The 144,179-nt window shown below is 43.4% G+C and overlaps 2 protein-coding genes across 8 annotated transcripts in view; one reads left to right on the top strand and one right to left on the bottom strand.

The window, feature by feature from the left end:
* Nucleotides 1-37,874, top strand: part of APBA1 (amyloid beta precursor protein binding family A member 1) — a 247,906-nt gene extending 210,032 nt beyond the window's left edge. For 4 of the 6 annotated variants that reach the window (XM_032164248.2, XM_058444842.1, XM_058444843.1 and 1 more), the window contains exons 6-13: nucleotides 7,312-7,344; nucleotides 8,362-8,448; nucleotides 9,064-9,249; nucleotides 13,191-13,370; nucleotides 15,800-16,012; nucleotides 24,494-24,613; nucleotides 32,908-33,048; nucleotides 34,024-37,870. In XM_032164248.2, coding sequence (XP_032020139.1) covers nucleotides 7,312-7,344; nucleotides 8,362-8,448; nucleotides 9,064-9,249; nucleotides 13,191-13,370; nucleotides 15,800-16,012; nucleotides 24,494-24,613; nucleotides 32,908-33,048; nucleotides 34,024-34,095 — 1,032 coding nt within the window. In that variant the 3' untranslated portion in view covers nucleotides 34,096-37,870. Of the gene's footprint in view, nucleotides 1-7,311; nucleotides 7,345-8,361; nucleotides 8,449-9,063; nucleotides 9,250-13,190; nucleotides 13,371-15,799; nucleotides 16,013-24,493; nucleotides 24,614-32,907; nucleotides 33,049-34,023 lie in introns of all 6 variants that reach the window. The other 2 variants (XM_032164246.2, XM_058444844.1) reach the window with 2 other exon arrangements.
* Nucleotides 37,875-70,657: 32,783 nt separating this feature from the next.
* ENTREP1 (endosomal transmembrane epsin interactor 1) lies at nucleotides 70,658-138,002 on the bottom strand. Of its 2 annotated transcripts, none has more exons than XM_032164244.2 (11): nucleotides 137,965-138,002; nucleotides 127,140-127,196; nucleotides 91,581-91,691; nucleotides 87,273-87,401; nucleotides 85,679-85,786; nucleotides 85,412-85,545; nucleotides 79,401-79,530; nucleotides 79,136-79,214; nucleotides 77,225-77,377; nucleotides 74,724-75,016; nucleotides 70,658-71,601 (listed from the first exon to the last, which is right to left on the bottom strand). In XM_032164244.2, exons 2-11 carry the CDS (start codon nucleotides 127,149-127,151, stop codon nucleotides 71,398-71,400), a joined length of 1,353 nt encoding a protein of 450 aa, XP_032020135.1. In that variant the 5' UTR covers nucleotides 127,152-127,196; nucleotides 137,965-138,002; the 3' UTR covers nucleotides 70,658-71,397. The 2 variants fall into 2 exon arrangements, with proteins under 2 accessions (XP_032020135.1, XP_032020136.1); XM_032164245.2 differs by lacking the exon at nucleotides 137,965-138,002 and adding an exon at nucleotides 137,474-137,575.
* Between the last annotated feature and the right edge of the window lie 6,177 nt (nucleotides 138,003-144,179).

The following is a 144,179-nucleotide window of genomic DNA, read 5'->3' as shown; positions in this document are numbered from 1 at the left end:
GAGAGAGCAAGCTGCTTTTCAGGCACAGTCACATCCTATTTTGTACAGAGCAGAGAACTTTAAATCAAAGAGACATAGAGACATAGTTCTGACTTCACATGCCCCATGGTTACCAGGTATGCCACCTGGGCTTCCAGGTGAATGGTGCTGTTAGCTTCCCCAAGTTTGGTGGAAGCACAAAAGTCTGGTGTGCCTCACTCAGGGTCTCTGTTAGACAGGGACTGCCTTCATAAGATGTGTTTGGAAATGAGTGGGGCCACCTCTGCTTGTCACCATGACTGGGGGCATTTTCTGGGCCAGAGCCAGGTGTGCTCAAGACCCTATAACGTCCAGGGCAGAGCCACAAAACAAAGATTTTATCTCTACCAAAATGCCAAAGAGCCCTTATCAAGGAATGCTACCAGAGCCCGTTCAGGTGAATCTTCCAGAATAAAGTAGCAGTCTGCCCCCAAAGGAGTACTGAAGACTCCTGAGGTTGAAAACTACATGTTGCTTTGAGGTTAGTTTTTTCTAGGTTCTATCCATCAAGGTTTCAAAAATTTTAAGGTTCAGGTTTCATTTGGGACACCTTGTTTATTAGCCCTCCGATAGTTTTGGACTCCTACAGATAGAACATTTATGCCTTTCCAGTCCCCTTATGGCACTTAGGTAGTGCTGAGATGGCCTTACAGGGAAAAAGCAGGCACGGGCACATCACTTGAACGTAAAGCAATGTTCAGGTACACAGCATCCCTGTACCAAAGCTCATCAGTGCCAATTGTATTGTGAGTTATATTTTCTTATTTCCACAGTGGTGTCCTATAGAGGTGTTATTCCTTCTTTAAAGTCCAGCTGCCTCATAAGAAATCAGAGATTTTACTTCAAAGCTTCCAAAGGATGGGTATCCCGAAGTTCCACAGTTCATTTGAACCAAAAATTAGATGGCTCTGTTGATCAGAACAACCAAGATAGAGGCTTTCTGATTATAAATACATTTTAGACCTGCCTAGAGCAGAATAGGCATCTGGAAAACATAGATTTATTTTTACAAGCAAATTACTCTGGCATGAGGAATTCATTATAGAGTGGTAAAATTAAATGGTTACATTTCATTTATAACTTATAAGTATCATTTTACAATGTGCGTCTATGCATCGGAAGGAACTGTTGCCTGTCATTAAGTATTTTCTGCTTCATGTTCCTTTTACATCCATTAAAGTGCTCATCAGATCGGTTGACATTACATCCAGCTAGAAGCCTTTTTTTTCCAAGTGTAAATGGAGATGCCTGTTTAAGTCAGCACTCTCCAAAAAGTGACTGTGTCAGGGAGCATACGCGGACTTCATCAATGCAAAGGGAAGCTGGGGCAAAGAGTGTTGATCCTGAGCAGGCTGGGCTGGGCTCAAGTGGAAGGAGCTTGCACCAGGTGCCCACATGTGCCTGGGAGACACTGCTCTGTAAGGAAGATGGTGCCACGCTGCTTCCTAAAGAGAGACTGACCTTTCAGAACAAGTTATTCTAGGCCACCTTGACAGAAAGGACATAGAGCACAGCAAAGCTGCAGACTTTATAGCGTCTGTCCAGGAAGGAAGGAGAAAGTAGAGCTCTGTGGATTTATTTTGCAATCCATTTAGCAATGTCCTTAACCCCAAGCTGATCAGTAATTTCTGGCTTGGCACTTTCACCTAAACAAAGGTGGGGGTAGTTTCCTCCTTTGTTTTCTGATTCCTCCTTCTTCCCTCACTCCCTGCAGGGACCCCCGTTTTGTCCCTCTCTTCCTCTGCCTACATTGTTTGACCAGATGGACGTGGCTGGATGTGAATGAGAACTGCTCACCACGTGCCCTGTATTCGTGGTGCTTTATCTCTGAACAGACACTGACCTTGAAGCTTAGGTTTCCATTTCAAAGTAGTCTTTAATTTCTGTTCAATTTGTCGATTGTGGTGTCTGCCACTCATGTAGTACCAACTGTATACTAAAATTCAACATTGCTCGTTGGATTTGGACTTGGGGTTTTGAAAATTACTGTTTTCTTAACAAAAAATTTACAAGATTCATTTGCCACATGGAGAGAGAATTTGGAGCTGTGGTTTGGCCAGGTATTTTCTACTTAATGTGAAAAGAAACAAAGGAATTTGGCCCCAAATGCCAACTGTTGTTATGCAGACTCCTGTGATAGGCCCTTTAGGAATAAAAATTAACCAATACACAGTTCTTGAGCTTGAGAAACTTGCAGTAAAAACAAGCCAAAAAGAATGTTAGGTAACAATAATACAAGGTAAGCTGAGGGCTCTGAAATTTAAAGGCTTTTCCATCTACCACAATTTAAGAGATGACATATCTGAGCACAATAGCAGAATTAGAAGACATCTGTCATTAAACATTTTTTTTTGTTTTGGTCTTTGGTCCCTCCCTAATGTGTTCATTCTGCCTTTGTTGGTCATCGTTTTTTGAGAAGTAATATCCTTCCAGAGAGCCCCCATATACCTTAGGGGATTGCATTAGAGCCCTGGTTCTCAAAGCATGATCCCTGGACCGGTAGCATCAGCATTGCCTACGAACTTATTAGAAGTACAGGTTTTCAGGCCCAACCCCAAACCTACTGAGTCAGAAACTCAGAAGGTGGCACCCAGGAGTCTGTGTTTTAACAAACCCTCCAGGAGATTCTACTCTGCACCAGCGTTTGGGAACCACTGCCTTAAAGAAAGGTGGACCCGCCAGTGTGTGAAGCATCTTTCCTCCCACTGTGCCCTGCAGCATTCTAGTCAGGCTAAGTGCTTGTCACTAATAGAGTTCCACCAGCAAATAAGCTTAAGAAAATAGATCTCCTTTTCGGACATTTGCTACAGGTGTCTTCCTCTTAAAGGCTCTGAGAAGTCCTGCACTAAGAAGATGTCACAGCAGCTCCCATAATTACTTGAGCACAGAATACATTGTTACCATGTGATAGATACCTGCTAATTGTCACCATTTGGTAGATACCTGTCAGTAGTAGTATTCTCTGGAACATGTTTTGGGAGAAACTTCTAGAGAGAGCTTTGCCCTATGTGCCGTCAGTCTTTAATGTGCCCTAGATAGAAACACCCCTCTCCCCTAACAACGTGAGACTCATGCCTACCCCCTTTCTAGAGAAAGCCAGACTGGAAGCCAGCACAATGAGCTCACTTGTCTTCCTTGCTCTCCACTGCATCTCCACCTTACCTTCCACTCTCATTCCCACTTCATTCTCTGCTCTTTAACCAGAAGATAGGGTGGCCTCCTGAGCCCTACCTGAACCACAGAGACTGCTTCATGTCCACCCACCCAGAGTGTGGTGTTCGTGTCTCCATTCTTCCTATATTTGTGAAGCTAATGCAATTAAATTACAAATGGTGTTTAGGTATCTTGTGGTCCATTTTGGCAAGCTGTGCAGCAGCATTTTGGCAAGCAGCATTCATTATCAAATATTCATATATTCATCTTAACTAGCCTGTCCCAAAGATCAGCTTTTTTTCATTCTTTTATGATTTTCTCAAAATTATGATTTCATTATAGAAGTAAAATTTCTATCATTATAGCTTTGCCTAAGTTGTAGCATTTCCCAGCTTAGTTGGAGAAGTCTATGATCGGTAAAGTATTAGGCCCTTCACATGCATTATCTCAATCTCATTTACTCGTCAAAATGGATGGGGTAGAGAACATTGTGAGGTAGGTGTTGTTAACCCCATGGTGTAGACAAATGGAGAAGTTTACAGATGACAAGCTTGCCCCAGTTGCACAACTAGGGGTTTACAGTGGAGTGAGATTGCCAGAGTTTGAATCTCTATTCTGCCACTTCACAGCTGTGTGACCTGGGGCAAGTTAATTAGCCTCTCTGTGCCACATTTCCCTCTTCTGAAAAATGAGGATAACATAATGTAGGCAGAAATAACAACATCTACTTAAACCTCGTGTTTCATGGGATTGATCATGGCTTACCACCTAGCACGGTAGTAGCTCACAGGGGTGTTGTAAGCTTTTACACTGATTTATGTGAAATACTTCAAAGGATTCTGGCACATAGCAAGTTCTCAGTCAATGTCAGTGGGGAGAGAAAAGACAGAACAGTCAGGAGCATCCCTGGCACGACTAATCTAGAGTGTGTTAACAATGGCAGAAACTCAGTACACATTGTGGATGGAGTAAGTGGGTGGGTGGTGCTGCAGTTTGTCCTTTGCACCACACCCCGCCATGTGGTAAACCATGATCAATCCCATGAAACATGAGGGTTTAAATAGATGTTGTCATTCCTGGCTTTAAAATGCATGCTGGCCTTATGTTTCTCTTGGACCCCTTTCTGCTACCCTAATTTCTCATTCTGGCTCCAACTCTCCCATCTTCTGTGATGTTATATTTAAATTTTAAATTATAATTTGTTGCAGGGTACTTGGATATCATGAGTGATTTAAAGATGGTATTACTCTAAATCCACAGAATATTTTTAACTTCATAAAAACTGTTTCAGGCCAGGCACGGTGGCTCACGCCTGTAATCCCAGCACTATGGGAGGCCAAGGCGGGTGGATCACTTGAGGTCAGGAGTTTGAAATCAGCCTGGTCAACATGGTGAAACCCCGTCTCTACTAAAAATACAAAAATTAGCCAGGTGTGGTGGCGCATGCCTGTAATCCCAGCTACTCAGGAGGCTGAGGCGCGAGAATTGCTTGAACCTGGGAGGCGAAGGTTGCAGTGAGCTGAGATGGCACCACTGCACTCTAGCCAGGGTGACAGAGCGAGACTCTGTCTCAAAAAAAAAAAAAAAAAAAAAAGTTTCAGAATACCTTTCATGAAACTCAGTTTGCCTTGCCTTTTGTATCCTCTTCCTCAACACCAGTTCCAGAAAAAAAAAAAAAATGGGTACTCCAGTGATGGTGGAACCTATTTTCTTTTGTAAGAGTTATTTCAAATCGGCTCCCTAGAATTGGAGAATTTTGACCAACAGCTGTTAGGGTTTGGTATCCGAAGTAATGGAAATTCCTATATTACTGCCATATCATTTCAGGAGAGGTAAAAAAACAAACATTAAAGATCTCCCAGCTGTCAGTTATGCAGATTATAACTGATGCCAGTCAGAACATCCCTGGCCAGACTCTGGGATTCCACACGGGAATCCTCGTGGTGTGGCATGGCATAACATCAGCATAGGGTCACTTCTCAGATGCAGAAATATTCCCGCTGTAATGTGCAGCAGTCAGGATGACAGAGTTGCTACCTTCAGATTTTTTCAGAGCAGACTGTTCACTGTGAACTCATGGCCACCAATAAGAACAGCAGGGCATCTGTGTGGGAGTGCGGTTGCCCTGGTTTCCCGGGTGTACCAGAGATTCGCTATGTGGTGTCTGGATGGCTCACTCATCTAGTTTCTCTAAAATGAGGTAGTATAGGCAACATATTTTAGTCACTAATGAAACAGAGATGTGCTGCTGAGAGCAGAGGAGCTTTTCTACCAGGTGAGTACCCAGGAATGTGAGAGAGCAGTTCTTCCTCCACCCCACTCCCATTACCACAACAGCATCTGCAGTTCGGCCATTGACTTGCCATTATTTGTACAAGATCTGTATAAATAGCAAGCCTTAGCAAAAGGCAAGAAATTGCATCATGACCTAGGTCAATTATAATCATATAACAGCAAACACAAATATAGTGCTTAGAATGTATGAGGCACTGTTTGAAGAGCTTTGCCTGTATTCATTTTGTTCTCAAAATATCCCTGTGAGGTAGACACTATTTTTATCTTCATTTTACAGATGAAGAAACTGAGGCACAGAGATGTTCAGTGGCTTGCCTCAAAGTCACACAGCTAGTAAGTGGCAGAGCCAGAACTTGGTAGAAAATCTAGCCCCACTCTGCTTTTATCAACTATGCTGTCTTTTAATTGTGAGCAAAAGAGAGAATGGTACATCCGTTTTTAGTTAGGTGTAAACTACATTAATATTACACAAATTTAAGGCAAGAAGTATTACTAGAGGTAAAAAGGGAGAACAATGAAAGGATCAACTTATCAAGCAGACATACCATCCTACTTATGTGCACACCTTATAACATAGCTGTAAGATAAAGTAAAGTGACAGAATCAGGATACACAGACAAATCCACATAACAGCTGGAGGTTTTAAAACACTCAATAAATGATGGAACAAGCAGATTAAAGAACTAGCAAGTACACAGAAGGTTTGAACAATACTCTTAACAAATTTAATTGACCTAATTGTCATTGATCAAACACTGTCCCTAACAACTACGGAATGCATATTTTGAAGTCCACATGACATATCCACCAAAGTCAGTCATGTGCTGGACCATACAGCTAAGCCTCAGCATATTTCAAAAGATTGACATACAGACTGTGTTCTCTGACCACGGTGGAATTAATTCCAAAATCAGTAGAAAAAGATAACTAGAGGCCAGGCGCGGTGGCTCGAGCCTGTAATCCCAGCACTTTGGGAGGCCGAGGCAGGTGGATCACCTGAGGTCGGGAATTTGAGACCAGGCTGGCCAACATGGAGAAACCCCATCTCTACTAAAAAATGCAAAAATTAGCCAGGCGTGGTGGCGCATGCCTATAATCCCAGCTACTCGGGAGGCTGAGGCAGGAGAATCTCTTGATCCTGGGAGGCAGAGGTTGTGGTGAGCCAAGATCATGCCATTGCGCTCTAGCCTGGGCAACAAGAGCGAAACTCCATCTCAAAAAAAAAAAAAAAAAAAAGATAACTAGAAAATCCCCAAATGTATCAAAATTAATAAAACAATTCTAAATAATCCAAGGTTCTAGGAAGAAATTGCAGTGGAAATTTGGGAAAAAAATTTAATGGAATAATGATTAAATTGAAGCACAAAAATTTGTGGAATACATCCAAAGCAATGTTTAGAGGGAGATTCATAGCTTTGAATATCAGAATAAAGTTTGAAAAGCCATAATTTTTTATCTCAGGAAGCTGAGAAGTCAGCAAATTAAACCCAAAGAAAGTAGAAGGAAATAAAGATCTATGCTGAAATCAGTGAAATAGAAAACCAGGCGTACAATAAAGAAAATTAACAGAACCAAAACTTGTTTCTTTGGAAAGATCAGTCACAATTAAGTATAAGAAGCACCGCAACACATTTCCTTTGTCTCACTTCACCACTTCCCACATACTAAATTCTGAATTACGACATTGATTATCTTTAGACTGGGATTTTTAAAAGCCAGTCCTCCTCCCACAGAAATGCTTTATGCCACTATTCAGTATTAGTTTGTCAATTCCCTTTTTGACTTTGAGTCTCTGCAAATTCTTTCTAACTATTCTCCTGTCTCTGTTTGTTCCATGCTAAGCAGATGGCCCAGAAATTAGCCAAAAGCAGGAAGAAGGTGCAGTACAAACAACTTCATCAGCTTGGTGTTATGCCTGGTCTTTTCATTCGTTTCTGTTTTACCTTTTTATATTTTCGTGTTTTTGTTTTCTGCATCCAGCAAGTTTTTGTTCAGATTTCTTTTTGAACCGCCCCATAAGCCAGCGTTTCTCAAAACTCAGTTGCCGAAGGTGGCCGTTTTCTGTTGCTCATTAGTCATTTCACTTCAGAGGAACGACAGGGAGCAGATTGGAGATGCTAAATGAATCGTATAGTAGTATGGAAGTTCCAAACATTCAGGAGCATCGATGTGGCAGGGACTTGAGTCTGTTCGATTATAGTTATGCTTGATTTGTGGATTTGTCAGATTGCTGGATGCAAAAAAAAAAAACTCGCTAATAACCACACATGTACAGAGTTAAGCCCTAAATGAACCAGACTGTGCTTTTTGGTTGTGGAGCTTCTAGGTGCTTATGAACTACTACTCCTGGGACGTTGAGGCATTGGGGCTCTTTCTTAATGGGGTGGCTTCAGGACTGCTTCTGTGTTGCTGGGTGGTGTGTAAACATAAAGACCCTCTTACCAGAACTGCATCCGAATGGCTTCATTTGCAGCTGCTATAAACATTGTCTCCCATCGGCCCAAGCAGAGGCAAATTCTAAGTGACTTCCCCAAGGTCTTTTGGTGTGAGTTTTTTGCCCTATTTCTTCAATCTGTTGGGCTCCAAAACCCTTACAAAGAGGGCCACTTGCCATCATCGTTCAAAGAGTGAAATCTACTGCAGTGAGTTACTGCTTCTATATGGGAGGAAGAAAAGGGGATTCCGCATTTTTCCCTGTAACCTAGAGGTGCTAACTCTTGTCCATGTGTCCATCCTCTGTGTGGTACCTTCAGCTTTGGCAGTTTAACCCTAGAGTCTGTATTGCTGTTCTGGTGACTGTGTCTTGGTGCCTCTGTGTGAGCTAACCTGACTCCTTCTGCATCAGGGTCAGGGTAGTGTGGTCAAACTTTCTCTTGGTGCATTTTTTCTTCTCAGGCTCCTGAAGGCGAATCTCAGCCAATGACTGAAGTGGATCTCTTCATTTCTACCCAGAGAATCAAAGTGCTGAACGCCGACACGCAGGTATCAGCTGGCTTCCACCTTTCCCAGGGTGAAGCTTAATGGCATCGTAACTCAGAGATGCATGTGTCTGTAGAGCAGCTGTCCCCAGATTCTGGGCCCTAGTGAGCTAGAAGGTGGTGTTCACAGTGCCTGCTGCTGGGTGGGGTTTGGGATTGCTTTCTTAAAGCCCAAAAACGCCCCTAAGACATGGATGATGTTTAGCATTTTCAGAAATTCTAATCAGAGAATTCATTAATGTGAACAAATTCGTCTTTTAAGAAATTGTGTTTAAAATCTCTCTTACATTCACGCACACAGAAACAGCCATGCCATTTTGATTTTTGTGTCTTTTTTTTTTTTTTTAAACTTCCCCACAAGAGATTCTACTGTTTGGAATTTCTTATTTCTTTTCACCTGCCACAGATCATTTCCTGCTCTTGATTAGCCAAGGGAAATGCCCTCAGGCCTGAGTGGGTATCCGTTGGGTATCCACTGATCCCTCAGCATAGGCTTTGCAGTGAGTCCTGGAGCCCGCCCTGCATGTGAACCATACTTGACTGGCTGTAGGGTGGCAGGCTCTCTCTTAGGTCATTAGATGCTGAGCTGGACTTACCCGCCCTCTCCTCCTGCCTCCAGGAGACAATGATGGACCACCCTCTGAGGACCATTTCCTACATTGCGGACATTGGGAACATCGTTGTGCTGATGGCCCGCCGGCGGATGCCTCGCTCCAACTCCCAGGAGAACGTGGAAGCGTCCCACCCATCCCAGGATGGGAAAAGGCAGTACAAGATGATCTGCCACGTCTTCGAGTCTGAGGATGTAAGCGTTGCTTCCTTTGATCTCCTTCTGGGTTAGGTTCTCTTGACTTCTCAGAACCTGATTCAGTCTAATTCATCACACATGAAGCGTGTATTTATTGTGCACGTACTGTGTGTCAGGCACTGTTCCAGCACTAGAGATACAAGGCTGAATAAAACAGGGTACTCATCGCAAGGGCTGAAAGGAGACAAAATCAATAGGTAAATATACTTAATGTAAAATTGGGTAGTGGGGAGTGCTCCACAGACAAATAAAACAGGGTCAGGGGATGGAGGGACAGGGGCTATATCAGGTAGGGTGATCAACAAAGCCCTCACTTGAGGAGATGACCTTGGAGCAGAGACCTGAATAAAGTGAGAATGAGGAAGGAGCAAATGCGAAGGCCCTGAGGCAGGGGCTAGCTGCGTTTCCCTTTGAGGAAGGGAAAGGAGGCCGAGCTATTAGAGACTTTGGGATGAGGTGAAGAGTAGGAAGAATTTGGCACCCCCTGTAGGGGTTTGATCAGGTCTGTCCAAGCATGAGGGCATTTTGGGAGGACAGTTCTTTGTGGTCCAGGACCATCCTCTGGGTTACAGGAACGTTAACATCCCTGTCCCTCCCCAGCAAACAGCAGGAGCACTGCCCACCCCTGTCCTTAGGAAAACCCGCTCCTTTTCCTGGCACAAAGCCAGTGGTTCCTAAGCTCCATTTCTCTGGGTGATGCAGTCAACAGAGAAAATTTGTTTACAACAGAAGCCATTCTGTCATTTGGCCTACTTTCAGGCTTGTAACCCAAGCTGCTAGTGAGGCCACCAGGCTGCAAATTGCATTAGCACCTGAGCTGCTCCCAGGTGCTCCCCTACCTCTCCCCGCCATCCTGGGCCTCAGCAGGCCTCAGAAGCTGCCCCCCAGGGGAGGCCACAGCCCCATAGTAATTTTTAATAGCAGAAAACTCACCCACCCACTGAGGGCCATTGCTTTTGACTGTGTTCATTTTTCCTCCTGACACAGAGGAATAGGCTCTGTTTCTCACATGGAGCATGGAGTCCTGATCTGGGAAGAGAAGATGGCGTCTGGTAGCCTTGGTTCCTTCAAAGAGGCCCTTCTTCTCCAGTACAGCATTTGTCTAGCTGCAGAAATTGCCTTCCTCTGGGAAGTTAGTTGTCAGCAGCCATCCTGCTTTTCTCTCTGGGGAACCAGAGCTGTCGTGGCTGTGGGCACAGAGAGGAGGAGATGCTGACACTTACTGTCACCATCTTTATTGGTCATGTTCTCTAGAAAGCAGCCACAGGACAAGGTCACTGGGAGGACAGAGAGCTTGAAATACCTCTGCCTGCCATTCTCCCTACTGTCCCTGTAAAGCTGAGGCCAACATGCAAACGGGGAAAATGAGTTTTAGGAGGTTCTCAGAAAGTTCCAAAAGAGTGAAAATTTGGACTTGTAAGCCTCCTGTGTCCTGCAGGCCGGCGAAAAGATGGAGTTACAGGGATCGAGGATCGCTGTAGGCCCCACTGCTACCTCCATCTGGCTGGAGCTCATAGGGAGGGGTTTCTTCTCCTTGGGGTACCCTTGGATCCATCAGGGAAGAAAGGAAAGATTGGAGAAGCAAGAGGTAGGCAAGAGTGGACCTGGGAATCTTACGCCTTTGCTTTCACGAGAGCAGGGCCAGAGTGTGCTGGCTCCAGAACTGGGCAAGCTGGGCTTGAGTCCTTCCTCATCCAAGCTGTGCAGCCACTAAGCCTCAAGTTCCTCTTCTGCAGAACAATAGTACCTCCCTCGCCAGGCTGCTGTGGCACTCTCATAGATATTGCAGTTAAAGCTTGATGTGTGGCACATGGCTAGTGGTCCATAAATCTCAGTAGCCAGTGTATTCACCAGGGGCATCCACTAATGATGATCAGGAAGTCTATTGGTCACATTCCCAGGTATATATTTTTCAGTTTGTCTATGTGTACCTCTCTGATGCCGAAAGCAATGCCTTACTCCTTCCAGTTTTACAATAGGTAGACGGTGGTAGTTCTTGATGTGATTTGTAAAGTCATCAGATTCTCACAGAAAAGTTAAGTATTTCTTTTCCCATAGCCAGCCACAGGGAAAGTTCCCATTTTGCTGTTAATAAGGTGCTTTTACCAACATTTAGGAAAGGTGGGTAAAGAGGAGTGGAGGTTAGAATTGTGTTTTTAAAGCACTGCTCTAGAGATTTTCTGGTTTGGCTTTGTTTTTCTGCCCATCAGAATTTCACAGAGAGGCCGTCCGGTGTGGTGGGCAGGAGGATGAGCTCTGGATTCAGCCCCCAGCCCCTTCTCAGGAAGTGTGCAGTTTAACCCCTCAACCTCCATATCCTGGTCTACCCAATGGGGACACTAATACAGATCCATAGTTCCAAAGTTAAGAAAGCTCTGAGAAACAAAAGGGATTTTTGAAATCAGGTGGCTGATAAACCTGCCTTGCCTGCCAGGAGGCCGTTTATAGGATTTGTCCAGCTTACCATGAATCTTACAGATTTTGCCACAGAAATGTTACTGTGCTCTGTGTACTTCCCCAGACCCTAAAGGGGGTTATGGCACAATATACAGTATTTGTACCCTGCTACCTTTCTAAAATTGGAAAAGTTTTGAATTCTGAAGCAGAGCCTCTGGCATTCCAAGTGAAGGATTGTGGACCAGTCATACTAATAGCTGTCATAGAATTGATATGCAGATTCAGTGATGGTCCTTGTATAGCATTTACTTTTCATAGCATATACCTTATATAGCATTTACTGCAGCATAGCCACATGAGAAGTGCTCAGTTGCTCTTGGCTGTCTGGATTAATAATGTTGCTTGATTAATGCAGGGAAAAGCTATCAAAACCCAGTGTAGAAGCCAGTGCCACCTCCTGCAAGCTGTGTGACCTTGAGAGGTTCCTTTGTGTCTCTGGGCCTCCATCTCCTCAACTGGAAAATGCAGGGTTGGACCAGTCAGAGTTCTCAACTCCGTTAGACCCAACACTCTCTTTCTACAATAAATATTTTATTAATGACCCATTACTATCCTGAAATGAAATTAATAGCTAATATAACCTCCTCTATTGAAAAATCTTTCCCAGAATAATCAAATTTTGGCCATAAATATAATATAAAGGAAAGCAAACCAAAATAAAACCATATTACAATACGTATTAATAAATGCTGTGGCACAACCATTCTGAAAGGCATAATGAGTTAGTCAGATGCTTATATCTACTTGATTAAGCTTGGATGTAGGAGAACACAGTGTGCAGTGAGATATCGTAAACTTTCCAGTTGACATTTCAAATTGAGGGCTAAATAATATGTGGGTATCTACAAGCATATGCAGAATCACCATGCACAACAGCACACGTGCAAGTTGATAGGGATGTGATTTATCGGCAACACAGATATCACAGCGGCACTGATGTTGATGATTTTCCAAAGTCATGAAGTTTCCTCTTGGTGAAGTACTGAATTAAGCAAAATAACATCTTCTCTCAATTCACACGGTATTATTCTTGAAATGTTCAATGAGTATTAGAGCCACACAAAGTCTTTGTGTTTATGTATAAATTGGAGTTGAATCCTGGACTCAGGTAACTGTAAACAAGTATTGCATGCACATGAATGTCCAGTGGGATCTGTGAAGATGGTGCAGGGTATAGAATGACTCATCACTGTATCGAGCTGTTTTTTGCATTGCAGGATATTCAGCATCTCTGACTCCTGTCTGCTGAATGCCGGTAGCTCTCTTATGATCATTGTCATAATCAAAAACATCCCCAGTCTTTCTGAAAATTGCCCCTGGTGGGCACTGGTAGCCCCACGTAGAACCACTGGCCCAGCAGGCGTGATGTCTAGGGCTTCCTCAGACTCCAGGAGGGCCATTGTTCAGGTGGGAAGTGCGCTAGGCCGCTCACCAGGTGCACTGCCCTGCTGACCATCTTTCCTCTCTGGCTGCTGTTCCAGGCTCAGCTGATTGCACAGTCCATCGGACAGGCATTTAGCGTGGCATACCAGGAATTCCTCAGGGCCAATGGGATTAACCCCGAAGATCTCAGCCAGAAGGAGTATAGTGACCTGCTCAATACCCAGGACATGTACAACGATGACCTGATCCACTTCTCCAAGTCGGAAAACTGTAAAGATGTGGGTACTTTCCTGAAGCTGTTCTCCAGGCTGAGTCAGCTGGGCAGGGGCTTGGAAAGGGGGGCACCCTGCCGCGGAAGTGAAGGGAGATCAAGAGTGAGGAGTGCCGTATTGGCGGGACATCATGAAGTTGCTCACCCCCATCTCTCGCTCCCCACTCTGGGGCCCTGTCATGAAATGCTATTGTGGACAGGTATAAACAGAGAGGCAGCACATCCTCTATCCTGGTCATCCTAAGTTTTGGGTGGGTCCCAGAGGCAGATAGGACCTGAACTCTGCCTGTACAAACCCTGCAATCTAGGTAAGGGCACTGAAAAAGTTAAATGATGGTGCCAGGTACAGGTACTAATCAAAGCCAACTACACTTGGACAAACAGAGAAGATCTCAAGTTTCAGACAAGAGATGCTGTGCTTCTCTGGGAATGGCCTGTGGCTTCAAACTGAGCTATTCAGGAATGCCTGTAGGAAGATGAGGCTATCCAAGCTGGTCTGGCGATCTGAGGATTGTAGGGGCAAGCCAAGGGTGGGGGTCTGTGGAATGGTTGGAAGCCTGGAGATCAGAAAGCTCCACATTTGTCTAGGGAATGAGGAAGTACAGTTTGGCTAGAGCAGGAGGTAGGCACAGGAAAGGAGATAGATGGGCCTGAGATCTGGGTCAGAACTGGAGGGCCTGCAAGTCCAGCTGAGGGGTTTGGACTTGATCCCACAGGTAAGAAGAAATTTTAATGAGAAACTGATCATTTGATCCACTGGGGTCTGTCAGGTGTCTTAGGTCAGATTCCCCAGAGGCAGAGCCTGAGGCAGGGATTCTTGTCACAGAGGTTTGTTGGGAGAGTATCTCAGAACAGAAGGGATGTGGGAAGCTTGGTGGTGGGACACCAAGTAAGGGTGTGGTCTCCTGGACATGAGCTTCCTTCTGTCCCAGAGGGAAGCTCCATGACACAGATTGCAGGACAGATTTGTCTTACCTTGGAGCAAGAGAGCTGGCAAGCCTTTGTACCCCATGCCGGTCATTGGCCAAGGCTGGACAGGGGGTATATGAATTTGCTAGGGCTGCTGTCACAAAGTACCATGGACTGGGTGGCTTCAAGAACAGAAACCTATTGTCTCACAGACCTTGTGGCCAGAAGTCCAAAAGGAAGGTGTTGGTAGCATTGGTTCCTTCTGAGGGCCGTGAGAGAAGAATCTGTTCCAAGCCTCTCTCTTTGGCTTGTAGATGGCTGTCTTCACCCTGTGTCTTCACATCGTCCTTTCTCTGTGCATGTCTCTATGTCCAAATTTCCTCTTCTTTTTTTGATACCCATGACAGATAACCATTCCTCTTCTTACATAAGGACACAAGTAATATTGGATTAGAGCCCATATTAATCACCTCATTTAAAATTGGTTACCTCTGTTAAGACCTTATCTCCAAATAAAGTCACAATCTAAGTCAAAGGCACTGGGGGTTGGTAATTCAACATACAAATTTTGGGGGGACACAATTCAACCTTAACAGAATGTGTCTCCCTTTCAGCTAAGGACAGTTCTCTAGGGAAGGGGCTGACTGTAAGCTTCAGCAGCTGGGGGAAGCAGACACTAACCTGTGAAGGGGACTTTTTCAAGCCCCCCAAATATACACATACACACTCTTTGTTGGATGCTTCCAAGAGGTGCAGTACCTTTTAGTGGCATCTCTGCAGGCCTCCCCAGAGTGCAAGTATCCAACATCAACCCCTGTCTTCTCTGCCCTGCCAGTGAAGGTTGTGAAAAGTCTGTGTATCCAGGATATGCACTTCCTGTGTGCACACCCAACCTTTTGGTTGTGATAACTTCAGCATCACTTTTTTTTTTCTTTTTTCTCAACTTTCTCCTTGCAGAGAAGTGTTTCTGTGTGTTTATTTAACTCAAGAAACTTAAATGTCAGAGTGAATTGGGGAAGCACTGTGGGAGGGGGAACCTGCACTTGGAATTTGAAAAGCTATTTGTAGAAACCGTAACACACCACCCACCCACAGAGCCTCTTCCCCTGCCACTGAGGACAGGACTGAAGAAATTAAAAAAAACTGGTGGTCCTCATGGTTGTGTGCTGAGGCAAGTTTGCTTAAAAAAACTGGTGGTCCTCATGGTTGTGTGCTGAGGCAAGTTTGCTTATGTGAAACAAGAGTGATGAAGAAATTTAAAAAAACTGGTGGTCCTCATGGTTGTGTGCTGAGGCAAGTTTGCTTATGTGAAACAAGAGTGAATTACAAAAGAGTGTAGACCTGTGTGAATTCATTTCTTAAAAACTCCAAATATGCGGAATGCTGAGAAGACGGGAACTCATCTGGGTTGGTGTCCCCAGGGAAGTGTCTTTCTTTAGGCGAGACAGGAATGGGGGAGAGGCTTTGATTTCTACCTACTCCAGATGGTCGCTGATGCAGGCTTTCTAAATGTTTTTCTCCTTCCAGGTTTTCATAGAGAAGCAGAAAGGAGAAATCCTAGGTGTGGTGATTGTGGAGTCTGGCTGGGGATCCATCCTCCCTACCGTGATCATTGCCAACATGATGCATGGTGGCCCTGCAGAGAAATCTGGGAAGCTGAATATCGGTGACCAGATCATGTCCATTAATGGCACCAGCCTGGTAGGCCTGCCTCTGTCCACCTGCCAGAGCATTATTAAGGTATCTGAATATGGGGAAAATCAGCTGCTGTGGTAAACCTCAAGTGATGTGAAGTGTGACCCCCATCCAGTCATTAATGTATATGAACATATTCAAGTGTCAGGCACCAAGGAAGACACAAACACAAAAGCCGTGGACTTGCACTCAGGAAGCTTACCATCAAGTTACCATTTACAGATTCTTCCCTGAAATCAATTTAGATCAGGGGAAGTGTATTTGTGGTTCACATTACACTACTTTCTGATAGCAGCATGTCCGTCACAGGCATCACTAGTCAATCACAGCACTCTCCCACTAAGCCCAGACTCAGCCTCAACAGAAATGGCCTCAGCTTGGGAATCCAGACAGTCACTTATAGTCAGCCAGATACACTTGGCATGATTTACCATCCCTGTCAAAAATGTCAGAAATGCTTCAAATCTGAGAGCGCTTTTTCCTTCCCAGTGGCCCTGACTATGATGCAGGTGAGTTTGTCCTCCCTCAGACCCCGGGTAAAGCAACTCACATGTGCTCGTTGCCAGGAGGAGGAAACTCTCCTCCAGTCCATGGAAGCTTTTTCATACCTGAGCATACTCCCTGCTCAACCTCAACTGATGCTTATAAAGCTAAGAAGAGCTACTTAAAGGAAAATTAAATGTGAATACTTGAGACGAAATGAGATTTTCTTTAGACATGAAGCATTCATGTGGGGTTTTTTGAGCACATTGGGACTTGCTGAATGCATGGCCAGTGTGACTGGGATGTTCCTCCTCCATGACGGCATCTGTAGACCCCAGTAGCTCTGCACCAAGCGCTGCGGTACTGTAGGTAGACTGAGATTCCACAACCTTTTTTTGGGTCCTGCAGGGATTTCCTGAAAGACTTAGCTAGAATATAGCTGTGTGCGTATGTGCATGTGTGAGAGGGAGGGAGAAGGAAGAGGATTAATTCATGCAAATAGTCATTGTGAGCAAAAGAAAAATCACAAAGCCAGCATCCTCAGCTGAGGGGGTGGGGGTGGGAGGTGAAGGTGAGTGTATAGGACACACGGATGGTGCCTTTTTGTTTTTAATGAAATGGATTAAATTCTAATTTCACATAAGATAATCACATCTGGAAAGAAATAGTCCTCTTTGGCCTCCTTTAATTTCTTTTTCTTATATCTTATACTTAAATTCTACCTCTTGCTTAATACACATTGAAAATAAGATTAGAGAATCAACTTTGAACATGGATATTCATTCAGACAGGTTTAATTGGGCCTCTGTGAGGCACTGAGCCACGCTCTGAGGAAGCTGGCTTGACAGTATGCATGTGGAGGATAATTAGAGATGTACAAGGGCTCTGCGGCCAACATAAAGGTGAGAGGTTACAAGTGATTAGATGGACCATTTTATGCAATTTTAAAGTTGACCTTGAAGGAGTAAAACCTAGGTAGGTAGCAGAAAGGGAAGTGGCCTTTGGAAGTTTCTGCTTGAATTGATGGACACGGGCCGATGTTGAGTCAGGGAGAGATGGGGTCTGAGCCTGGCCCGGAAAGGCTGGTCTGGTTTTGCTGTGATCGCGTGGAGACGCAAGCGGGGGGTGGGGCTGGGGAGGCAGGCCCACCAGTCACTCCTGCCAGTGAGCAAGTTGCTTACTAAACACCTTGGGTGCATGCATGAGAACTGCTGAGGGGCTGTGGGACCCAGGGCCCCCATGGACATAGTCCCTGCTCCCCGGGGAGCTTGGTCGGTTTGAGGAGAAGTGAAAGGACTTATGGCTCGCAGTGCTCAGTGCTGTATGTCTGTGCTCTGGGTGCTCTGAGTGCTGTGTGCTCTGAGAATATGTGTGGACTGATGTGCTGAGCCTTCAGGGCAGCATTCTGTGGGCAGGTACTATTGTTGTTGTACCCATTATACAAGCTAGGAAGCTGAGGCACAGCAAGATGATGTAATCATCCATGGTCATACAGCCTCCAATACAGAGTCATCCCAGGGAGGGTGTCAGGTGAAATGCTAGGCCCAAGGCCAGACCCTGGGGCAGTACTTCTCAGCCAGGGGTGATCTTACATCCCCCAAAATGTATGGAGACTGGGTTGTCACGGAGGAGAAGGTGCTGCCAGCATCCAGTGGGTAGAGGCCAGGGATGCTGTCAAACATCCTACAATGCACAGGACAGCCCCACAGCACAGAGTTATCCAGCCCCAAAGGTAGGTAGTGCTGAGGTTGAGAAACCCTGCCTGAGTGGTGTAGGAGTTCAGATGCAAGAGAGGGAAATCGATGAGAGAGGGAAGCTGCTTAGGGACAGTTTGTGGGGAATTGGTCTGAATCTAGAAGGGTTGGGGAGGAGGAGAGGGGATGGGGGGTCAAGTATTGAATATTTGTGTTCCCTCCAAATACATATTGAAACCCTAATCCCAATGCGATGTTATTTAGAGGTGGGGCCTTCAGGAAGTGATTAGCATGAGGATGGAGCCCTCATGGTTGGGATTAGTGCCCTTAAAAAAGGGACCCCAGCGAGCTCTCTTTTGCTATGTGAAGATACTAGAAGTTGGCCATCTCCAACTCAGAAGGGGCCCTTGCCAGAACCGGACAGTGCTGGTACACTGATCTCGGACTTCCAGCCTCCAGAACTGTGAGGGATAAATGCCTGTTGTTTATAAGCCACCTAGTCTGTGGTACTTTGTCATGGCAGACTAAGAACAGACTCAGACAAGGGGAGGACTTAAGTAAAGGTGGGGATGGGGCGTGGGCAGGAACAAGCCGGGCTTCCTGAGGCCCTCAAGACTCTAGCTCATGGCCTGGAGTCACCTCCTTTCCTCCTCAGGGCAGCCCACAAGGGGGACAGCAGATGCTAGGTGCACAGATGGGCCATCAGAGACTCTAAAGGCACAGGAGACTTGCCCAGGGCCCCCAGCTGGCCAGTGAGTCCTCACCCTCCTATGCATCCCTCCCTCATCTGCGCGGGGACCAGAGGAGGCAAGCAGTGAGACTATGAGGGCAGCCTGACTCCCTCTGCAGCTGCTGTGGGATCACAGCATCAAGGTGGAAGCAAAGCTTGCTGGAGTACAGACAGAGCTCTGTCTGCACAGTTTCCTAAGGGGAAATGGTTTGAGGAGCTGAACTTTGATGTCTATAAACGTAATCTCTATAGAACCAGAAAATTAAAAGGCCGAGTGGTGATGAAAGAGATGTAACTGATGAAGATGAAGAGTAAGAAAAGCAGTGCTTTCGTGGCCACCCGTAGTGAAGAAGTACTTAGCAGGGCAGACCCCGATTAGAGCACTGCTGAACTTCCTCCCTGCCACAGTGCGCCGCTTGTTGAATGGGGAAATGTGATGGTCCATCCGTGGACCACCCTGGCTGGTGGGAGGTGTAACCACTGATAACAGCCAGAATCACCAGTACCAAATACAGACTGACATCAGTGGGTTGTATCACCTGTTTAAAATTCTCTAGAAAACACACCCCTTTTTGCCTGCACCTGGACAGATGTGTGCACTGCCCTACCCCCACCCCTCGGGCCACTGCAGAGCAGTGTCTGGGCCACTTCAAGGCTGTGTTCAAATTTGTTGCAGTGTATGTCCATGCTCTTTGCAGTGACTTTGACAAGCAACTCCCATCCTGATGAATCAGTGCTTCTCAAACTGATTGGAATCACCTGGGGCTCTTGTTAGAATGCAGGTCTGATTCAGCAGGTATAGGGTGGGATTCTGCATTTTTGGCAGGCTTCGTGGCGGGGATGGCATCACCAGTCTGCAGGCCACACTTTCAGGAACAGGGATCCAAAGTGTGTGCATTCTGCATCTGGCCACTTCAATACTGGTTGACCATTTTCCCCCCGGGTTACAGGAAATAGATTTCTAGAGTAGAATTATAGGTATTGACTTGCCTTACTCTTCCTACCTCTTATTTTTTGGGTCATAATTAATTCCCAAGGCATAATTATTGGTGGGTGGAACATCTTACAGGCTGCCTCTTTCTGTGCCTTTGCCTCTGTGGTCCTGCCCTCTGGGTTTTTGCTCTGTTTTAGAAGAGTGCACAGCTTCACTTGCTTCCCCAGGAGCATCATGGTTCTTCTCTCCCGTTGCTATAGAGACCATTCTGGCTTCTCTTTTCGCCTCTCTTCTCTGGCCTTCCCCTCCCACCAGATTTCTTAATTTGCTGTACCGTTCCACTGTTGTCATGGGGACCAAATGACCCTTTATTTAATTGGCACCTCCAATAAAATGGCAGCTCAGAAATCCAAGTTAATGGGACCCAACATGAAACATTGATTAGGAACAGCAGAGCAAATGCATGGTCTCATTATTTCAAATTGCTATTTCTCTAAGCTTCATCTTACAACACATTTTCCCCAATCTAGAAAATCTTTCACTGAGGGACAGATCAGGCATCTCAAGTCAATTCACAGAGAAGGAAAGAACCCACCAGAGCAATGTGAATTTTTTAGGCAACATTGAGAAAATAGAGTCATTCTCTTGCTTTTCAGTATGTTGGGTAACATTTTCTGTATCACACAAGCATACCTAAATAATCTCAGTGGTTAATAGGTGTAAACATTTAAAGCAGGTGGCTTTGCCTGAAGGGTTGAGATTCCAACAACATGCTCCTGTCTTAATCATTCATCTCTCTCCTTTCCCACAAATTCCTGGTCTCCTGGTGTGTGATTAGACAGAAAAGGGTGAAGAGACTCAAGCCTCCTCTGGGCTCAGAGCCCTGTGCTTAGTACTGATAATCTCTCCTATCCAGCCCCGGAGAGGGTGCGCTTCCCTGAATCTCCAGTGCCTAACACATTTCTTGGCACATGACAAGTGATTCGTAAATATTTATTGATTTAGGTGGATGGAAAGGAGGAAGCACTCAAAGCAGATAAAAATATCTGCATGAATGTCTGAGCTGCTGTCCGCCGTACCTCTCAGCCCCACAAAAGAAGCCCACTTTAAATTTTAGGAAGAGGTTTAAGCATAATGGTTGAGATTTGGTGTTGCAGGCAAAGGCATTTAGGAATAAACACATTAAAGGGGGTGCAATCACTGAAATTAGAACTGCGAGAGACATTGGTGAGCTTCACCATTTGTTGTGAAGATGAGGAAATTGAGGTGGGAGAAGGGCGAGCAAAGGGCTTCAGATCCCACTGCTTGGGGTAGCAGAAACAAAACTTGAGTTCAGGTTTTCTGACACCACGAGAGTCCTCTTCACCAGGCTGTGCTGGTCCTGTTGATAGGAGCAGAAGGCCAGAGCATCTCCTTTTGTCGATGGGGACAATGGGACCTGCTGCATATGGAAGGCCTGGATCCTTCACAGATGTTCATTTCCCCAGGGAGAATCACACTCATTCCATTGCTGTGCTTTGGAATCATTTCCCTAAACAGAGCAGTTCCCTGGAGATGTTCCAAAACCACCAGGAGATGCCACATGAATGTGAATGCCAAGTCGCATGGTACATCGAGGCCACAAGCTGAGTGACAGCCATGGGGAGGCTCAAGTCCTGCAGAAAGCAAAGGAATTCAGAGCACGGGGGGAGCAGATGCTGACGGCGGGGAAATTGAGTTCCATCAAAATTCACACATTAGGAGCACAACCTACAACCAAAAGTCAGTGGGGAAGCCAGGGGGTGGGGGATTATGAGGACCAGGAACCCCGAAAAACTCTTGCCACGTAGGAAAATGAACTAAATAGATGGCCCCAATTCAAGGCTGGAATTTGGGGACACAGATTTGTTCTGTGGCTGACCCTGTCGTCTTTGTGGAGCAAGCCTTATTCACAAAAGACATACCCCTCTCCGGCTGTGTATATGGGGCATTATGGTGTAGAAATACTGTGCGTTTTGAATGCGGACAGACCTAGGATTGAATCTTGCTGTGTGTGAATGTGAGTGAGTCATTTAATCTCTCTGAGCCCCAGTTTCCTCTTCTATAATATCGAAATAATTATGGCCACCATATTAAACGAGACAGCTCCTGTCCTTTCCAGGTCAATGCCAGACAACAGTGAGTGTTCAATGACAGGTAGTTACAGTCATTTTGGTTCAATTAGTTTCATCATCAGGGTGGGTTTTGATGCAGCAGTGATCTTAGGGGTGTTCCTGCATGACACAGACATGCAGATGGCTGACCAGGGGTCAGCTGTATAGTGACTGGGCAAACAAAATTTCCCACAAGATGTCACCCTCACCCCACCCTTGCCAGCGCCTGCTTTCACTGAGCACACTGGCTGCAGGTGTGACTAGTAAATTGACATCTTTGGGTGTAATCATCCATGGAGAAATTAAGCCACCTGGATGCAGATGAGGCCATTCATTGTTCTGCAGTAGTAGTCCACACCAGTTGTTCGCAAAATTGAGCATGCACCTGAATCATCTGGGAGACTTGTCATCCACAGATTCCTGGGTCCCACCCCTAGGTTTTCTGATTCAGTGGGGCTTGGGTAGAGCCCAGAATTTGCACTTCTAAAAAGTGGCCAGGGGCTGCTGCTGCTGCTGTGTGGGGTTTAAGAGTCATTGGTATACACCTGCTGGCCAAGCATAGTAAAGCTGGATAACCAGAGGCAAAATAGCCCCTACCTCTCCGTCAATCTAAAGCATATCCTGTAACTCAGATACAAAAGGGGTGTAGGTCATTTCTGCCACTCCAAGAAGCACTCTTGCTACAGATTCTGTTTGTAGTGAAGTTGTCTAACACCAGTTTCACGCCTCTGCCAGGCAGGGTGCCTGAGCAGGGATACATAGTCCCAGTCCTGACCCCACAGAGCCCTTGGACAAAGCAATCTGTGTCTGTGTCTTCATCTTTAAAATGTGAAATGTAAGTCCTGACCTCGCACTGAAAAAGATTTGGTAGACTGGTCAAGGAGTGACAGCGGTAGTGGCTGTGGAATTTACAGAATTCTATTTATAGAATAAGAGGCAGACGATCACCCTTCATGCATGCTTTTCTTGGATTTGACACTTATTTACAGGTTCTCTTTCCACTTCACTCGTGGAGGGCGCAAACTGGACCCACTTGTGAACTGAGCAGGTGCTGTCTCTAGGCAATACTGTGGGCTTAGATAGAACAGAGCTTGCCTTTTCCCTGAGTCCCTCCTCATTCCCTGGTAGCTGTTCTCTCCTGGAGGAAAAGTTACCCACCTCTCCTCCCACCCACCCCACAGTTCCCTTTGGAGGATTGGGCCTGGAGCTGACCTTGAGCAGTTTCCCAGGCAGCTGGCCTTGTAGATGGGAGTCCAGTTGGGTAGGTGCTTCCCACTGAGGGCTCTGACCCCCGCTGCCTCAGCTCTTGTAGCGGGGCCAGGGGCTGCAGGGCCTGCAGCTACAGCAGTGTGGTCTGTTTACCCCAGCATGCAAACATGATTCTCCTGCATACCATGACTTGAAAGGGGTGGGAAGGCACCTGCTATCAGCCATTCCTTCTCCTCCATCTGGCAATGAGGAGTTTGTTGAGGCATAGCAGGCACCCTGGGGAGACTGGAAGATGGACATTTGTTTCAGGGCTGAGTTCCTTTTGCCTGACATCCTCCTCTAGGGTGAAGCTGACAAGTCAGTGGTCGGGCCTGCAGGAGCAAACCTTCCCACCGCCCAATTGAGGACAAGTGTAGCTTTGTGATGGTTTTCTAAAGATGCTTCTGAGCACACCAGGGCTTCTGTCACTGCTGTGAGTCTGATCAGGGGACAGGAGAAGGAGCCTGAGCTCAGCTCAGACCACACAGAGGTGGAAGCTTTCTACATAGTCTCTGAAACTAGTCCCTTTTTATAGTCAAAGATCAGCTTTCCCTCTACGCTCCATTTTAATTTAGAGGGAGAGGTGTGTCATCAGGGATCATGAAACAACAGTCTGCAAGTGGTATTTCTTCCCCTTCCTTCTCCATCAACACCCATCCTGCAACCTTCCCCATTCTCCCAAGGAGGCACACACTGATTGGAGTCCCCAGTTGCTGTGGGAATGTTGATAGCTATAAAATCTCTAACTGGCAGAAAGAAGGGGAAAGAGGAGCATCAGAAACCAGGGGAAAGAGGAGCATCAGAAACCAGAGAAAAGAGCCATGATGAATCAGGCCAGTTGCTGTGAATTAGATGTCCTTTGTTAGAAGAGGAGTCATTGCTAGAGTTTGCCTTTCAGAAGAAAAGTCCATTTCCCACTCATGTTTCTCCTGGCTGGGGGAAATAGTGTGCCTCCTTCATCTTTGAAGCCAAAAAGGACATCTGACACTTCCTCATAGTTGCACAAGTACTTTGATCAGATCCCTTGAACCCAGCCCACTTCCCAAAAGGAAGGCATTGCCCACAGGAACCCCATCTGTGCAAGGGCTGAGAGGGTTCCATCTGCACCATGTGGCATCTTAGCCCTGGGTAGGTGAAGCTGAGCAGTGACTGTACGTACCAGCCCGGGCACCGGAGGCCTGCAGGCAGGCAGTGGGTCCTTCGGAAGACTCAGTGCAGCTTCTTTTGCCTTTGGTGCTGCCTGCTTTTGTTTATTCTGTCTGCCTCAGTGGTCACCATACCCACTGTACTTTATTCATGTTTAAGGGCTTAAAGAATCAGTCCCGAGTCAAGCTGAATATTGTGAGATGTCCTCCGGTGACCACCGTTTTAATAAGAAGACCAGACCTTCGCTACCAGCTGGGTTTCAGCGTCCAGAATGGAATTGTAAGTAGAACACCTTCCACACCCTTTTCCACAATGTTGACAAATAAAAACGTAGCATGGCCAGGGGGATGGAGCCAAGATGGCCGAATAGGAACACCTCCAGTCTACAGCCCCCAGTGTGAGCAACGCAGAAGACGGGTGATTTTTGCATTTCCAACTGAGGTACCGGGTTCATCTCACTGGGGAGTGCCGGTCAGTGGGTACAGGACAGTGGGTGCAGTGCACCGTGCGCGAACCGAAGCAGGGCGAGGCATCGCCTCACCTGGGAAGCACAAGGGGTTAGGGAATTCCCTTTCCTAGTCAAAGAAAGGGGTGACAGACAGCACCTGGAAAATCCGGTCACTCCCACCCTAATACTGCCCTTTTCCAATGGGCTTAACAAACAGCACACCAGGAGATTATATGCCACACCTGGCTTGGAGGGTCCTACGCCCACGGAGCCTTCCTCATTGCTAGCACAGCAGTCTGAGATCAAACTGCAAGGCAGCAGTGAGGCTGGGGGAGGGGCGCCCGCCATTGCCTAGGCTTGAATAGGTAAACAAAGTGGCTAGGAAGGTCAAACTGGGTGGAGCCCACCACAGCTCAAGGAGGCCTGCCTGCCTCTGTAGGCTCCACCTCTGGGGGCAGGGCACCGACAACCAAAACACAGCAATAACCTCTGCAGATTTAAATGTCCCTGTCTGACAGCTTTGAAGAGAGTAGTAGTTCTCCCAGCATGCAGCTGGAGATCTGAGAACAGGCAGACTGCCTCCTCAAGTGGGTCCCTGACCCCCAAGTAGCCTAACTGGGAGGCACCCCCTAGTAGGGGCGAACTGACACCTCACACGGCCGGGTACTCCTCTGACACAAAACTTCCAGAGGAAAGATCAGGCAGCAGCATTTGCGGTTCACCAATATCCGCTGTTCCGCAGCCACCACTGCTGATACCCAGGCAAACAGGATCAGGAGTGGACCTCCAGCAAACTCCAACAGACCTGCAGCTGAGGGTCCTAACTGTTAGAAGGAAAACTAACAAACAGAAAGGACATCCACACCAAAAACCCATCTGTACGTCACCACCATCAAAGACCAAAGGTAGATAAAACCACAAAGATGGGGAAAAAACAGAGCAGAAAAACTGGAAACTCTAAAAATCAGAGCACCTCTCCTTCTCCAAAGGAACACAGCTCCTCACCAGCAACAGAACAAAGCTGGACAGAGAATGACTTTGACAAGTTGAGAGAAGAAGGCTTCAGAAGATCAAACTACTCCAAGCTAAAGGAGGAAGGTCGAACCAATGGCAAAGAAGATAAAAACTTTGAAAAAAAATTAGACGAATGGATAACTAGAATAACCAATGCAGAGAAGTCCTTAAAGGACCTGATGGAGCTGAAAACCATAGCACGAGAACTACGTGACAAATACACAAGCCTCAGTAGCCGATGCAATCAACTGGAAGAAAGGGTATCAGCGATCGAAGATGAAATGAATGAAATGAAGTGTAAAGAGAAGTTTAGAGAAAAAAGAATAAAAAAAAAACAAAGCCTCCAAGAAATATGGGACTATGTGAAAAGATCAAGTCTACATCTGATTGGTGTACCTGAAAGTGATGGGGAGAATGGAACCAAGTTGGAAAATACTCTGCAGGATATTATCCAGGAGAACTTCCCCAATCTAGCAAGGCAGGCCAACAGTCAAATTCAGGAAATACAGAGAATGCCACAAAGAAACTCCTCGAGAAGAGCAACTCCAAGACACATAATTGTCAGATTCAACAAAGTTGAAGGAAAAAATGTTAAGGGCAGCCAGAGAGGAAGGTCGGGTTACCCACAAAGGGAAGCCCATCAGACTAACAGCTGATCCCTCGGCAGAAACTCTACAAGCCAGAAGAGAGTAGGGGCCAATATTCAACATTCTTAAAGAATTTTCAACCCAGAATTTCATATCCAGTCAAACTAAGCTTCATAAGTGAAGGAGAAATAAAATCCTTTACAGACAAGCAAATGCTGAGAGACTTTGTCACCACCAGGCCTGCCCTAAAAGAGCTCCTGAAGGAAGCACTAAACATGAAAGGAACAAATGTTACCAGCCACTGCAAAAACAAGCCAAATGGTAAAGACCATCAAGGCTAGGAAGAAACTGCATCAACTAACGAGCAAAATAACCAGCTAACATCATAATGACAGGATCAAATCCACACATAACATTATTAACTTTAAATGCAAATGGACTAAATGCTCCAATTAAAAGACATAGACTGGCAAATTGGATAAAGAGTCAAGACCCATCAGTGTGCTGTATTCAGGAAACCCATCTCACATGCACAGACACACATAGGCTCAAAATAAAGGGAGGGAGGAAGATCTACCAAGCAAATGGAAAACAAAAAAAGGCAGGGGTTGCAATCCTAGTCTCTGATAAAACAGACTTTAAACCAACAGAGATCAAAAGAGACAAAGAAGGCCATTACATACTGGTAAAGGGATCAATTCAACAAGAAGACCTAACTATCCTAAATACATATGCACCCAATACAGGAGAACCCAGATTCATAAAGCAAGTCCTGAGTGACCTACAAAGAGACTTAGACTCCCACACAATAATAATGGTAGATTTTAACACCCCATTGTCAACATTAGACAGATCAACGAGACAGAAAGTTAACAAGGATATCCAGGAATTGAACTCAGCTCTGCACCAAGCAGACCTAATAGACATCTACAGAACTCTCCAACCTAAATCAACAGAATATACATTCTTTTCAGCACCACACCACAACTATTCCAAAATTGACCACATAGTTGGAAGTAAAGCACTCCTCAGCAAATGTAAAAGAACAGAAATTCTACCAAACTGTCTCTCAGACCACAGTGCAATCAAACTAGAACTCAGGATTAAGAAACCCACTCAAAACCGCTCAACTACGTGGAAACTGAACAACCTGCTCCTGAATGACTACTGGGTACATAACAAAATGAAGGCAGAAATAAAGATGTTCCTTAAAACCAACGAGAACAAAGACACAACATACCAGAATCTCTGGGACACATTCAAAGCAGTGTGTAGAGGGAAATTTATAGCACTAAATGGCCACAAGAGAAAGCAGGAAAGATCTAAAATTGACACCCTAACATCACAATTAAAACAACTAGAAAAGCAAGAGCAAACACATTCAAAAGCTAGCAGAAGGCAAGAAATAACTAAAATCAGAGCAGAACTGAAGGAAATAGAGACACAAAAAAACCCTCAAAAAATCAATGAATCCAGGAGCTGGTTTTTTGAAAAGACCAACAAAATTGATAGACCACTAGCAAGACTAATAAAGAAGAAAACAGAGAAGAATCAAATAGATGCAATAAAAAAATGACAAAGGGGATATCACCACTGATCCCACAGAAATAGAAACTACCATCAGAGAATACTACAAATACCTCTATCCAAATAAACTAGAAAATCTAGAAGAAATGGATAAATTCCTGGACACATACACTGTCCTAAGACTAAACCAGGAAGAAGTTGAATCTCTGAATAGACCAATAACAGGCTTTGAAATTGAGGCAATAATAGCTTACCAACCAAAAAAAGTCCAGGACCAGATGGATTCACAGCCAAATTCTACCAGAGGTACAAGGAAGAACTGGTACCATTCCTTCTGAAACTATTCCAATCGATAGAAAAAGAGGGAATCCTCCCTAACTCATTTTATGAGGCCAGCGTCATCCTGATACCAAAGCCTGACAGAGACACAACAAAAAAAGAGAATTTTAGACCAATATCCTTGATGAACATTGATGCAAAAATCCTCAATAAAGTACTGGCAAACTGAATCCAGCAACACATCAAAAAGCTTATCCACCATGTTCAAGTGGGCTTCATCCCTGGGATGCAAGGCTGGTTCAACATATGAAAATCAATAAACATAATCCAGCATATAAACAGAACCAAAGACAAAAACCACATGATTATCTCAATAGATGCAGAAAAGGCCCTTGACAAAATTCAACAACCCTTCATGCTAGAAACTCTCAATAAATTAGGTATTGGTGGGATGTATCTCAAAATAATAAGAGCTATCTATGACAAACCCACAGCCAATGTCATACTGAATGGGCAAAAACTGGAAGCATTCCCTTTGAAACCTGGCAATAGACAGGGATGCCCTCTCTCACCACTCCTATTCAACATAGTGTTGGAAGTTCTGGCCAGGGCAATCAGGCAGGAGAAGGAAATAAAGGGTATTCAATTAGGAAAAGAGGAAGTCAAATTGTCCCTGTTTGCAAATGACATGATTTTATATCTAGAAAACCCCATTGTCTCAGCCCCAAATCTCCTTAAGCTGATTAGCAACTTCAGCAAAGTCTCAGGATACAAAATCAATGTGCAAAAATCACAAGCATTCTTATACACCAATAACAGACAAACAGAGAGCCAAATCATGAGTGAACTCCCATTCACAATTGCTTCAAAGAGAATAAAATACCTAGGAATCCAACTTACAAGGGATGTGAAAGACCTCTTCAAGGAGAACTACAACCACTGCTCAATGAAATAAAAGAGGATACAAACAAATGGAAGAACATTCCATGCTCATGGGTTGGAAGAACCAATATCGTGAAAATGGCCATACTGCCAAAGGTAATTTATAGATTCAATGCCATCCCCATCAAGCTACCAATGACTTTCTTCACAGAATTGGAAAAAACTACTTTCAAGTTCATATGGAACCAAAAAAGAGCCCGCATCACCAAGTCAATCCTAAGCCAAAAGAACAAAGCTGGAGGCATCATGCTACCTGACTTCAAACTATACTACAAGGCTACAGTAACCAAAACAGCATGGTACTGGTACCAAAACAGAGACATAGAGCAATGGAACAGAACAGAGCCCTTAGAAATAATGCCACATATCTACAACTATCTGATCTTTGACAAACCTGACAAAAACAAACAATGGGGAAAGGATTCCCTATTTAATAAATGGTGCTGGGAAAACTGGCTAGCCATATGTAGAAAGCTGAAACTGGATCCCTTCCTTACACCTTATACAAAAATTAATTCAAGATGGATTAAAGACTTTAATGTTAGACCTAAAACCATAAAAACCCTAGAAGAAAACCTAGGCAATACCATTCAGGACATAGGCATGGGCAAGGACTTCATGTCTAAAACACCAAAAGCAATGGCAACAAAAGCCAAAATTGACAAATGGGATCTAATTAAAGAGCTTCTGCACAGCAAAAGAAACCACCATCAGAGTGAACAGGCAACTTACAGAATGGGAGAAAATTTTTGCAACCTACTCATCTGACAAAGGGCTAATATCCAGAATCTACAATGAACCCAAACAAATTTACAAGAAAAAAAACAAACAACCCCATCAAAAAGTAGGCAAAGGACATGAACAGACACTTCTCAAAAGAAGACATTTATGCAGCCAAAAAACACATGAAAAAATGCTCATCATCACTGGCCATCAGAGAAATGCAAATCAAAACCACAATGAGATACCATCTCACACCAGTTAGAATGGCCATCATTAAAAAGTCAGGAAACAACAGGTGCTGGAGAGGATGTGGAGAAATAGGAACACTCTTACACTGTTGGTGGGACTGTAAACTAGCTCAACCATTGTGGAAGTCAGTGTGGCAATTCCTCAGGGATCTAGAACTAGAAAATACCATTTGACCCAGCCATCCCATTACTGGGTATATACCCAGAGGTTTATAAATCATGCTGCTGTAAAGACACATGCACACGTATGTTTATTGTGGCACTATTCACAATAGCAAAGACTTGGAACCAACCCAAATGTCCAACAACAATAGACTGGATTAAGAAAATGTGGCACATATCCACCATGGAATACTATGCAGCCATAAAAAATGATGAGTTCATGTCCTTTATAGGGACATGGATGAAGCTGGAAACCATCATTCTCAGCAAACTATTGCAAGGACAAAAAACCAAACACTGCATGTTCTCTCTCATAGGTAGGAATCGAACAATGAGAACACCTGGACACAGGAAGGGGAACATCACACACCAGGGACTGTTGGGTGGGGGGACGGGGGAGGGATTGCATTAGGAGATATACCTAATGCTAAATGACGAGTTAATGGGTGCAGCACACCAACGTGGCACATGGATACATATGTAACAAACCTACACATTGTGCACATGTCCCCTAAAACTTAAAGTATAATAAAAAAAAATTAAAATGGACATTTTAGTAATAATAAACATCTGTTGGAATGCTTTAAAAAAATGTAGCATGGCCTTTTTTTTTTTTTTTTAATTGAGATGGAGTCTTGCTCTGTCATCCAAGATGGAGTACAGTGGCACCATCTCGGCTCACTGCAACCTCTGCCTCCTGGGTTCAAGGGATTCTCCTGCCTCAGCCTCCTGAGTAGCTGGGACTACAGGCACACGCCACCATGCCCAGCTAATTTTTGTGTTTTTAGTAGAGATGGGGTTTCACCATACTGGCCAGGCTGGTCTTGAACTCCTGACTTTGTGATCTGCCTGCCTCTGCCTCCCAAAGTGCTGGAATTACAGGGCCTTTGACTTTTTTTTTTTTTTTAAACCAGTTTGTTCCCTGAAGGAATCCATCAAGAAAGAGTATGAGTGGATGAAGCAGGCTCAGCTCCCTCTCTGGACAGAGTCCCTTCAGCAGAGATTCCCACCCAGAACCCAGTGTTTCTGTGACATGCAGGGCTGCCCTCCCGGCTGCCAGCTTGGGAGTTTGGGATGCACCCTCCAAGAGCCTCCTTGCCTCTGGGCTGTCCACCCTGGCTGCACAGAGTCCTGCAGAGCAGCTAACTCCCAAGCCTGGGGCTGTACAGTGCAGGGGCCGACTCAGTTCCCACAGTCACACTGGGACTCAAACAGTTTGGTATTTGAGTGATCCTTCAAACCTTGGCCTTCAGGCGAAGCCAGGCAGATCACTTGAGGCCAGGAATTTGAGACCAGCTTGGCTAACATGGCAAAGCCTAGTCTCTACTAAAAATACAAAAATTAGCCAGGTGTGGTGGCAGGCACCTGTAATCCCAGCTACTCAGGAGGGTGAGGCAGGAGGATCACCTGAACTTGGGAGGCAAAGGTTGCAGTGAGCAGAGATTATGCCACTGCACTCCAGCCTAGGTGACAGAGCAAGACTGTCTCAAAAAAAAAAAAAAAAAAAAGAGTCCTAGGTAATTAAAATATCATTCCAAATACATTGTAAGGTTTAAAAATACCCTTGAACTTCCCATTTGGAGTTGAAATATCCAGCCCCACTTCCTGCATTCTTTGTACCTGAGTAGCCTAGTTGGCCTATTAGGAGAGGACCTAGGGTGACTCTTTACAGTTTAGCTCTGAGATCATCTTTTCATTGGTTTGTACTTGTACTTGTTTGCTTTGTTCATAGTTAAACAGTATTAAAAGTTCAGATATGAACAAGGAGTTGTTAACACGTGTGGGTCCACTGGGAAAACACCTAAGGAATGTTTCAACCCCAGGTCTAGCTGAGAGAGCAGCTGGGCTACACACTCACAGAATCACACAGCATGTTGCTGCAAGATGTCACTTGCAGTCTTGTCTGCATCCACTTTTAAATAAAGGCGCATGGTCTGGAATGAAAAGCCAACTTAGTAAATTCAGACCTACTCTTTTGGGAAAAGTTATGTTGTAGTGTGTGTGAGGTGAGGGTGGAGGGCCCATCAGCCCCACATGCAACGTCGGGTCACTGTGGTACCTGGCTGTGCCATCACAAAATCCAGCCTCACTGTCTTTTCTGTGGGAAGGGAGTTTGAATAGGGGCCGCTGAATTGGGAAGTTCTAAAGGAGTCTCTCCCCTGCAGCCAGCCACACTTCAGAACACAGAGTGGAGTTCCAGCCCCATGGCGGCTCAGGCAATCATGACCCTAAAAAGTCTGCTGGCATTAAACACTTGAGTGCTTGAGTCCCAGTCATGACTACGGGAACTAACACTAACCTGTGTCACACAGGCTGACAGTTTGAAAACACTGGCGACTCTGCAACAGACCCAAATGGCCCTTTTTACCCAGCCCCAGCTGGGATGAGAAGTAGAATTCAGTGTGCCGTAAAAACCAGTGATGTGCTACAGTCTCTGTGCAAGCCGCATGAACAAGGTGACCATGTGGGCCGACAGCACCTATTTTTTTGTGAAAAGACACTAAGAGAGTTAAATGCCCAAAGCCTAACCATGTCAGTTTCTCCAAGAGCAGAGTGTGGGGGCGGGGGGCTTTCAGGAAAGACGGCCTTCCAGCCCTACCGCACTGTCTGCAATGAGGGTAACTCCGCCTTTGACTCTGGCAGATCTGCAGCCTCATGCGAGGGGGAATAGCTGAGAGAGGAGGCGTCCGTGTGGGGCACCGGATCATTGAAATCAATGGACAGAGCGTCGTGGCCACCCCCCACGAGAAGATCGTCCACATTCTCTCCAATGCTGTTGGGGAGGTAGGAGAGGTTCGGGGCTGAGGGTGGTGCTGAGGGCCGCGTCTGGTGCCCCTGCCTCATATGCTCAAAATGGCCCTAAGCAGATCTTCCAGGAAAGCTCCCTGAGTTTCCAATCCTGAACATTCCCCAACAAGCAGACCTGTGTCTGACCAAATACCAAACCCATTAGCAAGCAGTTGTCTGGGAGCTCCTCCATGAAATGGAATCAAATCCCCCTCAGCCTTCTCTTTCATCTGATGTGCTCACCTTCTCTTTTTAACACTCAGCTTTCTGTTGCTTTTTTGTATGGCCGCCTAAGTTGCCTCCATTTTCCCCAGTTAATCTCCCCAAATGTTTTTTAAAAGATTTAAGTCTTAGACTCAAGTCAAATCAAAGTGGCCCTCCAGAGGTGTGACCCCAGTGCAGTGTGGCATAACGTGTCATCACTGCTGTCAGTCATCACTGCTGCCATTCATCACTGCTGTCAGTCATCACTGCTGTCATTCATCACTGCTGTCATTCACTTATCAGTGCTGTCAGTTATCACTGCTATCAGTCAGTCATCACTGCTGTCATCCATCACTGCTGTCAATCATCACTGCTGTTCTAGGGCTGATTTGTCATCCTTGCCTCATCTGCCAAGAGAGATGAGGGAGGCAGGTGCCCTGAGAAGCCTGGAGCCCTTCTCTCTCCATTATCAGAGTTCTTGCTTTTAAAAGGGTAGGGTCTGGTGAGAGATAGAGCATTTGACTGAGAAATAAGCCTTGCTTGGTTTTTTTGTTCATTTCTGTCACCCCTAAGCTTTTGAGAAAGTCAGTGGATTCCACTCTTCCTGGAGGCCACCCTGGGTCAGGTCCCTGGTGGTGGCTGGGCAGTAGGGGAGTATCTTCAAAGCCCTCTATGGGAAAGGCACTGCCTCTCTGGCCAGCCTTGGGCAGTGCCCACGCAGCCAGCCCCTAGCCTCAGCCCCCACTAAAGTGTGTTCTTTACCCTCAGATTCATATGAAGACAATGCCAGCCGCGATGTACAGGCTGCTGACGGCCCAGGAGCAGCCCGTTTACATCTGACCGCGGCCGCACGCGGTGGCATGCATGGAGGACTCTCCTCATCGTGGTTGTGTTTCTCGTGCTGCATCCCTGTGTCCACTGAGACATTCCCTTCTCGCGCCCAGCATTTGGTTTTACACAGGAAGAGAAGAATCCACAAGGACCTCTTTACTCTCTCCGATTTGCTTTTTTTTTTTTTTTCATACCAGGGAAGTTTCGAACGCACTCCCTTGAGGATGGAGAACAGCCAGCACCCACCTGGTACTGACCCAGGACCATCCTGGAAGGCCTTCTGGGTGTGTCCAGGGGTGGGCTGTCACTGCCTAAGGGAGAATCCTCCCTTCCCAAGAGGTGCAGACCTCTTAGAAGGAGCTCACGGGGCAGCGAAGCAGCTGATTCAGCAGTGCCTAAAACCCAGTTGCTGATCTCTGCTCTCTGAGTTTATCTGTGGGAATGTAGTACCCAGGGCCAGTCCACATCATTAAGGTTATGCACTGCCTGCCATGTATTTGGGGCACCATACATTATTTCCTCCCAGAATCTCTGAGCCAACCTTAAACCTCTTCTATTGCTAGTTTTAATTTCAACGTTTGTGTGTTTTCTAATATGAGCCTTCTCACCCCAGGATAAAAGGGGAAATAACTGCCTTGGGCAAGGACACCATAGTGTCACAGAGAGCTTGGCAATTCATGGGGCATCTGAAGCTTTACCAGGTTGTCCTCAAGTTATCAACCATTAGATAAACACAGGCAGGTACTGTCTGCTTCTCTCTCTCTCTCACACACACAGTCCCATTTGCATATCACCCTTCCCTGCTCCCACCACCAATGAGACAAGCTGAAGATTAGGCACACAGATCCCCTGGAAACCCACCTCTCTGGGAGGCCCCTTCCCTGGCAGGTGGCCAGGCAGGCAGGGGCTGCTCAGCCTCGTCCTGAGAGACCTGCCCTCTCTGCGCTGAGGCCCAGCCCCTCCAGCACCACTTTGGCTTAAAGCATCCTCCTCCTGGACTCCCCTCCCCGCCGAACACACATCCCAGGAGTCTGGTAAGGAGGGACTGTTCCCCAGAAGGCGAGCTGCAGGTGCAATTGTGTCTTGTTTCCTGGCCCAAGGCAAGACCAACGTTCTTCTCTGCTCAGGGCCACTAGGCAGATGTGATATTGGAAAGGCCAGAACAGCACATAAGCCACAAAATTAAGGAGACAATAGCAACCTCAAGTTATGCCTCAGAATCCCCAGATGTGGCCCATAAACACCCTCTTGCTGCCTTGTGGGCCTGAGAGCGTTTTTGGCTGGTGTGGAATTGTTCCATGTTTTCATCAGGTGCCTCATATTTATGCTTCCGTCTCAGTTCAGTGTAGATGTTTTAGTAATATTATAATTCTGAGCCAGTTTTCACTTGGTCCAAAGAGCATTTTGTTTTCATGTGAGGTGTGATGTGGCTTTGCTTTTGTTTTGTTTCATTCATGACCTCAGTAGAGACAGGGGAAGAGAAACTATTATATTTTGTAATTAATATAGTCCCTGTTCTCTGCATCCAAGATATTTATGTTGTGTCTATGGAAATAGGAACTCAGTGAGCAAAGGTTGGGTAGCATGTATTTATAGAGAGAATGGAGGGATTCTAAGGGGGGAGAAAAGTGACTATAACAAGATTAGGGACAAGAGACTTCAACCAGAAAGCTCTGTGATCAATTCCGCGAGATCTCTGTACCTTCTGAGTTTTCTGCTTAGAATTAGGGAAGCTCAATGCTTGACAGGAACAAGCAGTGGAACTCCCAGTTTCACTGTGCTACAAAGGAGCCCTGAGGAAGGGAGGAATGGAGGCTGCTGGCTGCCCAGGTGCCCTGTGGGGAAAGGGACTTCCGCTGCTGTAGAGAGTGACACGCGGTGGGGCCAGGGGCTCTGGGATGGGCCATAAAGCTCCCCAGGACTTCTTCGAAGGATGCTTTACAGAATGTTGCTGGGAGACCAGCCCCAAGGTCAACCCATCACAAACGTGAGGACCAGGAAGGAACCATGGCCTGGGTTCTCCATTTGCTGTAGAGTATCTGGTGATACAATGAGACACTTAAGAGTCATCAGCCAGTTCATCTTTCCTCTGCCAATAAGAGTGGATAGAACAGGAATGAAGTGTTAGTGGTGGTATTTCAGGCATCAGCAGCCTTGGAAAATCATCGTAGGGGCTCATGCCTGTCTGTCCCTAGGCACCTGGGCAGCACCACAGAGGCCCACCCATGACTGGCCAGGGGACAGAACTCCAGTAGTGCGTCCCTGTACAACCTGCACATAACGGTTATGTATCTTCACCTCAAGGAGAGAATATACTTTCTATTCCTATTGCACAAAAACCTTGTAAACTTTGAGAGGTGCTGAAAAAGCCAATTCTGCAAGCTCTCCTAGAGGACTGACATTGTAACATTAGAGTGAGAAGATTTCTCCGCCACATTCTTTTGTATTAATCCAGGTGTGTCTTCACACCCAGTGAGTGGAAGTTGCTGGAGCTCGGTACAGGTCCACCCAGCTGAAGTGGGTTCTTTTTCCTGCTACCACTGGGGCAAGGGAGTGAACCTAGGTATGGTCACTCCAGCAGCCACAGTCTGAAAAGCAAGTTGCTAGATTTTTTTGGAAGTCCCAAGAGAAGTGGCGGTCTTCCCTTCTGTCATCCCAGTATATATAGTTATATATGTAAATATCTAAATACCCCGTTTAACGGGAAGGCTATGTACAAGGCAGCCTTCCCAAATGCTACGAGGGCACAGAGCCACTGTGGCTGCTCCTCCAGGGCGTGCTGGTGGCTCAGCTTTGGGGTTGGACTCCCACATTCACCTCCCCCTCCTGGTCCAGGCAGAGGCACCAGAACCCACCCTGCCTTTTCTCCAATGTGAGCATTTCAGGGAGCCACCATCAGCCTTGGGTTCATGAGAGGAAGAAACCCCCAAAGACCAATGCCTGGAGCCCACTTCTCCAGCGACACCTTCCCTCGCCAGAGCAGGCTCCTAGGAGCGCATCGCGGGGCACCGGGTCCCTGCACACGGGTTTGCTTTCTGAACATTGCCCATCAACACCGCCTTCAGGGAGTCCCAGAGTAACCTACTACCTCCCCCATTGCTCCTCTGCCCCCCTCACCCTGTGGGCACCAACACCTCCCGCACACAGATGAAAACCATCTACAGAGCCCTTCCCGGGTCCCTCGACCCAGTGGTGTAGCCGTTACCAATGTTTACAACCAGGGGCCGCCCCTCCTTAGATGTGTTTACTCACATTCACAGGCCACCTGTTGGTTTGAGTTTCATGTGTCTCCTTCCCTGGCCTGGGTCGACTTGAGCACACACACGACTCCATCTTTCTTCCCCTCCATCAAGGCAGTGTGTGAGGACTGTGTGGGAATGATATTTTTTGTACATACTTAGCACAGCACCTAGAGTATGAACTTGTACTATTGTTCTGTAAAGAGGGTGAAATAGAGATTATTGTAAAGCGTCGGGAGAAGTATAGTATTGTATTTGTAACAATATCGTTCTTTGTATACACAAAACTCAATGATCTATATATAAATATAAATAAATATATAAATAAAATATATCTACACGTGAGCCTGGAATGTGGACACCGCACACCCACTGAATGTACTTCCTTGACAGTCTGGTCACTGGTCCCTGCCTCCCTCCTCCGTCCCGTGGCCACAGTCATCCGGTTTGGGGTTGTGATGTATTTACTGTGCTATCTTCCTTTATTTAACTGAACGCTAATGTCTGTATAAGAGTTGCTGCAACAATAAACAAGAACTTCACCTCTTGGCCTGGCCAAGTGTCTTCTTGTTGTAGGGAAGGCTTGGGATCATGTGATGAGTTTGTCTTTTCCCTAACAGACTAGCTCCTGCCCACCCTATAGGCGCCCAGAGCCCAGGAGTTCTCCAAATGAGCTTTTATTCTGTGGAACTGACTTGGTTTTAGACAAGAAAGGCTCTGTTCTCCTGTCTCAGTTATATATATACTTTCTATTCCTATTGCACAAAAACCTTTGTAAACTTTGAGAGGTGCTGAAAAAGCCAATTCTGCAAGCTCTCCTAGAGGGTCTCCTTTGAGCACACTGAACTGGAGGAAGAGAAATTCTCTGGATTTCATACTTGACATCCTCCATGAAGGTAGGAAAACAGGAATTAATTCTCCCCCACCTCAATCATCTCCCTTAGGGAGGTGCCTTTTTATAAGGGACTAAGATCTAAGTGGACAGTGGAAAACAGCACCCTGAGAGGCCCATGAGAAGGTTCTGGAAGGTTTCCTCCTGGTGCTCTTTGGAAATTCACTTTTTGAAGGTTGCCAGGCATGTCCTCCCTGCTGCTGGGGGCATGCTGGGGGCCTGGACTCCCCAACACAGAGTATCCAGCCCTGTTCCAAAGCAGACTGCTTGTCAGCTTTTTCTTTGCATACACCCCTCCCCCATCTTCCCTGCAAAGGTTTTTGCAGCCCCCTCGGGTCCGTAGCTGCTAAAAGCCCTGAACATGGAGGCAGGGCCCCGAGGAGCCCCTTCTCCTCCAACCTTCTCACAGCAAGCAGTGTCCCACCACCGAGATGGCTGCCGTTGAATCAAGTGGGAAGAAAGCACATTGAACTGGTGTCTGAGGAAGTCACAATTTGGAGAATGGCAGCTAGTCTTTATAGTACCTTCCACATGCCAAGCATCCTACAGAGATGAACTTGGTAACTCCCCACAACACCTCTAAGAGGTAGAAGCTTTTCCTGTATTATCGTTGTCTCCATTTTATACAGGAGGAAACGGGCACAGAGGGTTCAAGCACTTACGTTCAGCTTTCCAACAACTCCCACCTGCGCCCACCTGGGACAGGCTTGTCATCGCACACAGATGAACTCAGCGTTAGACTTTTGGGTCTCTTTTGGTTCTTACAATGTTTTCCTTCCAGGTTTTCTTCCATTGATTTGCAAACCACAATCTCTTATTCAAATCAGACTGCCCTACTTCCCCATCCCCAGACTGGAATTGAGCACTGGCCTGGGAGAGCGGGACTTGCTCTCAGCTCCCTCCCTCCCTCCCTGTCTCCTTCTTTGGGTCCCTTTATGGGAAGGGGCATGGGCAGGAGGTGCACAGAGGTTCCCCTACATTAAGAGTTGCCCTTGGGAAGGTCACAGGCCTCGCCTTGCTGGTTCATTCTGCTGATCTAGTTCACTGACCAGGAGATCAATGAAGACAAACAATTGGCAGCAACTGGGCATTCAGGGTCCCTGAGCCCTGGGCCCCATCTTCCAGCTGACCCCTTAGCCACAGTCCTCTAAAGCAGCAGTCTCCACCCTTTTTGGCACCAGGGACCAGTTTCATGGAAGACAGTCTTTCCAGAGACCGGGTGCCAGGGAGGGGGATGATTCAAGCACATTATATTTATTGTGCACTTTATTTCTATGATTGTTATATAATGAAATAATTATATAATTCACCATAGAATTGTATAATTCTACGGTGAACTGTATAATTCAGTGGGAGCCCTGAACTTGTTTTCCTGCAACTCGATGGTCCCATCTAGAGCTGATGGGAGACAGTGACAGATCATCAGGCATTAGATTCTCATAAGGAGCCTGCAACCTAGATCCCTCGCATGCACAGTTCACGATAGGGTTCACACTCCTATGAGAATCTAATGCTGCTGCGGATCTGACAGGAGGCGGAGCTCAGGCGGTAATGTGAGCCAGCGATGGCAAGCGGCTGTAAATACAGATGAAGCTTTGCTCACTTGTTGCTTGCCTCCTGCTGTGTGGCACAGTTCCTAACAGGCCACAGACTGGTACCAATCTGTGCACACCTCTAAAGTGCACACCTCTTCCATCCAGGTTGTGTTCCCAGCCACCTGCAGCCACCATCTCCCCAGCCGGCAAGCTTCTGCAGCATCCAGCAACCATCCTCCTCACCCTCAGAGGAAGGGAGGGGGCACCCCTGGCTCTCTCCCCTGCCCATCCCGGAGCCACTGCTTCCTATTACCTCTCTCACCACCCACAGTGCCGCACCTTCTGCTGGTCCAGTCCCTCAGCCACATGTAGATAAGACGTTACCAGCGCCCAGTTCAGTGTGTGGGGAGGCAAGTGGAGGGCACGGGCCCCCAGCCTTCACAGTGATGCTCTTGGGATTCACCTCCCTTGACTTGAGGTCAATCTTCCCTTGCCCCCCAGAGTGGAGAGGTGAGTAAGTAGCTCCTTTCCTGAATTCTGCACCCATCCCCCACCAATGACAACATCCCTCTCACATCACCAGGATGACGGTGGGAAGACAGCTGGTGGGAGGGCCTAGTCTTTGAATTGGCACCTCTCAGCAAGCTCCCTGGAAGTGCATCTGTCCCACAGGAGACCACAGTCCCCTGATGGATGGTATCTGTCTGTGTGGGTGGGGTCTGCCCCCATGGGCAAGGCTGCTCCTACCATCGACTATATCTTAGCTTCCTCCTCTCGGCTTTGATCTTAGATGAAATTGCAGAACTAGAGAAAAAAAACCCACTCAACCATCTTGATGCACAAAGAACCACTTTATTTAGGTCTTTCTTCTATAATTTTTGCTTAAACTGTGATCCTCAGTTCCTTAAACCCTCTGAGCTTGTTTCCTCATCTGCAAACTAGTATTTATCTCAGGGAGACCGTGTGAGGATAAGCTAACACATAGGAAGCTTTCAGAATGTGCATGGTGCATAGTGGTTTCTGAGAAAGTACTGGCCATTCCTGGGGCCCAGCAGATCCAGGTCCTCATAAGCTTCCTGGAATTTCCAGACCCCCTGGGTACACCAACGGGAGCCACAACTCAAGAGGCTCCCCACGCACTTGCATGGCTTAGTGCAGGTCGCCCCCAAACACCCGAAGTCCTAAACTGTTGTACTGAATTTCATCCAAATGCAGATTTTAGCCCCTGGGAAAAACTTCTGGATGCCAATGCACACTTTTTTACGAGTTAAAAAACACAACTCCCATAACAAAGATGGAATGAACACGTATCAGAAATTTATTAACCATTAATGATGAAACAAGTAAGATGGTAAAGCTGGTCCAAAAAGCATTTGGAAGACCTAAGTATTTATAGACATTTTTAAAAGAATGTTAGAATAAAATTACTAGGTTTGAAGTAAAACTGGTTGCGACTGGGCGTGGTGGCTCACACCTATAATCCCAGAACTTTGGGAGGCCGAGGTGGGTGGATCATCTGAGGTCAGGAGATTGAAACCAGCCTGGCCAACGTGGTGAAACCCCACCTCTACTAAAAACACAAAAATTAGACAGGCATATTGGTGGGCATCTGTAATCCCAGCTGCTTGGGAGGCTGAGGCATGAGAATCGCTTGAACCCAGGAAGCGGAGGTTGCAGTGAGCCGAGATTGCACCACTGCACTACAGCCTGGGTGACAGAGTGAGACTCTGTCTCAAAAATAAAATAAAACAAAACTGGCTAATGTCCTTAAAGCAATACAGTTATAACTTTTAGGGTTATCTTTCTACCAGATAGAAATCATTTGCATCTCTAGTTGCGGGCAGGAGGAGGGCAGTTGGATGGTAATCAGTGCCCTGCAGAAAAAATAAAGCATGGATACTGCCCTCCAGCCTGGGCAACAGAGCGAGACCCTATCTCAAAATAAATAAATAAAATAAAATATAAAATCATGGAAAAAGAATTGAAAGCAGGGGCCAGGTGTGATGGCTCACGCCTGCGATCTCAGCACTTTGGGAGGCTAAGACAGGAGGATCATTTGAGCTCAGGAGTTCCAGACCAGTCTGGGCAACATAGCGAAACCCTGTCTCTACAAAAAAAATAAAATTAGCTGGACGTGGTGGTGGTGCAAGTCTGGAGTCCCAGCTACTCAGGAAGCTGAATTGGGAGGATTGCTTAGGCCTTGGGAGGTCGAGGCTACAGTGAGTCGAGACTGTGCCACTGCAATCCAGGCTTGGCAACAGACTAAGACCTTGTCTCAAAAAATAATAATAATAATTGAAATCAGGAGCTCAAACAGGTATTTGTACACCCCTATTTATGGTAGCATTATTCACAACAGCCAAAAGACAGAAGCAACCCAAGTGTCCATCGACGAGTGGGTCAACACAACATGGTACAGGCACACAGTGGGGTATTATTCAGCCTTAAAAAGGAAGGAAATTCAGGCACATGCTAGCATAAGGGTTTATCGCTACTGGAAGGACATTATGCTAAGTGAAATAAGCCAGTCAGAAGAAGATAAATATTGTATGATTCTACTTACATGAGATACCTAATGTAGTCAAATTCTTACAGACAGAAAGTAGAGGAGTAGTTGCCAGGGGCCAAGGGGAGGATGAAATGAGGAGTTACTGTTAAGTAGGTACAGAGCTCCAGTTTTGCCAGAAAAAAAGAGCCCTGCAGATGGATTGCACAGCAATGTGAATGTACGCTACACTACTGAACTATGCACTTAAAAATAGCTAAGATGAGAAATTTTATGTTGTATGTATTTAACTATATTTTTATTTTTTAAATTAATGGTTAAAATAGTACTTTTTATGTTATGGTATATTTTACCAGTTTTTTTTTTAATGTTTTTAACTAAAGCATAGCATGAGTTTGGGGGTGGCTATTTTATGTAGGTTGGTTAGGAAGGCCTCATGAAGAAGTGAGGGAGGGCCCCATGGATGCCTTAGGGATGCGTGTTCCCAACTAAAAGGACAGCAAGGACAAAGGCCCTGAGGCCAGGCCTCTCGGGCAGGGCATGGAGGCGGCCCTAGGAGCTAAGAAAGAGAATTCAAGTGGCTGAAGATGCAGCCAGCAGGCAGAGGGTGGTGGTGGGAGATATAAGTGGTTATAGGAGCTACACACACACACACACACACACACACACACACTCTCACATACACACACACACACTCACTCACATACACTTAATTGCTAATTGCTTCCACACTATCACACTCAACTCACACTCCACCTCCTCTGCGCCCTCCCCACTAGACACCCGCTTCAGGAACCAAGTTGGTAAGAGCTAGGATTTGGCTCCCTCTGGTGGAATTACATGAGAAATGCCAAATCCAGATAACTCCCAAGATTCCCAGGCGATTGAGGGAAGGAGGAGCCTTGGCCACCCAGCCCAGGCCCCTTGTTTTCCAGATAAGGAAACTAAAGACCCCAACAGGGGTAGGACTTGCTGGAGACTACACAGCGAGCAGGCAGCTAGAACCTCACTCCCTGGCTCCCAGGCTAATGCTCCTTTGTATGATCCCACCTGCTGACAGACAACAACACAGACCTCATCTTCCTACTGGCCAGACCCAGGAGGCCCTGGAGGCAGGCTGAGCGCACTGCTGTGACCCCAGTTCTCAGGCCAGCTCCAGAGTCTTTGTGACAGTGATGCGGCAAGCAGCATAGATAACTGCTGCCTTCTAGTCCCTTCCTCCAGCTGGGGAGAAGCCATTCCTAGAAGGCTGAGGCTACCGCTGTGGGAAGTGGGAGGCAGGAGGTGGGAAACACAACCTCATTCCTACCCTGGACCCCCTTATCCAGGGTCCACTCCACATTCTGCTCCTGTTGTCAGTCTCAGACATAGCACAACTGACAAGCTACTTACTACCTTAACCACCTCTTTCCCCTCCACTAATTGGAGTTTCTTATTATTATCTTATTATTTGGCAGGAGCCAAATCTCCCTAGACTTTCTACTCACCGTGGGTTATAATTAAAAGAGGAGTCACAGACCAGGGTTCAAATTACAGCTTTCCTACCAGTTGTCACTGTGTGATCTTGGCAAGCTACTCAACCACTCTGCGCCTCCAGTTCTTCACCTACGTAATGGGCACAGCTTGGCTCGGTTGATCTAACCATTAGCGACTCTGTCCTTGAACATTTAGCGTGTGCAGTAGACACAGTCATTGTGTACAAGGTACAGAACTAGTCCTGGAGGGGAAGGGTCCGGGAGCTCTTCTCAGAGCAAGTGAGATCTCTGCAGGGTTTTGAATATACTACAGAAGTTTTCCAGGTCCCATGGTTGAGAAGCAGTTCTCGGCGGTGGAGCCAAGATGGCCACATAGGAACAGCTCCAGTCTACAGCTCCCAGCGTGAGCGACCGAGAAGACAAATGATTTCTGCATTTCCAACTGAGGTACCGGGTTCATCTCATGGGGGACTGTTGGACAGCGGGTGCAGGACAGTGGGTGCAGCACACCGAGTGTGAGCCAAAGCAGGGTGAGGCATCACCTCACCCAGGAAGCCCAAGGGGTCAGGGAATTCCCTTCCCAAGCCAAGGAAAGAGGAGACAGACAGCACCTGGAAAATCAGGTCACTCCCACCCTAATACTGCGCTTTTCCAACAGTCTTAGCAAACAGCACACCAGGAGATTACATCCCACGCCTGGCTCAGAGGGTCCTACGCCCACAGAGCCTAGCTCAATGCTAGCACAGCAGTCTGAGATCAAACTGCAAGGTGGCAGCAAGGCTGGGGGAGGGGCACCGGCCATTGCCCAGGCTTGAGTAGGTAAACAAAGTGTCCAGGAAGCTCGAACTGGGTGGATCCCACTGCAGCTCAAGGAGGCCTGCCAGCCTCTGTAGGCTCCATCACTGGGGGGAGGGCACAGACAAACGAAAGGCAGCAGAAAACTATGCAGTCTTAAATGTCCTTGTCTGACAGCTTTGAAGAGAGTAGTGGCTCTCCCAGCACACAGCTCGAGATCTGAGAACAGACAGACTGCCTCCTCAAGTGGGTCCCTGACCCCCGAGTAGCCTAACTGGGAGGCACCTCCCAAAAGGGGCAGACTGACACCTCACACGGCCGGGTATTCCCCTGGGACAAAACTTCCACAGGAACGATCAGACAGCAATATTTGCTGTTCACCAATATCCGCTGTTCTGCAGCCACCACTACTGATACCTAGGTAAACAGGATCTGGAGTGGACCTCCAGCAAACTCCAACAGACCTGCAGCTGAGGGTCCTGACTGTTAGAAGGAAAACTAACAAACAGAAAGGACATCCACACCAAAACCCCATCTGTACGTCACCATCATCAAAGACCAAAGGTAGGTAAAACCACAAAGATGGGGAAAAAACAGAGCACAAAAACTAGAAATTCTAAAAATCAGAGCATCTCTCCTCCTCCAAAGGAACACACCTCCTTACCAGCAATGGAACAAGCTGGACAGAGAATGACTTTGACAAGTTGAGAGAAGAAGGCGTCGGATGATTGAACTACTCAGAGCTAAAGGAGGAAGTTCAAACCCATGGCAAAGAAGTTAAAACCCTTGAAAAAAGATTAGACGAATGGGTAACTAGAATAACCAACGCAGAGAAGACCTTAAAGGACCTGATGGAGCTGAAAACCACAGCATGAGAATTACATGACAAATTCACAAGCCTCAGTAGTCAATTCGATCAACTGGAAGAACAGGCATCAGTGATGGAAGACGAAATGAATGAAATGAAGCAAGAAGAGAACTTTAGAGAAAAAAGAATAAAAAGAAATGAAAAAAGCCTCCAAGAAATATGGGACTATGTGAAAAGACCAAATCTCTGTCTGATTGGTGTACCTGAAAGTGACGGGGAGAACAGAACCAAGTTGGAAAACACTGCAGGATATTATCCAGGAGAACTTCTCCAATCTAGCAAGGCAGGCCAACATTCACATTCAGGAAATACAGAGAACACCACAAAGATACTCCTCGAGAAGAGCAACTCCAAGACACATAATTGTCAGATTCAACACAGTTGAAGTGAAGGAAAAAATGTTAAGAGCAGCCAGAGAGAAAGGTCGGGTTACCCACAAAGGGAGGCCCATCAGACTAACAGCTGATCTGTTGGCAGAAACTCTACAAGCCAGAAGAGAGTGGGGGCCAATATTCAACATTCTTAAAGAAAAGAATTTTCAACCCAGAATTTCATATCCAGCCAAACTAATCTTCACAAGCGAAGGAGAAATAAAATCCTTTACAGACAAGCAAATGCTGAGAGATTTTGTCACCACCAGGCCTGCCCTAAAAGAGCTCCTGAAGGAAGCACTAAACATGGAAAGGAACAAATGTTACCAGCCACTGCAAAAACAAGCCAAATGGTAAAGACCATCAAGGCTAGGAAGAAACTGCATCAACTAATGAGCAAAACAACCAGCTAACATCATAATGACAGCATGAAATTCACACATAACAATATTAAACTTAAACATAAACGGGCTAAAGGCTCCAATTAAAAGACACAGACTGGAAAATTGGATAAAGAGTCAAGACTCATTCAGTGTGCTGTATTCAGGAAACCCATCTCATGTGCACAGACACACATAGGCTCAAAATAAAGAGAGGGAGGAAGATCTACCAAGCAAATGGAAAACAAAAAAAGGCAGGGGTTGCAATCCTAGTCTCTGATAAAACGGACTTTAAACCAAAAGAGATCAAAAGAGACAAAGAAGGCCATTACATACTGGTAAAGGGATCAATTCAACAAGAAGACCTAACTATCCTAAATATATATGCACCCAATACAGGAGAACCCAGATTCATAAAGCAAGTCCTGAGTGACCTACAAAGAGACTTAAACTCCCACACAATAATAATGGGAGATTTTAACACCCCATTGTCAACATTAGACAGATCAACGAGACAGAAAGTTAACAAGGATATCCAGGAATTGAACTCAGCTCTGCACCAAGCAGACCTAATAGACATCTACAGAACTCTCCACCCCAAATCAACAGAATATACATTCTTTTCAGCACCACACCACACCTATTCCAAAATTGACCACATAGTTGGAAGTAAAGCACTCCTCAGCAAATGTAAAAGAACAGAAATTCTACCAAACTGTCTCTCAGACCACAGTGCAATCAAACTAGAACTCAGGATTAAGAAACTCACTCAAAACCGCTCAACTACATGGAAACTGAACAATCTGCTCCTGAATGACTACTGGGTACATAAGAAAATGAAGGCAGAAATGAAGATGTTCTTTGAAACCAACAAGAACAAAGACACAACATACCAGAATCTCTGGGAAACATTCAAAGCAGTGTGTAGAGGGAAATTTATAGCACTAAATGCCCACAGGAGAAAGCAGGAAAGATCTAAAATTGAAAGCCTAACATCACAGTTAAAACAACTAGAAAAGCAAGAGCAAACACATTCAAAAGCTAGCAGAAGGCAAGAAATAACTAAGATCAGAGCAGAACTGAAGGAAATAGAGACACAAAAAAGCCTTCAAAAAAATCAATGAATCCAGGAGCTAGTTTTTTGAAAAGACCAACAAAATTGATAGACCACTAGCAAGACTAATAAAGAAGAAAACAGAGAAGAATCAAATAGATGCGATAAAAAATGATAAAGGGGATATCACCACTGATCCCACAGAAATACAAACTACCATCAGAGAATACTACAAACACCTCTATGCAAATAAACTAGAAAATCTAGAAGAAATGGATAAATTCCTCGACACATATACCCTCCCAAGACTAAACCAGGAAGAAGTTGAATCTCTGAATAGACCAATAACAGGCTCTGAAATTGGGGCAATAATTAATAGCTTACCAACCAAAAAACGTCCAGGACCAGATGGATTCACAGCCAAATTCTACCAGAGGTACAAGGAGGAACTGGTACCATTCCTTCTGAAACTATTCCAATCGATAGAAAAAGAGAGAATCCTCCCTAACTCATTTTATGAGGCCAATATCATCCTGATACCAAAGTCAGGCAGAGACACAAAAAATGAGAATTTTAGACCAATAGCTCTGATGAACATCGATGCAAAAATCATCAGTAAAATACTGGCAAACCGAATCCAGCAGCACATCAAAAAGCTTATCCACCATGACCAAGTGGGCTTCATCCCTGGGATGCAAGGCTGGTTCAACATATGAAAACCAATAAACATAATCCAGCATATAAACAGAACCAAAGACAAAAACCACATGATTATCTCAATAGATGCAGAAAAGGCCTTTGACAAAATTCAATAACCCTTCATGCTAAAAACTCTCAATAAATTAGGTATTGATGGGATGTATCTCAAAATAATAAGAGCTATCTATGACAAACCCACAGCCAATATCATACTGAATGGGCAAAACCTGGAAGTACTCCCTGTGAAAACTGGCACAAGACAGGGATGCCCTCTCTTACCACTCCTATTCAACATAGTGTTGGAAGTTCTGGCCAGGGTAATCAGGCAGGAGAAGGAAATAGAAGGAATTCAATTAGGAAAAGAGGAAGTCAAATTGTCCCTGTTTGCAGATGACATGATTGTATGTTTAGAAAACCCCATCATCTCAGCCCAAAATCTCCTTAAGCTGATTAGCAACTTCAGCTAAGTCTCAGGATATAAAATCAATGTGCAAAAATCACAAGCATTCTTATACACCAATAACAGACAAACAGAGAGCCAAATCATGAGTGAACTCCCATTCACAATTGCTTCAAAGAGAATAAAATACCTAGGAATCCAACTTACAAGGGATGTGAAGGACCTCTTCAAGGAGAACTACAAACCACTGTTCAAGGAAATAAAAGAGGATACAAACAAATGAAAGAACATTCCATGCTCATGGGTAGGAAGAATCAATATTGTGAAAATGGCCATACTGCCCAAGGTAATTTATAGATTTAATGCCATTCCCATCAAGCTACCAATGACTTTCTTCACAGAATTGGAAAAAAGTAGTTTAAAGTTCATATGGAACCAAAAAGTGCCCCCATTGCCAAGTCAATCCTAAGCCAAAAGAATAAAGCTGGAGGCATCATGCTACCTGACTTCAAACTATACTACAAGGCTACAGTAACCAAAACAGCATGGTACTGGTACCAAAACAGACATATAGACCAATGGAACAGAACAGAGCCCTCATAAACAACACCACATATCTACAACTATCTGATCTTTGACAAACCTGACAAGAAATGGGGAAAGGATTCCCTATTTAATAAATGGTGCTGAGAAAACTGGCTAGCCATATGTAGAAAGCTGAAACTGGATCCCTTCCTTACACTTTATACAAAATTTAATTCAAGATGGATTAAAGACTTACATGTCAGACCTAAAACCATAAAAACCTTAGAAGAAAACCTAGGCAATACCATTCAGGACATAGGCATGGGCAAGGACTTCATGTCTAAAACACCAAAAGCAATGGCAACAAAACCAAAATTGACAAATGGGATCTAATTAAACCAAAGAGCTTCTGCACAGCAAAAGAAACTACTATCAGAGTGAACAGGCAACATGCAGAATGGGAGGAAATTTTTGCAATCTACTCATCTGACAAAGGGCTAATATCCAGAATCTACAATGAACTCATATAAATTTACAAGAAAAAAACAAACAACCCCATCAACAAGTGGGTGAAGGTTATGAACAGACACTTCTCAAAAGAAGACATTTATGCAGCCAAAAGACACATGAAAAAATGCTCATCATCACTGGCCATCAGAGAAATGCAAATCAAAACCACAATGAGATAACTTCTCACACCAGTTAGAATGGCCATCATTAAAAAGTCAGGAAACAACAGGTGCTGGAGAGGATGTGGAGAAATAGGAACACTCTTACACTGTTGGTGGGACTGTAAACTAGTTCAACCATGTGGAAGTCAGTGTGGCGATTCCTTAGGGATCTAGAACTAGAAAATACCATTTGACCCAGCCATCCCATTACTAGGTATATACCCAAAGGACTATAAATCATGCTGCTATAAAGACACATGCACACGTATGTTTATTGTGGCACTATTCACAATAGCAAAGACTTGGAACCAACCCAAATGTCCAACAATGATTGACTGGATTAAGAAAATGTGGCACATATACACCATGGAATACTATGCAGCCATAAAAAATGATGAGTTCATGTCCTTTGTAGGGACATGGATGAAACTGGAAACCATCATTCTCAGCAAATTATTGCAAGGATGAAAAACCAAACACCGCATGTTCTCACTCATAGGTGGCAATTGAACAATGAGAACTCATGGACACAGGAAGGGGAACATCACTCACCGGGGACTGTTGTGGGGTGGGGGGAGGGGGGAGGGATTGCATTAGGAGATATACCTAATGCTAAATGACGAGTTAATGGGTGCAGCACACCAACATGGCACATGTATACATACGTAACAAACCTGTACGTTGTGCACATGTACCCTAACACTTAAAGTATAACAAAATTTAAAAAAAGAAAAGAAAAGAAAAGAAAAGAAATGTGATTAAAAAAAAAATACTCACCATTCCAACCAAGCTCACTAACAGTTATGATGAGAACTAACATTCCCTGAGCACCTATAAGATGCCAGGCAAATGAGCTGCATAGGCTCTGTCACTTAACTGCACAGCAATATCACAGAGCAGGTATTATCCCCATCTTACTGATGAAGAAACTGACCTCAGATGTGCTAGGTAATTTGCCCAAAATCCCAGAGTGATGACATAAACTTGATTCTGTCTTGTACTTTCCCATCCCCTCTTCCCTTAGGAGCCTGTGGTCAGGGGTGAGACCCACAGGTACCCAGGTAGCTGAAATACTAAGCAGAATGCTCAGCACAAATGACATCTCAGGAAGAAGATGAACAGAACCTGCAGGGAGCTTGGGAAAGGTAGATGGAGCTGCGGGAGCCGGATGGGCAGCCTCCAGGGAGCAGGAGGCAGGGAGAGGGATGATTTGGCCGTGAGGAGCACAGCCAACCCAGTTTGACAGGAAAGGTAGGCTAGAGTTAGACATGGGGCCCAAGGGAGCAAGTCCATTTTCAGTTCCATTTTATTCTATTTTATTTCACTCTTGACTAAAGAAGAGCTCTGAGTGATGGCAGCTGGAAACTGTGCTGTTCATTGCTCGCTTGCATTCTCACCCTTCAGCCTTCTTTCCCAGAAAGAAGCTTCGGAGCACTGCTTGGTGCCAGCCACGGTGCTGGGAGCTGCGGATGCAAGGACCGTGGTGATTGTTCCATGGCTGTTAGCCACGATGATTCTAGGAGCCTCGGTGGCCCAGGTCCTAGTCTGGCGTCCCCATAGGCTACTGGGACTCGCCCTGCTTGGAGGTGGACAAGGCGTTTCTCCAGCCCAATGTGTGACCCGCTACAGCCACCTGGTGGGCCGCGGGGGAATACAGCAACAATTTCAATAAGCCCCAGGACGTCGGCCCTGCGGGGAAAGGAGTCTGGGGCCTGGCATGGTCTAGATTCCCTCCCCCAGGACTGCCCAGTCCCCTTCCCCCTCCATCCTCAGTTCCCTTTAGTAATAGAGAAAGCCGTCCCACATGTTCTCTCGGCTGATCTATAGTAGGCGAGGGTGGGCGTGGAATAAAACGACCGCTTCTGCTGCTTTACTCCTCAGGTTATTTCCATTCGAAAATTAATTAGGCAGGGAGGAGACATCAGGCTAGAGCCCAGAGGCAGGAGGGAAGCGTCCCCCACGCCGCGTTCCAGAACGTTCCCTCCAGCGCAGCGGCTCCCAATAGCCGGGATCCTGGGGGTCCCAACCAATCTGATGGGGGTCGTGTTTTTCCCGGCCTGGGACGCCGGAGGCTCCTTTCTGCACCAGAAGCGGGGGGGGGCCGGGGGAGACACCACCACAGCTCGCCCGAGTGGCGCATGGAGTCAGCCTGCAGCCGCCTCTCTGGTGGGCGTTGGATCCCCAGAAACCCCCAGGGGAAAACGGTCTAAGCCTCTTAGACCTGCACCTTCGCCAACAGAACCGGAACTGCCACTGCTGCTAGGAGAATGTCTTGGACAATAATCGCGACGTCCAGGCCACACAGGCCATAAACCGCCACGGGAGCAGCGAGCGCCCTGTGAGTAGTGCCGCCCCCCGCTCCCCAGGAGGCGCGCTGGAACCAGCAAGTCAAAGCACTTGAGACTTCGCGGCGAGATCTGACGGCCCTAGTGGCCCCCATCCTCCCGTTGGCCGGAGACCAGACCCCGGTTACCACCACCTCCCCGCAATTTCTAGTCTCTAAATTATGATGTCCCCGAAAACAAAGAAAGTGACCAAGAAATAATGTGAAAATGTACCAAGAGCGTTTACTATTGAAAGAAGTCTAGCCATCAAATAAATGCCTTTTACTAAACGATGAGTAAATCTGATGGTCTTTTTGTGGTAAATGGAATGTTTGGGTTCTTAGATTATGGTCAGTCAGTCAGCAAACATCTGACTGTAGTTAATTCTGTGACGGGAGCTGAGAAGACCTCACTGAACAAAATCCCTGCTTTCCTGCTATTAATATTCCAGCGAGGGAGACAAAAAAAATCAAGTTAAATAAGTAAAAGAGAGAGTTATATTAAGTTGTGGGGCGTGCAGAGAAAAAAACAAGCAGGGAAAAGATAAGAGTTCTAGAGGGATGTATTTGGAGAGGGCAGCCAGAAAAGGCCTGAGAAGGGTACACTGGAGTCAAGACTTGAAGGAGTTGAGAGGGCAAAACAGACAGGGAAAACAGACAGGCGGCTGGTGGGTGCAAAGGCCCCGAGGCAAGAACTCCTAGGCCTGTTCCAGGAAGTGAGGAGAGCAGAGGGAGGGAGGGTGAGAGGGAGAGGGGAAGAGGCCCTGAATTGAGAGAGAACCCTAGGATGGGTGGGAAAGTTTATGCTGTGAAGTGACTCTAAGGATACTGGTGTTTATGCCAAGCAAGGTGGGAGCCACTGGGGGGCAGTGAGCAGAGGATGTGATCTGACTTGTTTTAACAGGACCGCCACTGGGGGGCAGTGAGCAGAGGATGTGATCCGACTTGTTTTAACAGGACCGCTCGGGCTGCTGCACTGAGGAGGGCTGAAGAGGTGAGGCTGAATTGAACTTTGACTCCTGCCTCTCTCCCACACCCAATCAGAGAGCAAATTCTGCCCCCTGCTGCCCAAGTAGTTCGCCCTCTGCTCGAAATCGGCTTCTTCAGGCCCGCCTTCTCCATCATATTGGGCAGATCCTTATTTTAAATCAAATTTCAATCTTTATTTAGAAACAATTTTCTGACTGTAAAACAAATGCATATTCACATAAAAACTGACAGAAATTTAGAAACATTGTAAAAAGGGAAAAAGCAATCTTCGGGTAAAGAAGGTGGTGGCCTGTGCTGAGAACACAGTAGAGATCATGAGACATGGTCAGAGCCACATGTCAATCTTTACATATAATCTCAGTATCCAGAGAGAATCACTGTGGCCCTTCAATATATTTCCATTTAAACTGTGTGGACCATGTGTATTTCCCAGGTGCACGCCACCACACCTGGCTAATTTTTGTATTTTTACTAGAGACGGGGTTTCACCATGTTGGCCAGGCTGGTCTCAAACTCCTGACCTCAAGTGATCCACCCACCTTGGCCTCCCAAAGTGCTGGGATTACAGGTGTGAGCCACCACACCTGGCCTAAAAACATTTTTAATAGCAATATATTATGCTATCTTATATACAACTTTTTTTTTCTTGAGAGGAGTCTCACTCTGTCACCCAGGCTGGAGTGCAGTGGCACAATCTTGGCTCACTGCAAACTCCGCCTCCCAGGTTCAAGCGATTCTCATGCCGCAGCCTCTCGAGTAGCTGGGATTACAGGCTCGTGCCACCACTCCTGGCTAATTTTTGCTTATATACAACTTTTTAAAATGTTAATGCAAAATAATGTATTCTTCTCGCTGGATATTAGGACTACTTCCATTTTTTTTCTTGCTATTTTAAATCCTAAATCTTTCCTAATGGTATTTGTCAGGCCTCTGAGCTCAAGCTAAGCCATCATATCCCCTGTCACCTGCACGTACACATCCAGATGGCCAGGTCCTGATGACATTCCACCACAAAAGAAGTGAAAATGTCCTGTTCCTGCCTTAACTGATGACATTATCTTGTGACATTCCTTCTCCTGGCTTATCCTGGCTCAAAAGCTCCCCTACTGAGCACCTTGTGACCTCTACTCCTGCCGGCCAGAGAACAACCTTCCTTTTTCCCTTACCTACCTAAATCCTATAAAACGGCCCCACCCCTATCTCCCTTCACTGACTCTCTTTTCCGACTCAGCCACCTGCACCCAGGTGAAATAAACAATTGTATTGCTCACACAAAGCCTGTTTGGTGGTCTCTTCACATGGACACGAGTGAAATTTAGTGCCGTGACTCGGATCAGGGGACCTCCCTTGGGAGATCAATCCCCTGTCCTCCTGCTCTTTGCTCCGTGAGAAAGATCCACCTATGCCCTCAGGTCCTCAGACCGACCAGCCCAAGAAACATCTCACCAATTTCAAATCCGGTAAGCGGCCTCTTTTTACTCTCTTCTCCAACCTCCCTCACTATCCCTCAACCTCTTTCTCCTTTCAATCTTGGCGCCACACTTCAGTCTCTCCCTTCTCTTAATTTCAATTCCTTTCATTTTCTGGTAGAGACAAAGGAGACACGATTTATCCATGGACCCAAAACTCCGGCGCTGGTCACGGACTAGGGAAGGCAGCCTTCCCTTGGTGTTTAATCATTGCAGGGATGCCTCTCTGATTATTCACCCAGGTTTCAGAGGTTTCAGACCACACAGGGACGCCTGCCTTTGTCCTTCACCCTTAGCGGCAAGCCCCGCTTTTCTGGGGGAGGGACAGGAACCCCGACCTCTTATCTCTGTGCCCCATCCCTTATTTCCGTGCCCCGACCTCTTATCTCTGCACCCCAACCCCGTATTTCCATGCCCCGACCCCTTCTCTGTTTTTCTGGAACGCAAGAACCCCCCACCCCTTCTCCGTGTCTCTACTCTTTTCTCTGGGCTTGCCTCCTTCACTATGGGCAAGCTTCCACCTTCCATTCCTCCTTCTTCTCCCTTAGCCTGTGCTCTTAAGAACTTAAAACCTCTTCAACTCTCACCTGACCTAAAATCTAAGCGTCTTATTTTCTTCTGCAATGCCGCTTGACCCCAATACAAACTCAACAGTAGTTACGAAAAGCCAGAAAAATGGCACTTTCAAATTTTCTGTCCTACAAGATCTAAATAATTCTTGTCGTAAAATAAGCAAACAGTCTGAGGTGCCTGACGTCCAGGCATTCTTTCACACATCAGTCCCTTCCTAGTCTCTGTGCCCAATGCAGCTCATCCCAAATCTTCCTTCTTTCCCTCCCACCTGTCCCCAGTCCCAACCCCAAGTGTCGCTGAGTCTTTCTAATCTTCCTTTTCTACAGACCCATCTGACCTCTCCCCTCCTCGCCAGGCCAAGCTAGGTCCCAATTCTTCCTCAGCCTCCGCTCATCCACCCTATAATCCTTTTATCACCTCCCCTCCTCACACCCAGTCTGGCTTACAGTTTCGTTCCATGACTAGCCCTTCCCCACCTGCCCAGCAGTTTACTCTTAAAAAGGTGGCTGGAGCTAAAGGCATAGTCAAGGTTAATGCTCCTTTTTCTTTATCCCAAATCAGATAGCATTTAGGCTCTTTTTCATCAAATATAAAAATCCAGCCCAGTTCATGGCTCGTTTGGCAGCAACCCTGAGACGCTTTACAGCCCTAGACCCTAAAAGGTCAAAAGGCCGTCTTATTTTCAATATACATTTTATTACCCAATCTGCTTCCGACATTAAATAAAACTCCAAAAATTAAATTCCAGCCCTCAAACCCCACAACAGGACTTAATTAACCTCGCCTTCAAGGTGTACAATAATAGAGGCAGCCAAGTAGCAACATATTTGAGTTGCAATTCCTTGCCTCCACTGTGAGACAAACCCCAGCCACAACTCCAGCACACAAGAACTTCCAAACGCCTAAACCGCAGTGGCCAGGTGTTCCTCCAGAACCTCCTCCCCCAGGAGCTTGCTACAAGTGCCAGAAATGTGGCCACCAGGCCAAGGAATGCCCGCAGCCCAGGATTCCTCCTCAGCCGTGTCCCATCTGTGCAGGACCCCACTGGAAATCGGACTGTTCAACTCACCTGGCAGCCACTCCCAGAGTCCCTGGAACTCTGGCCCAAGGCTCTCTGACTGACTCCTTCCTTCCCAGATCTCGGCTTAGTGGCTGAAGACTGACGCTGCCCGATCGCCTTGGAAGCCCCGTAGACCTTCACAGATGTCGAGCGTTAGGTAATTCTCACAGCGGAAGGTAAGTCCGTCCCCTTCTTAATCAATGCGCAGGCTACCCACTCCACATTACCTTCTTTTCAAGGGCCTGTTTCCCTTGCCTCCATAACTGTTGTGGGTATTGACAGCCAGGCTTCTAAACCTCTTAAAACTCCCTAACTGGTGCCAACTTAGACAATACTCTTTTAAGCACTCCTTTTTAATTATCCCCACCTGCCCAGTTCCCTTATTAGGCAGAGACACTTTAACTAAATTATCTGCTTCCCTGACTATTCCTGGACTACAGCTGCATCTTATTGACGCCCTTCTTCTCAATCCAAAGCCTCCTTTGCGTCCTCCTCTTGTATCCCCCCACCTTAACCCACAAGTATAAGATACCTCTACTCCCTCCTTGGTGACCGATCATGCATCCCTTACCATCTCATTAAAACCTAATCACCCTTACCCTGCTCAATGCCAATATCCCATTCCACAGCAAGCTTTGAAAGGATTAAAGCCTGTTATCACTCGCCTGCTACAGCATGGCCTTTTAAAGCCTATAAACTCTCCTTACAATTCCCCCATTTTATCTGTTCTAAAACCAGATAAGCCTTACAAGTTAGTTCAGGATCTATGCCTTATCAACCAAATTGTTTTGCCTATCTACCCCATGGTGCCAAACCCATATACTCTCCTATCCTCAATACCTCCCTCCACAATCCATTATTCTGTTTTGGATCTCAAACATGCTTTCTTTACTATTCCTTTGCACCCTTCATCCCAGCCTCTCTTTGCTTTCACTTGGACTGACCCCGACACCCATCAGGCTCAGCAAATTACCTGGGCTGTACTGCTGGAAACTTCACAGACAGCCCCCATTACTTCAGTCAAGCCCAAATTTCTTCCTTATCTGTTACCTATCTCAGAATAATTCTCATAAAAACACACGTGCTCTCCCTGCCGATCATGTCTGACTAATCTCTCAAACCCCAACCTCTTCTACAAAACAACAACTCCTTTCCTTCCTGGGCATGGTTGGATACTTTCACCTTTGGATAGCTGGTTTTGCCATCCTAACAAAACCATTACATAAACTCACAAAAGGAAACCTAGCTGACCCCATAGATCCTAAATCCTTTCCCCACTCCTCTTTCCGTTCCTTGAAGACAGCTTTAGAGACTGCCCCCACCCTAGCTTTCCCTGATTCAGCCCAACCCTTTTCATTACACACAGCTGAAGTGCAAGGCTGTGCAGTCGGAATTCTTACACAAGGACCGGGATCGCGTCCTGTAGCCTTTTTGTCCAAACAACTTGACCTTACTGTTTTAGGCTGGCCATCATGTCTCCGTGCAGTGGCTGCTGCCGCCCTAATACTTTTAGAGGCCCTTAAAATCACAAACTATGCTCAACTCACTCTCATAATTTCCAAAATCTATTTTCTTCCTCACATCTGACACATATACTTTCTGCTCCCTGGCTCCTTCAGCTGTACTCACTCTTTGTTGAGTCTCCCACAATTACCATTGTTCCTGGCCCGGACTTCAATCTGGCCTCCCACATTATTCCTGATACCACACCTGACCCTCATGACTGCATCTCTCTGATCCATCTGACGTTCACCCCATTTCCCCACATTTCCTTCTTCCCTGTTTCTCACCCTGATCACACTTGGTTTATTGATGGCAGTTCCACCAGGCCTAATCGTCCCACACTAGCAAGGGCAGGCTATGCTATAGTACAAGCCACTAGCCCGCCTCTTAGAACCTCTCATTTCCTTTCCATCATGGAAATCTATCCTCAAGGAAATAACTTCTCAGTGTTCCATCTGCTACTCTACTACTCCTCAGGGATTATTCAGGCCCCCTCCCTTCCCTACACATCAGGCTCAAAGATTTGCCCCCGCCCAGAACTGGCAAATTAGCTTTACTCAACATGCCCCGAGTCAGGAAACTAAAATACCTCTTGGTCTGGGCAGACACTTTCACTGGATAGGTAGAGGCCTTTCCCACAGGGTCTAAGAAGGCCACCACAGTCATTTCTTCCCTTCTGTCAGGCATAATCCCTCCGTTTGGCCTTCCCACCTCTATACAGTCTGATAGCAGACTGGCCTTTATTAGTCAAATCAGCCAAGCATTTTTTCAGGCTCTTAGTATTCAGTGGAACCTTTATATCCCTTACAGTCCTCAGTCTTAAGGAAAGGTAGAACGGACTAATGGTCTTTTAAAAACACACCTCACCAAGCTCAGCCACCAACTTAAAAAGGACTGGACAATACTTTTACCACTATCCTTTCTCAGAATTCAGGCCTGTCCTTGGAATGCTACAGGGTACAGCCCATTTGAGCTCCTGTATGGACGCTCCTTTTTATTAGGCCCCAGTCTCATTCCAGACACCAGACGAACTCGGACTGTGCCCCAAAAAACTTGTCATCCCTACTATCTTCTGTGTAGTCATACTCCTATTCACCGTTCTCAACTACTCTACACATGCCCTGCTCTTGTTTACACTGCCAGTTTACACTGTTTCTCGAAGCCATCACAGCTGATATCTCCTGGTGCCATCCCCAAACCACCACTCTTAACTCTTAAAGTAAATAAATAATCTTTGCTGGCAAGGCTATGCTGAACCTCCTTAGGCACTCTCTAATTAGATGTCCTAGGTCCTCCCAATTCTTAGTCCTTTAATACCTGTTTCTCTCCTTCTCTTATTCTGTTTAGTTTTTCAATTCATACAAAACTGTATCCAGGCCATCACCAATAATTCTAAATGACAAATGTTTCTTCTAACAACCCCACAATATCACCCCTTACCACCAAATCTTCCTTCAGCTTAATCTCTCCCACTCTAGGTTCCCACGCCACCCCTAATCCTGCTCAAAGCAGCCCTGAGAAACATCGCCCATTCTCTCTCCATACCACCCCCAAAAAATTTTCACCGTCCCAACACTTTACCACTATTTCGTTTTATTTTTCTTATTAGTATAAGAAGACAGGAATGTCAGGCCTCTGAGCCCAAGCTAAGCCATCCTATCCCCTGTGACCTGCACGTACACATCCAGATGGCCGGTTCCTGCCTTAATTGATGACATTCCACCACAAAAGCAGTGAAAATGGCCTGTTCCTGCCTTAACTGATGACAATATCTTGTGAAATTCCTTCTCCTGGCTCATCTTGGCTCAAAAGCTCCCCTACTGAGCACCTTGTGACCCCCACTCCTGCCTGCCAGAGAACAACCCCCCTTTTTCCTTTACCTACCTAAATCCTATAAAACAGCCCCACCCCATCTCCCTTCGCTGACTCTCTTTTCGGACTCAGCCCGCCTGCACCCAGGTGAAATAAACAGCTTTATTGCTCACACAAAGCCTGTTTGGTGGTCTCTTCATACGGACACCAGCGAAAGTATTAACAGTAGCATCACAAAAGGAGTTCATATTTCCAGTTGTTTCCACTCCAGCTCATACTCTCTGCTGTCACTGGGCTTACTCAGGGCCTCCTCGTGTGCCTCCAAGAATAAAGTCTAATGGCTTTAGCTTGGCATTCCAGGGTCTTTACAAGCCTGGTTCTAACTTCTTTTTTTTTTTTTGAGACAGAGTCTTGCTCTGTCACCCAGGCTAGAGTGCAGTGGCGCAATCTCGGCTCACTGCAAGCTCCACCTCCCGGGTTCACGCCATTCTCCTGCCTCAGCCTCCTGAGTAGCTGGAACCACAGGCACCTGCTACCACGCCCAACTAATTTTTTGTATTTTTAGTAGAGATGGGGTTTCATCGTGTTAGCCAGGATGGTCTCGATCTCCTGACCTAGTGATCTGCCCGCCTCGGCCTCCCAAAGTGCTGGGATTACAGGCGTGAGCCACCGTGCCCGGCCTCTAACTTCTGCCTTGCCTCATCTTCTGTGGCTCCTCACTGCTCCCGGACACGGACAGCTTTATCCTGCGCCTGCAACACCTGCCACCCCTTTCCTGCCCATGCAAATCCTATTCAGTCTTCGCGCCTGCTCCCAGGGTGAATGGCTTGCTGCTTTGCGATGCCTCTAGTATTTTTTCCACCATTTAGCACATTGGAATGTGATGTATCTGCTCTGCCTCTCTGGTGTTCTGTGATTGTCTTGTGGGTGGGGACAGTGTCTGGTTCACTTCTTTACCATTACACCAGGAGAGCACCTGGAACATAGTACATAACATGGGAGTTTGTTAAAAGAACGACCACCAGCTAGCTAGAAACATACAAAAGTAGCAGAAACATCCTTGTCTTAAGTCATCAGCACCACTTCCTGGAAACAGCAATGTGGAAGGTATCACATCCAAATCTGACCATGTCTCATGACCTCCACTGTGTCCTCCTCAGAACAAGCCACCACCTTCTTTACCTGAATGACCACAGCAGTCCCCTAACTGGCCCCCTGTTTCCTTTCTTCTCCCCCATCCCATGCCTCATTTAGCAGTCAGAGTGACCCCAAGAACATGATGAAATCAGATTGCATCTTTCGTCTGCTCAAAACCCTCCAAGTGAGTCCCATCACACTAGACTAAATCCAAGGACCTTGCAAAGCCCTGATCTGATGCCTGGCTACCTCTCTGATTTCATTTCCTATTCATTGTCCTTTTGCTCACTCCATTCCAACCACACTACTCCCTGAACACACACCAAGAACACTCCTGCCTCAGGGCCTTTGCCCCTGCTGTACTTTCTCCCAATATCCCTGTGGCTGACTCTCATTTCATTCAAATTTCTGCTGAAATGTCACCTCAGCAGAGGGGATTTCTCTGAGTACCTCCTCCAACACAGTGCAGAGGACCTACCATGGTCACTCTAAGGTAGCAGTGCCCAACACCTCCTATTCATTATTTTTCTTCATAGCCCTTACTACCATTGCTGTTATTTCAATTATCTTTTTATTCATTGTCTGGCTCCTCCCATTCAAATGTGAGCTCTATGAGGGCAGAGACTTCATGTGCTTTTTCCACGTCTCTATCCCCAGTACCTGGGTATATGCCCAACATCTCGTTGTCACTTGATGAATATTTGCTGAGTGAGTGAATGAATGCAGACAGGAATGAGGGTGACCTCTTCTCTATATGCCACAGGGCATGATGAGGCTTAGATTTACAGGGAGAGCAAGGAATGGGTTTTGGAGGATGGCTTTAGCCTAGGAAAAATACCTTGTTACAAATCCCATGGCAGGAATAAATTCTGAAAGGTGTGCATACACAGCCAGTAACACTGTGATGGGTTTAAAAATACATTGTAAGAGAGAAAAAATTCCTCTTTTCACCCATGGCTAGCTTCATAGCTGAGGACCTTGTAACAAAAGACAGATTAACAAGTGAAAAAGCATACAAATTTATTTAATGTATAAAGTTCATGTGACATGAAAGCCTTCAAAACTGAAGAACCAAAGGAACAGAGAAACTTGTGTATTTTTATGCTAAGTTCGACAAAGAAGTGCATAGGTGTAGACAAGAATGTTTGGACAAAGAAGTTATGCTCTAGGCCGGGCGCAGTGGCTCATGCCTGTAATCTCAGCACTTTGAGAGGCCAAGGCGGGCAGATCACAAGGTCAGGAGATCGAGACTGCAGTGAAACCCTGTCTCTACTAAAAATACAAAAAATTAACTGGGCATGGTGGCGGCGCCTGTAGTCCCAGCTACTCGGGAGGCTGAGGCAGGAGAATGGCGTGAACCCAGGAGCCAGAGCTTGCAGTGAGCCGAGATTGCGCCACTGCACTCCAGCCTGGGTGACACAGCAAGACCCTATCCAAAAAACAGTTACCCAGTCTCAGGTATTTGGTTATAGCAACAGAAAACAGACTGAGACATGTGTCCTGAACCTCAACAATGTCCACACATATTTTAAATACCCCTTCCTTCAAAAGGTACAGTTCAATTTCCCTCCCCTTGAGTGTGGGTAGGACCTAGTGATTTGCTTCTAATAAACATAAATACGGTGTATTACTTCTAAGATATGTTATAAAAAGACTGTGGCTTCCATCTTGGGTGGGCTTTCTGGTTTGCTCTCTCTCTCTGTCTCTCTCATCTCACTGTGGGAAGCAAGCTGCCATGTTATGAGCAGCCCTATGGAGAAGCCTACATAGTGAGGCCTACATGGTAAGAAGTCTATGTGGTGAAGTCTTGGTAACCAGTGAGAAACTGAGGCCCATCCACACTGCATAAGTGAGCTTGCAAGCAGACCCTCCAGCCCTGGTTGAGTCTTGAGATGAGTGTAGCTCTAGCCAACTATTGGATGTCAACCTCATGAAAAACTCTAAGCCAGACGCACCCAACTAAGCTGCTCATGGATTTCTGACCCTCAGAGCCTGTGACATAATAAATGTTTGTCATTTGGGGATAGTTCATTACACAGCAATAGATGACTAATATGGTCACCATGTTTTGTCAAATTCCCTGTAATAAGTAATCCCACACTGCCAGTACTTGTCTTTCCAGGTGACTTTCTATAAGAAGTTCCTCAGCTCACAGCTTATGGAGGAAGATGGGAGGAGCACTGAAGCCAGTCCTTTCTGGCACCAGCAATATGGTGCATGTAGTGAAGAAAACATAGGCTTCAGGGTTGGACTGGGCTGCATGTAGCCTCATTTAACCAAATGTGTGATCTGAAACACAATACTTAACATACAGAAACTCCTTTTAATCATTTGCAACTGGTGATAGTAAGACAATCATGCAGATGGTAAGATTATATTGAGATTAATTCTGCCTACACATTATAGTTCATTCTCTTTCCAGTTCCTTTTTCTTGTTACTCATGGTCTCAGGGTCTTTTCTTATTGCTGCCCATCTCAAAAATGCCAACCACTTACCCAAAACTCAGGTGTAAACTCCGAAGTCTTATTCTTGAACAGCGGTGGATTTATTGTAAATTCACTGAAATTCAAGTATCATGGATTATCCCATAATTAGCCCCTTTCAATGCCCTGTACCTAATTTTGTATTCCTAATTTTGTTTTCTTTTTTTTCAAGGGGGTCCCTAATCACGATGAAAATATATCAGATTCTATGGGATTCAATTCAAGCAGTGATAAGAAAATCCATTGCACTAAACACTTTTTTATCAATGAAAGTAAGAAAATAACATGAAACGAATTAAATTTCCAGCTCAAAGCACCAAAAAAAGAACAACAAAGTAAAACAAAAGAAAGCACAAAAAAGAAAATAATAAAGCTAAAGGCAGCCAGGTGCTGTGGCTCACGTCTGCAATCCTAGCACTTTGGGAGGCTGAGGTGGGAGGATTATTTGAGCCCATGAGTTCCAGACCAGCCTGGGCAACATGGGGAAACCCCATCTCTACAAAAAACACAAATATTAGCTGGCCATGATGGTGTGTGCCTGTAGTCCCAGCTACTCAGGAGGCTGAGGTAGAAGGATCGCTGGGCCTGGGGAGGTCAAGGCTGCAGTGAGCCATAATCTCACGACTGCACTCCAGCCTGGGTGACAAAGTGAGACCCTGTCTCAAAAAAAAAAAAAAAATCTAAAAACTAAAAGCAAAAATTAATGAGAAAGTGAATAAACAGTGGATATGATTAATAAATAAAATATAGGTTTTAAAAAAAACAGCTAACAAGAAAAAAGAAGGGAAACCATAAATATATAAAATTTAAAATGACAAGGGGGAAATAACCATTGGAACAGAAGAATTTTTTTTTTAATTATAAGAGATGACAAATTTCTATGCAAATAAATTTGAAAAACTGGATGAAGTAGACAGATGATTTCCCAGGGAGATAAAAATTACCAAAATTGACCCTCACTAGAGTTGGAAAGTTTAAATGGACCAATTTTAATAGAATAAATATAGAAATGTATTAAGGAACTATTCTGCAGAAAAGCACCAAGGGCTTTGACAGGAAATTCTACCATACCTCCAAAGACCAGTGTTCTCTAAAATATTTCAGAGCACTGAAAAAGAAGGAAAACTTCCCAATTCATTTTATGAATCTAATAAAATACTGATACCCAAACCAGATAAAGAGTATACAGAAACATATAAACCAGTATCATTAATAAATAGCACTGAAAATTTTTGAAATAAAATGTTAGCAAACAGAATCCAACATCACATTAAGAAAATAATACACCATGAATTAATGGGATTTATTCAATAATTCAAGGTTGGTTCACTATTCAAAATCCATTAATACCATAATCCACATTAATAAACCTAAAGGGGAAAAATAATATGATTATTTCCAGAGATGCTGAGAGAGCCTTTGACAAAATCCAGTACCCCTTCATGAAACAAACAAAAATCAATTACAACAAAACAAAAACCCTCAAGAACATAGGAACTGAGGTATGCTATTTTTATATATTATTTATTTATTTATTTACTTATTTATTTTTGTCCTAAAGCTAATATCTAATGGAGAAACGTCAAAGGCATTTCCTCTAAGATCAGGAACATGACAAGGATGTTGTATTTCCACTACTCTTCAACATTGTAGTAGAGATGTCTGCCAAATGTAATTAAACAAGAGCAATCAAGTAGAGTCATAATAATTGGTAAAGAATTGTGAAGACTATTGTGAAGATTACTTCAACTAAGTTAATAAGACAGCTCTGGAAGGGCTCACAATAAATGCTACTCATTATTATCTTTTTTTTTTTGAAGACAGGGTCTTGCTCTGTCACCCAGGCTGGAGTGCAGTGGCACCATCATAGATTACTGCAACCTCAACCTCCTGGACTCAAGTGATCCTCCCAACTCAGCCTCCTGAGTAGCTGAGACCACAGGTATGCACCACCATACCTGGCTTTTTTATCTTTTGTGGAGACAGGGTCTCACTCTGTTGCTCAGGCTGGTCTCAAGCTCTCAGGTTCAAGCAATCCTCTCACCTTGGCCTCCCAAAGTGCTGGGATTACAGGTGCAAGCCACTGTGCCTGGCCTCATTATCACCATTTGTAAGTGACACACTGGTGTTACCATTTCAGTTCCCTATGAGTTCCAGTGGTGTGTTTCTTTCGCCTCTCTATAGTTCCCTGCCACGGCAGTCTAGAGAAGAGCAAGCAGTCTGCTGTAATGGAAGGCAGGAGACACAGGCTAAAGTTGTGGCATGCTGACACTTGAAGCTCGTATGAGACCAAGCAAATTTGTTTACCACTCCGGATGTTGGTCTCATCTACAAAATAAGGAGAGAGGCCTCCATGCCTGACACCTCTCATATTTTGGTGTATGATTACTGTTGAACACCTGCTTGTCTCCACCAAGCAGATACAGGACGGCGGGAGAAACAGCTCGCAACCAGAGCAGAATAATCCCAGCAACTCTCCTTGCTTGGAATTCTTTTCTGCCTAATATGTGATCCTGCTTGCACTATGAAATATTCCTTTTGGATCAGAATTCATGAACAGTATCTAAAAGATTCTGGGAAAGCCTCCATAGACCTGGGACCTACAGCCACTTTGCCAGAGAAGAACGATGATTCATCCTGAATTTTGGCTCTAGCTTCGTTAGGGCAAAACACAGAGATCCTGCCAGCTGTTGGAATGAAAGGAGCATTTTTCTTTAGACAGTGACAAGCCTGAGGCAAGGGACACAGTGTGATGAGCGTTCCCACTCAGAAACGGAGGTGCTCCTTGGAGTCTGACACACTCACCCCTTGACCAAACTTGAATAAGCCTCTTCTGAGTCCTCTTTCTCTCTTTTTGATGTTTGTTGTTGTTGTTGTTGGTTGTTGTTTTGTTTTTGGGGTTTTTTTTTCTTTTTTGTATTTTTAAGAAAGTGTCTCACTCTGTCACCCAGGTTGGAGTGCAGTGGTGCAATCATGGCTCACTGCAGCCTCAACCTCCTGGGCTCAAGTGATCCTCCAACCTCAGCCTCCCAAGTAGCTGGGACTACAGACATGCACCATGCCTGGCTAATTTTTACACTTTTTTGTAGAGATGGGGTCTCACTATGTTGCCCAGTCTGGTCTTGAACTTCTGGACTCAAGTGATCCTCCCACCTCAGTTTTCAAAGTGTTGGGATTATGGGCATGAGCTATTGCACCCTGCCTGAGTCCTCTTTCTGACTCTTGGACTCTTAGTCCAGTTTTAGCAAGAATTCTGCTGAGTCAGTTTAGCAAAAATCTCCTATCCCTCGTATCTGATCACATTCCTCATTCCCTACCCTGATAGCTTATCACCCTGGCCTGCCTTCAGCAAGAATCCTAGTGACTTGGTGTATCAAGAATTGCCCCAGCCCTCATGTCTCCTCTTAGTACTTTTCTATCTACTGACCCCAACATTGCTCCTTGGCTATATAAATCTCCACTTGTCCTGCTATAGGGGTTCAGTCTGACCTTTCTCCCCTATTGCAGAACCCCACTGTGGTGGCTCCTGCTTGAATAAGTCTTCCTTACCATCTTTTTTTTTTAGATGGAGTCTCGCTCTATCGCCCAGGCTGGAGTGCAGTGGCACAATATTGGCTCACTGCAACCTCCACCTCCTGGGTTCAAGCAATTCTCCTGCCTCAGCCTCCCAAGTAGCTGGGATTACAGGCACCCATCATCACACCTGGCTAATTTCTGTATCTTTAGTAGAGACGGGGTTTCAGCATGTCGACCAGGCTGGTCTCGAACTCCTGACCTCAGGTGATCCACCTGCCTCGGCCTTCCGAAGTGCTGGAATTACAGGTGTGAGCCACGGTGCTCAGCCCGTTACCATCTTTAACAATAGTCATGAATAACTTTTCATCAAGAATTCCCAGGATGGTGAACCATCTGCCACGTGAGCCTGTTTGATAATGCGGGATAAGGGATCCTTCATGCCAGCCTCTGAGAAACCAGGCGTGTGCCTGTTGGTCTCAAAGTCACCCTCTCTTGGCTCCCCCTCCTTGCTGGGGCCTGGGCACGGTTCAGCAGCCAAGAGGAAGATGGCTTTGCATTTGTAATTTGTGATTTGTGTGTCCCTTCTTCCTGCTCTGCATTCTACCCTCAGCCCCTGGCCCACAGCCTGGTATCCTGGAGCTCCATAAATACCTGTTGAGTGAATGAGAGGATGAAGGCTTCTGCAGAGAGAGAGTGGAAGAAAAGTGGCATCTTTTGACTTCAGACTTGACTTCCTTGCAGAGGCCTCAGGGAGGAACAACACGGAAACAAAGATGGCCTTGTCCTGGGCCCTTCCCTCCCTGCCCCACCGTCCTCCTCTGCATCCTACAGCGAGCGGCCTGGGGGGAGGTGGAAATGGGCCCCTTTGTTCTGCTTCCAGAATTCCGCTCCCACTGAGTGGAGGCCTGGCTGCAGCCCCCTTCTTCCTCTGCCAGTTCTTCCTAATCCTGAGGGACTCGCCAAAGCCTTGGATCTTCACACCATGGGTCTCGCTGTGAGGACGGGCCTCAGCTCACAGGTAGCCTCAGAGACAAACATGGGTACAGAGGGAAGAGGGGGTCCCCACCTGTTCCCTCCCAGTCCTCTTCATCAGTGTCCCCAGGGCCTATCACACAGGACAAACGAAACTAGGAGACTCTGTCTAGAGTGGGAACCCAGGTGAACACTAATCCAGCATGGGCTGCAGACTTGTTTTTCCCTGGTCCCTGACATGAGTAAATTCAGAAAGTGAGGGTAAGTGTTTTGAGATGTTAACATGATAGAGTACTTTTATGACTATTGAATCAAATAATTTTTCAAGGGTTTGAATGGATTATCAGACCATGGAAAGATACAGGAAACTTGAATGCATATTACTAAGTGAAAGAAGTCAGTCTGAAAAGGCTGTATAGTACCTGATTCCAACTGTATAACATTCTGGGGAAAGCAAAACTATGGAGACTGTCAACGGACCAGCGGTTGCCAGGAGTTAGGGGAGAGAGGCATGACTGGGTGGAGCACAGAGGATTTTAGGGCGGTGGAACTACTCTGTATACACATGTCATCATGCATTGTTCAAATTCATGGAATGGACGACACCAAAGGTTAACTCCAGCCATAAGTGCTGGTCTCTTACCCCTGCCCCATTCTTAGCACTGGGCCTCAGTTTCCTTTTCTGCAAATTGAGGGGGTAGCATGATCTGACCTACCCAATTAGACAGTTCAGCAAATGTCTGGTTCTTTTGACAAATACAGGCAGCGTCTAGAAATTAGGGGCCATAGACTCCTCCTCCAAACCTCACCATCAAGATGCTCCAATGAAAGCAGGTCTTGAGCAATTCTGCCAGCCAGCCATGCTCATTGGCAAGGCTGCACAAAACAGTTTGTAAGCTCGGGGAAGTCCTAGCTGTCCTCAGATTCTCAGACACGTAGCTTGCTTGAAAGGTTGGGGTTCTGAAGGAGCAGGCTGAATCTCGGTCCATCCTGTGACAGTCTCACAAAGTGGGGACCAGATTCTGATGCCTCACTGGTACAGAGGCAACAATGACCGTGCAGTGCTCCTAGCTGGCCACATATTGTGAACGTTATTTACTTCACCAGTGAAAACTTATTTCAAACATCCCTTATGCTAATTAATCAACCCTCTGGTGTAATTTTGATAACCACATTTGAAACGCTTTGTTAACACCTCTGGACTATGGATTCCTAAGGAACTCCAAAGGCGAAACAGCTGCCCTCGCTATATATGTTCAGTTAACCTATGAGCATGTGTATCATTATTAATGCTTAAGTATTTAAAAATATATTACTACCCAGATGAACTAGCAAGGAGATAAATCACATGATTTCTGAGTTCCCTCCCATGCTAAATATATGTAAACATGTAAACTATTGTTATATATATATATGTGTGTGTGTGTGTGTGTGTGTGTGTGTGTGTGTGTGTGTGTGTTTCTGTGTTTTGTTTTGTTTTTCTTTACTTTAATACTCCTTAAAGTCAGGGAAGGAAGGCAGAAATAGGTTTTCAGATTTCGCCATTTCTGAATTTGCCGGGACAATTCTGTGAAGCTAAGACCGGCCCCCACTTGCTCCTGGTGTCCATCTAACTGATGCTCTCAGGCTTTATGCCTCCTTTCCTCTTCCAGTTGTTGCTGGCAATTTCTCATTCCTAGGGATGGCTGAGGCCATCTCTGTGACTGTCCCTCCAAAGCTAGAAGCCAGACACTGTTCACACTTGTGGTGCCCACCTGTCTTCCTTGAGCCTTTCAGGTACACAGGGAGGCCTGCGGTGGCAGGTGGAGGTGAGCAATAGGGTTCAGAAGGGAAGGTGGAGAGGGATGCAGCTGGGGGGAAAAAAAAAAAAAAAAGATTCCAGGGCAGTGAGAAAGGAACAGCCAGGCCTGACTGAGTGAGGGAAGGAAAGGCCAGTCCCTTCTCTTGCCTGGCTATGGGAGTGGGACAAAGTGGTTGGCTAAGAGCTGTGAGGCCTCACTTGGAAAAACCAGTTTGGGGGTACACAAGCAGCTGTGAAGGAGAGAAGAAATTAGAACAGGCCGCATGGGCAGTCCACAGAATGTCGGAGAGCTACAGTGAGGCCCTCAAACAAGGCAGGGGCTTACCCCAGGCAGTGGGCCAGACCCCACTGGACAGCTATGGTGCTGACAGGAGGACTCCTAGAGAAATGGAAAGATCATGAGCCTGAAGGGGAATTCAGTTTCTGGGAATGGGCGGATAAGAACGGAGAAAATGTCATTCTGAGATGTCACTGTAGATCTTCCCCAAACACAGCTGACCCCAGGCAAGGGGCCTGACCCCAGCCTGTTCACAGCCCTCCATCTCTCCCATTTCCAGGGCTGTTTCCACAGCCCCCTTCCCACCCCAGCTCAGCACCTCCACACAAGTGTCTTTCCCCTCCTTTCCTCCATCCCTTGTCCCCACCACAGCTCCCACTCTGGCACGGGTCGTTGGCTTGGACCCAGAAAATCTGTGGTCTGAAGAGGCAAGCTAGAAGTCTTAACAGCCCTTTCTCACAGAAGCATGAAATGGCAAACCAATTTCTTGTCTGGGAGGTCGAGGAACAGAGCAGTTTCTGGAGTTGGACTGCCTGGGTGTGAATGGCAGCTCCACCCCTTAGCTGCGGAGGCACCGTGGGCAAATTACTGAACCTCACTTTCCACATCTGTAAAATAGGGACAATAACAGCTTCCACCGCCTACGCTGTCACGAGCACAAAATAGGAGTGTGTGCAAAGCTCTTAGCATAGTAGCTGGTGCACAGGTAGTGCCCCAGCAGGAAGCAGTCCTCCGTTTCCTATGTAACCTCTTTACTCAGCTCCTCACCTCCACTCATGTCTGGCCCAAACTATTCTCCATGCAGCATGGTGATCTTTTGAAAATATGCTGACATCCATCACTCTTCTGCTGAAAACTCCTCAACAGTATCTCATTGCTAGCACAACAGGCAGCCTGTGCAGCTACTGCCCACCGCTGCCCTGACTCAGGGCTGTGGTCACAGTGGCCTCTGGTGTTCTTCGCCTCTCTCTCTCTACCTGGAACATTCTTCCCTGACCCACTAAGTCGTGACTCAGCTCAAGTGCCATTTCCTCGAAGAAGAAGCCCCTCTAACCACCTACTGCTCTTTTTCAGCAATAATCCCCAATCTGTAATTACTTTATTGATTTATTGTTCACGATCCCATGAGAAGGCAGCTCCATGAAGCCATCCAGCCAAGCGCTTGCTGAATGAACGAAGGATACATGTTATCCACGGGCTTCAGGTGCTTTATAAATTAAACCGGTTCAGTGGCCTGCCCGGTGAGCCTGATCACACAGCTCCAAGTTCCCAGCCCTCTGTATGGTAAGGCCTGGCCACCTAAGTGTAAACAAATATTACACATCAAGCCCAGTGGCCCAAAGTAAACATGTTTATTCTCAGTTCTGCCTTAGGGGTCTCTGGTTTTGCAAGCATGAGTAAATGGAATCAACAATAATCCTCTCCTTAAATGTCTGGCATTAAAATTTGTCACTTAAGAAGTTTCCTGTTTTGCCTAAAGAGAGTGTGATTTGAGGGTGGCCTGAAACAAGGCTTGAGGCTTGTGGACACATAGGGTTAATCGCCTTATTTCCTGCCAATTTGCAGAGCAGTGAAAGGCCAAAGGCAACTATAAATAGCAGCCCGGCAGATCTGTCCTTCCAAGAGGGAAAGAACTTAGCAACAAAGAGAGACACGAGGAGTGAAGTGGGCAAAGAATCATTAGCCCAGTTTCTGCCCATGCCAGGGCATGTGACCCTTGGGAATGCTGCAAGGCCCAGCAGAGGAAGGAGAGGATCAATGCTTTCATAACCTCCAACTCAGTGCATCCCAAACCCAGACAGGCCTGGACCGACCTGTGCATTTACTCCTGAATGCCCTCGGTCAGCAGACACGGGAGTCAACAGGTGGGAAAACGTGTCCTCCAGAGTGTTCCTTTTTTTGAGGTGGACCACAGCTCCCAGCCAAGAAATGGCAGAGACAAGAGGGATCCTTCCCCTTGGAGTGGCCTTCTGTCTTCCAGGGTTCACAGGACAGTCTCTCGGATGACCCCAATGAGGCTGTGTGGCCGCTCAGCCTCCACTCGCCGGGGCCTCCTCTCGGCTCGGGGCCTCCCCACCGGTGTGAAGGTGTGAAGGTCGCCGCAGCTCTGGAGGTGCAGCAGGCCAGGCTGTCTCCGCGAGGGCAGCATGTGGGCCCTGGAGGTGCTGGGCTGCAATGGGGCCATTATCTTTGGGAAAAGAGAGGGGTGGGGAGAAGTTAAGTAAGCTTTACCAGATGTGGCCCTTTGACCTACCTCCTAGGTCCATCCACCTATCTTAAAATGTGTAACTGCTTTGAAAAAGAAAAGAAAAAAAAGGCATTTTCCCAAAGTGGAACTCACTTGGAATCCCAGAGGCTCTTTGTAAATCCTCCAAATGTTCTACCATGTTCGCTGTAGACCCGTAAACCACACTTAACTGGTTTGTCCGGTGCAATTTCTTGCTTTAACATTCTTCTCATTGCTTTTCTCTAATTTCTCTGAAGTCTAAGTCAGTGATCCTTCCTGGCATCTGAACATTACTACTGGGTCAGGGAGGGATGGGTATTGTCAGGAACATGAATTCTCAGCTGAATTGCCACAGAATTCCCATAGCAATGGGGACAGTTAGCCTGGATCAGGAATCTGTATTTTTAACAAGAATCCAAGTAAGAACCACTGGTCTGGGATTGGGACCAGGTGATGGGTTTATAAAATGTCAACCAAGTATAGGCACAGTGGCTCACACTTGTAATCCCAGCACTTTGGGAGGCTGAGGCAGGAGGATTACTTTGACCCAGGAGTTTGAGACCAACCTGAGTAACATAGTGAGACTCCATCTCTACAAAAAAAAAAAAAAAAAAAAGTTTAATTAGCTGGGCATGGTGGTTCATGCCTGTAGTCCCAGCTACTTGGGAGGCTGAGGCAGGAGGATCACTTGAGCCAGGAGTTCTAGACCAGCCTGGACAACATCGCAAGACGTCATCTCTACTAAAAGTAAGAAAACTTAGCTGGGCATGGTGGTGTGCGCCTGTAGTCCCAGCTACCTGAGAGGCTGAGGCAGGAGGATCACCTGAGCCCAGGATTTCAAGGCTGCAGTGAGCTATATCTACACCACCGCACTTTAGCCTGGGTGACAGATGGAGACCTTGTTTCAAAAAAGAAACAGTCAACCCAAACCATCCAATGATGCTTCAAATGGATCTGATAATCCTTTAATAAACAACTAGGCCAATTTATTTGTAAAAAGTCTTTAACAATGATTCTTTTTGCTAGATCTATTTTTCAATGTGTCACAAACATAATTTTGAATATATAATAATATCACTTACTCTGTAAAAATGGCAAAAATATGAAAAATTCCTCATCCAACTGGGATTGAAGAGGAGAGAACTGTCCAGTCAATTTTTAAAAAATTGCACAGCCATGTCTGTTTGACCTATAACACTGTCAGCAGCTTCGGAAAAACTTGGGGCTTTATTGTTACCTAACATCACAGCACAATCATTTGGATGACTTTTTGTTTCATTTGTACCATTCTGAGCTTTTAAGGTCATTAAAAGATTATTCCCCCAAAGAAGAAAAATTAAATTTTATTAACAGTCTACTAATTACATTTGTCTTTAAGGTCTGTCCTTGTCTCCCGATTAGGAATAAAAGTTCAACATTCATAGAAGTTGACTGTGCTACATAGTAAGTTAGGACAAGTGGTTTTGATATCAGTGAAAATCAAAATGGATCTAAAAACTCCAATATGCGAAGCCAGCTAGAGTCAGAAATAACTGGTCTCCTTCTGCTGTCCTTACCTCCTTCTACCTGGGAAAAGGTATGGAATTGTGAAACCTCACCTCTAGGTTCCAGTCCTGGAAGGCCCAGGAGATGGCCCAAAATCTATCACAACAATCTCAGCACCAGAACTTTTAACCTGCCTGGGGCACAAAGATCTAGCAAACATTTGTGATGATAGCATCTAGTGAACTGTATAAGTGCTTGTTCTTCTTCCCCAGAGCTATTTCTCAGGGAGCAAGACTTTGCAGAAGGTCCAGGCCCACTGCCTGGTGAATGCTCCAGCTCTTAGCTCATCAGAGCTTGGCAGCCTTCCAGAAGTGGCTCCTGTTTATTGGGCTCTTGGGGCCAGACAGAGGGAAGGTGACAGACAATGACATCTGGAGTAGCTAAGGGACACCAGGATGTAAAATGTTTCCCCTACATAGGTTAGTAACTGGAGCCTGACCCAGAACCGTCAACTGATCACTCTTTCAGAGTGCAAACCCAAGAGCGTCTGTGGTTCATGTACCTCTTCATGCAAGTAATCAGATCATTCCTCCCCACCGAATCCCCTGAGGGACTGGGAGAGTTTGGCGTCTGGCTTCTGTAAGAAGAGGCCAGCAGGTAGAAAGGGGGAATGGAAGGGACAGTGAGAGGGTATTTACTCAATCTGAATTAAAAATTTACCTACATCCTGAAGTTGGTAATTACCCTGAAAAATTAGCTCACTTCAGTTGAAGAAGTATTTGTTGGCCATTTAATGCACAGACACAGAGCCACATAACATCCATATGCCACTGTGGAGTGCTGTCTACAACATCCATCCCACTACCTGCAGCAATGAAGCCAACACCTGAAAGGGAATGGCTCTTAAAAGAGGTGGAGAGAAGGCTCTTACCAGAAGGAAACTGTATTCATTCAAAAGTAAAGGTATAGAGACTACCTGGTCCAACCCTTTACTTGAAAGAGGAGAAACCTGAGACCCAACTGGATTATGTTCATGCCCAATTCTATCTTTTCCCCAAGTGGCTTCAGTTTTGGGGATTGCATTGTACTTTTTAATCTATAAGAAGAAAAGGTGCTTATTCCCTTAGGACCTGTTGGCTTATTTATCTTGCCAAACATTTCATGGGAGTGTGAACAGCCTCTTAGAATCTTGTCGATATTAAAATTTACCTATGTCATCATTTCCAAAGGGCTGAGAAAACATGCCCTATCAAAGGAAACCTTCAATTCAGGAAATCAAATGTTGAATGCACTCTACACTGTCCACATCCTCTGCTTTTATTCCTAGGATGCACTCTTTAATTTTCCCAGACATGCTTCCACATCCCAGAAAAACTGGGTTCTCTTCCCTTGAGCCAAGAATGATGTGGGAAAGTCACCACACTGGAAAGGAAAGCTCCCCAGCTTCCTCTGTCTCCCTCCCCTGACCTCTCAACCTAATTTCCCTGAAGATTGTGACCATGAACTTACTCTGCCTTGGACAAGAAAGCAGAGAAGCCACTTTAGCTGCTATGAAAATGAGTCATCTGATTCATCCCTGAGATTAATAATCAAACTACCTGTTCTAGAAAACTGGCACTTGTGATGGCTTCCTCCATGTGCTCCTCATCAGACTTCAAAACAGATTTAATGTTTTCTACAAGTTCATGGATGTCTGGGGTCATGGTACAAGAGGAGTGCTCCAGGAACCTCGCCACCAGCAGCTTGGTGTCCATGTAGGATTTATAATCTATCAAAGACCGCGGTCTGCATCGTGAAGCTCTCGATCTCAAGCCTCTCCTCAGAGTCACTGCAGCCAGATCCAGTCTCCTTTCAGTCTGTGTTGCAGCTTCACAGCTGAGCACTGGGGCAGCTGTGGGCAGAAACAAACAACATGTACCCATTGGCCAACTCCTTTTGAACACATGCCTGTACCTGAAAGCACAGACCACAAAACTCAACATGGAAAGCATCTGACAAATGCTGATAGCCATGCACATCCTGCTTTTCACCTTGCAGAAGGAGGGAAAACAATTATAACACAAGGTTATTCCCTGAAGTCCAGTTCCAATAGGATATGGCCCGAAACATGTCATTGTGTCATGTACGACACCACCCCCAAGGTAAAGTCAGATGGTGGAGAGGAGAATCCAGAATGCAAACCATAATGAAATTAAGTTTCATGGGGTACAACAAATAGATGGGGATGGATGGGCCAAGCAGGAAAAATGTGGCTGACCAATGAAAGGATGTTCCAAGGAGCGAGGATGAAGCAGTCAATTAAGAGAGGAAGGGTCTGAAGACAGACAAGACTTGTCGGATGAATGTAATGCTCTGATCACTTTGACTATACCTTTGTCCCAAACGTCCTCAAGGACATTGTACTGACTTGTGTTATCGATGCTCATACCATGGATATGAGGTAGATCTATAGCTATTACAGAAAGAGAAATTTAGGTGCAGAAAAAGTACACATCATTCTGGAAGTCAACAGAGAGCCTGGGAAATCCATTGCAGGCTCTAATTTCCATGGCTACCTACATCAGCAAGGGTGTAAAGACCAGCAGAATGCTTCTGCACTGTGAAGTGGGTGAAGCAAACTCAGATCTGGTCATTATGTGTCCAGAAGCCAGCCAGCAGCCTTCAGCATACACAACACTGGCATCTTCAGTCTGTGAAGGCCTGATAAGCAGCAATTTAGAAATTCAAAGAAGACAAGAAGCAGGGGGCGAGAGAGCAGGTGGAAGAAGGGGAGCACCCCTTTTCCTCTGGAGAAAGGCAGGTGTGGGGAGCTCTAAACCAGGATTCAAGACTGTCCTCTCAGGCAGCCATATGCACGTCACAGAGAGCAAGAGTCTTCCAGAAGCACTCGCCAAAGACACTCATGTGTGAGGACAGAGTCAGGGTCTCCACTCTTCCACTTGAAGGCAACCTGGCGCCTTCCACAATGGAGGGCTCCAGTAGCTGCTGTTCTCGCCCCTGCAGGTCTGCAGAATGAGAAGGGGTTCTGGAAAGATTTCCCTAAGTTGTGCAAACAGCTAAGTTCCCGTTGAGGCTGGAGTCCTCAACTTGCCAGGTAGGGTGTAGGAGACCCACAGTGAAGGCAGGTCTTGGGAATCAGAAGCCAGGCTGCCCGGCCACTGTGTTTCAGAGACACGCTCAGTACCAGGCGGCAGGACTTCCTCTCCACTCAGAAGCCGCCGTAGAGACAAGAGGAATGTTCTCTCTGGCTCGCACATGGTCAGTCCAGAGCTGTGGCAAATAACACACGCTGTCAGAGAGGCAGAACCGAGACTGCAAGGGCTCAAGACAGGACCCTAGAGAGAGCAGGGTGGAGGATTATCAAAGTTTTATTTGCATAGGTGTTTTAGAACAGCAGAGGTCAACTCTGCTAGACTACTTCACAAGAAGAAGCTGGTGCTGGTGGAGTTACAGGAGGTTTTAATTTTCTTCCTTTAGTTTCTTTATTTTTTATAATTTTCTATGATGAAGAGATATTTAGAGATGTTCAGGTATTCATATATTCAGAAAAACTCAGTGTTATTTTAATTTTTAATTATTCAGATAACATCTATACACAAACTCAACACAGAGAGAGAGGTGAAGTGTGTGGGTGTGTGTATTTCATTCTATCCAAAGTTCTAAAAACAAGGTCAAATTTCAATAATTCAATCATCTACTCATACATAGTAAAAATATAACAAATTATAAAAGAGGGAGTATACAAAAATCCTTTTGACTTTTTTTAAGACAATGCATATTCCCATAGGATTGCAGCATCTAGAAATCAGAACTAGGTGTGCATAATTGTCTTCATGTAGTACCTAGCATAGTATCATGTACAACCAAATTCTTTTGATGACAATGACTTAAAAAGAAACCCTACCATCCTTAAAAGACATGGTAGATATATATTCCTAACATGGACATAGAGTATTTTACTTTCCCAAGACTTCATAAGTTCCTTCAAATGACCACTTAAACTGCACGGTCTTGAGCTGGCCAGAGCCACCTGCCTTCACCTGGCTCCTTTAGGCGAATAAGCACAGAGCCCTGCAAAGAGCTTGGGGAATGACATCACCTCTCTCCTCGGAATGATGGAGCACAGGGTCACTCTTCGACCTGGTCCTCAGGGGTGGGAGGGCTCTCCGGCTTCTCACAGGACGCACCAGGGTTGAACTGGGAGTTGACATGGATGCATTTTCTTCTGCAAGTATGTTAGGAATGTCCCCACCTGATTTAAAAAAAAAAAAAAAAAAAAGAGGTGAAACATAAATTATCTCACCAGCTGCAGTCCTCAAAATGGGCAGGAAACACCTGTGAGCCTAAACCTGCCAGGGCAAGGGTAATGCAGTTAATAACATTTACTCAGGCTGCTGGCCCAGTAAGTTTTTATATCACTGCACTATGGGAAAACTTGCCTTTCCAAACCACCCCTCCACACCTAAAACAAACAAACAGAAAAATTTAAATCCAAGAGCAAAATAAAGCAGCCATGCCAAAATGGCAGGGTTTTTTTTCCTAAAGGTGCTTAGAGTCTTCTCCAGGGAAGCATCCTGGGGCAGTACTGAAAAGCACCCTGACATCTCAGGATGAGCCTGGTTCTGGGGAAGGTAATACCTGCACAGGTGAGGTGGCTGCTCTGTGGGCTACAGAACTCCCGGAAGGCTAAGTTAGAGAGAGTCAAGCGGCCACTAAACAAATCCGTAAAACCCTGCTGGAATTGGATAATTTATGCTCATGAAAATAAAACTGTGAGCCTGAGTTGTAATTCGGGAAACTGTTTTTAAAAATGGAAAAATTGGCTGGGTGCAGTGGCTCATGCCTGTAATCCCAGCACTTTGGGAGGCTGAGGTGGGCAGATCACCTGAGGTCAGGAGTTGGAGACCTGCCTGGCCAACATGGCAAAATCCTGTCTTCACTAAAAATACAAAAACTAGCTGGGCATGGTGGCGGTGCCTGTAGTTCCAGCTACTCGGGAGGCTGGGGCAGGAGAATCACTTGAACCCAGGAGGTGGAGGTTGCAGTGAACTCAGATCATCCCATTGCACTCCACCGTGAGCAAAAGGAGCAAAACTCTGTCTCAGAAAAAATAAATAAAAATAAAGTTAAAAAATAACAAATGGAAAAATTATGAACATACTTAGGAGACAGAACACTGCTTCATAATTCTACTTAGGATGCAAGGTGAACAGAACACAAAGTATTACATTACAAATAGTACTGCTGAAAAATTACCTTCATCTAAAATTGCTAGGAGTTGATCCATTATTTATTACCATTGTGATTTTGTCCTGGTGGACAATTCTCTGGGCCACTTAAAACCTCCCCAAAGAGAGAAGGCCATAACAATGTTCCCTTAAATTACAAGGATAAATGTAAACTGACTCTAGTACTTACTGCAGTACTGAAAACCAGAATTCACTAGCTGCTCGGGCAGCATGACCTGGGCCCTAGGTTATAAATGACACAGCACAATCTCACCGCAAATCACCCTGCAATAGAGGGAACTTTTTCTCCCCTGCCAAAAGTCTAGCTAATTTTAATAGGAGGAAGAAAATCATAGATCAGAAAACACAGGAATACCAATCAAACTCTGTAACCTATTTCATGGTTCCTGAGAATAGTCTGGTTCATAAAAAATTCTAAGGATATCCTTTATCAGTTCACATATTTTCTCCCATTTATAAGCCCTAATAGTTGATGGTATTTTTGCATCTGGAGAAAAAGGTGTAGCTTGAACTATTTGCTCCAAGAATACCTGCCCTTTAACACAATACCAGACAGGATCACTATTTTATCTTTTTTTTTTTTTTTTTTTCCGTTTGTAGAAATAGGGTCTCTCCATGTTGTCCAGGCTGGCCTCAAACTCCTGGCCTCATGTGATCCTCCCACCTCGGCCTCCCAAAGTGCTGGGATTACAGAGATAAGCCATTTTGCCTAGCCTATTTTATCATGTTTTCATCTACTGAATCATGTCACAATGTATTACCTTGAGTCACTTGTGTCCAGCCCGGATCCAATGGGATCACAGCAGCTTCTGATCCTTCTGGCATTTGGAATGAAGATCCCTGCATCACAGGAAAAAACAGGGTTATTTTGTTGACGTTTAACTCACCCCTCATTAGACCCAGTGAACTCCTTAAAAAGTTGTGTGGGGCCTGGTCTCCCTGCTGTTCTCTGGAGGCCGGGGGGTGGTGGGGTGCTGTCTTTCCCACTTGCAGTCAATGTACTTAGAGAGATTCAGGACAGAGTACCTGCTCCTGGTCCATCTGGCTCACCACAGCTTCATATGGCGGCGGGGGATCCAGAGGACAGAACACTTCCACACCTTTGATTCGAGCTCCGTAGATGTGTGGCAGGGGAATAACGTCAGGACCAACCATCCTAGGAAAAGCGACTCGGCGTCAGAAAGCACGTTCTACAGACTGGCCACGTGACTGCAGTGACGCCCGGATACTGGCTTTGCTCTCAACTGTGGGGAAAACCACTCACCTCTCCATACCATGGTCTCCTTGGCCAGGAGAGGAAGAATAATAGAAGCTGCTCTCCGATGAAGTGGCCAGAGTTCCTTAAGCAAATGACAGTGTATAAAATGCAACCCCATCATTGCTTTTAAACCCATCAGTCAAAAAGCAAATAATCCATAGAGATACAGAGCAGATTAGTGGCTGCCAGGGGATGGGGGAGAAGGGAATGGGGAGTGACTGTTTGATGGGTATGGGGTCTCTCTGAAGTATTGAAAATGCTTTGGAACTAGATAAAGATGATGATTATGAAATAATATGAATGCACTAAATGCTACCGAATCATATACTTTGGTTAATTTCATTTTGTATGAGTTTCACCTCAATTTAAAAAACAGCTAAGGACTCAGGAAAATTCAATTATGTCTTACATTCTACATGGCTCTTGTTTTTGTCCTGTAGGTAAAGAACCGTCAACAGCAAAATTCAAAATAATAGCAAAATTCTCCACAAGATTTCTCACCAATGTTGACAGAAAATTCCACAAATCTCTGCCCAAGGTACCAGATGGTCTAGATAATGATGAACCTAAGTTTTAAAATAATTTATAAAATACATATAAAAGCCAGAACACCTGTATTCTGCTATGGAGTATCAAAGAATGAAAGAAAAAAAAAAAAACAGAGAGCAAAAGTTTGTCTGTTCTTGAAATACAAAAAAAGGATTTTAAAAAGCTAAAAGAAATGGATGAGAAAACAGATTCTGGGGCTAGTTGCTTGCAGGCACTGCCTTTTGGGGAGCGGTGTTCTCTGAATTTATAGTTGTTTCATTTTATTCTTTGTGGTTATATACAAAATGTGATTGGTGGAAGAAAAAATTTGAAAAGGATATCATCTTCTTTCTTCCTAACAATAAAACTTCTGGAATTCTGGGACTGAGAAGAATGAGATTCTGCAACCTGAATGAAAAGATGAGAAAGCACTCCCTCGTTTTCCTCTATATTTGTCTGTTCATAAGCGAGGCTCTCATCCCTTGCTTGACCTGAAGGGGAAGGCAGAAGGTGATGAGCTAATGCCTGAAGTGGAGATGTTTGCAGGTTCAGCATGCAACACATCAAGCCTCCAGTTGGAAGTGACGCACTAGCACAAAGGGTCCCTTCGTGGGGGAGGGGTCCTGGCAAAGTTATTATGAAAGAGAGATTCTCCCCCTTACAGCAGGACTTGCCAACAGGCTTCATTCCAACTCCCCTATTCCACTGAAACTGTTTAAGAACTATAAATGCTGAGTGACTTTGAGAAGCCGGACCCTTCCTGGATCTAAGAGTGAAGATTCTTTCCTGGCAAATGAACAGTGCAATTTGCTTTCATCAATGAGACCTATGGACTTCTATCCTATCCAGAGGGCCAGCCTTCCATCTTTAATGAGCATAACCCCCATGAGCCACCTTCGTGGCACTTATAAACACTTGACTTTTTCTCTCCAACAAATGACACCTGTAGTTCTTCGCTGCTGTGTCCCCTGCCTGGAAAGTTTCTATCCCCGTTGCCTGTTTGTTATGTGTCTGGAGAGAGGAGAGGGCTTGCTGAGGGCCAAGAGGTCAGAGTAACAGGCTCTGTTTTAGATCCTAAACTACTGCAGAATTTTTTCCAGAAGAACAACTAGGGAAAGAGGGGGCATACTTTATCCAAGTTGACCACAGAATAAACAGCTTCTATGGTAGTTTTGATAATGCCCATAAAAGCCTCGCTTTGAAGGAAGATGCTGCTAGAGTTGACATAGAAGGGAAGTTCCTTTCCTATTAAGCAATTTCTTATTTTACCTCATTTGGGTTAACAAGGGTCCGTGGAGGGAAATGGGTCTGCTACATACTGGCAGGTTGGTTTTTTTGTTTGTTTGTTTGTTTTACTACTGTTTCTTTCCCCAGATCCCCATGGCTCTCAGTCCTGGCAAGGTAGGTAGAATCACCTTGGGAGGTTCTGAAACTCTAGATGGCCCAAGCCTCACTTTTAGAAATTCTGCGCTCATTGCCTACGGTGGGGCCCAGGAATCTGCCCGTTGTCAGTGATCCTAGGGGATTCTAACGCACCACCAAGATTGAGCACCATTGCAAAAGGAAGTGGATAATTGTGACTGAAATTAAAGCCCTGTTCTACTGGGAAAGTTGATCAAATTTTTATTAAGAATGAGGGTCTTGCTTCTTTTCAGAAAGCTTCTTATGTCCATTATCTCACAACAATACTCCCTGCAGCCACACGACAACGAAGGTGAATGAGGAAACTGAGGCTCAGAAATGGTGAGAGACTCATCCTGGGTCACCCTCTGCAGAGACTCTAGAGCCTGGGCTCTTTCGAGTTCATCATCAAGTCCCCAGGAAGCCTTCACTGGTGTAGGCTCAGGAGCACTGAAGATGGAAATTCTAAGCATGTTCTGCTTTCAGGCTACAAACAGGCCCTGAAGACTCACTCAGGGGGAATGCAGCAGCAAATACACCGTTGACCAGAGAATCCTCCTCCTCCTGTACTGGAAAACTGTACTCTGTGACTGGGTACAGGGTTGCTGCCCGCGGAGGGGGAGAGAGGGAAGGGCCCTCCCCCAACCCTCTATAGCTGAGCACTGACTCAACCCCAAGCATCGCCCAGCTCCACTTGAATTTGGGTTTGGAAATTCTTAGGAAAGGAAATGAGTGGGGTTTGGGGGGGCTCTGCTTTAAGAAATGCCCATGTCAACCATGTCAATGCCCACGACCCCCTCAGTCTTCGGTTTTCTTTAATAGGCTACATTCCCAGAGTAAAAACCAGATCCATGTTCAAGAAATAGGTTGGAGACTCCTTGATTCCTGGCTCAAGCCAACTTCTGAGAACAGAGACACCCTGGAGTAGTGGAGGTGGGGTGGGCTGCACGGCCCCCTCCTGTATTACAAATCAATTCACAAAGTAGCGAACCCATCTTTGGACAGAAATCTCAACTGCAATCAGACTTCCGTTTATGACAGTAACTCGAAAAGCCTTTTCTCAAGGAGATACCAATGCATGAAGTGGTTGTATTTATAGAAGTTAAATAAACCTCTTCTGAGAGGTCATAATACTTTACAGGAAATGGCGAGCCTCTGTTGTGTGAAAACTGGATAAAACTGGTCGTAGACATAGTAACAATCATGAATATTCTTGCCTGCCTGCTTATAAGAAAGAAAATTACCAACTGAGGTTAAACCATGAGTGTCTATAAAGTTGATTTATACTGTGAATCTAGAAAAGTTGGTCACATTGTAAAATATTTTTGACAGGACAGGTATCTAAATGTGAATAAATTCAACCCTTTTGAAAAGGAAAGTGGACTGCACTCTGATATTGGTAAAATTTCCAAAAATAAAGCTGTTTGCCCAGTGGCAATATGATTATAGGGCTCTAGGCACATATTTTAGACTGGGCAATGTCTTCTTTCTCACAAGACTGTTTTGTTTTAACTCCCTCCTTCGGCCTTCTTTCTAGAAAGTTTTGAATGATAAAGCCCTTAATGAGAAGCTTGTCTGTTTTCTTCCAACCTGGATTTGGCCAGAGGCTGTCTCAGGACTCAGAGACACAAATCCGAGGATGCACCTAGATCTTAAAGAGTGGAAATATCTGCAGTGATGAGCATTATTATGGTGAAGCAGAGAAGAGAAAGGAAAGCGAGGAGACAGGAAGGTTGGGAGTGCTCAGAGCACACTGCTGGATGGCTCGGCTCCTAAACCCGCATGAGTCACTTTCCCTTTCTGCCACTGCAGAAACTAAATCTGTCTGTTGCCTCCTCCTAGGTCAACAGAGTGCTCATCCGCAACCTCAGTGTCAAAGAATTCTTCTTATTGGAGAGGGTATTTCTCATCCCCACCATGAAATATCAGTCATTTTTACTGTCCTCCAATGTACCCCCTACAGACAGCCTGAGATGGCGCTAAGATTTTCGCAAATGTGTCCTCAGGTACAGAAAGAACATGTGTTTTGCTGCCATATCTCTTCAGCCTCTGTCATTCTTGGCTCATTTCCTGAAAGGTTAAGGAAGCCATCCCAGCCCCTGAGGCTTTGAAATTCCAGTAGAGGCCACTCCCTGAACACCAGAGAGGCCAAGCTGTCCCACAGGCCTAGCCCAGGCCACCTGTCACCCAGCTGACACCCCCTCCAGCTTTGCAGTCATCTCTGCCCCTGCCTGGGCAAGTGAACTGGGGAGGGTATAGAGGTAGGGTTCAGGTATAACTGAGGGACGAGTCAGCAGCTAAGCCACTGAAAAGAACACTAACAGTGTCTGGGTGGCAGCCCCACTGGTGACCTATCTCAAAGTCACATACCGTCACCCTGGACATTAGAAAATACTTCTCTAAAAACCTCAGGCTCAGCACCAAGTTAGTTTGATAAGTCTCTACATGTACTACAGGGATTAAAAAATAGAAATTTCTGGCCTTCTGAATATGAAGCTAAAGACACTAGTATTTCTGTGGAATTAAGAGATTCTCTTTCAGAAAGTTCAACAGATGTTTGCTTATCCTTTAAACTCAGCTTAAGGTCACTTCTTCCAGGAAGCCATCTCTGACTGCCTTGCCACTCTGGGTTAGGTGGACCTTCTCTGTGCACCCAAAGTCCCTCTTTTGAATATTACTGTGATCCTTCCAACACACATTTTAATGACCTAGACTGTGAGCTCCTTAATGGTAGAGGAGGAAGCAGGTCTAGCTCATTTTGAATTCCAATAACCCAGCACAGAGGATTCCATGTTTGTTGAATGAATAAATGAAGTCATTCTTTTTTTTTTTTTTTTGAGACGGAGTCTCGCTCTCACCCAGGCTGGAGTTCAGTGGTGTGATCTCAGCTCACTGCAAGCTCCGCCTCCCAGGTTCACGCCATTCTCCTGCCTCAGCCTCCCAAGTAGCTGGGACTACAGGCGCCCGTTCCATGCCCGGCTAATTTTTTTGTATTTTTAGTAGAGACAGGGGTTAGCCAGGATGGTCTTGATCTCCTGACCTCATGATCTGCCCGCCTCGGCCTCCCAAAGTGCTGGGATTACAGGTGTGAGCCACTGCGCCAGGCCTAAATGAAGTCATTCTTTAAAAAAAGGTTTGATTAGAAGTTGCTATCAGACATATGTATGCGGCATTTCAATGTACGAATAAAAATCCTTGAAATTTAAGAAGGTCAAAATTTTGAGTTTGAAATTTGAAAAGGAAAATAGGTACGGTATCTATTTTTTCTAGACCAGGGAGAGGCAATTAATAATTAATCTCTTTTTAATGGCTAGGAAGAATTTCATGATTGTTGAGACCTGCTGATGGTATTACAGTGAAACATCGATTTGGCCTAACTGGGAGTGTTTCCAAGGCAACAGCGATTCTCAATCATGTCAAATTACAGCTGTTATCTCCCTGGGTGTCAGTTTCCCTTAGAAAGCTAATTGAAATTGAAAATGTCTACCTTTAGGTGAAAGTTTAACTTTTCTTTGGATTCATCTGTTTTATCAGACAAAAAGAGGCAGAGAAAGTAAGACAGAAAACAGAGTGAGAGAGACAGAGAGAGAATAGAAACCCCTGAAAAACAGCACAATTGTTTTTCATTTTTCTAAAGAAGGCTGGCAGAGGTGGACTCTCTAAAAGCCATACCACAGGGTTCACTAGCTGCTTTTGTCCCTCATTGGGCTAATGTTGCTCAAGTCAGGAAAAATTTTTCTTTTTCTTTTTCAAAGAAAAGTGAGATCTCATGCTGTGAGTTCTGGAGACATTTCAGTCTTCAGAACCCACAGCACCCCACTCAGACTGCAGGGGAACTCAGGAGCAATACCTGCGGTTCATCCGGGGTGTGCATGAGTAAAATGTGGCAAAATAGGAAGGGGGAGGCACAGGTGGCACAAAATCATCAGGGTCCGGGATGCGTCCATGATCCTCCACTTCTTCAGCAGAAATCTGGGATTCATCCTGATTAAACAGCAGCTCGGTTAGTCAACAGCCTTCATTACAAAGGCACGGGGAGAGAGGCAGTGGATGACACGAAGGGGTCCATGGGTTGGCTCAGCGGAAACATGGCCATGATGCCCTTGCATAGACTTACGATGCAGGATCTCCTGGTTGCGAATATCTGGAGGTAGCGGAGGGCAGCGGCCACCAAGCAGACGGTGGTGGTCAGGGCATTCAAGGCACACAGGGCAAAGAGGACTTTCTGGGGCAAGGAAACAATGGCACCACTAAGTACTTCAACACACATCACCAGAATACAATGTAGAAAATCTTTAAAATAATAATAACACTGCCTCCATATGACAATTCTCAGGAGAGGATGCATGTAAAGGACTTAGATGGTATTTGGCTCATGGAAAGTGCCCAAATAAATGCTGGCTATTATTATGACCCTCATGCAATAATGCGTACTTCTTAATTCCAAAAACTTATCTTAGAAGCTTCCTGTCACAGAACAACCTAGTATGACAGCATTTCTTTTTGCAAGCATCAGAATACTGTCGGGAAACATTCCTTCCAGGAGAGCAGTGAGCTTCTCTTCTGAGGCTGATTTCCCCAGGGATAGCAATTCCCAGCCTCTTCCCTCCCACAGCCTCCCACCAGCACAGCACACTGCTTAATTTGTGGCCACTAATTCTATTTCAAGAGCAATTGGCTGCACTGCCCCATGCACACGACGAGGACGCTGCAGGGGCTAGCCTAGCCAGAGTGTAAATAGGACTTCTCTCCACTAAACACACATCTCAAAATAGCAAAGGCCATTCCAAATGCTTCTGTTGGTACAGTCCTGGCTCCTTTAGTGGGGCTTTCCCCAAGCTAAGTCCTGGCTCAGAAAGTTTGGGGGTGACTCAGCTATCAAAAATGCAGAAGCCATGGAAAGCAGGCCATTTCCACATCCCACACAACTCAGAGCTGGTAGCTTGGAACAGTTCTCTCTTTCCTTGGAGATTCTTCCACCTCACCAAAATGAAACCCAAAACAAATATCTAAAGAAAGCCGGCAGAAGTGGACTCTCCAAAAGCCATACCTCAGGGTTCACCAGCTGATTTTGTCACTCACTGAACTAATGTTCCTTAAGTCAGGGCACAATTTTTATCCAACTCCCTGATGAAGGCTAATTTTGTATTTCTCTTCAACTGGGATCATCTGTTTGTCTAATCTCTTTTGCTTATTATAGTTGTTGCTTATTAAACAAGAGCTAAGGTGCTTCAATTCCCCCACATTTTCTGGCCAGTCTCTCTCCTTAGTCTATGTGTTGCAGACTGGTAGTACTCAGTGGCCCATATGACCCACGTAAGCAAACAAATGAGCATCAGAACAATGACACATGAGTGTGCGACTTAAAGGTTTTGCTAAAAGCTACACCGTACATATGTGTGTAGGTATACATATGTACATAGGCATATGTGTGTATGTGTATACACATACATATATATAGTCAGGCTCCTTTCCATTTTTTACTGTCTTACAGTTCTTCTACACAAAGAAAGCTATCCATACATAATTTAACACACACAATAATCTGTGGTTCTTTCTGCATTCAGTTCTGTCTCTGGGGTCACTCACCTGTGCTTTCAGCAGCTTAATTGTTTGAGGGAGGTAATAGAACAGGAATATTTCAAGTAAGTTTGCCTTCTGTGGGGGCTCCGTGGTGTATTTACCGTGGGGGCGGGAATTGTCTGAGGTACCTTAAGTAGAAGGTGAACAGCACTACAGGGCTGAACTGGAAAGAGTTTCAAGGCATTTTCTTTGTCTGTGCACTTGGCTGGTTGAAATTCTTCACAACAGAAGCAAATCTTGCCTTCGCCTAAGTCCACCTTAAGGGAGGAAAGGTAGAAAAATACTTTAATTATTAAGAAAAGATACCTGGGCTCCACCATGGAGCACCAATCCCGTAGAATGAGATTACGGCAGGGTTCTGTGTCAGGCAATGCCTCTATCGGTCAGGAAGGGCTAGGGTATGGCATGGTAACAACCAAAACCTAAATTTCAGTGGCTTTCACAAAACAAAGGGAATTTTAATATTCCTCCTTTCCCCTTTAAATTCTCCAGCTGAGAACTTCCTATTTTCATACTAATCCCATTTAGTACTAACAAATAAGCAGCTAAATGGGATAAAGTATCAGCCTCCATTCTGCTCGTGTACATGAGTCCCACTCCTCCCCAAAAGGAACCAAACTCACTTTTTTTTTTTCCAACACGATGCACTCTGATTTTCATTTTTTACACTTGGTGCAAGCCTCAAGATCTTAACCTGAAAGCTCTATCTCGCTCAGACAATACTAGGCATCATCTTACAAAGTACTCCCTTCCCAAACAAGTCCATTCTTGATGCAAAGTGTTTAGTTAAGTGGAAAACCAGGCCTATGTGGGCTGCACACACGTGAGTGCTTTATCCATGCAACATGGATGTCGAGCTCTTCAGAAACTTCAGCTACCTGGAACCTCTCGAGTGAGCCGGTCTGGATAGCAAAATTTTCTAGATGGGTGAAATTTAATCCCTTTAAACAAACCTATTTGAAAGTTTACTCATTATACAAATGATCATGAATACCAATTAATTTTTCCACTGGATACAAAGAAGCCCTCAGACTCTGTGCAAAATGATTCCAGGCAACTGTGCACCGTGCGTTCCTGCTCCCCTATTTCTGATCCTTGCAGAATCTAATACCTTCACCTCCATTCTTAATCCCATCTCTGCCCAATATTTCTAAAAACTTATTCTCACTTCTCATCAGTCACTTTAGCCTATCCACAAACAAATCTGTAGAAGTCTCCCTGATCCTAAATAATGAACATCCACCCTGCATTCTTGGTGCTATTGCCTGAAGAGGTCAGATCTTTGTCTTCCCCCTGTTGCCTTTCAATAGTAGCATTCTTAACCCTACCTGTACATTTGAATTTTCTGGAGAGCTTTTTAAAAAATGATGATGCCATCTTAAGCACTCAGGGAACTACAAATTAAAGTGACAGCAAGCTCTCACTTTGGCCTCATGAGACTGGCAAAACTTTAAAAAGAGAGAAACTCTCTTTGCTGGTGGAGATGTGGAGAGTCACTGGTAGAAACTCACCAGTCACTAGTGAGTTTAAGCCCTTTAAGGAAGGAACTGACTATCCATTTTAAATTAAAAATACTCACTTCCCCAACCACTCTTTAGCACCACATGATCCAGCAACTCCATGCCTAGGTATTCAACTCAAGAGAAAGGAAAACTACCTCCCCAAAACAATAATGCTCACAGCAGCTTTGTTCATAATACCCCCAAACTGGAAACAACCTAAATGTCCATCAACAGGAGAACAAAACAACAAAAAACAAATTCTAGTATTTTTATAAGATGAAATAGTGTCCTGAAAAAAGGAACAAACAACAGATAAAATATAAAAATATGAATGAATTTCAAGAACATTACACTGAGCAAAATAAGCCAGACACAAAAATTTTCAAACCACGTGACTCCATCTATATGAAGCTCAAGGACAGGCAAAGCTAACCTAATGGTGAAAGAAACAGGAACAGTGGTTGCCTATGAGAGAGTAGAGACTGCCTGAAAAGAGACACTAAAGAACTTTTTAGGGTGATAGAAATATTGTCTGGAGTACAACAAACAATATTTTGTCTGGAGTACAACAAGCAATATTTTGTCTGGAGTACAACAAGCAATATTTTGTTTGGAGTATAGAAATTGTTTGGAGTACAACATGAGTGTATACATTTGTCAAAATGAATGTATACATTGGTCAAAACTTATAATGAACTGCACACTTAAGATTTGTGTTTTTCACTGTAACTTTTACCCCAATTTAAAAACAATGGATAGAACAATAAAATGGTTGAATTTGGTAATAATAAGTGAGATAAGCAGGAGAAAAGATACTGCTGAGAACAATTCCTTGTCCTGGGAACCTACTCCGCTTAGGACTAAAATCTCCCCGAGGATATACAGAATGATATTAATGGTAGCACTGTGTCTATTGGTCAAAACCCAAGCCACAACAGGCAATAACAAAATAAGGAACTAACCTGGTAAAAGAAATTAAGGGTGTTAGTCTGTATTTAATCTATCTCTAAGTGATACATCTTTAAGTGATAAAAACAGGATGCAGGGAAGTACATACAATATAACCCATTTTAAAAAAAATCATGTGCAACCCCACTCCATACATATTTATGTAAGATTACATGACCATGAAAACATTATGAAATATAATTCCCCAGCCTGTTACTAAGGATTTGGGGTGACAGATACGGGCAGAGTGGGAAAGAGAAGAGAAGAGCAACCCCTTGCCCAAAAAGGTTTCATTTGTCAATAATTTCCCCAAAGGAAAACACTTACAACATGATCCTGTTGATTATGTCCGTTTTTGTGCATAAAGAGATGCTTAACACATGGCCAAATTGTTATCCAGGGATAGTGGGAATTCAAATGATATTTAAGTTCTGCCTTATACTTTGCATGGCTTGCGCAAACTTTTATAATTATAACATCAGAAATAATCACGGTGTTGGTTTTGTGGTATATATATTCTGATATACAGAATATATAAAGAACTTCTACAACTCAATAACAAAAAAACAAATAACTCAATTTTAAAACGTGCAAAAGACTTGTATAGACATTCTTCCTTTAATGAAGACATACAAATAGCCAGCAGGCATATGAAGAGACTATCAACATCACTAATCATAAGGAAAATGCAAATCAAAACCAAATGAGGTATCACCTTATACCCGTTAGAATGGCCACTTTAAAAAAAAAAGCAGAAAATAACAAGTGTCAGTGAAGATGTGCAGAAATTGGAACCCATGTGCACTGTTGGTGGAAATATTAAATGGTGCAGTTGCTATGAAAAACCATACAAAGTTTCCTCAAAAAATTTAAAATAGAATTACCAAATGATCACTTCTGGTTATACATCCAAAAGAATTAAAACCAGGATCTCAGAGACATATTTGCATGCCCATGTTCGTTGCAATGTTATTCACAATAACCAAGAGTGGGGGCCAACCTAAATATCCATCACAGATAAATGGAGAAACAAAAGGTATCAGGTACATACAATGGAATATTATATAGTCTTAAAAAGGAAGGGAATTCTAACACATGCTACAACATGATGAACCTTGAGGAGATGATGCTAAGCGAAATAATCCAGTCACAAAAAGACAAACAGCATATTATCCTACTTGTATGAGGTACCTAGGGTACTCAAATTCATAGAAAGGGAATGTGAAATGGTGATTGCCAGGGGTTGGAGGATGGGGAGCTGTTGTTGTTTAATATGCATAGACTTTCAGTTTTACAAAATGAAAAGAGTTCTAGAGATTGGTTGTCAATAATGTGAATATACTTACCTCTACTGAACTGTAGACTTAAAAATGGTTAAGATAGTAAATTTCATGCTATGTGTATTTTACCACAATAAAATTTTTTTTCTTTTAAGTTCAGGGATGGTACAAGTCCACAACCTCTTACTCACAATGCTGAAATCCAAAAAGCTCTGAAAACCAGAAGTCATGATAACAGCCTGCTGTCCCAGACTCCACTGGCATGCTACATAATAAATAGTATATGCAAAATATTTAATCTTCTAAAATTGGACAAACTCTAAATACTGGCACACACCTGGCCGCCAAAGGTTTCAGATAAAAGACTGTTGGCCTGTATTCTGGCAATATCCATTTTTTTTCTCTTTAGATGAGGAAAGTCAGAGACTGATTGATTGTGGACACCTGATCCATCCATTCACTAAGGATGCATTATATCACTATGGTTCCGGTGTTTTGCTGGCTGGTCCCTGCTTTGGAAAAAGTAATCGACAACTTGGGTGAAATAATCAGCAGGCAGCTCTTTGTTTTGTTTTCCCACTTCCTTTTACCTATTTCAGGTTTCACTTCAGGACAGTTGCCTGATGCTGAATGTTGCAAGTCTCGCCAGGAACACCTGACAAGCCAGGGTCTGCCTAGATGCACAATGATTTTTAGGACTGCTTACCAGATCACACCTGGGCACGCTGGACACAAACTGGGCCCCTTGGCAGCCTAGGATAAATCCAGCTAGATTCAAGAGGACACAAACCACAGAGAGCAGCACAAAGAGGTTTACCTGAAATGGCAAGAGAATGGACAATTAGTAAAAGATAACACCTAAATTCAGACAGAGTTTTACCTGATTTTAAAAACTCATATTCTCTTCCAAGAGAACTTTTTTTTAAAAAAAAGATCAGAACCGTGTTTTTAATATACAAACTTTTTTTTCACATTTTAGACTTCTTAAAATTGTGCTGAGAGATGCCACTGACTCTTAAGTCTTCTCAATAACCTCAAGTCCTTATTTTTTTCCTCTTTGAAAATAATTCTTACTCCCTTATCTTTCATCCACACATTACACTAAGCCCTAGCTATTTCCTCCTTGAGCCACTCTTATTTTTTTTTCCGTTAGTTTTGTGGGATCAGCAGCAAATAAACAAATGGAGAACTCTGGAATATAAGTGAAACCCAGGGACATCAAGGAGCTCAGAGCCTTTACTATCCAGAAATCACAGTATGCAAATGGACATAAAAATGGATCTTTTTTTCAGTTCTAAACACTTTAGGTACTAAATAAATACGCACACAAAGATTTTCCATGTGCTTTTCTCTAAAGTTAATTATTACAAATATTACTCCAAATAATTAAAAAATTGATAGTAGTCAACTGAGAAGCCAGTATTTACTTAGTACAAGTTAGACTATGTAGGCTCTTCAACTTGAGAGCCATGATTATTAAGAAAATCAAAATCTTATTGCAAATATAAAAGCAAATATAAAAGATTAGAGGTAACAATTATCAGTGTTAGAACCAAGCATCAATTCAGGTAGCTGATATGTCAGAGTTGGCTGGTAAATAAGTTCACATATGAACTCTAAGGGAGAAACCTTGTTCTTTAACTATTGTTATTCCAAGTCAAGCTTGAAAGCATTTCCAGAGACTCATTTTATGAGTCAATGTTTAATATCACATGATGCCACTTTACCTAGGGGGAATTCCTTCTTCTCTCCAAGAGAAGTTTGGCTTCTTTCCTTTTATTGTTAATTTGGATGCAGCCTGTCATCAGATCTTGGGGAAAATACTAATGGAAGATGCTGTTGTTACTGTTTCCCAGGCTGGATTCCCCAATGTCTACTGGACTTGACTTGAGCAGCATATAGAATATGTCCCCTCTTGCACTGTATCATTTATGATTATGCCACAGTTTCTTGGAAAAGGAGAATATATAATTGGCAAAGGACAGGGCTTGACCTTCCCACATGGGCTTCTATTACACACTAGCAGTTGTTACTCAAAGAGATCTAATATATCTGTAATCCTCATATCCAACAACACAATCACTGTTACTATGGAAAACTCTTGAGTTTTCCTTTGGAAATTTTAAGACAATATACAATGCCTTGAAAAGAAAGTGTGGTTATAATGCCCATCAGCACGCCAATAAAAATTAATATTATCAACTATAAAATGGGTGAGGGCCCATTACTCCTAACACTGAACACAAAATCTCTTCACTAAAATCTTAAAGCCAGCCCACTGAAGGACACAGTTAGGAAAATCAATAGTAGGGAAGCTACAGACTGGTAGAAAATATTTTCATGCATATATTGAACAAACAACTTGTGTCCAGAATATACAAGTAACTCCTCAAATCAATAATAAAGAGACAAGCAACCCAATTAAAAATTGGGGCAAAAGACTTAAATAGACATTTCATACAGACACATAAAAAATATAAGAATAGCCAATAAGCACATGAAAAGGTGTTCAACGTAATTAGTTGTCACAAGTGCAAAGTAAAAACCACAATGAGATACGACGTCACACCAACTAGAATGGTTAAAATGTAAAAGACTGACAAAACCAAGTGTTGGTGAGGAGTAGGAACACTTGGACTCTCAGACACTGCTTATGCAAGTATAAGATGGCACAACCACTTTAGAAAACTGTTTGACATATGAAAAAAAAAAGCTCATCATCACTGGTCATTGGAGAAATGCAAATCAAAACCACAATGAGATACCATCTCATGCCAGTTAGAATGGCAATCATTAAAAAGTGAGGAAACAACAGGTGCTGGAGAGGATGTGGAGAAATAGGAACACTTTAACACTGTTGGTGGGAGTGTAAACTAGTTCGACCATTGTGGAAGACAGTGTGGTGATTCCTCAAGGATCTAGAACCAGAAATTCCATTTGACCCAGCAATCCCATTACTGTGTATATACCCAAAGGATTATAAATCATTCTACTATAAAGACACATGCACACGTATGTTTATTGTGGCACTATTCACAATACCAAAGACTTGGAACCAACCCAAATACCTATCAATGACAGACTGGATAAAGAAAATGTGGCACATATCACTATGGAATACTATGCAGCCATAAAAAAGGATGAGTTCATGTCCTTTGCAGGGACATGGAAGAAGCTGGACATCATCATTCTCAGCAAACTAACACAGGAACAGAAAAACCAAACACCGCATGTTCTCACTCATAAGTGGGAGTTGAGCAATGAGAACACATGGACACAGGGAGGGAAACTTCACACACCAGGGCCTGCCGGAGGCGGGGGTCTAGGTGAAGGATAGCATTAGGAGAACTACCTAATGTAGATGAGGGTTGATGGGTGCAGCAAACCACCATGGCATGTGTATACCTATGTAACAAACCTGCATGTTCTACACATGTATCCTGGAACTTAAAGTATAATTTAAAAAAAAAATTGTCAATTTCTTAAAAATTAAATGTAAATCTCCCATGCAGAAGAACTGCAAATAATTTATGAAGCCACTGCCAAATTCTACCAAACTTATAAAGAAGAACTAACACCAATTCTCCTCAAGCTATTCCAACAAATTGAAGGAGAGGGAATTATCCCTAACACATTTACAAAGCTAGCATTATCCTAATACCAACACCAGACAAGGACACAACAAACAAAGAAAATACCCAATGTCCCTGATGAACATAGACACAAAAATCCTCAATAAAATGCTAGCAAACTGAATCCAACAGCACATCAAAAAGATATACATCATGATCAAGTGGAATTTATCCCATTCATGCGTTCAACAAACCCAAATCAATAAATGTGATACATCACATCATGAGAATGAAGGACAAAAAGCACATGATCTTCAAATTTAACATCCCTTCAACAGACTAGGCATAGAAGAAACATACCTCAACATAATAAAGACCATAAATGAAAAACCCACAGCTAACACCACATTGAATTCAGGAAAAGCTGAAAGCCTTTCCTCTAAGAACTGGAACAAGACAAGGATGCCCACTTTTACTACTTCTATTCAACATAGTACTGGAAGTCCTACCCAGAGCAATCAGGAAAGAGAAAGAAATAAAAGGCATCCAAATTAATGAAGAGGAAATCAAACTGTTCCTCTTTGCAGATGACATAATCTTACAGCTAGAAAAATCTAAAGACTCCCCTAAAAGACTCTTAAATCTCATAAGTAAATTCAGTAAAGTTTCAGGACACAAAATCAACATTTAGAAAATCAGTAGCATTTATATACACCAATAACAAATGAGCTGAGAAAGAAATCAAGAAGGCAATCCCATTTACAATAGCTACAAATATATATATAGTATGTGTATATATATGTATATATGTATGTATGTGTGTGTGTATATATATATATATCGATATATAATATCGATATATAAAACACCTAGGAATAAATTTAACCAAGGAGGTAAAAGACCTCTAGAAAGAAAACTAAACACTGATGAAAGATAAAAACAAATAAAAATACATCCCATGTTCATGAATTGGAAAAATTAATATTGTCAAAATGAGCATATTCCCCAGAGCAATCTAAAGATTCACTGCAATCCCTATCTAAATACCAATGACATTTTTCATAGAAATAGAAAAAAAATCTTAAAATTCATATGAAATCAAAAAAAGAGTCCAAAGAGCCAAAGCAATCCTGAGAAAAGCTGGAGGCATCACATTACCTGACTTCAAAACATACTATAAGGTTATAATAACCAAAACAGCATGGTACTGCTATCAAATATATAGACTAGGTGTGATGGCTCACACCTGTAATCCCAGCACCTTAGGATGCTGAGGTGGGAGGACCACTCAAGCCCAGGACTTCAAGATCAGCCTTGGCAACATAGTGAGAACTTGTCTCTAAAAAAAAAAATTGTTTAATTAGCCAGGTGTAGTGGAGTGCACCTGTAGTCCCAGCTACTTGGGAGGCTGAAGTGGGAGTATTGCTTGAGCCTGGGAAATCAAGGCTATAGTGAGCTATGTTCATGCCACTGAACTTCAGCATGGGTAACAGGCCAACAACCTGTCTCAAAATAAATAAGTTAAATTAAAATTTTAAAAATGTAGACTAATGGAACAGAATAGAAAACCCAGAAATAAATCCAAATATTACAGCCAACTGAGTTTTAACAGAGGCACCAAGAATATACATTGGAGAAAAGACACTCTCTTCAATAAATGATGCTGGGAAAGCTAAATAATCATATTCAGAAAGAAAAAACTAGATCCCCTATTTCTCAACATATACAAAAATCAACTCAAAATGGATTAAAGATTTAAACATAAAACCTGAAACTAGGAAACTGCTGGAAGAAAACATAGGGAAAATACCCTAGAACACTGGTCTAGGCAAAGATTTTATGGCTAAGACCTCAAAAGCACAGGCAACAAAAGCAAACTAGACAAATGAGACTACATTAAACTAAAAAGCTCCTGTGCAGCAAAAGAAACAATCAACAGAGTGAAGAGACAACCTGTAGAATGAGAGAAAACGCTTACAAACTATTCATCTGACAAGGGACTAATATCCGGAATATACAAGAAACTCAAACAACTCAACAGCAAAAAAAACCCAATTGGAATTACCAGTTGTACCAATGGGCAAATATTGTGGATAGACATTTCTCAAAAGAAGATATATAAACGGTTAACAGGGTTATGAAAAAGTGCACAACATTGCTAATCATCAGGAAATACAAATCAAAACCACAATGAGATAACATCTTATCATAGCTAGAATGGCTATTATCAAAAAGACAGAAAAAATAGATGTTGGTGAGGATGTGGAGAAAAATGAACTCTTATACATTGCTGGTAGGCGTGTAAATTAGTACAGCCATTATGAAACACAGTATGGAGATTCCTCAAAAAATAAAAATAGAGTTACCATGTGATCCAGTAATTCCACTACTGGATACTTATGGAAAGGTAAAGAAATCAGTATATCAAAGGGATTCCTGCACCGTTATGTTTATTGCAGTACTATTCACAATAGCTAAGCTATGGAAGCAACCTAAATGCCCATCAACAGATGAATGAATAAAGAATATATGGTATATATACACACATTGAAATGTTTAATTGGCCATAAAAAAGAATGCAATCCTGTCATTCGCAGCAACCTGAATGGAACTGGAGGCCCTTATGTTAAGGGAAATAAGCCAGGCACAGAAGGACAAATATTGCATGTTCTCATTCACATGTGGGAGGTTAAACAGTTAATCTCATGGAGATAGAGAGTAGAATTATAGTCACCAGAGACTGAGATGGGTGCATGTGGGGTGTGGGGGATAGGATCAAGGAAGAGAGGTTGGTTAATGGATACAAACATATAATTAGATAGAAGGAATAAGTTCTAATGTTTGAAAGCAGAGTAGGGAGACTATAGTTAACAACAATATATTGTATATTTCAAAATAGTTAGAAGTCTTGAAATGTCCCCAATACACAGAAGTGATAAACACTCAAGGCAAGGGATATCCTAAATACCCTGATTTGATCATTATATGATCATTATTTTGTTGCTATCCATGCAACAAAATAGCACGTTTAACCCATATGTCCATATATTATGTATCAATTTTTTAAAACTGCATTGAATGAAATTAGCCAGATACTGTATGATTTCACTTACTTAAAGTTTAGGAATAGACAAAATATACTGACAGAAATTAGAAGAGCGATTGCCTATTTGTGAGGAGGGCAGGGAGGGAGAAGATTGACTGGAAACACATGAAAGAATGTTCTGGGGTGATATGTTCTACCTCTTGTTTTGGGTGGTAGTTATGTGCATTATTCAAATTGTCAAAATTTAGCTAACTGAACACTTGCAATCTGGAACAGGACTGTATATAAAACTTACTTACCCTATTTTTAAAAAGAAAATCCTAAATCCAGCAGTCAAGGCAGGATTCTGAGATCATACAATGAATGTAGCTACTTCTAAAATGTCTGATTGACAGACAAGCTGAGAGAATGCTCCAGGGAGTCACTGCCTGGTAGGCTTCATTTCCCTCCTATAGTGGAGGGGCTGCCAAGTACAAGTCAAAGTCAAATCGTTAGAATGCCACTCCTGCAAAACCCAGAAGGAAGACCTGGGGTTTCATTTGTACACATAGACTGTGTACAAAATCGCCATGCACTGTTCTTCAACTTTATTCCGGCGTATGACTTTACTATTATGTTATTAAAACTCTGGTCAAACTTAGCCAAATGGTCACCTGAATTTCTCTAGCACAGACAACTGTGGCATATATCAGACATAGCTCTTTCAGAAGTTGGGTCATCGTCCAAGATACAAAATACTGGAGTCATAAAGAACTCAGGGTTTATAGGACCTTCAGAATGGACGCCTCTAGCTGTAACCTGGTTATAATGGGATCACTTCCAAGACCCAAATTTGTGTCTCAAGCTTCATCAGATAGCATCCTCCTTAAACTGAGGACAATAAAATATCAGCTGCCAAAGCACATTATAGTCACAAAGACGACTCAGCAACATCTGGGAAGGGGAAGAATTTCTTATATTTCTTATAAGAAATTACTCTTGCCTTAAAAAAAAAAAATCATTGCAGGTGATCGGAGTTTCTCTTGAAACTCAAATCTGAATTTGAAATCTGGAGACCTGGCTCAAATTCAGGCTTTCCCACTTGTTTGCTGTGATATCTTAGGCCAATTCTGTCAGACGTTTCTCATCCATTAAGTGGGTCTATCTTCCCAACTACCTCACAAGATTATTATGAGAGTTACCTAAAATTATTTATATGGAAGTCCTTTATAAACTGCAAAATACAATGCACACAGTGTTACTATTAATGGATATTTCCTCTTTGCAGGAGCAGCTTGTTATTACAAAGTGAATTTCACAAAACACATTTCATTAGGTTTGGTGCCAGAATTTCATTCTTTTGCTTGTGACATCTCAATTTATGGCGGCTGGAAGGGACATTCAAATTCTAAGATAAATCTGCAGTTACATTATTTCCAAAACTTGTCCAAAAGAATGATGTCTGCAGCCTCCTTTAGGAACTCGCTCTACACTGGACCACTGACATCTGGGTGTGGGGCATCCCGTTTGCCCTGCCACAGCCTCTCTCCACACTTACCCTCCCTTTGCTCTACCCACGGGGAAGGCTGATATATACAGATTGGCTCAGTGGAGCTCCTCTGCCCTCTGGTCTCCAGTGAAGCTCAACCAACAGGGACCCCTGATGGAAAGAAGACCACAGAGAGGGAAGAGAGTGAGGCTGGGGGAGTTATTCTCCCGGTTCCTTCTCTGCAGCCTCAGGCTGGCTGTGTCCCTCAAAGGAGAGCCACACAGGCTCTCAGGGGTCCTCTGTACATGACTCTGGCTCCCAGATTCTTGCCACCACCCACACTCTTCCCTGCAGGCTTAGAAAAGGTTAACAGTTTCACCGTTCCCCATACCCTGCACATACCTTTGTGAGTCATCCCTTTATTAACCACTTGTCAATTGTAATTGTATTGTGCCATCTGTTTCCTGCTGGGAGCTCGACTGATACAACTTCTCTATAAAATTTTTCCTTATATTAATATTTAACCTAATTTTTTTCCTGCTCATTAAGCCCCATTCCTACCGTTCTCATTTCAAATTAATCATCACTTGCCCAGTGAAGTGAACACTGTGGGTTACTGCTCCTGAATTCTACTGAAGCCAATGCATCATTGGGGTTTACTCTCAAGAAGCAGAAAAACACAAAGTTGACAGAGAACTGTCTTTCTCGAACTTGTATTTTAGATTGTGAGAGACAGTGGGCACCAAAGAGTAGAGGGCTTGCCCCACATCGCCCTGTGGTCTTTAAGAGTAAGATGCAAAACCCAACCATTCAAGGATACATCGCAAAATCCAAGATCCAAAGAGCTAGTGCTCTCACAGGGACCGGCGGGCGACATGCATGTATTGGTCAGGGTTCTGTAGAGGTGCCGCACTAATAGGATAGATTGATATATAAAGGGGGTTTATTAAGTAGTATTAACTCACACAACAATAGGCTGTCTGCAAGCTGAGGAGCAAGGAAGCCAGTCTGAACCCCAAAGCTGAAGAACTTGGAGTCTGATGTTCAAGGGCAGGAAGCATCCAGCACAGGAGAAAGATGTGGGCTGGGAGGCTAGGCCAGTCTAGCTTTTTCACTTTTTTCTGTCTGCTTTCTGTTCACTGGCAGCAATTAGATGGTGCCCACCCAGACTAAAGGTGGGTCTGCCTTCCCCAGCCCACTGACTCAAATGTTAATCTCCTTTGGCAACACCCTCACAGACACACCCAGGACCAATACTTTGCACCCTTCAATCCAATCAAGTTGACACTCAGTATTAACCATCACAATGAGTTAAGTCTTCTATGCGTTTCTTATTTTTTGTTATTCATTTAAATCATGACTACTTTATGACACTTATACCAGGTGCCTTTATGCAAAATGAATTATGTTTTTCAATTCAGTATTCTGAATTCACCTCAGCTCTGATCTCTGGTAACTGTGCCCCCAGTTCATTCCAGGTCTCAATTAACTGACCCAATGAAAGAATGTGTGGGGAACCTGAGGCTATCAAGAAACAACATCACCTTCAATTTGCCTATCCCTCCTTGCTAAGATTTCTTCATAATCCCTGTCACATAATATCATTAAATAATTACGCCTATCACAGCTTGGTATTGTTTGATAACAAGATTTCATTCTTTAAATAGGCTGACCTTTCCCTACTGCCTAAGGACTTTTATTTTGTTCCTTACTTCCCCACTGCTCCAATCTCAAGATGCGACTTAAACTCACTGTGCAGGTTTAAATAAATAAATAGTTCCAGTAACTGTGGGAAGGCAGAATAGTTTAAAAGTGAATAGGTTTTAAACGGTGAATTGAGCATAAGTATTTACCTCTACTAGTTCCTGAAAACCCACTAAAATGACAGGAAAAGAAAATATTTTTAATGCAGAAATCCTTAAGGACAGAGAGAACATGAGAACAGTAACAAAATTTTAGAAGGTAGAAAGTTAGTGGACAAGAATGAATTGACTCAGTGGTCCTGAGAAAACTGAATCCCACAAAAGCAATGAAGAAAGCCAAAACTCAACAAGATTTACTCTTCAGAATCCCCAGATGTTCAGAAATGGTGGCACCAGATACTCTTTGGAATGAAAGTGAGCCTCAAAATAGAACTGACAAAAGTCTATTAAAAAAAGAATTAGAAAATGGTACAACCACAATGGAAAATGATCAGCAGTTTCTAACAAAGTTAAATCTATACCACTCTATGACTTTTGCATATGTCCACAAAAAAAACATAGACAAGAATGTTCATAGCACATGCTCATAATGGCCCAAAACTGTAAAGAACCAAAATGCCAATAACAGAAAAATGGATGAACAAATTATAGTATATTCGTAAGTGGAAAGAAACTCAACAATAAAAAGAAACAAACAACTGATGCATATAAAACATGGATGAATCTCAGAAATCTTATAGTGACTGAAAGAAGCCAGACACAAAAGGGCATATGCTGTATGATTCCATATTAAAAAAAAGTTTTGGAACACATAAGAATAACCTATGGTAGAAAAAAATCAGAACAGTGGTTCCTCCTGCAGGGAGGGAGAGGAATCGACTGAGAAGAGGCATAAGGAAACTTTATGGAATGCTGGAAAAGTTCTGCATCTTGAGCTGGATAATGATTACACAGGTGTATACATGTATAAAAATTCAGCAATTTATACATTTAAGATTTGTGCATGGTACCATATATAAATTATCCCTTTTTTTAAAAAGTCACTTAGAACTCCTGATTCCTTTTTCTGACCACAGCTTTGGACCTAGAAGAAAATCTCAACCACAGTTAAAGGCTGAAAGATTTTTCACTGGAAAGCCAAAATTCTATGGAGCCATACCTTCAAAATTTTGAGAGAGAATTCCAATTTTTGAATCCTATACTTAGCTAAAAATGTTGATCAAGTTTGAATAGGATAAAAATATTTTTACTTTTTTTGCAATTTGCATACAAGATTTTTAAAATGTGTTTTTAATATACCCTTTTCTCAGAAATTTACTACAGGATGCTCCACCAAAATTTGTGGGGAGCTAGGGAAAAAAAGAAGCTATGGAATCCAGGAAACAGGGATCCAACTCAAGAGAGGTTAAGGGAACACTCAGGATAATGGTGAAAGGATGATAAAGATGATAGTAACATGCAGAGCCTGCTGGGCAGCCAGTCCAGATAGAGCAAGTCAAAAGGCTCCAGGAAGGATGAAAGTGACAGAATATCCAACAGATGTACTTAAATATATGGAAAAGAGACTTAAACAATAAGAGGATGGTTGACATTTGAATCAATAATACACAGAAAAATGAAGCAAATGAAGAAGGAGCACCTTTGTTAACTTGAAGAAAAATAAAATATTTTACTGGAAAGGAAACGGGATAGTCAAAATAAAATAAACATTGAAAATTGCTCTGACCAAAATCATGATATAACTTTATTGAGAAAGGGACTATAAAAATACATATTGGGGCAGGGGGTGAAATGTAACAGAGAAAGATTTCCTAATTGTCTACAATGCCTAAGTGATTGATTGCCTTTGGAAATTGGTTGAAGTGATTGTGTTTTGAAAATGGGATAAGGAACTGAAGATTTCTTCTTCAGACTTACAGCACTATTTGACCCTTTAAACTATGTGCACATATAACCTTGATAAATGGAAAAACTAAATTTAAAGCATAAAATGGAATAAAAAACGTGAACTCGGAGTGAGATAAATGTGTTTAATTTCCAGCCCACTGGCTTACTAGCCAAACAATCTTGAGCAAATTACTGAAACTCACTGGGTCTCACTTATTTACTTATAAAAAATGAGTAATACCTCAAATGGCTGTTGAAAGGAAAAAAAAAAAAAAAGCAAAATAAAAGCATGTCCATAAAGCTGCCCACAGCAGTGCCCACCATGTAGAATACGTTCAACACATCTCTCCTCAATAAAAGCACTTGTCAATTCACAAACTTTTAATAGATCAGGAACTATGGCCATCTCTGTCTTTCTGCCCATCACTCCAGCTTAGCACTTTTTTCCTTCTCCCTTCATGCAGTTGTCATCCCCATCTAGCCTGTAACTATCCTCACTATCCCACTCTCAGTCCTCACACCTGTCCCTGACCTTTGCCATCTATGTTAGTCCATTTTCATGCTGCTAGAAAGAACTGCCCAAGACCAAGTAACTTATAAAAGAAAGAGGTTTAACTGACCCACAGTTCAGCATGGCTGGAGAGACATACAATCACAGCAGAAGGGGAAGGGGAAGCAAGGCACCTTCTTCACAAGGTAGCAGGAAGGAGATGTGCCAAGTGAAGGGGGAACAGCCCCTTATAAAACCATCAGATCTCATGAGCACTCACTCACTATCATGAGAACAGGATGAGGGAAAAATGCTACCATGATTCAATTATCTCCACCTAGTCCTTCCCTTGACATGTGGGGATTATGGGGATTACAATTCAAGATGAAATTTAGGTGGGGACACAAAGCCTAACTATATCACCATCTCACCTCAAGTTCTTAGTATGCTCATTGGTGGATGTGGGTATAAAACAACTTCCCAACTGGGTTTGGCCTCTATCACATCTGTCTGGCATCACATGCAGTATTCTAATCAAGAAAGGCTTTGGCCGAGTGCAGTGGCTCACGTCTGTAATACCAGCACTTTGGGAGGCTGAGGCGGGTGGATCACTTGAGGTCAGGAGTTCGAGACCAGCCTGGCCAACATGGTGAAACCCCGTCTCTACTAAAAATGCAAAAATTAGCCAGGCATGGTGGTGCATGCCTGTAGTCCCAGCTACTCAGGAGGCTGAGGCAGGAGAATTGCTTGAATCCAGGAGGCGGAGGTTGCACAGTAAGCCGAGATAGTGCCGCTGCACTCCAGCCTGGGTGACAGAGTGAGACTCCGTCTCAAAAAAAAAAAAAAAAAAAAAAAAGGCTCCATTAATGTTTTAAAAAATTTTTCCTTGGCCATCAGAGAAATGCAAATCAAAACCACAGTGAGATACCATCTCACACCAGTTAGAATGGCCATCATTTAAAAATCAGGAAACAACAAGTGCTGGAGAGGATGTGGAGAAATAGGAACACTTTTACACTGTTGGTGGGACTGTAAACTAGTTCAACCACTGTGGAAGTCAGTGTGGCGATTCCTCAGGGATCTATAACTAGAAATACCATTTGACCCAGCCATTCCATTATTGGGTATATACCCAAAGGACTATAAATCATGCTGCTATAAAGACACATGCACACATATGTTTACTGCGGCACTATTCACAATAGCAAAGACTTGGAACCAACCCAAATGTCCAACAACGATAGACTGGATTAAGAAAATGTGGCACATATACACCATGGAATACTATGCAGCCATAAAAAATGATGAGTTCATGTCCTTTGTAGGGACATGGATGAAATTGGAAAACATCATTCTCAGTAAACTATCGCAAGGACAAAAAACCAAACACCGTATGTTCTCACTCATAGGTGGGAACTGAACAACGAGAACTCATGGACACAGGAAGGGGAACATCACACTCCGGGGACTGTTGTGGGGTTGGGGGAGGGGGGAGGGATAGCATTAGGAGATATACCTAATGCTAAATGACGAGTTAATGGGTGCAGGAAATCAACATGGCACATGGATACATATGTAACAAACCTGCACATTGTGCACATGTACCCTAAAACCTAAAGTATAAAAAAAAAAAAAAAAAAAGCCCAATTTCTGTAATGGCAGAAGGAAATACATGATGCCAAATAAACAGATAAAAAGATAAAAAAAAAAATTTTCCTTAACAATTAAATATGTTCATCAAATGTGGTGCTTCTTTTTAAATTATCAGAAATAACATATATTTTTCCTAAATGTTAACAATGAATTTGTGCATATACAAATGTGTTGTTTTTATTTAAATATGAGCAGTTCACCAAATTATTTCCTCATGAGAAGAAACTTCTAAGAAAGAAGGAACTTTTACTTCAAAAGGTGTTAATCCATCTAGAATTCTTCTCTCTCACACTCTGTTTTGTCTTTTAATTCTCCAAGAAAATATTACTGGTCCTCATTTAATCATTGTGCCCTTTTTTTCCCCCTCACATGCAGCCTTTTGATACTGCTCAAAAATAAATATTAAAATATGCTTTTCTCCAGTGGGGTAGAAAATCTGAAACAAGAACACAAAAACATAAGTGGTGGTAAATAATACTGAATGAATGAGTCAGTCAACCAATCAATGGACAAATGAAAGAAAATCTATTCTTTCTGATAAGTGCTATATACAGGTATCATACATTCTTACTAATATTCTAGGACATATACAGACAAGCCTGAAAGGCAAACACCTGATTGACTATCACTGCTAGTGTGAAAATGGCTACCACCATTGTTTCTGCTGGGAACTCATCACTTCCTCAAGAAAGAAGACAGAAAGCGTTGGGACTTCAATTCCATTATGTCAAAGGAAGAAGTGAGAATGGTAGGTGGGTGGAAGAACAAAATACCTGTTCCTTAGAATTCAAGTTCCATTCTCCCACTGAAACAAGAACAATTGTGTGGTCTTGCTGGGAATCTAACTGCCATTTAACATGTATGTCCTCAGAGCCACGAAGTCCAAGTACCAAAAAACCTGATTAGTCACTGGTTAATAAGAAAAATGGCACAGGACCCATGACAGTTGATGTAACCACTTATTTAACTCTTAACATTTTACATTTTAATTCGATTTGGGGAAGGATTTCAATATAAAGATCTAGAATCATGAGCAAAGTCATCTGAACACAACACAATGGCACTGGAAAAAAAATAATTAAAGACAAGGCACCAAACTAAAATTTTTCTGAACTGGTTTAGCAAAACGAATGCTTGGATTGACAGCCCAGCACCACGGCAACTAACAAAACATCATAAATCACAACCACTCACAAAGCCCACACTCTCACCACTGTCAACCTATTTCAGGAGCTCCCACACGCACTGACTTGGTTTGCCTGTGCACCTCTAATCCTTAGACCCCAACAGAACCTACTCCCAGTTTCAGTCCCTTGACACCCTTTAAACTTCTGCCAGAAGTCTGGCAGATACATTACCATCACCCAGACCAGCTCTCCTTGCCAACAAGCCAAACACAGGCCCGTTGCTGTGAACAGAACCGACTGTCTCTCTTTCCTCTCCAGCATGCCGAAGTGCCAGGTTTACTCATATTATGGAAGTCCCTGATTTTCTTTTTATAAAGTGTTTAAGATATAATAATAACCATTGCTTTCTCATTCCTCTTTCAACAGGGGTGAAAGGCCTTTTGCTTTTCCTACCAGAGTGAGACACAAATATTTATCATTCGGGGACACAACTTTCAGGAGAGCTAAAAGCTCTTATAAGCCAGAGTTGCTTAGTCCTAGTGAAAACATACATGTCTCAACGGCACTTCCAGGCCTCTTGTGAACAGCAAATTCTGCCCTATCCCGGGTCCCTCAGTCCCTCCTTTTAGCACATTGTCTCTCATTTCTCAGAAAAGTGACAAATAAAAAAAAAATTTTTTTTTTTTTTGTAGAGACAGGGTCTCACTTTGTTGCCTAGGCTGGTCTCACACTCCTGGCCTCAAGCTGATCCTTCCACCTCAGCCTCCCAAAGCCCTTGGGGTTGCTGGCGTGAGCCACCGCACCCAGCTGAAAAGTGATTTCTTATAAGCCAAGCAATCAGCCTCTGCAGAGAAGACAGGACCCTCAGCACATATCTAGCTCTATAATTGCTCAACTCAAGTTAGGCATCACTATCACCCCTACATTAACATGTTCTCATTAGGAATATGACCCAGACCAGGGCAGAATCACAAGAGAAACAGTGGATCATGTGACACATGAGATTTATTGTTCCAATAATGTGAACTGGTCAGGAACCCAATCTGCTATGCCCCTTGGGAATAAAGTGGCCAAAATAAATTTGGATTTGAAGATTAGAAAGGCAGCAGAAAGTTCGTTGTAAACAAAGTTGCAAAGCCATGGTTCCTGAGACTCCACTTCTCTGACTTCATTCCTCTTTTATCCTTTCCTCTGTGCCTCTCTAACCTACTTTCTTTCCCTACTTCTGGTCCCTTCTTTGCTGCTCTTAGCTTCTCAAGGTTCAGCAGGTTAAAGAGTCAGATCATACAATTCCCCACCCACAAAGATCACAGTTCCTAAGAAGAATCTGTAAACCAGGGTCAGCAGTCTCCAAAGATGGCCAACAGCAAGTCCTTCCCTCTCTGTACTCATAGGGCGTTCCTCACATCATGAGGTGAGGTCCAATACATACCATGGAATCTCATTCAGCCATGAAAAGGAATAAAGTTCTAACACATGCTCCGACAGCATGGATAAACCTTGAAAACATTTTGCTAAGTGAAATAAGCCAGACACAAAAGGACAAATATTGTATGATTCCACTTACTTATATGTGATACCTAGAATAGGCACAGTCATAGAGACAGAAAGTAGAATAGTGGTTGCCACGGACTTCGGGGGAGAAGGAAATGGGGCATTGTTTTTTAATGGGTATAGTTTCTATTTGGGATGACGAAAGAGTTCTGGAGATGGACAGTGGTGCAGCACAACACTGTGAACATGCTTAATGCCACTAAACATACACTTTAAAATGCCACTGAATTGTACACTTTAAAATGTTTAAAATGGTAAGTTTTATGTTATATGTTTTACCACAATAAAAAATTGCACACACAAAAAAAAGTAGGCTTCCTGGAACACTACTCACTTGAAACACTCCATCTCAGAAACCAGCCACCATGTTACATGAGGAGGTCACATGTTCACACTCTCATCACCAGCCCTAGCTGAGCTCCCAGGCGACAGCCAGTATCACTTGCCAGTCATGTGAAAGAGCCATCAGGGAGGTCCGAGGCAGTCAAACCTCTGGATGATTCCTAACCCGGCTGCCATTTAACTGCAATCACATGAGAGACACCAAACAGGAATCCTGTCGATTCACAAAACCATAAGAGACAATGATAAGTTGTGGTTTGAAACTATTAGGTTTTGGGGTGGTTTGTTATGCAGTCAGTCATGGATAATTGGAGTGCCTGACCCTTTCTCTCCCCTCTTCAACTCCTGACTGAGCAGTGGAATGAAAGCCAGACTATATGACTCTTCGTGGACAGGGATATTGCCTACTTTGAGATACTGTATGCCCCAGTGATCAGATCATTATAATCTGCTAAGTCAGGTATTTCTCTCCATGTGACATTTGAAATATTCTAACACCAGACAAGTAAAGAACCAATAAAGCTTAAGAGTCCATTTCTATATATGTGTCTAATACAATGCCTGACACAAAGCAGGTGCTCAAAAAATGTTTATTGAGTGACCGAACAAATGATTTAAGATGTTTTCCAAACAACTTTCCACTGATTACTTTTCTGGGAGGGTTTAATAGGTAGTCAGTCCGTGGAGAAAGAGGTATGAAGGAGATAAATTTGAGAAACCTTAAGTTAAACAAAGTTTAACAATTAGCACTTGCAAGAGCCATTAAAATTTTACAGTAAACTAAATTATCATAATTAAATGCCATAAGTGAACCTTGATAACATCCTGGATTTTTTTTTAAAGCGAGGCTGCATAGGAGTATTTACATTGTAATAATTCATCACAGTATATGGCACTCATTGAATTTATATAAGGACCCCCTTTTCCAAGGATACCAATCTAATATCTCAAAGGACAGAATGGTTTAATGGATATGGTGTGGGGATCAATGGTTTAAAGACTCCTGCTTGTAATTGTTATTTATTGACATTTTTTAACATAAAAGATTCAAGTTATCCAAGTGATCTAAGGAAGTGTCATCACTGACTGCCAATATCACAAAAAGAGAGACAACTGAACAATGTGTGCTTCCTGTTGGAAATACCCACCACCACTGGTGAAGTGTTCTGACCCCAGAACCAAACCTGAATCAGATCAAGCCTCTAGATTTAACTACCAGTTACTGGAAATAAAGGGAACAGAGAAACATGTTGAACAGCACCATGGGGATGCAATGTAACTCAATGGAACAAAGGACTCAGTTTCTTTAACAAATAAGTTGCAATGGGCCAGGCACAGTGGCTCATGTCTGTAATCCCAGCACTTTGAGAAGCCAAGGCAGGTGGATCACCTGAGTCCAGAAGTTCAAGACCAGCCTGGCCAACATGGTGAAACCCTGTGTCTACTAAAAATACAAAAATTAGCTGGGCCTGGTGGTGGGCACCTGTAATCCCAGCTACTCAGGCAGACTGGGGCAGGAGAATCACTTGAACCCAGGAAGCAGAGGTTGCCGTGAGCCAAGATGGCACCACTGCACTCCAGCCTGGGTGACAGAGCAAGACTCCATCTCAAAAAACAAAAAAGCAGTTGCAACAGGGAAAACAAGAGAAAGAGGGACTTACTGATTAAAAGAAACTTAAGAGACATATCAGCTAAGTGCAATGTGGGTCAAATTAAAAGAAACCAATTATAAAAAAACATATGTAAGACAATGCCTAGATACTTGATGAGCCTGACAAATTATGTATCTTTTATAAATATATACTAAAATATTTGAGGATTAAATGTTGTCAAGGCTGAAATTTATTTCGAAATAATCCAATGGCAAAAGAGAAGGGAAAAAAAGAGATGAGACAAGTCTGGACATGTGTTGATTGTTGTAGCTGGGCAATGGGTACATGGGGGGTTTTGTATTTCTCTCAACTTTGGGGTATATTTGAAATTTTTCATATCAAAGAAGAAAAAGAACAACAATAACATATAAACCAATTGGAGTCATCTCTTCACTAAGTCAATTCCTACAAAAAGGAAGAAGAAGAGTATTTTAGAACACAAAAGACTAAAGAGACAGACTAATTAAATGCCATAAGTGAACCTTGATAGAATCCTGGACTTTTTTGCACATTATACGTACAGAAATGTGCACAAATCATACTACAGTTACAAAGGTTTTGATTAAGAAAAGTTATTTGAAGATTTTGAACCAAGTGGGGAAATTTAAACATAGGCTGAATATTAGATGACATTAGGAAATTTATTAGGAAAATTATTAGAAAATGTTCTTAAGCATGATCATGTTATTATGGTGATGCAGAACGTTTTATCTTTAGAAGGTGCTTCCTACAGTATATAGGGGTGAGTCACCACGAAATCTGCAACTTTGAATAGTTGAATATAGAATATCTATTTATGTAGAGACATAGCAAATATGGCAAAATGTTAATGGCTTTGGAATTCAAGTGAAGGGCACATCAGAGTTTACTGTGCTATTTGCTCAACTTCTCTGTTGAGAATTTTCATAATAAAACATTGAAAAAATATTGAAGAGACTTTCAAAGATGCAAAAGTAATAGACAGTACAAGCATTTGTCCACCAGCGAGTACTAGTGAACTTCATTCTGAGAGAGTGAAATAATCTGCCTTGGGGTGCAGGGGTCCTGGTGCGGTATTATCTTCTCTTATTTTTCTGAGAGGTAGGGTGTCACTCTGTCATCCTGACTGGACTGCAGTGGTGCGATCATGGCTCACTGCAGCCTCGGTTTCCTGGGCTCAAGTGATCCTCCTGCCTCAGCCTCCTAAGTAGCTGAGACTACATGTATGTGTCACTATGACCAGCTAATTTTTTAAGTTTTTGTAGAGACGGGGGTCTAGCTCTTTTGCCCAGGCTAGTTTCAACATCCTGGCCCCAAATGATCCTCCCACCTTGGCCTTCCAAAGTACTGGGATTACAAGCATGGGGCACCACATCCAGCCTTGTCTTCTTCTTTTTGGCATATTGAGGGTCACAGACTTGTTTCTCTCAAGCACACACTAAAATGAAGACTATCAATCACTATGGTCCATTAAGCTTCACAGAGCTTTCAGACAGCTAGCTGGCCCTGCCAAACAAGCTTGCTGTGGAACCAGGTCGTGATTAAGAAGAAAGACTCTAGAGACAGACCTGCTGGAACTGCAGCCCAGCTCTGCCACTTCTAGCTATGTGACCTCAGGCAACTCACTTAACTTCTCTGTGTCTTGGTTTCCTCAGAATGAGGATACTAATAACACCTCATGTGATTAGTCGATTAGTACATACATCTCAGTTATGTGTTATTATTATTGCAAATATTATTATAAATATTACCAATCTAGCCTTTAGTTATGACTAGAATGAATGATCAAGGATCAACAGACATTCGAAAATCTAAAAACATGGCTGGGCGCAGTGGCTCATGCTTGTAATCCCAGCATTTTGGGAGGCTGAGGTGGGTGGATCACCTGAGGTCAGGAGTTCAAGACCAGCCTGGCCAACATGGAGAAACTCAGTTTCTACTAAAAATACAAAAATTAGCCGGGTGTGGTGGCACACGCCTATAATCCCAGCTACTTGGGAGGCTGAGGCAGGAGAATTGCTTGAACCTGGGAGGCGGAGAGGTTGCAGTGAGCTGAGATGGCGCCACTGTACTCCAGCCTGGGCAACAGAGAAAGATTCTGTCTCGAAAAAAGAAAAAAATCTAACAATACAAAAAAGAAGGACCTAGATGTCAATCGGAATCACTGACCCCAAAAAAGAAAACAGATTACTCAGAGAATAGAAAAGAAAATGTTAAATATATGTAACATGTATCTTCAAATAGAAAATACAGCATAATAACACAAGAACAGCTGCTAAGCAAAAGAATAAATCAGAGATCAAAAAAGTGTTCTTAAACATTAAAAAATATAATTGTCAAACACTTCAATAGAATGGCAGGAGTAAAAATTAAGAAAATACATTAAAAAGACAAAGAGAAATGTGAAACTTTGAAAAGTTAAGAAACAAAGAGGTTCAATCCAAGAGGTTCAACATCTGATTTGTAGATGTTCTAGAAGGAAAGAACAGAGCAAATGGAGAGAAGAAAATAATCAAGGAGGCTGGGTGCGGTGGCTCACATTTGTAATCCCAGCACTTCGGCGGCCAAGGCGGATGGATCACTTGAGGTCAGGAGTTTGAAACCAGCCTGGCCAACATGGTGAAACACCATCTCTACTAAAAATACAAAAATTAGCTGAGTGTGTTGGTGCATGCCTGTAGTCCCAGCTACTCCAAAGGCTGAGGCAAGAGAATCACTTGAACCTGTGAGGTGGAGGTTGCAGTGAGCCAAGATCATGCCACTACACTCTAGCCTGGGGGACAGAGTGAAACTTGGTCTCAAAATAATAATAATCACAATCATCATCATCATCATCATCATCATCATCAAGGAAATAAGAAAATTTCTCAGTGTTGAAGAAAGGCACATATATTCAAATCACAAAAGCTCACCCAATACTCAAAAGGATGAAGGAGAAAAGACTCCACCTAGACATAACTTCGTGTAACTTCAGAAGACTCAGAAAAATTATCGGAAACTTGAAAACAGGCAGAAGAGATTACTGGGTAATCTATTTTTTCAAATGGCTACTTTACATCTGTAGGAACAGAGTTTAAGTTGTAGATGTTATTTCAGTAGAGATGAAAATAAGGTTCTGTTCAATTGGAACTTCAGAAGTTACAGTTCATGGCTTTGGAGTACATTAACCAGTTTTGTGTCTATCCCAGCAATCTTCTCCTAAGATTGCCAATAAATGCTTAGCTTCTCAAATGCTCTTTGAACCAGTGCTCCCTCGTTAATCACTCATGTTCATTTTATATTTGCCTGAAACTCATGATTTTATCTTTTTGAAAATCAAATTTTATTGATTTTCAAGGAAAAGAAAAGATCTTAAAAGCTTCCAGACAGAAAAAGAAAAAGGTTTCCTACCAAGGAACAAGAATCAGATCAGCATCAAGATTCTCATCTATGACAAAAGGCATCAAGCAATGACTTCATTTTTTGGAAGAAAAATTATTTTGAACCCAGGATTCTATATCCAGCCTAACTATTATTCAAGTGAGAGGGTGAGAACAAAGATACATCAAGGTATTCAAACCCTGAGAGAGCTGTCTTCCCTCAATTCTTTCAGAAAATTATTATTTGAGAATGTTCTCTGGCAAATGAAAAAAGAACCCAAAGAAAAAGAATGCATGAGACCTACGAAAAAATGGATCTAATTTAAGAATACAATGAAAAGAAATATTCAGATGACATCTGTGCAGCAGGCCAGAAAACAATTAAGTCCAGACTAGAACAGGAAGTGAGTGGTCTTAACAAGAAATATCCAAAAGGGAAAGTGGAACAACTAGCAAAAAGAATATGATCAAGAAGCCAGATATATAAACCTCACACTTAGGGTCAACTTATTTTCAACAAAGGTGTCAAGATAATTCAATGGGGAAAGAAGAGTCTTTCTAACAAATGGTGCTGGGGCAACTGTATATCCACATGTAAAAGAATAAACTTGGACCCCTGCCTCACACCATATGCAAAAATTAACTAAAAAAAAATGAAAGACCTAAGCAAAACAGCTAAAATAATAAAAATCTTAGAAAAAAGTATAGGAGTAAGCATTCATGACCTTGGGTTAGACAAAACCCTTGTTAAATACAACAGTGTAAGCTACAAAATTAAAAATAGATGAACTGAACTTCAAAATTGTAAACTTTTGTGCTTCAAAGGGCATCATCAAGAAAGTAAAAGGACAACACAGAGAATCAAAGAAAATGTTTGCAAATCATATACGACAGTCCGCAACTTAACAATGGTTCACCCTATAATCTTTTGCCTTTAAAATAGTGTGAAAGCCATACGCATTCAATAGAAACTGTACTTCGAATACCCATAAAACTATTCCATTTTTTCATATTCAGTACAGTATTCAATAAGTTACATGAGATATGTAATATTTTATTATAAAATAGGCTTTGTGTTAGATGACCTTGCCCAATTGTTGGCTAATGTACATGTTCTGAGTTTTTTTAAAGTAAGCTTGACTAAGCTATGATGCTTGAGGTGTGTTAAATACATTTTTCACTTACAGTATTTTCAATTTATGATGAGTTTATCTGGACATAACCCCCACTGTAAGTGTGGAGTCTCTGTATCTGATAAGGGACTCATAATAAAAAGACAAGTAACCAATTTTTAAATGGGCAATGGATCTGAATAGACATTTCTCCAAAGATGATGTATAAATGGCCAATACACACATAAAAAGATGCTTAATGTCAAATCAAAATCACAACGAGATGCCATGTCACACCCCAAAGAATGGCCACAATCAAAAAACAGACGATCAGTGTTGGCAAAATCGTGGAGAAATGAACCTTCAAACACTGCTGGTGGAAATATAAAATGATATAGCCACTTTGAAAACAGTTTAGCAATTTCTCAAAATGTTAAACATGTAGTTACCATATGAGTCAGCAATTCCACTCCTAGGCATATACCCAAGAGAAATGAAAACATATCCACAAAAAAATTGAACACTAATGTTAATAGCAGCATTATTCCTTTTCTTTTTCTTTTCTTTTTTGAGATGGAGTTTCGCTTTTGTTGCCCAGGCTGGAGTAGCATGGTGCAATCTTGGCTCACTGCAACCTCCACCTCCCAGGTTCAAGCAATTCCCCTGCCTCAGCCTTCTGAGTGGCTGGGATTACAGGTGCCCGCCACCATGCCTGGCTAATTTTTGTATTTTTAGTAGAGACAGGGTTTCACCACGTTGGCCGGGCTAGTCTCAAACTCCTGACCTCAGGTGGTCCACCCACCTCGGTCTCCCAAAATGCTGGGATTACAGGCATGAGCCACCATGCCTGGCCCAGCATTATTCCTAATAGCCAAAGTGGAAATGTCCATCAACTGATGAATAAATAAATAAAATGTGATATATCCATATAATGGAATATGATTCAGCAATAAAAAAGGGAAAAGTACTGACAGATACTATAGCATGGATGAACCTTAAAAATATTAAGCTAAAAAATACGCTAACTGGAAGAAGTCAATTACAAAGGATCACATACTGTATGATTCAATTTATTTGAAATATCCAGAATGGGCAAATCTATGAAGACAAAAAGTACATTAGTGGTTTCCTGAGGCTGAAGGTATTGAGAGTAAATCAGGAGTGACTTCTAATGGGTACAGGATTTTTTTAGAGGCTGATGAAAATATTCCATAATTGACAGCAGTGAAGTTTGCATAGATCTGGGAATATGCTAAAAATCCATTGAATTGTATACTTTAAATGTGCGAATTTTTTGTTATGTCAACTACATCTCAATAATGAAAAAAGCAGCAGGCTGGGTATGGTGGCTCACACCTGTAATCCCAACACTCTGAGAGGCCAAGGTGGGCAGATCACTTGAGCTCAGGAGTTTGAGACCAGCCTGGGCAACACGGTGAAACCCTGTCTCTACAAAAAATTAAATTAAAAAAAATAGCTGGGCATGGTGGCACATGCCTGTAGTCCCAGCTTCTTGGCCCTGAGGTGGGAGGATCACTTGACCCCAGTAGGTCAAGGCTGCAGTGAGCTGTGTCCGCGCCACTGCACTCCAGCCTGGGTGACAGTGAGATCCTCTCTTAACAAAGAAAGACAGAAAGAAGCAGCAGCTAGATGATCTCTGAGATTAGGTGCCTTTTGTCAACAAAAAGAAAGAAAGAAAAGAATCATTTAGAACCTCCCAGAAAAATATAAAGATATACATTAAAGTCATAGTCCAAACATGAAGCAAACTAGAATGTGGCATGATACCAAGCACATACTAGAGAATAAGAAAAAATAATGCATTTGACTTGGCAAAGGAAACAGTCTTCCTTTGAATAACATGGAATTACATTTCCTTCTCTTTAGTATCAATCATTCTTCCTGGTGTTGCAGTAAATAATGTAGCTGGTCCCTTGAACAAGCAGAGCTTAGGGAGGTCAACAGAAAACCACTTTGTTTCCTTGCTGCAATGTTGTTCAAGGCCACTCCGTAGGGCTTATTATTCCTGATTGTTTAAGATGAAATTTGAGTCCAGGACCATGACTTGTCTGATCAATATCAACTACAAAAAGTCCTCCAGTCACTTCAAGTCACAAAACAACTCATTTCAGTAATTACAACGTCCAAGCCTGTGTCCCAGTCAAAACTTGGAACTTCATTTGAATGTAAGCTTCTCTGTCTGCCACCAGGCTTATTACTCTAGGCAGGGAGCAAGCCTGCAGTGGGAAGGCAAGGTGAATGACCTCAATCTGCTCTGTTTCCCTTTTTTCGTGTGGGTCTACTGCTCCCCCTAAAACACAATTGGGTCATTTTAGATAGAAGGGAGTGTGGGGAAGGCCACAGCCATATTGGTAGGCAAGGTAAGGGGCAGGGAGAGTTCACCTGCCTGTTACGTTGGGACTTGGCAAGTGTTTACAGGGGACTCCCTCTGGAATGGAGCCTCCACTGGCTCCTCAGAGATACCTACTGCTGAGCTTCCAGCTCCCTTAACCTGAGCATCCAGGAGTCCAGGCCCAGCCTCCTTCTGCTGTGGTCTGCTCACTCCCTATGGCCTCTCTGGGCAGGATGTGAGCTCACCCCACGCCTGCTATTTCCCGGGAGGCCCATCTGGTCAGCTAGAAGTATATTCATGTTGTGCTTAGTCTATGAACATAGAGTTATTTTCCAACTGCAGGCTTTAACTCTGAGGCCACAGGGCGCTCCAATCCGTCCTTTAGAATCCTCAGGTGTAGCCGACAACGGTCCAGTCAAATACCAAAGAATCCCTGTCATATTCTCCAATTGCTTATCTTTAAATACTCCCCTGTTTCCCCCATGAGAAGATGGAACTCAAAATGCCACAGCAATTCAGTAACTTTCTCTAAAACATTTGTCTCTTTAATCCCTAATCTTTTTCTAGGCTGGGAGATGGAGATCAGCTAAGGGTTGCAAAACTGGTTTTCACCCAGCAGCTTTGCAAGTCCTGCTTAGATAGTCTAACACAGACACTGGAATGTTGGCATCCCTTATACCAAGGCCTCAGGTGAATCTGGAAATAAAGAATCTAATAAATGCCATTAGCGGTTTTCATTATCTGAGAAACAATTTATAGGCAAAGTTTGAAGGATATAAGATAGTTTAAGAGCAAAATGTAAATGTTAAGACACTGACAACATAAAAGTAATAATGTCACTATCAAAAACTGGGAAAGCAGGGAAAGAAGTAAAAAAAAGTCATAATTTCTTTATCTTATATAAGAGAGGGTCAAAAGATACCATCCAAAGTTCAGAAATTAAGAAATAGCTTATAATATTATCTACAACAATAAAGTCATCAATAGAAGTAACAAAAATAACTTTTTAAAAAACAAGAAAGGAAGGAAGTGGGTTAACATAAGTGTGGCAAATTCTTCACTTTTAACAAGGTAGGAAGACCACCAAGAATGCTAAAACCAGAAAGTGTTTAAAATGTTATTTCTGGCCAAGCGCAGTGGCTCACACCTGTAATCCCAGCACTTAGCGAGGCCTAGGTAGGCGAATCAACTGAAGTCAGGAGCTGGAGACCAGCCTGGCCAACGTGGTGAAACCCCGTGTCTACTAAAAATATATAAATTAGCCAGGCATGGTGGCACGTGCCTGTAATTCCAGCTACTCGGGAAGCTGAGACAGGAGAATCGCTTGAACCCAGGAGGCAGAGGCTGCAGTGAGCCGAGACGGCCACCACTGCACTCCAGGCTGGTTAACAGAGGAAGACTCCATCTCAAAAAAAAAAAAAAAGTGTTATCTGTGTGGAGTATAAGTCAGGTTTAGGTGTGGGATAAATGCAGAAGTCTAATTATTTTTAATAAGAATAAGAAGGTAGGCCAGGCACAGTGGCTCACACCTATAATCCCAGCACTTTGGGAGACTGAGACGGGCAAGTCACTTGAGGTCAGGAGTTCGAGACCAGCCTGGCCACGATGGTGAAACCCCATTTCTACTAAAAATACTAAAATTAAGCCATGTATGGTGGTGCATGCCTGTAATCCCAGCTACTCACGAGGCTGAAGCACGAGAATCCCTTGGACCCAGGAGGCAGAGGTTACAGAAAGCCAAGATTGTGCCACTGCACTCCAGTCTGGGCAACAGAGTGAGACTCCGTCTCAAAAGATAAAAATTTTTTAAAAAGAGTAAGAAGGCTAATGAGCTCTCATGTTTTTAATAAAAAATATTTTCCCTCTTAAAAGGCACTTACTAAATTATAAAATATCACTGTGGTGTGTTTGAGATATAGGTAGATGGATAAATAGATAGATAATATATTTAGATATATAACTATAAATATGAAATAAATGAGAAACAGTCTCAGAGAGGTAAAGTACTATGTCAAATTATGCAACTAAGTACAGTACCCAGGTCAGTTCTGGGTCTGACCCAAATCTATACTCTTTCTTCTCCATCAATGTGCAGAATGCCTGCTAACACAAAATGTCCATTTATTTAGAGATCATTATTTTCTCTTCACAAAAGAGCTTTACCAGAAAACTCTTTGGTATCATCGTTGAGAGATTACAGCTCATAAGACCCAATTCTACCACTACCCAAGCCCTGACACCCCGACCCAGCCTCCTTCACCAGACACTTCCCACCAATGCTGAGCTCACCACCAATCCATCTACTTTGCATGCCCACTGGATTTCTTGTTTTTCAACTGAGTTACCATAAGTGTCCAAATGTTTTAAAATGAATCTATTTAGTTTGAACTATTTTACATTATTATAAAAGTAATATTCATAGAAGAAAAATCATGGTCTTAAGCATTCAGAGTTCTTGATTATGTTAGGAACAAGAGAAACCAACTCAGGCTATTTAAGAAGAAAAGGAATTTCTTGCAAGACTATCAGGTAGCTCACAGAATCCACAAGAACGAGGCTCAGGAACCCAGGAAGGAGCCAAAGAACCTGGGAGCTGGAACTTCTAGCAAGGTCATGCCACAGGAAAACCAGGTCCCTTGTTGTCAGCCTTGGACACAAGCTGCCTCCTTTGCCCAGTAAGTTCCAAGTGGCCCCAGGGCTACAGTGCATCCACAGCTCCAGATTCAGAGTCCTGGGCTAGAGCTCCAGGGGGTAGAGGTCACGGGTTCACAGGCTGGCTGCTGGCATTCAGAAACATAAGCACGTGGCCTCAGAAGCTTCGTCACCGTCACCGGAGGCAGGGCCCCACCGCTCACCAAGACGCACACAAAGGCAGCGACACCAACTCCAAAAAGGGAATTCAGACATTGCAGGTACAGGGTGGCCAAAAATTAAACAAAAGATAACTAAACTAAAAGTCTCCTCTTCACACAATACAGCACTGTTCCCTCCAAATACAAATTGGAGAGCAAGAAAGTCTTCCTCCTTCCCATTCCCATTTCACTCCACAGAGGGGTCCACTGTGAACAGTTTCTTGTATATCTTCTCAGAAATTTTCCATGTAACTGCAAACACACCTGTATGATCACTTGGTGTTTTTTAACATAATACACACGCACACACACACACACACACACACAGATAGGACCATACACATTGTTCTGCAACATTTCATGACAGCACATGAATTTTAAGATGTTCCCCAACTCAAAATGGTCTCCCCTCTTGCCCCAAATCATTCATAATTTGAGAATTTTCTCATAGTCATGTTCAGAAATTGATCACTGTAGTCTGTTGGGCTCAGACAACCTCGATGCAGGACTGGTCAGAGGGCTCCCTTTAGCAACCCAAATACATATATACTACTATTAGATTTGGTGCAAAAGTAATTGCAGTTTTTGCCATTACTTTTAAATCACAAAATAGTCTATAATGCACTTTAGCACCGGAATGTGATATTATGTATGTACACATTGGTTGGTCCAGGCTACACCCAAGGATAGTCAAGAATTCATATTCCAGATGGTCGGCTAGCATTTATGAGAAAGGCCAAACTCCAAAAGCTTGCTTCCCTTATCTTTATCTCCCAACAACACCCAACTGATTTTGCTAAATTAGCAGAGTGAATATGGAAATGAGATGCCATTGATGTAATTATTAGTTTAATTAGCATAATGGATGTTAAAAACGGGTTCTCATGTTTAATTGTTTATATTAAAGGTATATTACATGATGTTTTGATATTGTGGTTTTGATTTTCATTTCCCTGCTGACTAGCGATATTGACCAAGCTAATGACTACCTTTTCAACATTGGCTACTCAGGAGGCTGAGGCTGAGGTGGGAGGATCACCTGAGCCAGGGAAGTCGAGGCTGCAGTGAGCTGTGATGGTGCCACTTCACTCAGGAGCCTGGGTGACAGAGTGAGACCCTGTCTCAAAAAAAACACAATCATCCAGCAGGGGCTCTAAAACCCTATAAATATCCTCTCTTTGGCTCATCCGTTCTGAGAACTGGCAAAGAGCTGCTCTCCCTTACTGAATTGGGTCTTATAAACTTAGCTTTGCTTGATTAACAGGTTTTCAAGGAATCCACAGTGGTATTCAAGAGAAGTGAATGTGAAAATGAGAGACAAAAACATTGTTCAGACACTCTATTTTGTAAGCATGATACAAATCTCAACTCTCTATACTTTAAGCTTCAGAACAAAGGGCATGAACAATTTTTTTGTCTGAGGGCTAATAAGTGTATGGATAGCAGAATTTGATCTGAGAATCAACTTCATTTTAACAATTAACTTGGCAGAAAGGTTACTTCTAAGCTTTGGCAATTACCTGTTGCTACCAAACTGAACCCACTAATTAAAGCATACCCAAATTGGCTTAGGTCAGTCTGCAAAACAAGGTACTACCCAGGTCTTGATTCTAACTGTAGATGAACCACCCAAGACTGCTTTCAATTTCTGAGGATCCCAAGTTCTTACCCAATGCAGTTCCTGGGAGAAGGTGATCAGAGGGGAGAAATCAAAGATCTGTTGCCAACAGACTAAATGCACTGTGATCACAGAGAAGCCTGAACCCAGCCTAAGCTGCCTTCACAATACCTAAGTGCACATTTTTCTACCATGGGTTGTTACATAATGACACATCAAATTGAGAGGCCAGATCTTCTCTTGGAGATTTTCTCAATGAATGATTAAAAAATAATTCATAATGTGTTTACACAGCCTTAAATCCCATTTTACAGTTTACAGTTTCAATGTGCATTACGATCCTGAGGAATGGGTATACTCCCATTGTACAGATGAGCGTACAAATTAGATCATTTCCTTGGCCACTTATTGATTGAAATTGATAGGACTGAGACTCAAAACTACACCTTGTGTTACCCTGGACATTTCTGCCTCTGGCTCTTTTGAGTGAAAGATAAAATTCCCAAAACGTTTACCACTTCAGATCTTGAAAAAGAATTGGACATTCACAAATAAGGTAACAGCTTATTTAATTTATATTCTACACCACAAAAAAGCCACTGTTGGCCACAGTGAGATGGCTACCGATTGGCCAGTGGAGGAGGTGGTAAAATGTTACAATGGAAGAAGCAATGAACTAGGAGCCCAAATCCCTGGGTTCTTTCTAATAATCATTCAACTCATTGTGAACTGAACAAGCCAATTAACTCCTGAACTAATATTCTCTTATCTACATAAAAGGAATAATATCTGCCATGAGAAAAGGTATATGAAAGAACCTGGAAAATTCCTAAGCATTATATACATGCAAGAATGTATTACTAATAATTCTGCAGAGTAAGAAAAGTCTTCCATTTTATGCCTTAAAAAACACAGAGTGAAATAATCACAGTATTTCAGTTTATATAAAGGGAGGTTATAATGACCAGTTGAAATGTCCACCTGAAATTAAAACACCATCTAGGTAACTAAAGAGGACTCTGGAAATCTATAATATGAGAGCTGGAAGGAATCTTAAAATATTATTCTGATCTAAGCCACTTATTGGTTTAGACCTTGGGAAAATCTCTTGACTTTTGGGTCAAGAGATTTCCCCAAGGTCACCTGACAATTAGTGGTAACGTGTCAGCATTAAAATCCAGGTTTTGTGAACTATCAAACAAGGGTTCATTTCAATTTATTGAAATGTACTTGAAAGAACTCAACTGCCAAAGCCAGAGAGCTTCACGGCTCATTTTGTAAATGCATAGATTCCTAAACTGCACCTGGGTATTCTGACCACTCCAGCTCTCCATATCCTCAGGAAAGAAAAGACCACAATCTATCCCACAGCATAATCCACCTAAAACTATTTCTGACTTTTGACAAAGTGTCTAAGTATTCTGACTCTCCGTCCAAGACACAATAAGATGAAAAATTCCTAGCTCCTCAAATGGCTTTGTGAGCAGAATTATCTTACCAACCTAGCCTATATGGACTCTTAGAGAAAAAAAATAATTAAGCATACCTTAAGCCATTTTGTAGTCTTTTTGGGTAATGGGGTTTTATCCTAAATACTATAATCTTGAGGTTAGAAAATAAACTGAAAGACCATTTTTTAAATAGCCAATACATTTACCCTCGTCTATTCTTGGTCCGGGGTGCAAATCAACAGGAGCCGCAGTTGGGAATAAGCCACATGTGACCCAAGAACATCTCTGGGGAAGAACCTTCATTGTTGACGCTAGAGAATATGGAGCTGTCCCTTTATCATTTTTAGGTTGTACTTATCCCATCTAATTGACAAGAAAAAAAATAACAAAGCTCACATCACCACTTCATAAGGAACCAAAAATATAGGCAGAGAGCTAGCTGGATTTTCACAGTAGCAATTCTTACTAAATGTACCACCGAAGAAAAATACCTGCCACCAAAAATGCCTGTACCACCAAAGAAAAAATTTAAAAAATATCTTACTAAGACCGTTCTGTTTTCTAACTGAGGTGCCTAGACCAGACAATCTTTGAGGCTGTTTCTAGCATTGTCCATCATTTGTAAACACTTACAGAACATTTTCTTAGAATGAAAGAGGAATGATGTCTAGAAGAAATAAAAACATTCTTCAAAAATGGAAAATGTTAGCTCTTTATGGAAAACACACGACCTAGAAAACTACACAGACACACACACATGCATGCACACATACTTCCCAGCTTATTCTTAGTCATAGCCATAAATAGCTACAAATATTTAACAACTATTTTCCAATATTATCATTTTTGTTCTGAACACGAGTGTGTTAGTATAAGAAACACGATCCAGAAAATGAAGGCTTCCAACCCTGAATTTCCATGAAAACTTGAGTTTGAAGGAACTAGGTCACAGCAACCCTTTTTTATTCAAACCAGTAAGAAACTTGATGTCATCAAGGTAACAACCACAAAAGAGGAAGCCCAAATGTAAATGGTTCTCAAAAGGGAATATTCGTGTGTTCTAGACTGATGTGAACAACTAAAAATGAGGACGGCTTGCCTCTCAAAGGGCCCTGAAAAAGAGCATCCTTCGCCTCCCAACCTCCACCACCAAAACACTCCCTGACAACCTTGAAGTTCAAAGGGGATGAATAGGAGAACAAAAGCAAGTGAGAGAAATTTGAGACAAAAGTAAAAGAAATTTTGAGAGTTCACCCAGGACCTAAATTTCTTATTGGCTGTCAAATTAACTCCACAGTCAACAACAAATGTGTATTGAGCACACTGGCCCTAGAGAAAGAGAGTGAAAAAGACAAGACTCTTGTCCTCAGGGAACTGACTATAATCTGGGGAGAGGGGCAACAAATGTAAGGTACATAGGCTAATCACAGACCACAAAGCCAGTAATTCAGTGCTGGGATACGGCTAGGGGCAAGGCAGGAGCCACTGCAATCAGAGTGGTCAGGAAAGGCCTCTCGCAGGAAGTGACAGCTGAGCTGAGAGCCAGTAGAAAAGGCGCCAGCCAAACAAACAACCAGCTAGGGGGTGAAAGTCCCAGGTCAGAAGGTGCCCCTGAGCCTACAGCATGGATGAGAAGGGGAAGGGGACAGAACTCTAATGAGCCAAGCCCAGGCCTGCAAGAACACAGATCCATGGGGTCCTCTGGCTCCTAATGGAACATGGCCTCCCACCAAAAAGCATGCAATGGCACATTCCCTAAACTCGGGAAACTGAGGCAGAGGGGCTTGGGGGAAAAAATGGAGAAAAAATATCCATTAAGGGAGGGGTAGGGTAGAACTTCCCTTGGTATCACTAAATTATCCCCTCTGTGCCAAAAAGAAAACTAGGCTCAGAAGAGTTCAGTGGCTTGCACACAGGGATGCTACTCTTAAAAGGATGGGCTAGGAATATCTGACTGGCATTTTTCCATTTTTTGACATAACACAAGCATCTGGCATGAGTTATAATGGTATACTATTAAGATTCATGTGAGCCAGGCATAGTGGCTCATACCTGTAATCCCAGAACTTTGGGAAGCTGAGGTGGGAAGATCACTTGAGCCCAGGAGTTCGAGACCAACCTGGGTAATGTTGTGAGACTCCCATCTCTGCAAAAAATTTAAAAATTAGCTGGGTGTGGTGGCACACGCCTGTAGTCCCAGCTACTCGGGAGACTAAACTGGGAGGATCCCTTGAGCCCAGGAGTTTGAGGGTGCAATGAGCAGTGATCACACCACCGCACTCCAGCCTGGGCAACAGAGCAAGACCCTCTCTCAAAAAAAATAAAAGATACATATGAACTGAAGATTTTTCATTTATGATATTGACTAAGTCTCCAATTATCAATAGATGCAAAGTTTTCCCTTGTAGAATCCCTACAAATTAATTTATCTTCTTTATAAATTGATGCTAATTAACATTTCAAGACAATCTCTATATGACCTTCTAAGTACATAACTCATAGCAGCCAAAATATAGAAGCTCAAATGTCCAACAATAGGGTAAAAACTGATGATGATACAGAAATAAGGCAGAAGCCTGCTTACAGTTTTAAATGATAAGCATGTAGGCTCCTCATACATGGAAACCTGATAATAGCTTAATTTTATATTAAACAGAAAAAGCAGTGCATGACATAGTATGTACACACTGGTTACAACTTTGTGACAAAGTGCATATACTTAACAAAGATGAGAAATAAATGGATAAGAATGTAATAAGACAGGGCCATTTTCATTTAAGGCTGCTTAAGCTTACATAATAAATATGTGAGGCAGCTTTTTAAAAGACAACAACGTCAAAGAAATAAATGTCGTAATAGATATACTTTCTTGAATCTATTCTTTACACACTTATACTCTTTTAATCATTTGGAATTTTCAAAGTACAAATACCATTGAAGATTTCCTTCTTTTAATTCAATTTAAATCCTAGAGATTTGTATTACTGAGCAATTTAATATTGACTCAACAGAAAAAGACAGTGCAAAGGAGATTCCTGTTACCAAATATTCGTATAAACACTAAACACCAACCAAAATTTTTCACAGAGACTGTAAACCTAGAGAGTCATTGTGAAACAAATTTCAGCCACTTATAACACAGGCTATACAACGCATCCAAAGTCTCAATTTCTCTCATTCTGCTGTTTAATATATTAAAATGGTATGTTAAAAATTTATTCTTTCCAAAATTATTAAAGGAATTTCATGAAATACAATCATTGATGGAGTTGTAAAATGTTGCCTATGTCATCTTGCGGGCCTAAAAACACTTCAGGTTAGTTTTTCAAGACCATCAACACAGTATTGGGATCTATTAATTATTCTGACACACGAAGATCCCACAATGTGCTTCTTCTCTTTGTATTTAAAAATTTAAGGAGTTTTGTACTGATTGCCCGTTGCCCAGCAAACAACGATTTAAGATGAACTATTAAGCATATATACAAAATGACTTTAGAAAATTACTTAACTCCATTTCAAGATGGATGAGACAAATAAAAATAAGAGATATTATACAGGAAAAAAAATTTAAGTATACCACAATTCAAATCTAATTTCCTAGACCCTCTATTTTATCGTTAAAAGTTGGAAACTCCATTAGCATTGTCTATTTTGATTCACTTTAAATGATAAGTTTAAACTTATTTAAAACTGTAAATGATAAGTTTACAGTTGCTGAATCAAAATGACATAGCAAATAAAAACAAAGGATGAACACTGGAAATGTTCTAAAAATGCCACTGAATTGTATACTTTAAAATGATTCATTTTGCTATATAAATTTTACCTCAATAACAAAAAAAGGATAAAATCACCAGTATATGTCTATATTACCAAGAGAATATAATATTTATGTGATAAAGAGATAATATAGCAAATCTATGCAACAAAATTCTAAGGTTGTTCAACTCAAACATTATAACAATAAAAAGTCATATATTCATGATTAATATCTGAGATCTGCTTCAAAAGAATATAGAGGAGGACAGGCGCAGTGGCTCACGCCTGTAATCTCAACACTCTGGGAGGCCAAGGCAGGCTGATCACTTGAGGTTTGGGACCAGCCTGGTCAACATGGTGAAACCCCGTCTCTACTAAAAATAAAAAAATTAGCCAGGCATGTTGGTGCACACCTGTAATCTCAGCTACTCAGGAGGCTGAGGCATGACAACTGCTTAAACCTGGGAGGCAGAGGTTGCGGTGAGCAGAGAACGTGCCATTGCACTCCAGCCTGGGCAACAGGGTGAGACTGTGTCCAAAAAAAAAAAAGAATAACAGCCGGGCTTGGTGGCTCACGCCTGTAATCTCAGCACTTTGGGAGGCCAAGGCGGGAGGATCACGAGGTCAGGAGTTTGAGACCAGCCTGACCAACATAGGGAAACCCCGTCTCTACTAAAAATACAAGAAATTAGCTGGGCGCAGTGGTGGGCGCCTGTAATCCCAGCTACTTGGGAGGATTGCTTGAACCCGGGAGGCAAAGGTTACAGTGAGCTGAGATCGCACCACTGCACTCCAGCCCAGGCAACAGTGCGAGACTCTGACTCAAAAATAATAACAATAATAAATAAAAAGAATATAGAGAAAAAAGAATATGAGAGGAAATGAGTGGGAGTATATCTGTAAAGATTGGCAGGAAGTTAATCATTATGGATCCTGGGCGATGGGTACAGGGAGTTTATTATATTATTCCCTCCACTATTGTGTATATTTAAAACTGCCCATAGTAAGTAGTTTTTTAAAAATTCTACCTTTAGGATGGGTTTAATGCTGGAACTAAAGACACTTATATAGCACTGGGTACTTAAGGAGCTTAAAGTGAATCAGAAAACCAGCAAAATTATTATCTCACTTACTTGTTATGATCATCTGACTTCTAATATTATCTACTGTTAACTTATTTTTTAATGAACAAGGAAGCTTAAGTATTTCTTCAGTGGTTTATATGAACAGACTTCATACATAGCACATTTTATAAAGGGTAGCAGTTTATAAGATCAGTACATACCAGGAGTATCATAGGCCTTTTCCAAGTTGTTAATCCTATGATTCCAGAGAGTATCACCTGTAAGGATAAACTATCATAAATATAGAAAACGGACCAATTCCAATAAACAAATCCTCAGTCACAAAAGTACATATTTTTAAAGATACTGAAATTTCAAAGCATTCCAAATCAAACATTTAATATTCCTCCTGGATTACAGGGTTCATTCTGGTAGACCATTTTGGACTTTTACTTCCAAGCCCTCAAAGCTTTTTTTATTGACTTTGCTTAATTTTGTTTTGTTTTTTTAAAGACAGGGCTTTGCTCTGCCACCGAGGCTGGAGTGCAATAGCACGATCATGCCTCACTGCAGCCTTGACTTCCTGGGCTCTGGTGATCCTCCCGCCTCTGCCTCTCCAGTAGCTAGGACTACAGGCGCACGTCACCACACCTGGCCTGTTTTTTCTTAATATCAATTAAGAACACACAATCAGAAATTAGCCTCTCCTTCTGGTGAGTGAGAAATCACTATTTCTCAGCCAAGCTCCCTGTTCCTAGCAGCACCCAATCTGTTGCCAGGGTCAGCCTCATCAGATGCATGTCTGGTGGCATCCTTCCCTTCATCAGGTACCCATCCATTATGGGACAGGTAAAGTCTTCGAAATGGGAAACAAGGCCCTTCAAGATCTTCTCTTACCTACTCTCAAGCCTGGTTTTTACATACCCTGGCCCCTCCACCACATACCTTCCTACGAAGTACCTGCCCTCCCTCAGGCCAACCAGGCTCCTGACATCCCTGGGCTATTTGCTTCTTTCTCTTTGCTGAAGTGCTGTGTCCTCCCAGCTTCCCTCCTAGCTGCCTGAGAACTTTTATCCATCCTGCAAGGCCCCATTTAGCAGTCACCTGCCCTGAGAAGCCCTCACTGATTCCACCGCTCGACACTCATGGAAGCCCTCTGCACACACTTCTTTTTTTCCAAAAACTCTACTGTAATAATTGAGGGATGTGTCTCTGTATTACCTACTAACTGTGAACTCTTGTCTTGTCTCTCTAAAGTCCTAGTTCCCAGCATTGTGCCCCCATTGTTGGCAATTAATATATGTTCTAGAGCATTTATTCCACAAAGTGGGAGGAACTACTGTGAGAAGGAGCTCATGTTGCAAAATGACACTTCAATAAAAAACGAGCTAAAAAATCTCAATAAGAAAAAACAGGCTGGGCACGGTGGCTCACTCCTGTTACTCCCAGTACTTTGGGAGGCCGAGGCAGGTGGATTGCCTGAGCCCAGGACTTTGAGACCAGCCTGGACAACATGGTGAAACCCCATCTCCACTAAAATACAAAAAATTAGCTGGGCATGGTGACGCTACTTGGGAGGCTGAGGCACAAGAGTCACTTGAACCCAGGAGGCAGAGGTTGCAGTGAGCTGAGATCGCACCACTGCACTCCAGCCTGGGCGACAGAATGAGACTCTGTCTCAAAAAAAAAAAAAAAAAAAAAAAAAGGAAAGGAAAGGAAAGGGCCAGTATTTTGCCAAAATATAAACTGGAAACCCAGGTCAGCCCTCTGGATAACACAGTTTGATAAACAATTGGGAAAGGATAATCAAAGTAATTTTTCAGCCTGGGATGTGCTGATGCCATTTGAGCACTCTGAGCTTTGTAAAATAGTGTGTCTACCAAATGCAGCCATGAGGGTTTTCCTCTACAAGCACATTACACTTGTCCAAATTGCTCAAATGCACTATTTCACAATCACTGTTTATCAACTACACATCAGTAAGGACTTGACAGTGTCCCTTCAAATTCAAAACCCACAGGCCTGCTTGCAATATTCTCCATTCTCATTAGCTGAGAGTAATCACTCTGCAGCATCAGACCAGCAGAGGACAAGTCTACCCACTGACATCAAGGATCAAAAACCATATACAGGCAGATAGGTGACAATTTCTTTGTGTGCCATCTATGTCTAAAGGTACTACTAGCTGCCTGCCTACCAGGCACTTTAACCTTGCAATCTCTTTAAATCCAATAGGATATTTCCTTACCCTAAACAATTTCTGCCTGAAGACACAGGGCAGGGCGTGTGTGACTCAGAGTGTGTGAGTTGCGCCTACTTTACAAATTGGGACTGCAATCCATGAGGTCCTGAGTTCCAGGTTCCCACTCAGCTTCTAAAGACTTAACTATGAGACCTTGGCCAAGTCATTTCACTTGTCTGGTCCTCACTTATTTCCTTAGAAATGCTGTAAGGGAAGGAAACCATCTCTTGGTCTCTTCTAGCTCAGAAGACTTACCTTATAGTGATGACAGTGATTCCTCAGAAATCTGTGACTCAGGGTGCAGGCACGTATGCTTGTGAATGTATGTGTGTATGCACGTGCTTGCATGTGTGTGCACATGTGTGTGTATGTGTGTATTCCTCTGTGCATGTGCATCCCACCTGCCCACTCTGGTGCCTACTGGACTTAGCTGAGGAAATTCAAGCTGTTCTTGTGAAAACATAACTTCATATTTGACTGCCCTTAAGGAAAACACAAATCTCCCAATTCAGTAAAAAATATGATTTGAATTATTAGTTAGCATTTGACATTAATGCTACTGGTCTCCATTAATAGAGAACCCTGTGGTTCAGCTTTTTGGAATATATTTTTTCTATTAAAACAATATTATTGGCAGTCACAGTGGCTCACACCTGTAATCCCAGCACTTTGGGAGGCCAAGGCAGGCAGAATACTTGAGGTCAGGACTTTGAGACCAGCCTGGCCAACATGGTGTGACCCTGTCTCTACTAAAAACACAAAAATTAGCTGGGTGTGGTGGCACACACCTATAAGCCCAGCTGCTTGGGAGGCTGAGGCAGGAGAATCACTTGAACCCAGGAGGTAGAGGGTGTAGTGAGCCGAGATCGCACCATTGCACTCCAGCCTGGGTGAGAGAGTCCATCTCAAAAATAATAATAATAATAATATTAAAAGGAAGTGTCCAGCCCCAGCCATAAAAGCCTATAAAATAGCAATATGCCTAAACTGTTCTTCCCACATCGCCTACCCAGCCACATCACCCTACCCTCCTCCATGTTAACAATCTAGCATGTTTACATATTTTACATATGTATGTATTTTTCTCTAAATTCTTCTTACTACACACATATGTCTATGTGTATATATACACACTCACAGGGATGTGATTTTTGTAAAAAAAAAAATCAGAAAAGATATACTTTCCCTGCCTCTTCCTTTTCTCTCTCAATAAATACTTCATAGAAATCTCTTCATGTGCATTGGAACAGCTCTAATTCATTTTACTTTAGTGGCTACATAACATTCCATTGTGTGGCTATACTTAACGTATTCAATCATTTCCATATTAATGGGCATTCATTCTATGTCTAGTTTTTTGCTGTCACAAACAATGCTGCAGTAAACATCTATGAACATATATCTTTAAAAACAAGTGCTTTTATTTCAGCGGAAAAAAGTCCCAGGGGTGAAGTTTCTAAGTTGAAAGGCATTTCTATTTTTTTTATTTTAATAGATCATGACAGATTCAACTGTCACTTCAAATGAGGTACCTCTGAAACCAAAGAACTAAGCTATCTTTATTGCTTCCTTTGGAGGGGAGGTATTTTGTTTGCATATGGTAGCAACAAACTATAGAAACTGTAAGTTAAAAAGTATGTACAAAATGTATATATGTACAAATACATGACAAATAAGAAACATCAATAATCTCAAAATATATATGACAAAGATCTTTAAGTCCTCACTGGGGAGAAATACAGTTTATTGTGCAATATTAAATGAATAGCCAAGTAAGTCAAGGCATATACCAAGTCTATGGATTGAAGACAAACTAAGAATGTCATTTCCATTTAAATTGTTTTATAGACTCAGCACATATTCAAGTTAAATCCCACCAGGATTCTTGTAAGCCACCGCTCTTTACAACATTTTAAGAAACTATATTCCAGCTCCAGACAGGAGCTATAGTTGCGGATCTCCATTCCTGAACCCCGCAACAAAGGCATACACCTACTTTTATTCAACTTCTCCCTCTCTTCAAGCCCAGTGAAGCCCTGAGGCACTTGGGGAACCCTGTGAGTGGTGATGGGGAGAAAAGCAAATAGATGAAGTAGGCCTGGATGATTAGAAGCCTCTCGAATGGTAATGGGAACAGAGGTGCTACAGTTGGGGATACAATTTTTAAGAGCTCAAGACTTAAGGAATGATGCTTCCATTTCATCTGAAAGGGAGGCAGAATTCACGGATGGGGAAAGGGGTTGGGAAAAGAAGAAGAGAAGGAGGCAGGGTATTCAATGCCTCCACCTCCCTTGGTGGCAGCAGTAGCTGGAGCTCCATCAGAAATGAGTCAAGAAGGTCCCTTAACAATGTCCTTCCATGGCTCCCATTATGCCACAATGCTATTACATGTTTAACTGTCAGTATCACGATGAGGACTTGGACCTGTGCGTACTCACTCACACACCACTAAAGGTTCCCAGAAGGCACTCAGTTAGTTATAAGAGTCAATGAGTGAATGAATGAATGGAGGCCAGAAACAGGAGATGACCTTGCTCAAAGATGACTATGTAAGACTAAACACATTTTTCATCCCCTGTGCTTCCTAAAAGAGTTCAGCAGCAACAAAAAGCAACTCCATCAGCATTCTTTCCATCTAGCGCAAGATGGAACTTGCCCTGAATGAACAGGTAAGAACCTATTTTCTAACACCAAACAATCTCTATATTATTATAATGAGAGGTATTACAATTTTTGTTTCACTCACTGATAACCCATTTATTGTAGCTTACAGGAAAAAGCAGAGGCCTTTCCTTTTTTCTGATACTGCAAAGAAGGGCTCTGAGATACCCCAGGGGAGAGTCATTGTTACCCACCATAAATGATTAATGTGCTTTCATTTTCCAACATAAAAATCAAATCGTTAAGATCAGAAGCTTATAATTCTACTGTCCTATTTCCCTTTGCTAATCCATTAACATGTGTTAGGGCAAAAATGTTCTGAATCATCTATCAAAAGCTGCTGTATGTAAACACAGAGATTTTTAAAAAGCCATGTTGTAAATGTCCTGTGTTACTTTGTAAATAAGCAGAAAATAATATGTCAAACTTCTCAACAACCTACCCTGCCCTATAGCTCTTATGATGGCAACTTTTTAAAAAATGGGTATGTGTGTGTATTTCTTCCCTATCTGTCTAGCATAGCTCATTAAAAAAAAACAAATTGAGAAAGTGGGCAACTGAATATTTCTAATGAAAACATAATGGTAACTATAATGTCCTACAAAAATACTGGCCTGTTCACTTTACTTTTATTAACTATTACCTCGGTATTTAAAAACCACTGATACAGGTTCCCGTGTATTCCAGGTCTGGTGCTTGGGTCCAGCAGTGATGCACTCTCCTATGTATACTCTAGCTACACTCTCACAAAATCAGTACTGAAGAAGAAGCATCCCACCCATTTTACAGATGAGTAACTGAGGCCGAGAGGCACAGAACTTATAAATGTGACTCTGCTGATATGCAAAATAAAGGACCAAAGAAATCAATAAAACTCATCCCCAAAATTATATTTGAAATATCCCTTAAATATTAAAGTAGTATTTGATTAGTATGATAAAAAAATTTACTATCATTTAACTGGTAGTAACCATAATCTTTATGTTAGTTTTTCGTTTGGTCCATTGATTTTTCTTTATGTTTATTCACTGCAATTTTTTTAAAAAGGTTCACCCTAAAGTTCACCAACATCTGTCTCTTTATATGAAAGTGGAACCTTGCCAAAGAATCATGGACTCAAAGAAGGATGATCATGAATTCAGATCAGTGACTTAAAGCAAAGACATGAATGTATACAACTGATAAAGAATAATAGGGCACACAGAGAGGAACAAAAAACAACCACCAAGTCTCTACCACTCATCTGAAATATCTCCCAAGGATCATGCGTGTCATCGAAGGTAGGAATTTTGTTTTTGAAGGAGGAGAGACAACCCAATGCAACTCTCTCTCCTCTTTCATTAAATCTACTGCAGTGTGGCCGACCGAGTCTCCCATACCCCAGTGGAATCTAGTTAACCCCAGTGGAACCTAGTTAACTCCCATACTCCAGTGGAATCTAGTTAACATTAACTCCCATACCCCAGTGGAAATCTGATTAAACCCAGTGGAACCTAGTTAACTCCCATACCCCAGTGGAATCTAGCTGACATTAACGCCCATACCCCAGTGGAATCTAGTTAACTCCCATACCCCAGTGGAATCTAGTTAACACTAAACGCACCCCCCAAACCGAGAGCTAGGACAGCACAGCTGAAGACGGACACTGAGATCCTCCCTTAGCCACTCACCTCCAGTCAAATCTCAGGCTGTTTTTCAAGATGGCTCATCTCTTAGGCTCATGAATTTTGGGAATAATAATATATTGAGTGATTTACCAGTGATACCAGGAAGAAATCAAACGCTCAGAGTGCTCAAAAACACAGACTACGTTAAAAACTCTCCCTTCAAGTTGCTGAAAGTATGAATGAAAACTATGAAAAAAGATGCTTTATAGAATTTGTTAATTCTTAAGTGTTTTTTAAAATAGATAAAATACACCTTCAAAGTTCAAACAAGTGAACGAAGCCTCCAAAATCTCAGGCTCAGGGCTCTCTTAAGAAAATATGTATGAAAAACTATCCTTGAACTATACTATGTTCAACAAATAGTCATTTCAAATAAATATATTTGTCTCTTGAACCTAATTTTGTATCAAATATACAAGCAAAATTTTCAGTGAGGCCGAAAGAAGATGTGTGGGTTCAGTTGATATAGCAGGCTAAAGATCCTAATGGTCAAAGCTTGAAATATGAGGATATTCTTCTACTGTGTTCCTATGTGGGTTCGAAGTAACCTTAGACATAAGTTGGCACTTCCATTCAACTGCCTAGCTTCATATGCCAATAAAACTTGTGAGTGAATAAATAAACATGGCATATGCATACAATAAAATAGGAATGAAGTACTGAGACTTGCCACAGCATGGATGAAGCTTGAAAACATGCTAAGTGAGAGAAACCAATCATAAAAGACCACATATTATATGATCCCATGTATATGAAATGTCCAGAACAGACATATCTACAGAGACTGAAAGTGGGTTAATCAGTGGGTGGCTAGGGGTGGGGATGGTGGAGAATGGGGAGTAACTACTCAAAACTTTAGGGGTGATAAACATTTTCTAAAATTGTGGTGATAGTTGCACAACTGTGAATTTACTAAAAACCATTGACCAGTACACTTTAAATGCTAAATGGGTAAGCTGTATGACATATGAATATATGTCAAAGCTGTGTTTTTTTTAATTCTGCAGTTCTCGACTCATAATCTCCCAACTTTTTTTTTTATAGAAACCTTAGTTTAGCTGTCTTTGAATTAATTACAATGTCCTATCAAGCCCATTTCTTTTATAAATACATACTAAAATACTAATGGCTGAAGTTGTGCTACCTGGAATTTGCCTTAAAATAATCTAGGGGTGTTAGGAAGGGGGAGCAGTGTTAGGTATAAAGTGGCCATGTGTTGATAGCTACTGGGTGAAGGGTAAAATGGGGGATCATTACACCCTTCTTTCTACATTTGTTGAGTTTTTTAATTTTTATAATAAAAGATTTAAAATTGAAGGGAATGGTTCTTTGGACTGCCCACTCAATCCTATGCTGGTTATATTTTCTTGTGGTAAAAATACACACATTGAAATATATATAGATGAAATGTGACACCTGAGATTTGCTTCCAAACAATAAGAGAATTTAATCTCACAAATGGACTAGGGAGCACGAAGGATCTAATTCCCACCCTGCTTGGAATATTCATCCTTCTGAAGTTTATCAGAAGACACAAGGCCAGCAGCAGAGCCCAGGAAGGGGGTGCAGAAGAAACCATTGTTGAAGCTGGGTGAAAGGTATATGCGGGTTCATCATATACTGCATAAATGTAAACTTTTCCATAACACGAGGTTTTTAAAAAACAACCTCTGTCACATGCATAAATTCAAAACATGTGATACAAGGCTTTTTTCCCCTAAAGCACCAAGAGAGTCATGGTGCCTAAAGCCATCCTCTTAAATTTGTATTTAGTTAATTGTTCTATAAATACAGTATCTATTGCTTCTGTTGTCACTTTGCAAATTCTGAGGTCAATCTCAGGAACAAGTCACAAAAAGCAGGAATAACCAACAGTTATAGAGTTGCATATAGACCTGGGTTTGGAGGGTATGGGGAAGAATAGGGAAAGACATATAGCAGAGAATTTGTCAGTTCCAAATCACTGATTTCTTTCTCTCCTCTGGTGTGCCCGGACCTGAAGACAAGGACATACCCAGCCAGCAGACCAGGAGTATTAACCTTCACTTGCTGGTGGAAGGCCTTTTTTCTTTTCTTTTCTTTTCTTTTGCTACTTCATCAAATTCAACTGTGGCTTGACTGATATCTAAGTGCATTTACCTCTGAAATGATTCATAATAGTAAATTGATTTCAGCTTTTAATTTTAGAAGACAAAAAAATAGTTTTTAAGAATCCTAAACTAGCTATGTTTGAGAAGACAATAGATTAAGATTTTATAAAGAGCAAATTCCTAAAAATATATGCAAGATCATTACTGGCCCACGGTATTTAGAGAAATGAAATGCACCCACCATTTGGCTGGATTTAGTCAGACAAACAGAATAGGTGGCATAACGGGTCTAATTTCTACCCCGTCTGGAATATCCATTTTTCTGTAGTTTTCCTGAACACTCATAGAGGCCAGTGGCAGAGCCCACAGGCAGAGCCACCAGGGTGGAATTTTTTCTACACGAGGCACAAATCATGGCCTTCACTCACCACAGCCCAGCATGTACCCCAATAAGATCATTCAACATGAAAGTATTTCAAAAGGAAAGCAGACTGGCACTGGATGAAGTATACAATTTCAGGCGAGTCTCAAGGAACCTAACGTTCTTAATGTTCTTATTCAAACAATTACTTTGGGTTCAATTAGTTCTTCGAGTCCTTTTTTTTTCAATTTGGTATTGAATTGCAGTATGTGTGAAACTGCAAAAGCAGTTCTTACCATTCAGGACACACACTGATTACAGATCTTACTAAAAACTAGCAGCATTGCTAGACATTCAGATTTACACAGTGAGTTCATAGAAAGGTTATTTACGGGCAGCTGTGGTGGCTCATGCCTCTAATCCCCATACTTTGGGATGCCGAGGCAGGAGGATCGCTTGAGCTCAGGAGTTGGAAACCAGCCTGGGCAACATGGGGAAACTCTGTCCCTTAAAAATAAAAATTAAAAATTAAAAAAAGATACAAAGAGAGGTTATTTACTTTACTGTACTCATCTTCCATAGTCATTCCACAAAGATGTGTTTCCAAGTCTCTCAACACCCAGGACACTTCAAGGGGTTGGATGCCTTGGAAATTGTGAGATTGTTAGGAAGCAGGGGAGAGTGGCCACCCGGTGTCCATAGATACTGGCTGGCAGCAGCTTTTCTCTGAAGTTGGGCACTCTTTGGCCCCAGGCTCAGCGTTCCCGGTTGGAGGAGGGAGGAGTGGGTCCTGGAGAGCAGACATCTCTAGTTAGCTGCTGGGCGCTCCAGGACCTTTGGCCAGCTCATCCATGACAGGTCCCGGTTCTCACAAACTGAATTCTGCATAGCAGCCTGCATGGCTCCAGGAACCCAGTGGGGTTAAGGCCTTCCTTTAATGACCAGGTACAAGCACCAGTTCACACACACCCTCTCATTACCTCCTGAACTTGTCTGGGGGTCGAGCCACCCTACACATTTCACACTTAGGTGTGTCTTAATGCAGAATAAAACAAGCGATGTGCCCCAGTCAAACTGTCCCATCCCACAAATACACCTACTATGTGCCAGGCATTCTTGATACATCAGTGAACAAAAATGATCAAAATCCCTGCCCTCCCAGCACAGACGTTGTCAGTGCAGCAAATACTCAATGACCAAAAGAAGTTTAATCATTTTCCTCCCACTTTCCTGCCACCCACACCCTGTCTTCCAATCTCCCAAAGAGCTGGGTGTCTTTGTTTAATTCTATTAGCTTGACAGGGAAAATAAAATCCTTCAGCCTGCGCGCAACAGACACTACTCAGGTGCAATCCAATTCACCCCTGAACTCGACCGTCGCGGAACATTTTTCTCCAGCCTCCAAAAACTTCAGGGGGCGTGAGGCTCCCCCAACTGCAGCCCTGGAGGCCAACTAAGGAGCAATGGAGAGGAACGACCAGAGCCCCCTATCACTGGGATGACCGGGCGAGCGGGGCGCGCTTGCGGTACTCACCGAGGAGCCGGCCCAGAACGGGCACGAGTTCTTCACCTGCGGGGAGCTGCTCAGCGACAGCGCCCCGAAGCTGAGCGCCACCATGCAGCAGCCCAGGATCAGCTGCAGCAGCGGCGGGCACACCGACGCCCCGGCGCACGGCGGCTGCCCGGCGGGAGGAAACCGGCGGCGGCCACACCCAGGACCACAGAGGCCGACGGGTGCACCCCCCGGCCACCGGCCCACGGGGGCAGGTTCTGGCGGCGGCGGCACGGCCCGGGCGCCTGCGGCCCACCGAAACCCACCACGGCACAGGACCCGGACACCACGGGCAGGGACATGGACGGACGGGGAAGGGTGCGGCCGGCTGCGGCGGGCAGACGGAGCGGAGCCGAAGGCGCCGCACACGGAGCACTGCAGGCGGGCTCCGAGGCCGAGGGGGAGGGAAGGAAATGCGCACGGCCCAACCACTTGCTGCCGCCGCTGCCCTGGCTCCAGCCGGCCGCACCCACCTGCCTCCTGGCGGGTCCGCCTCCCGCTGGCCCTGGGCGCACCCTCACTCTCACCCACGCGCACTTCGTGCTCGCGCTGTGCCGGGGCAAGTGCGTCACAGCCTCAGGGTCCCCGCCGAACCTGCGCCGGCTTCCTGGGGTCCTGGGAGGGTGCCCTGCCCCAAATATTTAAATAAGTCCCTCGAGGTGGGAGGCACCCCACAGCCAGGACGCGTCAGCGCCGGCCACCAAAAGTCTCAGCGTCTGTCCCCACCCGCCGAGCTGGGGCTAGAGAAGAGCGAGGAAAGCGCCGAGGGGCCTCGAGCCCCTTTACTGTCCAGCCACGAGAGAGGCTCCGGCGCACTTTAATGAGAAGGGAGCCCGCCCTTAAACTTTTGCCCCCACAAGGAAGGGGATGCCTGGAGGAGGGGCTTTGGGGCGACTCGACGGGAAGAGGCGTAAACCAAGGACTTCGGGAAGGACGACGCCGAGCGCAGTTACCGCTCACAGGGCGCAGGACTTGCCTACCCCGCATCGGCGCGGGAGTGCTTTCCCGGCATCTCGATAGGAGCGGGAATGAAAAGACTGGGTTACCTTGGAAGCATCCAGCATCCGTAAAGAAAGTACCCGGAGTAGCCCGGAGCGCATGGCAAGGGTAACGCTCTGTCTTCTCATTGACTTATGAGCTATATCAGGCATCTATTAGGCATCACCTGATAGAACACGGAACCCCCAAACTTCCGAGGAAATATCCTAATAAAATCCTACTTTGGTAATTTATGAAAAACCTTTAGAGCCAAAAAAAAAAAATGATTACTCTTTGCAAAATGAATTCCCTTAATAATATACTTTTCACCTCGGAAGAATTCTAATGCGTAGAAAGTTTCATGCCTAAAATGATTATAATGGACTTTTTTTCCTGATAAGAATCACAGCAGTGTTCTTTGCAGTTAGTCAGTTCCAGTATTAGAAAGCCTATCTTATCGTAAGGTATTTAACATCCTCCTACCCAATAAACCAAGAAAAGTGTGTGTAAGTTTTTATGCTCTGCTTGTGGAAGCTGTATTTATATTGGTCGTTACACTTTAACCCACAATGTGATATACTGTCAATGTGCCCAAGTTTACATATACACTTCTTAAATTATTAAAGCACATGTCATTAATGGTGCCTAGGACTTCCTTTAGAGACTGCTCCCATGAATAAATTCAAATTCTGGAGGAAAAGGAGATGTCTTTCAAAATAAGTGTTTAAAGTCTGTTGATTCATGCAGGGTTTTTTTGTTTTGTTCTGTTTTGTTTTGTTTTGTTTTGTTTGAGATGGTGTCTCGCTCTGTTGCCCAGGCTGGAGTGCAATGGCGTGATCTCGGCTCACTGCAACCTCTGCCTCCCGGGTTCAAGCGATTCTCCTGCCTCAGCCTCCAGAGTAGCTGGGACTACAGGCGCCCGCCACCACACCCAGCTAATTTTTATATTTTTTAATAGAGACAGGGTTTCACCATGTTGGCCAGGATGGTCTTGATCTCTTGACCTCGTGATCCGCCCGCCTCGGCCTCCTAAAGTGCTGGAATTACAGGCGTGAGCCACTGCGCCCGGCCTCATGCAGTTTTTAAAAATGCCATACAGTATATGCTCTTAAATTGCTGCTAGTGTTAAATGAAAAGCTTCTTGGGGCTGAGGTTATACTCTATTTTATATACAAGCTTAACAGTATTTAATTTTTAACAATGTATTACACCATGCAATATAGTAAGTCTGACTGAGTCTTAAGAAATTCTCTCAGCTAAACAAATCTATTTCATTGGCCAGTTATTGACACCTGAAACTTACTATTAAAAATGTATTATTTGTGTCTAAGAATGTTGCTGTTAGAAGTCACGATATCCACTTGTCCTTGGGGGGGACATGATTATGACTGGAAAGAGGGTTTCAAGGGGTGCTGGAGACTATTTCTTTCTTGATGTGGGTACTAATTACATGAGTAAGGTTCATTTTGTGAAAATTCATGGAGTTACAGTTATGATTTGTGTGCATCTCTGTGTATATTTTATACTTAAATACTGTAAAGTATTTCCAAATACTTTATTCTTAAAAATTTTAAAGACTTTTTCCCCATGCAGAAACAGATGATAGCAAAAATAATTGAAATCCATAGATGATTTTATCATCTTAAAGGCTTTACTCATCTTACAAGGTGACTAAAACTTTTCCAAAGCTACTAATTAAGGGTTGTTGTACAGTCATTTGTTGTTGCTGGCCACATGTATAACTGAGTTTCTTTTTCTGGTTATAAACACAAATCCATGTAACACTACCCCAGCCTTTAAAATTATGCCAATAAAAATCTCAAGTATTTGGGCTTGGTATTTTTGTAAACCAAGCTTGATTCTTTGCATCTTCCAGACCCTGCTTACATTAAGTCTTTAGTTAGACCTGAACAACCTGTATGTAACTAAGCTCTTATAGGGTAATTCAGAGCCATTGATTTCCATTTGTCTTAAAAAAAAAAAAAAGTGAAGACTTTTGAAAACAGTCTGGCAATTTCTCAAGAAGTCAAGTATAGCGTTTGTTGTCATTTGACCCACTAATTCCACTCTTAGCTATATACCCAAAAGAAATGAACATATTCACACAAAAACCAGTGCACAAATAGCAGCATTATTCACAACAGCCAAAAGCTGGAAGCAATCCAAGTGTCAATCAATTGGATGAACAGATTAACAAAACATGGAATATGCAGCCAGTGGGGTATATTTGTCAGTAAAAAAGAATGAGGTGCTCATCTATGCTACATGTAGAAACCTTAAAAACATTATACTAAGTTTCAAAATATCATATGTACGCCATAATATGTACAACTATTATGTATCCACAATAATTAAACATTTTTTAGACATTATGCTAAGTGAAAAAAGCCAGTCACAAATGACCACATATTATATGATTCCATTTATCTAAATTGTCTAGAATAGAGAAATTTGTAGAGACAGAAAGTAGCTTACCGGTTGCTTAGGGCTGGGTAAATGGGGAGATTGTGGGGGGTGATGGCTAAAGGATATGTGGGTTCTTTTTAAGGTGGTGAAAATGTTCCAAAATTGATTGTACTGATGATTGTACAACTCTGTGAATGTACTAAAAACCAGTGAATTGTACACTTTAATGGGTGAATTGTATGTAGGGTATGTGAATTATATCTCAATAAAGTTATTATCAAAAAATTTAAAAATAAATAAAGTGAGGAAGAACCTGTGAAAAATTTGCCCCAGATTCTTCATTAATGTAGGCCAAAGTTCAAGGAAACAATAGCTGGAGTGTGTTGTTTGGTGGAACCCAGCTGCCAGTTTTCCTCAAGATCAAAGCTCAACTCCAAGCAGGTTCCGTACACCTTCTACCTATGCTTCCCCTCCCTGTCCCTCATTTTCCACTCCTTGCACTAGGAGCCTCCTCCACTGAGGAGTTCAGGCTCTTTGCCCGGGTTTCTTGGACACCTTTTTTTTTTGTTTTTTGAGACAGAGTCTTGCTCTGTTGCCCAGGCTGGAGTGTAGTGACGTGATCTCGGCTCACTGCAACCTCAGCTCACTGCAACCTCTGCCTCGCAGGCTCAAGCAGTTCTTCTGCCTCAGCCTCCTGAATAGCTGGGATTACAGGTGCACACCACCACACCTGGCTAATTTTTGTATTTTTAGTAGCAACAGGGTTTCACCATGTTGGTCAGGCTGGTCTTGAACTCCTGATCTCGTGATCCGCCCGCCTCAGCCTCCCAAGGACCCTTTAAATAAACTCCTCAGTTCCTTCCACACTTCTCAGAAGACCCCATCTGTTAGCTAATTAAAGGAGGCTGTTCCACATTGGAATGAGAGCTGCTGAAGAAACTCCTTCTTTAAAACCTGTTCCCCGGCAAGATCCTCCAGGTCTTATATTTTACAAAAAAGGAAGTGCTTCTCTGAATTAAGGCATAGTGGACTCTAGAAGTCTCAGTTAATATGCTGGCTGGAGCAGCTTCTCAAAGTGTGCTCCAAAGACCACAGGATCATGCCAGGGCAGGGAAGGGGAATGTCAAGTTCATTCACTTCCCCCCACACCTGTGGGATCAGATACTCTGGACTGAAGGCCTGGAACCTGCATTTTAACAAATGCAAAGAAACATTAGTAGATGGTACTATTTAGACTCCAGAATTTTTATATAGGAGTGCTTATATGGAAGAGGAAGGTAGGGGATTTGACTTGAAAGCAAACATTCATGCAAATATGTTGGTGGGAAGGCTTTGCTGGCCCCCCGCAGAGCTCCACTGCCCAGGTGACCTTTATGCACAGAAGGAGTTAGACTACTGGGTTCTAATGGGAAAGGTACCATAGGAGAAACCAGTCGCTGGGTTCTAGCCACTCCTCCACTCTGTGCCCTTTACCCAGTCAGGAGCTTCTTGGCCTCAATTGCTTCATCTGTAAGATACGGGTTTGTAAGTATCATCTGCCTGAGGTTGGGCTATGCAATCATTTGGATACCCCCAGGCCTGCGATGTTAAAATTCAGCTATTCTCATGGCCATGATTTCTCAGATGACCAGCAAGAGAACAAGGACTAAGAAAAGCTGGTAAATTTGGGGGTGGAATAAATGTATAGACTCAAAATTCCCCGACAAAACCCAAAACTCACTATTCTATACTTTAAGGCCTCAGGTTCCATGGTCCTAGGTTTTTCCCTGAGGAAATCGATGAGTGGTAAGAGCAATTATAACATTTCACTTTGCAGAGAAAGGGCTGTGTGAGGTTTTTTTTAATTAAGAGAGAGAGGAAGAATAAAAGAAAGAAAGAAACGCTGAGCAGAGCTGGGCAAATCAGGCACTAGGTTTTTCTGAAATAATGGTGCAGACTTGTTGTTAAGAATTCCTAATGCCTCTAGCCCCAAGACAGACTTATTGTCAAATAGACGAGCTGTAGCCATATTTTTCTCATTGTTCAAATTAAATACTGAAAACTTCTTATCATGCAAATCCCGCAAAAGATAATTCAAGCCAGCTGCTTTAAAAATTATTCATGGCTGATCAATTTCTAGAGTAGTTAAGCTATACATGTATATATACACACACACATATATATATACACACACACATATATATAAAATAAAGTGTGTCCTACAAATATGTGAGTGTGTGTGTGTATCTACGGGTAACCTTATATCAGAGCTTCCTGCAGTTTCAAGTTTCTGTAGAAGTCAAAGCTGTAATTCACCAGTGGAGGCTGTTTCTTTGTTCTGGAGAACTCTGTTGAACAGGCCTTTTAGTTAATCAAATGTGAAGCACAGACCCCCTGAAACAGATGTTTAGGAGACAGCTGTATGTTAACGACAGAGGTTGTCTTGTAATAATGTGAACAGAGCCACCCATTCCCCCACGAAAGAGCTCTTTGTCTAAGGTGCTTGTCAGACTCACCAGGGAAGCTTCAAAAACTATGTACAAAGTCTAAGCCTCCAGTTGCAGATATCCTGATGTATAAGGTCTGCAGTGGGGTGAGGTCTATACAGATATATTGGCAACATCTCCCCTAAGCTTTGAGATGTACAGTCCTCTAAAGCCATGTCTCAGAGACCAATACTCCTCTTCCAGATAGGGGTTTCTAGTACCTCCATGTATGCAGTGTGTGTGTGTGTGTGTGTGTGTGTGTGTGTGTGTGTGTGTTCTTCTTCCTGGCAACTACTCATGAAAGAGAGGACCTCAGGCCCCCTAAAGATATCCTGCCAGTCAAGCTGGAGGAAATACAATAAGAGGGACTTGGCTTGGGTTCTGCACAGCCCATGTAGACTGAGCTGTGGATGTCCCTATATGCTAGGCTTTTTTAAGATTGACAAACTTTAACTGTGGGAAATGTACAAATTTGCTGAATTTAAAATATCTTGGTCATTATCCTGCTGAAGGCCACAAAGTCACCCAGGGAGAGAGAGGTGGGATGACCACTAAGAGGAGAGGGCATAACTGCTCTTAACTGGCCTGGCAGTGGTTATTCCCAGGAAAGGAAATGAGAACTGAGGGAAGTGAAGCTGAGGATGTAGGAACAGCCTGGGTCTCCTGCTAATCCTCGCTACCGATTTTGATTGCCTACTGTATTCAGACTTTGTGTACATTATTTCTAATGCAACAGCTCTATCAAATAGGTCTTTAATTAGGCCAGAAAAGAAGAGAAAGGAACAGAGGGAAATTTATTCACCTTTGTGTTTCTTGCACCCACAGTTTCTATCTGCCTT

Source organism: Hylobates moloch, unplaced genomic scaffold (genome assembly GCF_009828535.3).
Source record: "Hylobates moloch isolate HMO894 unplaced genomic scaffold, HMol_V3 SCAFFOLD_10, whole genome shotgun sequence".
Taxonomy (NCBI): domain Eukaryota; kingdom Metazoa; phylum Chordata; class Mammalia; order Primates; family Hylobatidae; genus Hylobates; species Hylobates moloch.
The sequence above is the reverse complement of the archived record's forward strand: the minus strand, read 5'-3'. Positions and strand labels throughout refer to the sequence as shown.

Coding starts and splice junctions, on each gene's coding strand:
- ENTREP1 (XM_032164245.2), bottom strand. CDS start 137,557: ATGGTGGCGCTCAGCTTCGGGGCGCTGTCGCTGAGCAGCTCCCCGCAG. Junction 91,692..127,139: donor AAAGGCCTATGATACTCCTG/GTATGTACTGAT, acceptor TTGCCATTTCAG/GTAAACCTCTTTGTGCTGCT. Junction 85,787..87,272: donor CTGTTCACCTTCTACTTAAG/GTACCTCAGACA, acceptor TCCTTGCCCCAG/AAAGTCCTCTTTGCCCTGTG.